Genomic DNA, 144,179 nt, shown 5'->3' with positions numbered 1-144,179 from the left:
CCCTTCCACATTGGTTCAGTTGGGTCATGTGACCACACAGACCTCTGGCAGCTTCTCTGTTCTAGCCTGTTAGCACAGTGACCAGACTATTTGTACTGCGCTACTGCATTAATGGGATCTGCAGTTCCATCTTCTAAATACAAACTGTTACTGTTACTCTACAAGCTGATTGCTATACTGTACAGTAACTTATAATATGACATATTCAGCTGCTTTTAAATGTTTGTTATCTGTTTTACATGTTGTTTAGAATAAAAAAAAAACATTATTTTTGGGGTGTGGAACCAATTGTCTGCATTTTAATGATTTCTTATGGGAAAAATTTGCTTTGCTTTAAGAGTAATTTGGATTACAAGCACGGTCCTGGAACAAGTTATGCTTACAACCCAACGCACCACAGTATTTGCGAAATGAAAGTATTTACAAAAATACTTAATTAATACTTGTATTAGTTGAGATGGGAATACCCATTTAAGGATGAAACGCTATATTTTTCCTCCGGTGTTCATGTGGAAACTTGGAACCTGGAAACCTGTCAGGTATCCCCAGCTGGTTTACTGATTTGTCACAGTCACTGGTGAGCAGCGGGGGCTTCTGCAGGGCAGACTGCTCTCTAGCGCCGCTTACTGCTTCTCTTTTGGGGGGGGGGGCCACTGTAGAGTTTTCTTTTTTTGGGGGGAGGGGGGGGGGCAGATTTCTCAGTGTTGGTGTCAGTGGTGCAGACTTACTTTTTTCCCCATGGGATCAACCACAATACTGCATCTGGTTGGTGTCAAGGTGATGGGTATGCCCCTGATGTTGTGAGGTGCGGTGCAAAAAACAAACAGACAACAGGGAGAGAAGTGGTGCAACAATAACTTTTAATGACGTTCTTGACACATTTGTAGGCACTTTACTTGCGTAACAAGCACTCAAGCATTTTAGCCCTTGTTTAATACTACCTATAACATATTACTTGGGAGCTTTCTGTAAGGGTATCGAGTAGTGTCAAGCTGACTGGGTGAACTTTTCGGGTTGGTCAACGGTTTTTGAACACGAATGCTCAGTATTTGACTACTTGAGCTGGAGAAGTTGGATGCCACCCTAAGGAGTCCTGGAAAACATGGATACAGCTATAGGTTTTATTAATGCTTTCCTGCCAGTGCTAAAGACACATAAAACCTCTCCAACTGCATATTACGCCTCTTGAAAAAAGCCAACATTGGCAAAGGGCTGGTTTGAGGATAATAGCTGAAACAAAAATGTACAGTAAGTATAACACAATGCACAATTGACCAATCTTTAAAGCGACTCTGTACCCACAATCTGACCCCCCCCCCCCCAAACCGCTTGTACCTTCGGATAGCTGCTTTTTATCCGAGATCAGTCCTGGGGTCCGTTTAGCAGGTAAAGCAGATAATGTCCTTAAAACAACTTTCAAACTTGCAGCCCCGTGCCCAACGGCCAAGGCCTAGATTGTGTGTGCATTAGGCTGGCAAACCTCCCTGGCTCCAGGCATATTCTCTACTACTCATTACCTGTGTCAGCACGTGACATGGGCTGGATTGTTAACCCCTTCGTGCTGCAGCTAGTTTGGGCCTTAATGAACAGGCTAATTTTACAAAATCTGACCTGTCTCACTTTATGCTCTTATAGCTCAGTGATGCTTTAACGTATGCTAGCGATTCTGAGATTGTTTTTTCGTCACATATGGCACTTTATGGTAGTGGGAAAATTTGGTCACTACTTTGTGTGTTTTTTGTGAAAAACATCAAAATATCATGAAAAATTAAAAAAAAATTGCATTTTATGAACTTTGAAATTCTCTACTTCTAAAAAAAGAACGTTGTAGCACATAAATTAGTTAATAAGTCACATTACCAATATGTCTTCTTTATTCTGGCATAATTTGGTAAACATATTTTACTTTTTTAGGGTGTTATGGGGCTTAGAAATTTAAATTATCACATTTTCGTGAAAGTTTCCAAAACTGATTTATTTTTAGGCACCAATTCTTTTTTAAAATGGATTTAGAAGTCTGGTATCCTGAAAACCCCCATAAGTGACCCTATTTTGGAAACTACACACCTTAAAGAATTAATCTAGGGGTATAATGAGCATTTTAACCCTACAGGGGCTGGGGGAAAGTATTCACAATTAGGCAGTAACAAAATGGAAAATTTAAATTTTCCAATAATATATACGTTTAGATTAAAGTTTCTCATTTTCAAAAGGAGCATGAGAGAAAAAGCATCTCAAAATTTGTAACGCAGGTTCTCTTGAGTACAACGGTACCCCATATGTGGGCGTAAACCACTGTATGGGCACACAGCCGGGCTCAGAAGGAAGGGAGCGCCAATTAGCTTTTCCAATGCAGATTTTGCTGAAGAAATTTCTGAGCGCCAGGTGCGTTTGCAGTGCCCCTGTAGTGTCAGCAGAGAGAAAAACCCCCATAAGTCACCCCATTTTAGAAAGTGCACCCCTCAAAGAATTCATCTTGGTGTGTGGTGACCATTTTGACCCCACAGGTATTACAGGAAAGTATTCAAAAGAAGACAGTAAAAATGAAAAACTCGAATTCTTCCAATAATATGTTTGTTTAGTTTGAAATTTCTCAATTTCACGAGGAACAAGAGGAAAAAAGTACCACAAAATATGTAACGCAGGTTTTCCTGAGTACAATGGTACACCACATGTGGGCGTAAACAACTTTATGGGCACACAGGAGGGCTCAGAAGGGAAGGAGCGCCAATTAGCTTTTTCAATGCAGATTTTGCTGCAGAAGTTTCCGAGCGCCAGGTGCGTTTGCAGTGCCCCTGTAGTGCCATCAGAGTAAAATCTCGCCATAAGTCACCCCATTTTGGAAAGTGCACCCCTCAAAGAATTCCTTTTGGGGTGGGGTAAGCATTTTGACCGCACAGGTATTAGAGGAAAGTATTCAAAATTAGACAGTAAAAATGAAAACCTCAAATTTTTCCAATATTATGTTCTTTTAGTTTGAAATTTCTCAATTTTATGAGGAACAAGAGAAAAAAAGTACCCCAAAATTTGTAACGCAGGTTCTCCTGAGTGAAATGGTACCTCATATGTGGGCATAAACCACTGCATGGGCACACAGGAGGGCTCAGAAGGAAAGGAGCGCCAATTAGCTTTTTCAATGCAGATTTTGCTGAAAAGGTTTTTCGAGCGCCAGCTGCATTTGCAGTGCCCCTGTAGTGCCAGCAGAGTAAAATCTCCCAATAAGTCACTCCATTTTGGAAAGTACACCCCTCAAAGAATTCATTTTGGGGTGTGGTGAGCATTTTGACTTTACAGGTATTAGAGGAAAGTATTCAAAATGAGACAGTAAAAATGAAAAACTCGAATTTTTCCAATAATATGTTCCTTTAGTTTGAAATTTCTCAATTTTACGAGAAACAGGAGAGAAATGTCATGCCAATATATGTAACGCAGGTTCTCCTGAGTAGAACGGTACCCCATATGTGGGCATAAACCACTGCATGGGCACACAGCTGGGCTCAGAAGGGAAGGAGCGCCAATTAGCATTTTCAGTGCAGATTTTTCTGAAGAAGTTTCTGAGCGCCAGGTGCGTCTGCAGTGCCCCTGTAGTGTCAGAAGAATAGATTCCCCCCAAAAGTCACCCCATTTTGGAAAGTGCACCCCTCAAAGAATTAATCTTGTGGTGTGGTGACCATTTTTACCCCACAGGCATTAGAGGAAAGTATTCAAAATTGGCCAGTAAAAATGAAAAACTCGAATTTTTCCAATAATATGTTGGTTTAGTTTGAAATTTCTCAATTTGACGAGGAACAGGAGAGAAAATGTACCCCTAAATCTGTAACGCAGGTTCTTCTGAGTAAAACGGTACTTCATATGTGGGCATAAACCACTGTATGGGCACACAGCAGGGCTCAGAAGGGAAGGAGTGCCAATTTACTGGAGCAAAACCGCAGCTAGTAATGGTTATTAAAATAGCGCAGTTACTAAAATAAAATTAAAAAAAATTAGATTACAGGTAATGTGGGGTGGTTACGGACAGTCTGGGGTGGTTATGGGCAACCTGAGGTGGTTACAGGTAATCTGGGGTGGTTACAGACAACATGGGGTGGTCACGGGCAACCTGCTGTGGTTACGGCAACCTGGGGTGGTTACAGGCAACGTGGGGTGGTTACGGGCAACGTGTGGTGGTTACGGGCAATGTGTGGTGGTTACGGGCAACCTGCAGTGCTTACAGACAATCTGGGGTGGTTACAGGCAACGTGGGGTGGTTACGGGCAATTTGGGGTGGTTACGGATAAACTGAAGTATTATAGGTAATCTCGGGTCGGTACCTGTAATCTGGCATGGTTACCGCAATCTGGAGGGGGTCATTGGCAATTTGGGGTGGTCAGTAGGAATTTGGGGTGGTCAGAGGCAACCTGCAGTGGTCAGAGGCGACGTGGCGTGGTCAGAGGCGACGTGGCGTGGTCAGCGGCGACGTGCGGTGGTCACGGGCAACCTGCTGTGGTTACGGCAACCTGGGGTGGTTACAGGCAACGTGGGGTGGTTACGGGCAACGTGGGGTGGTTACGGGCAACCTGCTGTGCTTACAGACAATCTGGGGTGGTTACGGGCAACGTGGGGTGGTTACGGGCAACCTGCAGTGCTTACAGACAATCTGGGGTGGATACGGGGAACGTGGGGTGGATACGGGGAACGTGGGGTGGTTACGGGCAACCTGCAGTGCTTACAGACAATCTGGGGTGGTTACGGGCAACGTGGGGTGGTCACGGGCAACCTGCAGTGCTTACAGACAATCTGGGGTGGATACGGGCAACGTGGGGTGGATACGGGCAACCTGCAGTGCTTACAGACAATCTGGGATGGTTACGGGCAACGTGGGGTGGTTATGGGCAATGTGGGGTGGTTACGGATAAACTGAAGTTCTTATAGGCAATCTGGGGTGGGTATCTGTAATCTGGCATGGGCACCGCAATCTGGAGGGGGTCATTGGCAATTTGGGGTGGTCAGAGGCAACGTGGCATGGTCAGAGGCGCCGTGGTGTGGTCAGAGGCGACTGGGGGTGGTCAGAGGCGATGTGTGGTGGTCAGAAGCGACATGGTGTGGTCAGAGGCGACGTGTGGTGGTCAGAGGCAACGTGCGGTGGTCAGAGGCAAGGTGCGGTGGTTAGAGGCATCGTGGCGTGGTCAGAGGCAACGTGCAGTGGTTACGTGCAATCTGGGGGGTTACATGTAATCTGGCGTGATTACGGGCAACCTGGGGGGGTTATGGGCAACCTGGAAGGGTTACAGACGATCTGGGATTGTTCCTGATAAACTGAAGTGCTTATAGGTAATCTGGGGTGGGTACATGTAATTTGGGGTGGTTACGGACAATCTGGAGGGGGTCACTGGCAATTTGGGGTGGTTACGGGCAATGTGCGGTGGTTACGGGCAATGTGCGGTGGTTACGGGCAACGTGCGGTGGTTACATGCAACGTGCGGTGGTTACGGGCAACGTGCGTTTGTTATGGGCAACGTGCAGTGGTTACGGGTAATCTGGGGGGGGTTAGGGGTAATTTGGGAGTAAACTGCAATTATTACTATAATGAAAAGTGTGTGTTTTATTTTTTTGTATGTTTGTCACTTTTTGTACTTTATACATTCATTTTCACTGTATTACTATGATTACTGTGATATTTTCTATCACAGTAATCATAGTTCAGTGACAGAGACCAAATTGGTCTCTGTCACTTTAAATTTTCAGAGTTGGCTGGTTGTGAAGTGCATGCGCACTTTATAACCAGCCAGGACGCTGAGGAGGAAGGAGCTCCAGGATCAGGTAACGTATATATGGGGAAGGGGGGGGGGTGACTGGGGGACGGAGGGCGACTGGGGGGGTGGGGGGCGACTTGGGGGACAGGACACATCACTTTTTATCCCGTCACCAATTCATTTATGCACGTGGCACAAGCGATCAGCTGTATATAGTATATACCGCTGATCGCTTGTACCGGGACCCCACAGGGGGGTCCCCGATCACTGCCCCATGCTATCCGCTACCTGCGGTGGCGGAGAGCATGGGGCTTTCATTCATTTTAACTTTTCCATCGCTGTGAACAGACATTAGTCTGTTCACAGCGATGGCGGCGGCCATCTTGGAAATTATGGCCACCGGGGGAGGGGGGTTAGTGATCGCCCTACTAGGGGGGGCTGATCTGAGGTCTGGGGGACACTTATTTCAGATTCACGGCGGGGGGAGATAAAAGGTGGAGGCACCGGTAATCCCCTATCTTATTCTCTGCCATCGCCATAAAAAGCTGATGGCAGCAGAATAAGGACCCTTAGTGACTTCCGTAAAAAGCCGTATCGGCGGTCACTAAAGGGTTAAGGCACCTGCTTAGTTTTCACTACAGAGTAATAGGAAAAATGGTGAAGAGGGCATGGAGGAGGGACGGAGGGGTGGTGCAAAGTTAGGGCACAGATACTTCAAGCCACAGCCATTTGACACAGGGCTGCAAGTTTAAAAGTATTTTTTAGGACAATAACTACATCACCTGCCAAACAGACCCCAGGACAGATCTTGGATTAAAAGCCGGTTTGGGGGGGTCAGATTATGGGTACAGAGTCGCTTTTACAAGTGAATATGTATTTGGTTACAAATGCAAGTTCACATAAATAAACATATAAATAACCTTTAAGACTTTTTGTTAACTATGATAGGCTACTTTCAAATAGGGAACATTCTTCAAGTTTGTTACTTTGAAACATCATACAAGTGTGCATTTACAAATTGGAGTGTTCTGTAAAATCAGACAAATAGGGAATACTCTTAGAGGGGAATTTATGTACGCCAGTGTTTATATTAAGCTCCGCCACCCTTTTCGTGGCAGGATTCACTAAGAGGTGTACGCCCCTTAGTGAATCCGGCCAGCCAGGCCCCGAATCTGTGCCTGGCATACCAAATCACGCCCTCACAAGCTCCACCAGCCATCGGGCAAGCGGGGTGCATGGCTGGCGTACTCCAGGGAGAAGGGGCGAATCTGCACGTTTTCCCTGGCGTACACCTCTGGCGTACCATTTGTAAATCCCCCCCTTAAAGTTCTCTTTTTGCACATCTTGCAAGCATCCATTTTTAGTTTAGAGCATCCCTGTAAACATTAAAAATCAATATTAAATAAAACTATGGCTGCCATACCGGAAGTGAGGTAGAAGAGGAGTTCTGTCACTGTTTAATGGGCACTTAGTGTCTATAGGCAGAAAGTTTCTCTTTAGTGTAGAGCTTCTCTGGCACATGACCTAGAACCCAGACTTTCTTCTTTTTCCCATGGGATCAATCCCGATACTGCATTTGGTGGGTGTCAAGATGGTGGGAATGCCCTTGATGTTGTAAGGTGCAATGCAAAAAACAGACAACAGGGAGACAAGAAGAGAAGTGGTGCAACAATAACTTTTACTGACATTCTTGCCACTTTATAGGCACTTTACTATTGTAAGCGAAGTCTGCAGCTGGGATTCCGCTTGGAATTTCCCCCTTTTTTCCTTAGTGTGAACTTGGGCTGGGCTGGAAACCATATAACAGATTCTAATAGTGCTTAAGGAGCCCTTGTGCATTACCTTTCCTCAAACACAGAATGACATGGCACAGGCTCCAGGTTATCAGACTCCAGAAAACACTTGCCCTTCCAGGTTCTTGACTACGGTTTCCCACAGTACAGTAGCCTTGCTAACCATTTTTCCATTTTTGCAAATGCAGCAGATCATCAATCTGTCTTCTGTTTCCTGCAAGTTAGCTATGGTAGGACACTAAAGAGACAGTGGGTGGAACAGCTAGGGGTAAGCCGGAGAAGGAGATTTTAAGGCTGGGTCCACTTTGCAGTCCATTTAACATATAGGTTTTATTTAAAAAAAAAAAAAAAAAAAAAAAAAAACAGATGAAAAAAAAAACCTTTGATGTGCTGCAAAAGGGATAACTTAGATTTGTGTGAAAAGCACCTCTCTGCAACAATTATCGCTTCTCTATGGTGTAGGGAAGACACCTCTCCATACTTTGCACTTTATGGGAAGCCGCAAGGTTACAATGTACTGAGGCTGATAAAGACAGACATTTTGGCAGGGAAGGATGGTCTAGACAGACTCCAGGAAGTTGACTGGCAGGCCCAACTTTCCATACGCTTAGCCAGGTGTGGTGCATTACATAGATTTTCTATACCTTATTGGGCGGACTAGAGTAGTATATTATATGCATATACTGTACTGTATGGCATTTCAGTATTCAGTATGATCACTGTTGGTGGGGGTATAAAGTTAGGGTATGTTTACACAGACAGATTTATCTGATAGATATTTGTCAGATCATTGAAGCCAAAGCCAGGAACAGACTATAAATAGAGAACATGTCATAAAGGAAAGATTAAGATTTCTCCTCTTTTCAAATCCATTCCTGGCTTTTGCTTTAAAAGTCTGTCAGATAAATCTGTGTAAACGCAGTATTAGAACAATTCATTAGAACAAAAAATATCAGTTATCTGATATATACAGTATGACTATATTGAAAATAGTGGTAACCTTAGCTTGTACCAAAGCTTTTTTTACATCCTGATTTCTTAGGCTATAGATCAAAGGATTCAACATTGGTACAATCACTGTATAGAACACTGACACCATCCAGTCCTGATCCTCTGCATATGCAGAATTTGGTCGCAAGTACATGAAGAAAGCCGGGCAGTAAAATAAAGCTACACAAGTAAAGTGAGAGACACAAGTGGATAAAGACTTGATCCTACCTTTGGAAGATTTTATCTTAAACAAGCTATAGATAATGTAAATGTATGATATCAATATACAAAAGAAAGAACCTACTTCAATGGGACCTGCAATCATATATGCTAACATCTCATTAATATATGTATCTTTGCATGACAACTTTAATATGGGGTTAATATCACAATAGAAATGGTTGATGTAAATGGACCGACAGAACGGTAGGCTAAATGCAGCACATGTATGAATTAGTGAATTAATACATCCTGCTGTGTATACTGAGCAAACAAGTCATATACAAGTCACTTTGTTGATCAGAGTTACATAGTACAATGGTTTACATATAGCTGCATATCGGTCATAGGCCATCACAGCAAGTAACATCGCTTCCGAGCTCGCCAGGTCAATGAAGAAGAACATTTGTGTAGCACAAGCAGTGATGGAGATTGTCTTATGTTCAGAGAGAATGTTGGCCATGATGTTGGGTGTTATAGTTGATGAGTACAGGACATCTACAAGAGATAAGTTCATAAGGAAGAAGTACATTGGTGTTTGTAGACCTGGAGTTATTCTTATTAACACAATGATGGTAAGATTACCCAGCAAGGTTACCATATAGACGAAGAAGCAGAGCAGAAAGAGAGGAAGCTGGAGGCTTGGGTTGGAGGAGAGACCGGAGAGAACAAATTCTATCACAAGTGTCTCGTTCTTTTCCATTATCATAGCGTCTCAAATGTGTGTGTTAAATCTCATTTGTTTTGTGATTCAATAAAAAAAAAAGACCCATGGTCAGAAACAACAGCAGTGGTAAATGCAATCCAATGTTTAATGCATAGAACACCTAATCTTTCACTGTGCTTTTATTTCTGAACAAGATTAATCTTAAACCTTTGAGATTTTAATTCTAAAACAAACATCATTCTATGGGGATTAATTTAAATTAATAATTCCAATATTTCAATTAATAATTAAGTGTCCAGTTCAGTTACTCTACATATTCTCAAATTACACAGAGTGACTTATATAATCTAGGATGCATCTTCTGGACCCTTTATTTAGCTGTAAATTAGTCATTGGATATGTGCAACATTTTTTTTACAAGGAAAGGTCACATTTACTAACATACAAGATGTTCATATCCACTTACTGTGGATTTACCAACTGCATCCACTAATGCGTCAAATAAAATAAAAGTCATACAAGTTGCATATCATATCGTAATTGTACTATAGGGCGAACAGTGTAAAGACGATACTCAAGACAAATATTTCCTGATGCTCAGGTGCTCGTTCCGAGTAACAAACCCCATTGAAGTCAATGGGAAACTCAAGTATTTTTGCAGGGGACCAAAGCTCTGCACAGGGAAGGTTGCCTGAAAACCTAGAAACCTCAGAAAATGATGGAAACAAGATGGAAATGGACAGGAAACAGCAGGGGCAGCATGCATGGACACCTCTGGGGCTGGCTAATCGCAACATTATGCCAAATTATGGGCTCCTGACTCTCTCCCCCATGTTCCTGTACCTCCTCCTTCACTGCAACTTCTGTTCACTGTTGGGCCAGTAATCTCCTGAGTTGATTGATGTCTATCAGGGGTCAAAGTACAGCCTTGAGAGTAAATTCCCGGCAATTGACCAGCACTTCTATTGCAAAGTGATTTATTCATAACACGAGATGCACATACATACATGATCAGGACGCGTTTCAGAGTTACAGCCTTTCTCAACTGCCTAATGAAAGGCGGTAACACCGAAACGCGTCCTGATCTTGTATGTATGTGCACCTCGTGTTATGAATAAATCACTTTGCAATTGAAGTGCTGGTCGAGTGAATTTACTCTTGTGGAATAGTACTTACATCCACGAGAACCAAATCACAGAGTGCCGACTGCTTGGCTAAAAATTACAGCCTTGGACACACTGATGCAGTAGCTGTACTTTGCTGATTCCCGTCTCTCTCCCCGTACAACGACTCTCCCTCCTTCTCAGCCCTCTCCTTACTGCACAGCCAGCAGACCTCCATGTCATTGATGGCTGTCAGGGTGTTAAGATGCACAGCACAGTGAGGATAGCTAAAGCTGAACTACACATCCCAGCCAGCCAAGTGAATGTTAGCATCAGGACAAATTGACTACTGACAGCAGTTTTGGGGGTAGACGTATAGAGTATGTGTGTAGCTGGTGCATTTTTTTTAAAGGCACCATGTGCACAGTACACAGCACAGTGAGGATAGGTATAGCTGAACTACAGATCCCAGCCAGCCAAGGTGATGTCAGCAACAGGACGAATTGACTACTGACAGCTGCATTACAAGTCCAAGCCAGCAGCCAAGAGTAGCAAAAAAAATAATATATATGTTTTCAAAATGTTAAGCCCTTAACATTGGGTTCTTTGTGTCGGATTCCTGCCTTACCGCACACTTATTCCATGCCCAACACTCTCCCTGACAGACAGCAGCTCTCTCCCTATGCTCATCCAGCCTGCAAAAACTAGAATAGCCAGAATAAACAGCTAAATGGGGAAAACACCAATAAAATATAACTTTTAATAATAATCTTTAAAATAAATAACACCCCACCCACATACAATACCACAGCCGTGGTCCTTATTATAAATCTTTTGCCAAACACCAATGTCCTGGTACTCTTTGGACTCAATTCACACTGAAACTATTAACAAGTGGATAGGAAGAAAGAATGGTACAATCTCACCCACTCCATGATCAGTCTCAGAGTTCCTTTCATCGGAGTCCAATACGATATGATGCAGGGGTACACAATCCTTCCGGGCAGTCAGGATAACTCACCCTAAAACGCCCCTACTTCGTATGTGTGTAATGTCTACCCCTACTCGCACAGGGTCTGTCGGGGCACTCGCCCTAATAAGGGCGACCCCTGCCCCGAGCTACCCCTTTGGGATACAATCCCTATATACACCCTATATCCACATCCCGACGTGGCCCGTTTCTATTGGTCTTACCAAATATCATCAGGGGATATATTGGAAACAACAAAAGGTAAGTATATGTAAAGATCAAACTATGCAATACAAAGAGAGTACCTCCTAGTTATAGATCACAGTGGCGATCCTAAAGTGACTCATGCAGGAAAATCATGCAAGGTTTAAAGTGCTATAAATAATACCTATGCCAGTGGGCAAAGAATATTGCACTACCCTGTAGCTAAAGTGCTATGTGCTGTATCAAAACCAGTAAAACACCACTAAAATGATACTTCAGCTACTACACTTGCTATGATACTAATCCGCTGAGACACAGTCTGGTGCAGTGGCTAACTACAGACTATCCTAGTGGTCCCTGGTATCGTCTGATGTGGGGCTATTTTTATAATTACCTGCTCCTGAACGCCATGCTCCACGCTTCCTGAACGCCGGCTGGAGTTCCGGTCGACAATGACGTCACATCCGGAAAGCCGCGCGCATCAAGCTGGCGGCGTCAGGCGTTGCCTAGGGTACGTGTGACCTCATCAACTCTGCCCCTCGCAACACATATACAATCAATAAACAAATAGGCTGTTACCTGGTTCTTCTATACATGGCCTCCCGCAACTCAAATTACTGACACAAGTAAACAAAGGCACTTAGAAGTTTATGTGAGAAGTTATTAAACTAAGAAAAGATGGAAATTGTGAAAATTACGTCTGTTACATAGTAGACCCGTGACCCACGGTACGAGACTGGTACCAGTGCATGTCTATATCTATATTGTATGGATCGATGGAGTGAATTAAAATTCAGTGAGGACCTAACTGTTTATAAGGACACCCATAATTAAGAATAGACATTACAACCATTGCTTAAAGGATAAATACAATATGAATGAAAGCTGTAAATACTAAATAGGGGATACCTATAGACTACCCAAGGTAGCGCCAGGGGTCATAAATCATAAAAAACATGCAAAGCTCAATTGCTCATTTAAGCCTTTTGGTACAGTGGTTTGTAACCTAAATATCCATTGGGCCTCTCTCTGCAAGATGATCCTGTCCCAATCACCCCCTCTTGGATTTGGTTTAACCAACTCAATGCCAACAAATTTTATTTCCTTGGTATCCCCCCCATGCGTTCCGTTAACGTGTCTCGCTAATGGTTTGTCTGCTTGTACCCTAATATCTCTGAGGTGTTCATCATCCAGCCTGCGACTGAAGAGAGCATCGCGGCACCTGATTCTTATATGCCCAGGTCATCTGATCTGACCAGCCAATCGCTGCTATCGACATGTAGGGTTCCCATGTGATTCTCCTGCATGATGATTGGCTAAAAATTAGCTGCCAAACATGCAGGAAGAGGAAGATGCCGGCCACAAGATGCTCGTCCGTGTAACAAGCACCATCGAGTACCAAGCTCAGATGAGCATGCTCGCTCATCACTACTAGCTACATTGCCTTGAATTCTCTACTTCCTGACTGCACTGAGATTTCAAAGCTACCAGAAATCATATTTTGACCCTTAGGCCAGTATTGTTCAGTGTTCAGTATTTTGGTTTAGTATTTTTCAACCAAAACCAGGAGTGGATTGAAAAGACAGAAAGGCTATGTTCACACATTGTTGAATTTCAGTGGACTGCAATCATTTAATGACAAATAATTGCCATTATTTTAAAACGACTGTTGTTTTGAAATAACGGCCGTTATTTGCCATAAAATGACAGTCATCCACTGAATTTCCTTTTGCAAAGCGAATTCAGTGCCATTCATTACAAAATTTGCTTAACATGGCAGCCATCACGGCCATTTTTGTAGATTTCTGCTACAATTTCAGCCAGTCTCTGGCTTAAATTATCAGTACATTGCCGAGTTGCCCATGCCCTGTTGACACTAAGCCCAATCCCTTAAAAAAGTGACACGCTCTGCATAGAAAGGTAAAAGGTTATGCATTTTTATATAAGTAACATCTCCTGCCAGAATACTGGCTTGATTCATTAATAAGTTTCCAATACTGTGTTTTGTTTTTGTGTTTGATCAAGAAAGACATAGTAGAAGATAAAAGTGTTCATAGGTGAGCACCAAAAGTGATTGATTGAATAGGACTCTACCCAGAAGGATCAAAAGTAGAGATATTTAGTTTAGAAAAAAGATGACAACCTACACCGACATAGAAGGGGATTGTTTACAGTTTTTTCAACAATGTGCAGATATATTTTTTATGTTTTGTGTTACCAATCAACACCAAATCCTCAAAAAAGTCATAAACATAGATAATAAAATCTGTCTACAGCTGCTCCGAGAGTATGTCAAGGAGCTTTCTGCATACTACATTATGCAATATTGTATTATTGAGCTTAACCCCCTAACGACGCATGACGGGTATACCCATCATGCCGCCGTTAAGGAGATGCAGAGAGGGCTCCCGGCGCCGTCCCTCTCTGCAGCACGCGGCACCCAGCTGCTTTGTACAGCCATAGACCGCACACATTAGCCGCCGCGGGTGGCTAATTAGCTAGTAAGATGCAGCTGTCAAAGCTGACAGCTCCATCTAACTAAGGTTATAGCCCATCCCTGGTGTCTAGTGGGGGAGATCACCCCCTGCGATGCGATCACGGAGGGGCGATCCCTTTTTCCTACCTGGGCCGGACCTCAGCGTCTGTATGACGCTGATCCCGGCTCGGCAGTTGATTGCTTCTGGCTGCAGCAGCCCTAAGCAATCTAACACTGATCTCATTGATCAGTGTATTGTAATTATACTGCAGTGATCTCTATGAGAGATCACTGCAGTAATAATAAAAGTCCCCCAGGGGGACAAAAGTTACAGTTTTAAAAAAAGGTTTTTCATCAACAAGAAATCCCCTCCCCTAATAAAAGTCTGAATCAAGGTAACAATAGAAAGTACACATCGTGGCACAAAAAATGACACCTCACACAGCCCCATAGACCAAAGGATAAAAGCGCTATAAGCCTGGGAATAGAGCGATTTTAAGGAACATATATTTGTTAAAAATGGTTTGAATTTTTTACAAGCCATTAAATAAAATTAAAGTTATACATATTACATATCGTTTGAATCGTAACGACTTAAGAAACCTATATATCAAGTCAGTTTTACCCCAGGGCGAACGGCGTAAAAACAATGGCATAGCAGATGACCAAAAATGCATATCCAGCTTCAGTGTGTCCTTAATATATTGAGCACACTAGTAACCTTTGATTGTACTAGAGCCTGCTTTACATCCTGATTTCTTAAGCTATAGATCATGGGATTTAACATTGGTATTATCACTGTATAGAACACTGACACCATCCAGTCCTGATCCACAGAATATGCAGAATTTGGTCGTAAGTACATAAAGAAAGCCGGCCAGTAAAATAAAGCTACACAAGAAAAGTGAGAGACACAAGTGGATAAAGACTTGATCTTATGTTGCGAAGATACTATCTTAAACAAGGCAAAGATAATGAATATGTAAGACATCACTATGTATAAAAATGAACCCAATTCAAAAGATCCAGCAACAAGAAACAGCAGCATTTCGTTGAGATACGTATCTTTACATGACAGCTTTAATATTGGGTTAATATCGCAATAGAAATGGTTGATGTGATTGGACCGACAGAACGGTAGGCTAAATGCAGCACATGTATGAATTAGTGAATTAATACATCCTGCTGTGTATACTGAGCAAACAAGTCGGATACATGTCACCTTGTTCATAACAGTTACATAATACAATGGTTTACATATAGCTGCATATCGGTCATAGGCCATCACAGCAAGCATCATTCCTTCCGAGGTCACAAGGTCAATGAAGAGAAACATTTGTGTAGCACAAGCAGTGATGGACATTGTCTTCTTTTCTGACAGAATGTTGGCCATGATGTTGGGTGTTATAGATGATGAGTACAGGACATCTACAAGTGATAAGTTCATAAGGAAGAAGTACATTGGTGTTTGTAAGCCTGGAGTCATTCTAATCAGCATAATCATGGTAAGATTACCCAGCAAAGTTACTATGTAGATGAAAAAGAAGATCAGAAAAAGAGGAAGCTGGAGGGTTGGATTGGAGGAGAGACCGGAGAGAACAAATTCTGTTACAAGTGTTTCATTGTTCATCATTATTTCATCATCTCAAAAAACTGTACATAACATTTCTGTTTATCTTGTAAGCCAAACTGAAAAGAAAAAAATCTTAAAATAAAGAATCCATCATTGCACATGCAATTCACTGTTTGGTCCATTTAATGTCTAGTCGCTCTCTCTGCTTTTATTACTAAAGTAGATTAATTTTCAGTCTTTAGAGATTTTATTCGAACGAAAACATCTTTCTATAGGGATTTTAAATCCATGATTCCTCTGTGCCCTATTATAATTTAGTGACTATGCAAAAACACTATAGAGAGATAAATGATGTGCAGTCTAGGTTATTGTGAATTATTTTATACAGACTAGAGGAGGCAAATGAGTTATGGTTAGAAGTAGGGATGGTCCGAACCTGCCGAGGTTCGGGTTCTTATGAACCCGGACTCTCAGCAATGATTCCCGCTGTCTTAAACGTCTCTGGAGAAGGTGGATACAGCGGGAGGACCACCTGGAAAACCGGGATACAGCCTCAGCCATAGGCTGTATCCCAGTTTTCCAGGTGGTCCTCCCGCTTTATCCACCCTCTCCACGGAGGTTTAAGACAGCAGGAATCATTGCCGAGAGTCCAGGTTCGTACGAACCCAAACCTCGGCAGGTTCGGACCATCCCTAGTTAGAAGCATAGAAGACTGATGTCAGGAAAAAGACCACATAATTTATTTATTCTGCCCTTATGTTATCTTCTTTTTTTTTTTTTTTCTTTTAGGAGAGATGAAGGTTTTGTCCCATAGAAATACCTGTCATTAAAAATAACTTTTGACATGTCATTAGACATGTCCAAAGTTATTGATCACAGCAGGTGTCACTGATCAAGAGATACAGCCAGGGAAAGATCGTCACATTCACTCCCAGGCCAAATTTCTGAAACTGTTCTTTCCATTAATGTAAACCTGTGACACTATTTTGACAGTCGGAGCAGGTGACCGGGGAGTGGATCGCGTTGCTGCTGCGTCCTTTCTCGGCTTTATCTCCTGATCCCAGCAAGTCTCAGCAGTGAGACCAGGTAAAATCAATAACGTTTGACATGTCAAAAGTTATTTTTAGTGACAGGTACTCTTAACCCAATCTTTTGCCATTTTTGGTGGCTAATTTTTTTAACTTAAAAAGTCGCAACAAAATGTAGCAACTTTTTGTCTTAATTTGTAGTTTTCAAAATTTTTAGTCCTCATAATCAGTCATACTACATAAATGATTTAGTAGTTTACATTTACAATACAGTGGTACCTTGGTTTAAGAGTAACTTGGTTTAAGAGCATTTTGGTTTAAGAGCTCACAGCTTTTCAAAATTGTGACTTGGTTTAAGAGCATTGTTTTGGTTTAAGAGCTCCCTGTACTGGGGCATGGTCCGCATAGCGTGGTCTACAGCACTGTCCTCTGACCCAGGAAGTCTCCCTCACCTTCAAAATCATAGCAGATCCACTTCAGGCTGGGGCTTGCATCAGGGGACAGGACTGTGAAGGTAATCTCTTCATAGCTGTAACTTGGGATGGTCCGAACCCGCCGAGGTTCGGCTGAACCCAAACGCTCGGCATCGGATTCCCGCTGTCTGCCCGTTCCGTGCAGCGGGCAGATACAGCAGGAGGACCGCCTGGAAAACTGGGATACAGCCTATGGCTATGGCTGTATCCCAGTTTTCCAGGCGTTCCTCCTGCTGGATCCGCCTGCTGCACGGAGCACGCAGACAGCGGTAATCATTGCGGATGGTTCGGGTTTGTACAAACCCCGTCCGAACTCGGTTCGGAGCATCCCTAGCTGTAACCCCTCTCTCCCCATGTGCACTCACATGGTATACACATCACAAGAAAGCCATTTGCTGTCAGGGTTTGTAGGCAATTTGTCTATATCCTGTAGTAAACTTTTACTGTCCTGAATTTAACCCATACAGCGTGTCACAAGAGGCTGGAGGAGGTTATTTACCCATGCACATAATTGTTCCAGCAAGGAACCAATGCCAGACACAATCAGGTGTAGAGGCGGGGGAAAGACATTTTTGTGTACTTTTGGAAGTGCGTGGAATAAGGGAGTTATTGGACACTCCACCAAAAGATATTTGCTTAGTTTCGTGCCTATAAACCCTATCTGTACGCCCATGCCCAACAGATGTTTCAAATGTGTAGTAAAAATTTGAGTGAGATCTCTCGTTAGGTGTCTATATGTGCTTGTATCCTGTAGAATGGACTCTTTTTCCTGGACAAAGGGAGCCACCCTTGTCCGAGCGATGGATTACAATGTAAAGGTTAATGCTAAGGTCTCTGAGAGCCTTTCTCTCTCCAGGGGATATTATGTCCCACCCATAACTCAATTTGTTCAGCTCCTGTTTAACTTTATGTTGGAATTAGAGATGAGCGAACCGAGTTCGGGTTCGAGTCGATCCGAACCCGAACGTTCGGCATTTGATTAGCTGGGGCTGCTGAACTTGGATAAAGCTCTAAGGTTGTCTGGAAAACATGGATACAGCCAATGACTATATCCATGTTTTCCACTTAGCCTTAGGGCTTTATCCAAGTTCAGCAGCCACCGCTAATCAAATGCCGAAAGTTCGGGTTTGGATCGACTCGAGCATGCTCGAGGTTCGCTCATCTCTAGTTGGAATATATCCATGTCCGGAACAAGGGAATTAGGAGAATGAAAATACGGGTTAGGTACATTTAAATGACCAGAAGTATTGTCTACCGTGTCCTGCCTGGATATACCCATGTACTGCAAGTCCAGTGGAGGGGGATAACTCCCTTTTCCACAACATTAGGATCACTTTTCTCATCATTAACCCCCTCTTTGCCACAAACATTATCAACCTGAAAACAATAGGGGACATTTATCAAACTAATTGCGCCTGTTTTTAGTCTAATATATCTAGTTTGCGCTCAAAATAAATCTTATATGAATTTATGAAGATTTTTTAAACAAGACTATCCAAATTAGATATGACTTTTTAAATCAGAATTTTTGTTGTTAATTAGATCGAAAGTGCGCCAGAATTCTTTTTTAGCTAAATTTATTAACTTCACAATTTTTTAAAAAGTCGCATATATTGGCGCATCGCTATGTCTGCTCCGAACCAGGTGAATTTATTAGACTAATTAAAAGACCATTATTTTTAAGAGACATTTACTATGCTATTAGACAATTTATATAAATTTGACTAAACACATTAGATTGGAAATTATGCCAAAACATCTTTGACAAAATCGTGTTTTTAGATTTGTTAGTAAATTTCCCCCATTGTGTTTTAGCTGTGAGAAGTCTTATAAATTTATTTACATCTTGAATGGTTTGACACAAATCAAAAGATTTTTTTAAAAACCAACTAAAGTCCTTTTTGCAGAACCCTGATTTTGGGCTCTGGACCAGCACCTCCTTAATCTTAGGACTGAATTCCTCCAATTGGGCTACAAACCAAACATGAGAGACAAACAGATCAGCCAAGCAGCAGCCATCAACAGGGACACTCTCCTCACACACAAGGAGGCCCAAGATGTAACACGAGTGCCCCTAGTTGTCACCTACAATCCACAGCTGGAGATCCTAAGAAAGATTTCTAGGGAACTCCAATCTGTGCTACACAAGGATAGCAGACTAAAAGCAATATTCCCAGTCCTCCCACTGCTTTCATTTCGGCAACCACCAAACCTGCGACAAATCATTGTCCGCAGTGCTCCGAAGGCCCCAACGGATAATGGCCCCTCACCCTGCCTACAAAACCGGTGCAAGACCTGCACACATATCCATACCTCTGACAGTGTACCAGTCCCACAGTCACAGGAGGTACACAGAATCAAGGGAACATTTTCTTGCAGATCTTCCAATGTGGTGTATCTGATCATGTGTGTGCGATGTCCCACTACAGGCCTCTATGTGGGGGAAACAGGACAGAGACTTTGTCAACGTATGAACTCACACCGATTTACTATTAACAACGGCCGGACAGATTTCCCTGTGGCTGCACATTTCTCTGGAGAGGGACATACAGTAGAAGACCTGCGGGTTACGGTCTTAATGGGACATTTTAAGACACAAAGAGAAAGAAGGGAATGGGAATATAAACTAATGCTCAAATTTGAAACTTTGCAACATGGTCTCAATATCCATGCCAGCTTCATGTCGGCCTATGTGGGACCTGTTCTGGCTATGAAGACCATTAATTACTATTAGGCCATTAATCTGACAACAATCAGATAGCAACAAGAGCTTACCATTCTCTTGTCACGAGCTTTAGTTTATTGACCGGTTGTAAATAGCCGACCCTGTGTATGTTGCATTTTGTTCTTTTAAAGTTTCTAAAATCCTTTGATGATCTCTGTCTAGTGTGTATATAAGTCTGTGATTTTTTCAGTTTTGTATAACATCATGTCTGACGAAGAGAGCTAGACTCTCGAAAGCTTACAATCAAATATACTCAGTTAGCCTCCAAAAGGTATCACCTGATTTCTTCTCTATTCTACTGATTTCTATAGCTAACACGGTACAACAATACTCTACTAGGGCTCTGACAAAGTAACAGTTGACATATTATAAATGTCCAGAGAAACATGAGTCATTACCTCCTTGTTTTCTTGGGGCATACATCGCTTCCTTGGCCGATGTTTCCTGCCTGCCCTCATTGTCTTGATGTGTTTTTTGACGCTTGTGTCTGAACACTTGGTTGACTTTGATAGCAGGAGACTTGAGTGCATTGACGTTACGATTTGAGGATTGGTTAACGTGATGAGTTTGATGTCTTGGGGATGTCGGACTCCGACGCTTCTGTTTGCATATCTGTAGAGTCCCCATTGACTTATGACCTTTTGCATTTTTAGGCTGGGTTCACACTATGTATATTTGAGGCTGTATTTGTGAGGCTGTATAGCAACCAAAACCAGGAGTGGATTGAAAACACAGAAAGGATCTTCTGTTCACATAATGTTGTAATTGAGTGGATGGCCATCATTTAATGGCAAATATTTGCTGTTATTTTAAAACAACGGCTGTGGTATTGAAATAATGGCCGTTATTTACTGTTATATGGCGGCCATCCACTCAATTTCAACATTGTGTGAACAGATCCTTTCTATGTTTTCAATCCACTCCTGGTTTTGGTTGCTATGAGGACCTGACATGAGGACCAAATACTGCCTGAAATATACATAGTGTGAACCCAGCCCCCAGAAACGATTGTGTAGCCAGTTTAAATCTGCGTTTTTCTTGCCAGGTGTAGACGGAATCAGAAAATAGTTCTTGAGATCTCTGTTGAATTTCGACTTCTTTGTTCCCATAATAAATTCCTCAAATTGGAAGACTAGCATTAGTTTTCTCCAACAGTTCATTATACTCAGAGAGGTTAGTAAACTGTTCAGATGTAATAGACAAAGTAGAAATAGGATCATTCAAGTCTGACAGTTTCTTTCCCTCCTTGCAATAATCATAGACATGAGTTTTAATGAGCATGTGGACAAAGCTTCACTCCATTCAATTACAAAGTCCTCACCCTTAGCAGCATTAGGTGGTTTACAAAACCTTAAGCCACAAGGAATCATGTTTCTTTCTTTTTTTTTTTTTTTTTTTTTTCAAAAACATTAAGAGGCTTTACAAGAGTTTTACAGAATTATACAGTACATAACATACACGATACTGAGATATAACCAATTCTTAAAGTAAACAATAAAGGAAAATATGATTGTCTCCTGTGTCCTCATTTTCTCAATTTCCATTATTCAGACAACACTTGACTGATTATGGGTATAGTAATTTGTGAAAAAGTGTTGTGCCGCGCTACATAGAAGGTATATACTAGTAAAGCAAATTTCCCAGCACTTAGTATTGCATAAGCGTTGACACCTACCTAGTCCATTTGTGCGCGTATGCTTAGACTTGTAGTCCTTCACGTCAATAGAGTAGGTATCGATGGAGTTAGTTCCTCTTGTTTCCACAAATGGTAAAAGAGTCCTTTTGGTTCGCAAGGCGAGCACCCCGGCCGGTGGCGCGTATAGCACTTGCAAGAATAGTCCTGAGTGAGAATCCTCTGTGACGTCACAGATACTATGGATCGCTGTGTGAGGCAAACTTCCTCGATGCGTTTCAAAGGTTGCGACCTTCTTTCTCAAGAGGATCTGGCTCACATACACGGTTTCCCTATATAGTTTCACTTCTCAGGATTAACTCCTTCCCGTCTGGACTTCTTTTTATAAAAAGGCAAACAATTCAAAGTCCGCATTTAACCCTATTGGTTGCATAGTATTAAATAAAAAGATATACTCCCCCCCCCCGCCGATTTATCTTAACTCTTTCCAACCCTCCAAATATAGAATCTTCTATTTTGCTATTATGATGCTCTTTAAAGTGCCGAGATAGCGGGTGTATATATGTTCTGAGATTTGTTTGTATAGAGTTCTTTTTGTTCTCCCTATATACAGTTTGTTGCAGGGGCATTTAATAAAATAAATAATTCCCTTAGTTATAAGTTATATGGCCTTTTATATTATGAATTACACCCTGGTGTTTCCTTGTATTCATACGTTTAGTGTTGGTCATACTCATGCACCCTTTGCATTTCCTGCAGGGAAAGAAACCATCCTTGTATGTTACTATGCCATCTATTTTGGTATTATGGTCTTTACCCTGTTTGTTGGAGCTATTTTGAATCCAAAATTTTGTGCCTTACGGTATATCATTTTAGGTTTATCTGGGATGAGTTCCCCTACTACTTTATCCTGTTTTAGGATGTTCCAATGGTTCTGTATAATTTGCTTCACTTTTTTTTGCCTGATTTGAGTATGTAGTAATTAGTGAAATATCAAAATGAGTATTTTGTGGATTTTGCGCTCCTCCTTTTTCTTTTTGCTTACTCAATATTTGTTTTCCTCTCTCTATCTCCCCTACTTCTTTACTGATCTCTTCTAATTTCTCTTACTGGTACCCTTTCTGTAAAAATTTTGTTTGCAGTATTTGTGCTTCTTCCTCATATGTTGTCTTATATGTACAGTTTCTTCTTAAGCGTAAAAATTGACTGCGTGGAATATTTAAAAGCCACATTGGGAGGTGGCAACTGTCCAAAGAAATAAAACTGTTACTGTCCGTAGGCTTATGATAGGTTTTTGTACACAACTGGCCATCCTGAATGTAAATAGTGAGATCTAAAAAGTTTATACTAGTGGTACTACATGAAGGCGTAAAATTCAAATAAAAATCGTTTTTATTAATATTAGTTAAAAAATGGTCAAGTGAGTTCTGGTCGCCTTCCCAAATAAAAACAACATTGTCAATAAATCTTTTCCAGAGGACCAGGCCCGCGACCAGTCTCCCCTGTGGGTATATGGTGGACTCCTCCCACCTACCCACATACAAATTAGAGTAACTGGGCACGAACCTGGTCCCCATAGCAGTCCCCCATGTCTGAAGGTAAAAAACATTCTCATATAAAAAGAAATTGTGAGTTAGTATAAAATCTATACTTTCCCCTATGTAGTTAACTTGTTCAGGGGGATATTTTTTAGATTTTTTTTTTTTTTTAAATACTCTTCGGCTTCTCTGCCCTTTTGGTTTTCCATAATCGTATATAAGGAGGTCACATCTAGAGTGCCCATTATGTAATTAGGTTCCCATTTTACTTTCTTCAAAATTTGTAGAAGATGAGTTGTATCCTTAAGGTATGCGGGTAGTAGGTTGGCTGTTATACAGTTTATACCTGATACAATCGGGCGCCCTGGTGGTCTAGTGGCATCCTTATGAATCTTTGGAATATGATAAAACATCGCTATTCAAGGATTTCCATTGTATATATAATCTGCACTTCACTTCACTTTCAGTTATAAATTGTTCATTTTTTCCTACTGTTTTAATTCACCTAGTTGTTTTAGATATTCCTTAGTAGGGTCTTTTTTCAATCTACAATACGTTTTGCTGTCACTTAGTAGTCTTTCTGCCTCTTTTTTATAATCTTTAGAGTTCATTATAACTATCCCCCCTCCCTTATCGGCCGGGCGGATTGTTATTTGCTTATTATCCTGTAAAGTCCTGATTGCGGTTTGTTCTTTGCGTGTTAAATTATTATAAGAGAAGTGTTTATTATTAGTTTTGGATTGTAATTTGCGTAAATCAGTTGTAACCATATTTTCAAAGGTGATAAAAGCTTATGAATATTCATTGATTGGGTGAAATGTAGATTTATTCTTTAGTTGAGTATATACATACGGTTGTTGTTTAATTTCATCTTTGGTTTTAATTGGATTCCGTTCTACAGTTTCCTTTTTATAAAAATATTTTTGAGAGCTTTTTCCTCATAAATTTCTTTATACCAACAAAAGTGTCGAATTTATTAAATTTATTCGTGGGTGCAAATTTAAGTCTTTTTTGTAGCAAGTTCATTTCATTATTGTCCAATACACTTAGATTAAATATTTTTTGTATTGATTGTTCGAATCCTTTTGTGTCATCTCCTTTTGCACTATGTTTTATTTTCTTTTTGGAGAGTTGCCTCCCCCTACAGCCCCTCCTCTGTTTCTTTTTGGTGGGGCCTGAAAAAAATCCTTCTTAACTGTTTTTTTGATCGTTTGATTTGGTGCTCTACGATTATTATTCTTTTTCTTTTGATTAACCGTACTTTTCTTATTGTGTTTGACCTTATTTGTATTGGGACTAACATTCTCTTCTATAGCACTTTCCACATCTGATTGTGTACCTTCTTCTATTTCTTCTATTTCCTCCCCCACATCTTCCTCATTTACTTGAGTGTCCTGTAATATCGAATATCTGTTGTGGCTACTTTCCAAATTATTTGGTATGTCTTGGTTAGATAAAAGGTGATGTTCTCTCCTTCTATCTATCGGAGATAAAGGTGTTTGTGAGGACTGTTTGTACGATGTTCTGGAGGTACTGGTGTTATGTTTTGGAAACGTGCTAATTTGGCTAAGTGACATAATGTTCGTCTGTGTTTTTGCAGTAACAGTTTTCATTTTAGGTGGTGTGGTGTGTTCCTGTACTTCATCTATTATTTGGAGGTGGGATAAATCCTCCAAACAGTTACAGGTATTTTCCCGTCTCTGACTCTCATGTGTGGGTTCTTTTCTTTGGTCCGTGTATAAGTCTCTGCAAAATTTCCTCTGTTTTCTCTCTCTAACTTCACCCTCTTTAGTTCTTATTCTTTGTTTTATGTTTGTAATCATGGTTAGTATTTCAGTGTGTTCATTATATTGATCGATGTCTTTGCATAAAGACAAAATTTCTTTATTGGTTAACACCAAATTCTTCTTCCTTTTCTCTATGATAAAATTAACAGCTTGGCGAGAAAAATTGTGAAACAGTTCGTCCCATTCTCTAAGTGTGTTTGGATCTCCTATATCACCAGATAGGGCTTTATTTACAATGAGGCCTTTTGGGATCCGATAACACTCAAGGTATTTTTCCAAGGAAGCTACTTCCCATAAATCACGCATCTCAGACAATAAAAGTTTTTCTAGTTTCCTTAATTTAATTTTTGTTTGTGTTAATATATCTGTTATATCCTCTCTTACTATATCATTCTTTATGGCATAGTAACATATGAGGATGGTTTCTTTCCCTGCAGGAAATGCAAAGGGTGCATGAGTATGACCAACACTAAACATATGAATACAAGGAAACACCAGGGTGTTATTCATAATATAAAAGGCCATATAACTTGTAGAACTAAGGGAATTATTTATTTTATTAAATGCCCCTGCAACAAACTGTATATAGGGAGAACAAAAAGAACTCTATACAAACAAATCTCAGAACATATATACAACATAAAGCGACAATTTGATGGTCACCCGCTAACTCGGCACTTTAAAGAGCATCATAATAGCAAAATAGAATATTCTATATTTGGAGGGTTGGAAAGAGTTAAGATAGATCGGCGGGGGGGGGGGGGGGGGGGGAATTACATCCACAAAATGTCCAGGAAAGAAAGCGAGTATATCTTTTTATTTAATACTATGCAAACAATAGGGTTAAATGCGGACTTTGAATTGTTTGCCTTTTTATAAAAAGAAGTCCAGATGGGAAGGAGTTAATCCTGAGAAGTGAAACTATATAGGGAAAACGTGTATGTGAGCCAGATCCTCTTGAGAAAGAAGGTCGGAACCTTTGAAACGCGTCAAGGAAGTTTGCCTCACACAGCGATCCATAGTATCTGTGACGTCACAAAGGATTCTCACTCAGGACTACTCTTGCAAGTGCTATACGCGCCACCGGCAGGGGTGCTCACCTTGCGAACCAAAAGGACTCTTTTATCACTTGTGAAAAGCCAAATCACAGAAAGGGGTATAGGACATCTAAAATATAACTTTTAATTTATCTGTGTTAAAAAGAACCCCACATACACAGACCAACAAACCACAAAAAACACACATATATGTAGCCACTATAATATATACACTGCTACCAACCAATATACCTTATACAACCTATTGGGTATACCGTTCAGGTGCTTCGGAAAGTAGGGTTAATAGCATTGAAAATACTCATGTCAGGGTAGGGACCAACTCACCCTGTTTTGCCCTATTAGGATGTTAAAGTATGGCACTACCCCTGCTCGCACAAGGTGAAGCGGGGCACTCGCCCAAATAAGGGCGACCCCCTACCCTGATCTACCCCTTGGTACACTCCCTATTACACCCTATATTAAGCGCAGGTCCCTTACCTCTTGTGGAAACAAGAGGAACTAACTCCATCGATACCTTCTCCATTGACGTGAAGGACTACAAGTCTAAGCATACCCGCACAAACGGACTAGGTAGATGTCAACGCTTATGCAATACTAAGTGCTGGGAAATTTGCTTTACTAGTATATACCTTCTATGTAGCGCGGTACAACACTTTTTCTTATGTTTAAAATACTTATAGCAAGCGGGAGCAGAAGCCACTGGTTGTAGCACGCAGCAACATGGACACTAAGTACAATTAGTGTATCTCTGTATCAGGAGCGCGGTTGTTTTACTTTGTATCAGCTATAGTAATTTGTGTCGGCTAGAAGGAAGGTTCATAACTTTAAGAATGTCCACAATGTCATCCATGTATGATGATAAACATCATGTGAAGATTTAGAATGAAAATATAAACCAAACTTACCAAATAATAAACCATAACTATCAGGTTCCGCCTCTCCACCACTCTCCAAGTAGTCGCCATTGTTCCAAGACAGCTGCATTCACAAAAACCATAAGAGCATCAAGGTCCCCTTTCACGTAAAAACAAGTCCTTACCCATCATGTTTCTTTATTGATATTGTTTCAAAGTAGTGACATTCCACCTGATCTTACGTTGCTGGTTTCTGATTTACTGATCACTGTCATTGGCAAAAAACAAAACAAAAAACAATTGCAACTTTTTGAAGACGATCTGGATTTATGAGTGGTAATGTAGTAGCCATATCTTGCCAGTATATTTATAAAGTGGATACCAGGTAAATATAGCCTGTAATATATATGATTTGCACCCAAGGGACTTGATGGATTAATGAACAAAGCTAAATCTTGTCAGCTCACCACAGTGTAGAAGTAGAAGTGTAGCACTGGTTCCCGATTCAGAGCAGGTGGTTGTAGCACCCGAGGCCATCAGGTGATGAAGCAATCAGAGTAGGGATGGTCCGAACCCACCAAGGTTCGGATTCAGATGAACCCGACCGCTCGGCATCAGATTCCCACTGTCTGCCTACTCCGTGCAGCGGGCGGATACAGCGGGAGGACCGCTTGGAAAACTGGGATACAGTGTATGGCTATGGCTGTATCCCAGTTTTCCAGGCGGTCCTCCTGCTGGATCCGCCCGCTGCACAGGGCGGCCAGACAGCGGGAATCATTACCGAGGGTTCGGGTTCGTATGAACCTGAACCGAACTCGGTTTGGACCATCCCTAAATCAGAGGTATAGGAAGGTATCAACCGCTCCAGATAAAGTAAAAAGGCAAACATTTATTCCAACGTTTAAAACATAGTACAGGATAAAAACACATGACAATGCATTTCAAGGTGAACCCCCTTAATCTTTGCATGTAAGCTCCAAATATTTATATTTTAGAAAGACATAAAAAATGTAGATACATTGCTGCCCACAAAGAGGTGGATTTGTGAAGTCACCGATTGTCTAAGCGCAAACAGGTGAAATTAACCCTGTATGTACCTGTGTTAAAGTGTGGTTGCACTCGCAGAAAGTATTCAGTGGTTGCTAAGTAAACAAAAGTACAATACACAATGTGTCGACATCCTAGTGTGAACATAGACCAAATAGCAAAGTGTGAATAATGATGCATATAAGGATGCAATATAAGGATATCACAACAGGTGACACTTCATTAATAAATATGTGAAACATCTTCCTTAGGTTGAAACCTAACAGGGACCTGGTATCAAGACACAAAATCCAACTGGCCTCACGCTGCAGCAGAATCTAATCCCCCCTCTAGCAGGTTTATGTACCTGCTTTATACCTGTTATTTGCAGAGTGGAGATATCCCCCCATGCTCCTCATTAACCCTTAGATGCAGCGAGAGCGAGCCGATTGGGACCCAAGCAGTGTTGACTAGCCAAGACTAAGAAAAGTTTGTGGTCAATGGCCAAATTTTCAATAAACTGGCCAAAATTGTTTACGTGGCCACAAACTTAGATCAATAGGGCCCACTTTGTTACTCTCATGTAGCATATACTCATTACACAGTACACATTACAAGAGTATATGAGTGGTCCCCAACTCTATTCCATTAGCCCAGCTGTGTTACTGTCATGCAGCATAGACTTTTTTTTTTTTTTGCAATAAACTTGACAAAACAATGTCACTGGCCTCCGACTCTAGACAATGAGCCCAACTGTTGTTGCTCTTATATATTTAGAGATTAAACATATAGAGCACAAGGGTAATTAATCTGGAAACAGTTAACATATCAGAGCTACAGTACTAACCTAAAAAATGATTTACAGTGAACTAGAAAAGCTATTTGAGTCCGCTATAGAAAAATAAATAAAAAATATTGAATACAGAGGAATATACATTTATTGTAGTTACAGAAAAAAATTATAATTTTTATTGGATAGTTAAGATACATAAAGACCTGGCCTATATCCTAGTCACTTATAATTAATCTATCACACTACACTCATATAACTAAAGCACTTGAATGTTAAAGGGGAACTCAACATAAGGAAAACTTGTTTTCTATTAAAACTACATTAAAAGTTATATAGATGTGACTATATAATGTATTACCATATATGTGCGGTTCTGCCACACTGGTAGCTTATGGAAATCTAGGAAGTAAAGAAAAATAGCCTCTGTGCCAATTCACATTGTCTCCTGCTCCTTCTGCTATCCCTCTTTAGGAGACAAATAGTCCATGCTTCTGTCTCACATTGTGTGTGTTTGCTGAGATCAGGCTGATGATGCAGACAGGGGGCAGGGCATGATGTCACAGGAGGCTTGGCTGGATCACCATTTCACCAGCCAAAAGCAGGTGCTGCAACTCCAGTGATTGGGCAAAACTCTGCAGTGAAATTAGGACTATGGGGGAGATTTATCAAAGATTCCACCTTTCATTTTTCATGAAGTCTATAAAGGAATGAGAAGTTGAATTTGTTTGGTTGCTAGAAGCAACTGAGCCAGTTTCACTTAAAACAAGTTTGATAAATCTCCCCCTATGTTCACACATGTTGGAGTGCCATTGCAGTACTGCAGCGTATTCACAAAAATTATGCAGTAACACAAGTAAATGATGCTAAACGGCAGAGAGGATCAGAGCCAGCACTGCCAATCCCAAAGAGAAAAGACGTGGCATAAACAGTATATCCCATGTAAGATAATATTGGATAAAGTCCTTATTGTGGGGCTCAACTTCAAAGATAAAATATACTTGATCATAACATGTGTGTGGAGCTAAAAAGAAAAAAAATTTAAATAAATTTAAAAAGTTCTTTATTCCAATATCAGTGTTACAGGTAGTAACAGTTTGCTGTGTGGGTGGGACTACAATGAAATGTAGTACTGCAAATAATTCAGTAACACAATGAAGCTGCAAAGTGTGAACACAGCCTAGATGTTCTGCATCAGATTTGGGTGGGGAATGGGCAGGGTGGGGGACTGTGATGAACAGAGGGAAAGCATTGCATTCTGGAACCTGTAGTACAGTGTTAAACTGCTTAGCCAGAAAGTACAGAAACACAATACAGAGCAAAGACCCCCAAAACAAATGGATTTGGTAGTTTTAAAACTGAGATAAATAGGTAAGTAATGCTTTATGTTTCTGCAGAAATTTAATTTTTTTACCTCTACCTGGAGTTCCTATTTAAATCACTTAAAGTATTTGAAAGAGAAAATACATATTTTATAAAACATTTATGGCAACATCATTAAATCTTAACCACACTAGATGCTAGTTCTATGTATTCAAGCATAAATCGTGAACGAGTAGCCAGCGATTTGCTGAGCAGCCTGTCAGTTCAGAGACCCACTCTGAAGCTACAGTGGAGGCTCCGGGAAGCGAGCAGAGGGCAGGAGAACACCGGCACCATGGAAAGGTAATGTATACAGTTTAAGGGTAAGGGCTGAGCGAACACTAGCAATGTCTGTCAAGCCCTGGCTAAGCAATTATCGACCTGTTTAATAGGTTCGCTAAGCTAGTGCCAATCTAGCAGATTGGCACTCACTTACAGGAGGCATCGGGCCATGTAACAGGACCCTCACATGACACCTCTAGCTGTTCCTTTCCCTAATGAATAAAGTGTACATGTTTGCAATGGAGGCAGGATGAGATAGTGGGTGGCTGAAAAACATGCATAGTAATGGTCAGTTTTTCCTAAATATATTGAGGATACTGTTAATGTTAAATTGTATCAGAGCTTGTTTTACATCTTGATTTCTTAAGCTATAGATTATGGGATTCAACATTGGTATTATCACTGTATAGAACACTGACACCATCCAGTCCTGATCCACAGAATATGCAGAATTAGGTCGTAAGTACGTAAAGAAAGCCGGGCAGTAAAATAAGGTTACACAAGAAAAGTGAGAGGCACAAGTAGATAAAGACTTGACTCTGCTTCTTGAAGACTGTATCTGAAACAAGGCATATATAATGAATATGTAGGATGTCACTATACATAAAAAAGAACCTACTTCAACAGAACCAGCAACAATAAACAGCAAGATGTCATTGACATACGTTTCTTTGCATGACAGCTTTAATATGGGTATAATATCACAATAGAAATGGTTGATGTGATTGGACCGACAGAACGGTAGGCTAAATGCAGCACATGTATGAATTAGTGAATTAATACATCCTGCTGTGTATACTGAGCAAACAAGTCGGATACATGTCACTTTGTTGATCAGAGTTACATAATACAATGGTTTACATATAGCTGCATATCGGTCATAGGCCATCACAGCAAGTAACATTGCTTCTGAGCCCACAAGGTCAATGAAAAGGAACATCTGTATAGCACAAGCAGTGATAGAGATTGTCTTATGTTCAGAGAGAATGTTGGCCATGATGTTGGGTGTTATAGTTGATGAGTACAGAACATCTACAAGTGATAAGTTCATAAGGAAGAAGTACATTGGTGTTTGTAAGCCTGGAGTCATTCTAATCAACACAATGATCATAAGATTACCCAGCAAGGTTACCGTATAGACGAAGAAGCAGAGCAGAAAGAGAGGAAGCTGGAGGCTTGGGTTGGAGGAGAGACCGGAAAGAACAAATTCGGTCGCAAGTGTTTTGTTCTTCATTATTATTATTATTATTGCCTCTCAGTCAACATAAAAATGTTTATTATATTTCTCTTTTATCATGTAAATAAACACAACAAATACAGAAAGAAAATACATGTTAGGAAACATCATGGTAAATGCAAACCAAGGATTAGTCTATATAACGTTTCTATCAATGTGCTTTTTTTTTAAGAACATTAATTTTTAGCCATTTGAGATTATAGTCTAACACAAACATCATTCCATAGAGATTGCTTTAGAGAATAATTCCCAGGTGCCCCATTATGATTTAGTTACTCTGCAGAGACACAAAAATCTTTACACAAATGTGTAATCTAGCATGGATCTTTTGAACAGTGTAGTTAGTTAGCTGTAAATGAGTTATTAGATACAGTATGTGCAAAATGTTTATACCTTCTAGATGAGGTAAATGGGTCATATTTAGAAACATAAAAGATTTGCAGCAGACGGGTCTTTCTGGTTTGCTGATATAATATATATGCATATATACTTTTTTTTTTAAGTTTTATCTTAGGATAACGGTATATTTGTCCAATGTATGTTTGCAGACCTGTTGGCAGCTTTTCGTTGACTAAGGGTATGTTCATACTGAGTAAATCTGACGGAAAGTTCTGCTGCGGAATTCTGCCTGATATACTCAGTGTGAACATTCCCTAAAGGTCCATTTACACAGAAAGATTATCTGACAGATTTTCTGCCAAAGATTTGAAGCCAAAGGCAGGAATGGATTTGAAAAGAGGAGAAATCTCAGGCTTTCCTTTATGACCTGTTCTCTGTTTATAGTCTGTTTGTGGATTTGGCTTCAAATCTTTGGCAGATAATTAGAGATGAGTTAAACGGGTTCGGGTTCGAGTAGATCCGAACCCAAACGTTTGGCATTTGATTAGCGGGGCTGCTGAACTTGGATAAAGCTCTAAGGCCCACTGAGCAAAAGTAGCGGAATTCCGCGACGGAATTGTCCTCCGCGGAATGCCATTAGCCTCCCACTCATAATGGGAGTCTATGGGAAGCGCGCGCTCCTGCTCTGTACGCGCTGAAGAATGAACATGTTCATTCTTCAGCGCGTACAGAGCAGGAGCGCGCCTCCAATAGACTCCCATTATGAGCGAGAGGCTAAGGGCATTCCGCGGCGGACAATTCCGTCGCGGAATTCCGCTACTTTTGCTCAGTGGAAACGGGGCCTAAGGTTGTCTGGAAAACATGGATACAGCCAATGACTATATCCATGTTTTCCACATAGTCTTAGGGCTTTATCCAACTTCAGCAGCCACCGCTTATCAAATGCCAAACGTTCTGGTTCGGATGGACTCGAGCATGATCGGGGTTCTTTCATCTCTACAGATAATCTGTCAGATAATCTTTCTGTATAAATGGACCCTCAGGTAAAGGCAGTGAATCTGTTGCTCCAGTGCTTAGATACAGGGCCGGACTGGGACTTAAAATCAGCCCTGGCAATCAAACCCCAGCAGCCCACATACCATATCATGGTATATCAATTCTGCTTCATTTAGCCATGTCCCCCACTACTCCCTTAAAGGGAAACAATCAACCGAGCATTGTATAAAGCACCTGGAGCGGCCGCGACAAGTACCGACCACGGCCGCAGCAGGTGCTTTATAACGGAGAAAATGACTTTTATTCCCCGGCTTGTGACTAGATACAAGCGGGGAAGTAGTCATGGTGGTCGGCTCCCCGCTTGTATCTAGTCACTGCGCTCTGCCTGTCAGCGCGCTCGGCGGGATGATTGACAGGCAGAGAGGCCAGTAACGGACCTCTCTGCCTGTCAATCATCCCCTCTGAGCGCGCTGACAGGCAGAGCGCAGTGACTAGATACGAGCGGGGAGCCGACCACCATGACTACTTCCCCGCTTGTATCTAGTCACGAGCCGGGGAATAAAAGTCATATCAGCTCAAACGGGCTTATTAGTTCCCTTTAAACATGTGAAACCCACCATCAGCACCTAAAAATAATGCTATAACATAATCTGCTGTGGATTTGATGCGCATATTTATGCAATCATTTCAACTGATTAAATCAGAAGCATCAAATCTGCATTGGATTAGGTATGAACGTGCCCTTAAAGGGAACCTGTGGGGTCTATACCAGGTACACAGCTGTAGATCCCAGCGTACAGGTCAGGGACCTGACCTTTAGTCCAGTGTAAACCTTTATAATCATTCTTTCCATTACCAGCTGAAGTGTCACAGATGTGGAGCAACAGCAGCACCTTCTGCCTCCGCCCCTTCCTGCCCTGACTGATGGACGTATAGGGTGGTGCTGCTGCGGCTGCTGTTGTGAAACTTTAGTTGGTAATGAAAAGGACAATTATAAAAGTTTACACTGGATTAAAGGTCCTGTCAGTGATATCTCCCTCACACCTGTCTGCTGAGATCTACAGCCCTAGACCTGGTATGGACCTCACAGATTCCCTTTAAAGGAGAAAAACATGGCCACTTTCTTCCAGAAACAGTGCCATACCTCAGTTTGAGTGAGGTATTGCAGCTCAGTTCCATTGAAGTGAATGGAGCCAAGTTGTAATACCTCACATAACCTGAAGACAGGGGTGGTGCTGTTTTTGGACAAAAGTTACTATATATTTTTTTAATCCTTTTATCCTGACTATGTCTCCATATAATGGCGGTATAAGTAGTAAGGTTTTAATTATTAAAATGTGTCAGCTGGTTGTGATCTCATGTGTAATCAAAGCTACATAATAAGCTGGTAGATAGATATTTCCTACTGGATATCTATCTATCTATCTATCTATCTATCTATCTATCTCCTATCTCCTATCTATCTATCTATCTATCTATCTATCTATCTCCTATCTATCTATCTATCTATCTATCTATCTATCTATCTATCTATCTCCTATTTCCTATCTATCTATCTATCTATCTATCTATCTATCTATCTATCTATCTATCTATCTATCTATCTATCTCCCTCCCTATCTATCCATCTCCCTCCCTATCTCCTATCTATCTATCTATCTATCTATCTATCTATCTATCTATCTATCTATCTATCTATCTATCTCCTATCTATCTATCTCCTATCTATTTCCTATCTATCTATCTATCTATCTATCTATCTATCTATTGCCTATCTATCTATCTATCTATCTATCTATCTATCTATCTATCTATCTATCGCCTATCTATCTATCTATCTATCTATCTATCTATCTATCTATCTATCGCCTATCTATCTATCTATCTATCTATCTATCTATCTCCTATCTATCTATCTATCTATCTATCTAGAACTTTCTGTGCATGATACTCTCATAGTTAATAACACCAGTGAGCAAATATTATCACCATACTGTACACGTTACTGCCATACTGTCACTAAGCAAACCTACCAATATTTCCTATACTACCAGTATATAAGTAACAAATAATATCACCACACCATGAGCACGGCCATTATCACCACATAGTGACTAATACCACTACACTGTGACTGAATACAATCCACTATATAAAACACTAATATTACCAATAATACCAGAATACACAGGATGAGTAATACCATCACACCATGCCCACTACTCTCAGCATACGGTGACTGGATAATACCACTATACCATCACACCATGCCCACTACTCTCAGCATACGGTGACTGGATAATACCACTATACCATCACACCATGCCCACTACCTCCTCAGCATACGGGGACTGGATACCACTATCCACCAAATAACAGCCGCTATATAAAGACCAATATTCTCCCAAAGCAGTGACCAGAGAACACAGGTGTCACACTCCGGCCCTCCAGCTGTTACAAAACTACAGATCCCATCATGACTGGACAGCTAAAGCATGATGGGAATTGTAGTTTTGCAACACCTGGAGGGCCTGAATTTGACACCCTGATACAGATGTAGATCCCAGCTGTGTAAAGGTTCTGCAGACCTTATAGGTGATTATAGTGCAGTTACATCCTGTCACTCACAGTAGGCGTCTTCTCTGCATGAAGAGACGTCCACTTTTCCTTTTCTTCTCCATCTGGCTCCGGACATCATGAAGGCTTCTCTGGCCATGACTCCTCTCCACGGGATCTGCCAGACAGACATTTTAGGCTTCATGCTCCAGCAACATCTTCCTCTATACATCCTCATCTATACATCCCTCCATATATAATAGCCTCCCCTCCCCCACTGCACATCTCTCCATATAGAATAGCCCCCCTGCTGTACATCCCCCCATATAGAATAGCCCCCCCGTGTATCCCCCAATATAGAATAGCCCCCCTGCATCCCCCAATATAGATTAGCCCCCCTGAACATCCCCCCATATAGAATAGCCCCCTGAGCATCCCCCCATATAGAATAGCCCCCCTGTGCATCCTCCCATATAGAATAGCCCCCCTGTGCATCCTCCCATATAGAATAGCCCCCCCTGCATCCCCCCATATAGAATAGCCCCCCCGTGCATCCCCCATATAGAATAGCCCCCCGTGCATCCCCCATATAGAATAGCCCCCCCCGTGCATCCCCCAATATAGAGTAGCCCCCCTGTGCATCCCCCAATATAGAATAGCCTCCCCTGTGCATCCCCCCAATATAGAATATCCTCCCCCGCATCCCCCAAATATAGAATAGCCTCCCCTGTGCATCCCCAATATAGAATAGCCCCCCGTGCATCCCCCCAATATAGAATAGCCCCCCCCTGCATCCCCCCAATATAGAATAGCCTCCCCTGTGCATCCTCCCATATAGAATAGCCCCCCCCCGTGCATCCCCCCAATATAGAATAGCCTCCCCTGTGCATCCTCCCATATAGAATAGCCCCCCCTGTGCATCCCCCCAATATAGAATAGCCTCCCCTGTGCATCCTCCCATATAGAATAGCCTCCCCTGTGCATCCCCCCAATATAGAATAGCCTCCCCTGTGCATCCTCCCATATAGAATAGCCTCCCCCTGTGCCTCCCCCCAATATAGAATAGCCCCCCCTGTGCATCCCCCCCAATATAGAATAGCCCCCCCCTGTGCCTCTCCCCCAATATAGAAAAGCCCACCCTGTGCATCCCCCCAATATAGAATAGCCTCCCTCTGTGCCTCCCCCAATATAGAATAGCCTCCCCCTGTGCCTCCCCCCAATATAGAATAGCCTCCCCCTGTGCCTCCCCCCAATATAGAATAGCCTCCCCCTGTGCCTCCCCCCAATATAGAATAGCCCCCCCTGTGCATCCCCCCCAATATTGAATAGCCCCCCCCCGTGCATCCCCCCCAATATTGAATAGCCCCCCCCTGTGCCTCCCCCCCAATATAGAATACCCCCCCCTTGTGCCCCCCCCCCCATGGCCACATGTTAAGGGGTTAAAAAAAAAAAACACACATTCTCACCTGTCACCTCGCTCCCGGCAGCCTCTTCCTTCCGGTCCCGGATCTTTAGTCTGCAGCCTCTTCTCCCTGCTGCAGCGCGTCGGCGGCGTCTCTTCTCACAGGTCCTCAGCGGCGCGTCAGGGAAGTGACGTCAGCCGCTGGGGTCCTGTTAGAGGTGCCTGCAGACGTGCCTGCGCGCGGCACGTCTGCAGCCCCGGGCCGGCCCTGACACCTTCCAGCTAGGAAGACTGGCCGGCCACAGGAGTGACTGGCAGGGCCGGGGGCCAATGGCTCCCTGGCTCTGTCAGTCAGAGGCAGAGTGGGGCCGCTGCAAGCTGTGAGCGTTCATCTTGAACGCTCACAGTTAAAGGGCCAGGACACCGGCCCTCTGCAGAGGCTGAATGAATAGCGCAGCGGCCGGCTGCGCTATTCTTGCAGCCACTGCTGAGGGCCGGCGAACATGGGGGCCAGGAACGGCGGCCCCCGGATTGGTAATACTGGCAGCCCAGCGGGCATGTGCCCGCTTTGCCAGATTACCAATCCGGGCCTGCTTAGATATAAGCTTTAGATGTTTTCTACAAATTAGGATGCTCCACATGAGTAAAGTTTTAAGCATTGATCATGAAAAATTCAGTAAAATTAGGTTTTGGCTTTTTTTTTTTTTTTTTCATTTTTACATGGACCATAAGGGTTTAAGTACCTCAGATTTTTCTATGCAATCTGTTTAGGCATATAGCAGGGCTCAGAAAGGAAGGAGTGCCATTTTGGATATTTAGCACACACATTTTTCGGCGGAAATGGGCGATTTGCGAATATTTTATTCGCAAAACGGCCATTTGCGAATAAAATATTCGCAAATCGCCCCTTTACACCGGGTACGCCGGGGAGGGGCGGGGAGGGGGTGTTGAGGGGGCGGAAATGGGGGCGCGGACTCAGAGTCCACAGGATTTATCATTTTTTACACCTAAAGATACGCCGAAAGCCTACTCCACCTTTAAGGTGGCGTAGGTTTTCAGCTGTGCGCACCGACGCGCAAGGGATTTATGTAGAGGCGATCCGCCTCTACATAAATCTCTGTAGCGCCGGAGATGCGGGGACATTTATAAGTCCGGCGTAAAAAAACGCTGGACTTCATAAATTTCCCCCTAAGAGCATTTAAAGTGCCCCAGCATGGTACCAGTACAGTGTAAATCCCTCACATGTTACCCTATTTTAAAAAAGTATACCTCTGAAAGAATCCATCTAGAGGTGTCAAGAACATTTTGACCTCATTTGTGTTGGAGGAAAGTTTGTCACATATGCACATCCCCTAAGGTACCAGTACAATGGGATCCCCCAACAAGTGGTCACATTGTAAGTTGGAAACTACACCACTCAGAGAAGTCATCTAGGGTGTAGTAGGCATTTCATCCCCACAGACTACTTGTGCCATCAGAGACAAATATCTCATAAATTTAAAAATGTACCAGGGACCTGTATAGGCAAATGCTGTTTTGAGGAGAGTATCCAATAATCACAAAGTAGAAACATGCGGCACTACAGGTGAATACAAGCGGGATACATAAAGTGCAGTATCTATTGGCAGTCTTCTGTAAAAATAGATCCAACAGGTGGTGCGAACTCCAAAAAGCAATGTATAGTCCAATGTGAACACCTTCCAAAATGAAGAAAAGAATAAGTTGCACTCACCAAAGAAGTCTTCATGAACTTTATTTCTTCATATCAAACGATAAAAACTGGACATAGAGCGAACATGGACATGGCAGATGCTAGACAAACAAGGCGGTGACAGACTGTTTCACGGATAGCTTCATTTTGGAAGCTGATTTTGGGAGTGTAGGCCTGGGCCAACCAAGAAGTTAAATCATTAATCTTTGCTAATTTTTTCATCAATGTAGCTGTATGGGTGCTTGCTCTTTGTGCCCACTTTGTATCTATCAGGTACGGAGAAACCACAGTCTCTAATTAACTCTTTGGATATTCTTCAACATGTAAAGAGATTGGAGCTGTAATACTTACCTATTGGCATCCGGATGATCGGTCTCCATAACAGCCTGGGCTGCAATACACTGCAATAGATGACTAGTGCAGTGTATTACAGTAGTGATGGAAGGATCCCTGTAAAAGTCTCCTTGTGAGACGTGAACAAAGTACATAAAATAAAATGTAATCAAAGAAATACCCCCAAAAATATACAATACATTTTCTTTTTCCTTCCATTTTTTTTTATAAAACATTAAAAAGAAATACACATATTAGGTATCACCGTGTCCGTTAAGACCAGAACAATAACATTATTATTCATCCCATGCACAGTGAATGCAGTAAAAAAAAAATCAAGGATTCCTGCATCTGCTCATACCTGACAAGCACAACAAAGTTGATTCAATACATGCTAAACTGAGGCTGTTTTTCCTCGCTCGTGTTCAGAATGCGATCCAAATGTGGTTGAAACCACACCCCCATTTCTTTCCCAATGACCTAGCCAGGTTGCAGATATTTCTGCCATGTGGAAACACATCATTAACTAAACACAGTTCACCTGAGGGCGCCCTCACACAGATTTCAGGTGCGGGTCATAAGGAATTAGATAATATAACAACAGATGTGGCAATATTTACAATAAAAACAGCATGTGTTTTTAATAGTACACTTTCTTAGAACGGCCTCAAATATAATACATTTTTATAGGTTCAATAATCAAAGCTAATTAATAGTTTATTACACCTTTTTAGCAGCTGGACTATTGTTTTCAGATAAAGATCACCAAATTCCCCACAAAGTAAGAGTATCCATGTCGTTTTGCACTGAAATCTGCTGCAAATACTGATTACGCTCTATGGCACTGCATTCTCACAATGGAGTGCTATTTTTGTAAAACCAGGGCTGTGGAGTCGGAGTCATAAAGTCAGAGCTAGTTTTGGCTGGAGTCGGAGTCAGAATTGGAAAAAAATGTTCCAACTCCAGCTTTGAAAAAATCTTTCAAAATTTAATTTCATGTGAATTTTATAAAAGTTACTTATCAATATATTTTATGTTCTATCAAGCTAAGGATCTTATTTATTACAACGTGAAAACACTGTCTTAAAGGGGTTATCCAGCGCTACAAAAACATGGCCACTTTCTTCCAGAGACAGCACCACTCTTGTCTCCAGTTTGGGTGCAGGTTTTGCTGCTCATTTCCATTGAAGTGAATGGAGCTTAATTGCAAACTGCACCTGAACTGGAGACAAGAGTCGTGTTGTCTCTGAAAGAAAGTGGCCATGTTTTTGTAGCACTGGATAACCCCTTCAAATACATTTGGTTTCCTCCATATATCAGTAATAAGGCACTGGCTCTATTAGATAAGGGGGTTCGGGGAAATGTTGATGATCAGTATTTGTCAGTTTATTTCTGAGCTGGAAGAGTCCATTGTGTGAGGGGAGATCTGTGCTGGTCTCTTCCTGGATGTTGGATGACTGTATATGAGCAGCAGTGTAATATGAAGATATCCTGTCTAATATACAGGAGGAGGAAAAGGCCTAAGTAGTGTAGCAGTAACCTCTGTCCTCAATGTGGTCTTTTCTTTCTTGGAGAAGATTGTGTGTTTTACTTCAGTTTGCTATGGCTTCAGTAGGCTGTGCGTGTGTGTGTGCTTTGGCTGCAGCAGGCTGTGTTTGTGTGTGTGTGAGAGAGAGAGAGGCAGAAATTAAAGGGATATTCTGGGCAACAGGGAACAATTGGTCGGGGGGGACAGGGGTGGTGGAATCATAATAAAGAAGTCCTATTTAACTGTCCCAGTGCCCCCGCAGTACAGCATTGTGGATCATGGTTCTCTGCCGGGCTCCCAATCCTGTGATGTCACGGCTCCACTCGGCCAATCAGTGAGTGAGGCGGGACACAGCTGCAGTCATTGACCAGCTGAGCGGGTAGTTTTTGTAGGGCCTTAATGATTCAGGAGCGCGGACGCTGACAGAGAGCTGATAAATCTAGACCTATGTCTATCCCTCTATATCACTATGGCTGACCCCTCTATATCACTATGGCTGACCTCCTATATCACTATGTCTGACCCCTATATCACTATGGCTGACCCCTCTATATCACTTTGTCTGATCCCTATATCATTATGGCTGACCTATATATTACTATGGCTGACCCCTCTATATCACTATGTGTGACACCTTACAACACCCTTGGATAAAAGGTGTACACCCTACTGAGCAAGGATCAATTACCTCCACGGTAAGGGCCGAGTACAGGATAGACGTATGCAAGAAATGCACAATAATAACCATATAATAAAAATAAATGCATGAGGGTAGGTGTATACAAAAAATGCACAATAATACATATATAATCAAGATAAATAAATGAGGGGCAATACAACCTGTAGTAGGCAATACCTGGGTAGTCAGAGGGGTGAGAGAACCTAATTTTGTTGTGCACATTTCTATTTACGTACTTCTTTGTCCTTCTTTTTTACAATATTGCTTGCTTAAGTCCGTGTGTTGAGCCCGATTGCTGTATTGTTTTGGATAGTGGTGCCCACTTTCTCTATACTATGCTTGCTCCATATGACTATGTCTAACCTCTATATCATTATGGATGACCTCGATATTACTATGGCTGACCTTGATATCAGTATGACTGGCCGCTACATCACTATGTCTGACTGCTATATCACTGTGGCTGACCCCTATATCACCCTGGCTGAACCCTATATCACTATAGCTGACCTCTATAGCACTATGATGACCCCTATATCAATATGGCTGACCTCTATATCACTTTGATGACCCCTATATCACTATGGCTGACTCCTATATCACTTTGGCTAATCCCCATATCATTATGGCTGACCTCTATATCACTATGACTGACCTCTATATCACAGGTATGTGGCATTGTTAGCGGTTCTCTTTTGTGTATGGTGAAGATTAGTTAGAAACATAGTTAGAAACGTAGATTGTCAGCAGGAAAAAAAACTCCTGGTCCATCTAGTCTAGTAGTGAGTTGTTCAGGACATGGTGGCTGGAGACTGTCTGCATCCCCTGCACACAGGAAAATCTGCTTTATATCTTTGCCTTGTTCACTCAGAAGTTGCCCTAGGATCATGTAGGACATTAGGAAGAAGCTGCTGAGCCAGTGTGATAATAACTTCCCTGGTGTCTTACCGGCCATTTATGAAGGGCCTGGAGTCGGGAGTCGCAGCTGTGACTTACCGACTCCACAGCCCTGTGTAAAACTTTAGATGCTGTGCAGCTGTTATATTAAAAAAATAAGAAAATAAAATCTTACACCTCTGCTCTGCCCTGGTGCCCTCCTGTGGCATCTCCATATTTCCTGCTCAGTGACAGCACCTCAGCCAATAACTGGTTGCAACACTTGTTTCAGCCAGTGATTGGCTGAGTGGACTGTCACTGAGAGGGGGAGCCCAGAAATGTCCCAGCTATCAGACCTCATGATAAAGCACTTTTTTTTGTCATTTAGTGGCTAGGGAATAAGTGTTTTTGCTGTGTATATACACAGCATTGATCTCTATGAGAGATCAGTGCTGTGTATATACAAGTCCCCCAGGCGGACTTCTAGTTGATGTAAAAATAAAAGTAAAAAAGTGTTTTTATTAATAAAAAAATCCCCTCCCCTAATAAAAGTCCAAATCACCCCCCTTTTTCCATTTTATAAATATAAATAAATAAATAAATAAACAAATAAATAAACATATTTGGTATGGCCACGTGCGTAATCACCCAAACTATTAATTAATCACATTACTGATCTCACACGGTAAACGGCGTCAGCGCAAAAAAATTCCAAAGTGCTAAATTTTTGGTCGCATCAAATCCAGAAAAAATGTAATAAAAAGCGATCAAAAAGTCGCATATGCGCTAACAAGGTACCGATTGAAAGTAAAGATCATGGCGCAAAAAACCTCACACAGCCCCATAGACCAATGGATAAAAGCGCTATAAGCCTAGGAATGGAGGGATTTTAAGGAACATATACACTCACCGGCCACTTTATTAGGTACACCTGTCCAACTGCACGTTACCACTTAATTTCTAATCAGCCAATCACATGGCGGCAACTCAGTGCATTTAGGCATGTAGACATGGTCAAGACAATCTCCTGCAGTTCAAACCGAGCATCAGTATGGGGAAGAAAGGTGATTTGAGGGCCTTTGAACGTGGCATGGTTGTTGGTGCCAGAAGGGCTGGTCTGAGTATTTCAGAAACTGCTGATCTACTGGAATTTTCACGCACAACCATCTCTAGGGTTTACAGAGAATGGTCCGAAAAAGAAAAAACATCCAGTGAGCGGCAGTTCTGTGGGCGGAAATGCCTTGTTGATGCCAGAGGTAAGAGGAGAATGGGCAGACTGGTTTGAGCTGATAGAAAGGCAACAGTGACTCAAATAGCCAACCGTTACAACCAAGGTAGGCAGAAGAGCATCTCTGAACGCACAGTACGTCGAACTTTGAGGCAGATGGGCTACAGCAGCAGAAGACCACACCGGGTGCCACTCCTTTCAGCTAAGAACAGGAAACTGAGGCTACAATTTGCACAAGCTCTTTGAAATTGGAAAGTAGAAGATTGGAAAAACGTCGCCTGGTCTGATGAGTCTCGTTTTCTGCTGCGACATTCGGATTGTAGGGTCAGAATTTGGCGTCAACAACATGAAAGCATGGATCCATCCTGCCTTGTATCAACGGTTCAGGCTGGTGGTGGTGGTGTCATGGTGTGGGGAAAATTTTCTTGGCACTCTTTGGGCCCCTTGGTACCAATTGAGCATTGTTGCAACACCACAGCCTACCTGAGTATTGTTGCTGACCATGTCCATCCCTTTATGACCACAATGTACCCAACATCTCATGGCTACTTTCAGCAGGATAATGCGCCATGTCATAAAGCTAGAATCATCTCAGACTGGTTTCTTGAACATGACAATGAGTTCACTGTACTCAAATGGCCTCCACAGTCACCGGATCTCAATCCAATAGAGCATCTTTTGGATGTGGTGGAACGGGAGATTCGCATCATGGATGTGCAGCCGACAAATCTGCGGCAACTGTGTGATGCCATCATGTCAATATGGACCAAAATCTCTGAGAAATGCTTCCAGCACCTTGTTGTATCTATGCCACGAAGAATTGAGGCAGTTCTGAAGGCAAAAGGGGGTCCAACCCGTTACTAGCATGGTGTACCTAATAAAGTGGCCGGTGAGTGTATTTGTTAACAATGGTTTGAATTTTTTAAAAGCCATCAGATACAATAAAAGTTATACATGTTACATATTGTAATCGTAACGACTTGAGGAACATGTATAACAAGTCAGTTTTACCATAGGGCGAACAGCGCAAATAATTTGACAGCGCAAATGATTTTCTTCTGGTTTCGCAGCATATTTTATGGAAAAATAATGCCTATCATTGCAAAGTACAATTGGTTTCGCAAAGAAAAAGGGCTCATATGCGTTTCTAGGTGAAAAAATGCAAGTGCTATGGCCTTTTAAATATAAAGTGGAAAAAGCAAAATTGCAAAAACGTAAATTGGCTTTGACGTATCAGTGTATAGTTGTACAGGAGCCTATTGAATATTGTCTCATCATTGAGCGCTATATACAGTGCATAGCATTACAGTAAGCTCTTTAGGTTGGAGTGTCTAAAGGAAGGCTAGAAACAAATTGGCAAAACAGTTATTTTTTATGTATGACTAGCTTTAGTATTTCTTGAATATATTGAGAATACTGGTAACCTTAGCTTGTACCAGGGCTTGTTTTACATCCTGATTTCTTAAGCTATAGACTAAAGGATTTAACATTGGTACAATCACTGTATAGAACACTGACACCATCCAGTCCTGATCCACTCCATATACAGAATTAGGTCGTAAATACATAAAGAAAGTTGGGCAATAAAATAAGTTTACACAAGTAAAGTGAGAGACACAAGTGGATAAAGACTTTATCCTGCTTGAAGATCCTATCTTAAACAAAGAGAAGATAATGAATATGTATGACATCATTATACATAAAAAAGAGCCCACTTCAAAAGATCCAGCAACAAGAAACAACAACATCTCATTAATATATGTATCTTTACATGACAGCTTTAATATGGGGTTAATATCACAATAGAAATGGTTGATGTAATTGGACCGACAGAACGGTAGGCTAAATGCAGCACATGTATGAATCAATGAATTAATACATCCTGCTGTGTATACTGAGCAAACAAGTCGGATACAAGTCACTTTGCTGATCAGAGTTACATAATACAGTGGTTTACATATAGCTGCATATCGATCATAGGCCATCACAGCAAGTAACATTGCTTCCGAGCTCGCCAGGTCAATGAAGAAGAACATTTGTGTAGCACAAGCAGTGATGGAGATTGTCTTATGTTCAGAGAGAATGTTGGCCATGATGTTGGGTGTTATAGTTGATGAGTACAGGACATCTACAAGTGATAAGTTCATAAGGAAGAAGTACATTGGTGTTTGTAAACCTGGAGTTATTCTTATTAACACAATGATGGTAAGATTACCCAGCAAGGTTACCATATAGACGAAGAAGCAGAGCAGAAAGAGAGGAAGCTGGAGGCTTGGGTTGGAGCTAAGACCATATAGGACAAATTTTGTCATATGTGTTTCATTGTTCATCATTATGAAAATAAAATATGCAGTAAATTTGTTTTTCAATACAAAAAAAGAATTGGTGGAACACAGGACGGCAAATGCTTTCACTCTTTAGTGCACAGGTTTTCTAGATCATCAGTGTGCTTTTATTTCTAAAGTAGATTAATGTGCGGCCTTTAGAGATTTCCATTCTAACACAGACATCATTCCTTAGCGATTTCTATTAATTAATAATAGAAATAATTGCCAAGTGTCTTATTATAATTAAGTTATTATGCATAGAATCCCCTCCTTCCTACTGGTTGTACCTCCAGCTATGCAGCCAAGCATTTGACTTGCTTTACTGGCCTGGCTGTAGGGGTAACTCATTTTGAAATAATAGTCAGAAATCATATGTAATATGAATCTTAAATAACCTGAGGTGTACTATGTCAGGTCACCCCTGATATGTTGTTTAATCGTTCATTGTTATTGTTTTTTATGTACCCATAAAAGACCTGCCCAAAAGGAATGTGTTGCATCACAAAAACTAACCTATTAATGATAGCATACCTCTAAGGCTATGTTCACACACAGTAAAATAAAAATGAAATAGAGACATATTCTCAATATAATAATGCACTTCATTGAAGTCAATAGGAACTCAAACAGTTTTACTGAAGTTTCTGTGGTAGTAAAATAATGGTTTTTCCATACGATTTTGTGATGACAATAGTGGAAACACTAAAAACCTTTGAGACATGGTAAAATGACAAAATCCAAAGTTATCAGAAATATTAAGACTAGAAGGGTTGTTTTTCTGTAGTAAAAGGGAATTATGTCTTAGAAATCATCTCTCATGATGGGAGTTAAAGTGTCACTGTTGTTTGTTTTAGTTTTTTTTCCAGAAATCAATAGTACAGGCGATTTTAAGAAACTTTGTAATTGGGTTTATTACCCGTAAAATGCATTTTTATCATGAAAAAGCAGTTTGAAGCTCTTCCCCCTGTCTTCATAGTTGTCTATGGAAAGGGGAGGCGTTGAGGGAGATGAGGCACCAAAACAGGACAACAAAGAGTTTACAGCTACATCACCGGGCTATCTCCTCTTAAGTCAGCACTGACCTCTGAATACAGCTTTCATGCAGCTCCCCGCTGTGTAATAATTTGTTTTCTGCTCTCTGCTGCCGAATAATCTCCCTCCTTCCTCCTCCCCCCTCCCCTCTCCATAGAACAGACAGGGGCATGTCTGATGCAATAAGACACAATTTCCTGATCATTTACAGTGAATGGAAAAAAAGAAGGGGGGGCCTGAGAAAAGTCTTTTTGAATGCAGATAATGGCATATTTGCCTAATAAACCCAATTACAAAGTTTCTTAAAATCGCCTGGACTATTGATTTCTGCAAACAAATAAAAATAAAATAAAAAAAATACGACATTGACACTTTAAGGACATGAAGTGGAAAGCCCTGTCAACTAATAGTTATAAGGCCAGGGATCAGGAAAACAGACACTCAAACATATTCCAGTGATTAATTCAAAATTGACGCATATTTAAAAAATGACACTGTACAGTGCTGCAGCAATGATTTTACTACCGTTATTGAAAAAATTATAACATAATTCCCCCAGATTTTTTTATTCTTTTATATATTTTTTAGAAAATTTAGAAATCTGTTTAAATCTTAAATATGGAAGGACAAACCACACAGAATTAACATGGCAACACTACAGAAAGAGAAGGAGGAGGATGGATTGGCTATCAAAAATCCTTGGATATATTTTCTTGCAACTAAAATGCAACTCTTCAAAAGATGGGGATCTAGTCAAAGATTTAAAGTAAGTGGGAAGATGGTGGCTAAAGTGACAGGCTTTGTGAACCCTTTATCAATATGCGGGGCAGATATGAGACAATCACACTAACACCAATTCTGAAATGTATTCCAATTTCTGGTCACACTTGATTTACTCCTTAACCCCTTTATGTCAGCAATACATAGATATGTGTTCCTGACACTGAATGGGGTTTGATGTGTGCGGGACCGCTGCAGTGAAAGTGGCTCCGCACACATCAGTGTCCCGGGAGATAAGGGTAATTAATAAAAAGCAATCAAAATTTTTCTGTTACACCAATTTGATATTAAAAAAACTAGAGATCATTGACAAAAAATGACACCCCAACCAGCCCTGTAGGTGGAAAAATAAAAGCGCTATGGCTCTTAGAAGGCGAGGAGGAACATTGTATTAATTTGACACGGACTTTTGTGCATCAAAGGGCTCAATGGAAAATCCAAAGTTTCCAGAAATATTCAGACTTGAAGGGTTTTCTCCCTTGATTAAGAAGGCAGTTATGTTTTTGGAACACATTCAGGAAAATGGCATTTTCAAAAGTTTGAAGAGTTGCAGGAGGAATATGGGCTTCCAAGTAGTCACTTGTTTCAATATTTGCAACTTCATGACACAATTTAAAATGAATAGTTTCCATTCTGAATTGCACAGTATTCAAGATCATAATGCAGGAATATTCTGATAAAGGAGAAATTTCCATAATATATTGATACAGTCATAAATATTGTAATATGATAGTTATCAGGTATGCTTGATTTGTGGATGCTCTCTGGGATTAGGGTGGGGTTTTTATTGTTTTTTTCCCCCTCTTTCTTCTTTGTAATGCAAGATAAAATTACTTATTTACTCACGTGGACCAAATATGCAGTGTCTACCTAAAGTGTCTTCTAGTGATGTCTATGGATACCTAGATTTTTATAATTTCACTATATGTCTATGCAGGGGAATTGGAGCTTTATATGACATATCCAATATGTAAAAGTGTATAGGGGGGACCAAACTTTTCTCACCAATTTGCCAAGCATGGGAAGAGGGGGAGTGGACAGTTAGTCGAACAACAGCTTTTTAATATGCAAAGCCATTTTCAGTGTATCCTAAATATGTTGAGAATAGTGTTAAATGGGCACTGCCATGAAAAAAAAAAAAAAAAAAACTTGTGACATGGCAAAGTATTGATCAGACATCAGACGATCTGGAGAACGAGTCTGGAGATGTCCATACGCCATTCACTCTTAGCTCAGTTTCATTTACCAATCACATAGACTTACATTATGCGTCTCTCCAGGTCAGATAACATAGAGCTCGGAGAGACCATGTGCCTCACGGACTTATCCCACCATGTTCTCCTGATCGGTCACAGTCTGCACACTCAGACCATGGCCAATAAAAACTTTTGACATGTCACCTTGATATACAAGAATAGAAAATTTCTGCAGAAAACTAAGTATCAGGACCCACCGTATATACTCCCTTCAGCATAAATGTAATAAAAACCTGATCTATTTTATTTAATTTTTTTCAATAAAAATTGAGGTTCTTAGCAAACCATTTGATCAAATAGAATGTACCAACTTACCACTGTAAGGTTACCTGTACTTAGATAACTGCCTCTCTCTGACTATTAGTCTACAAAACTGACATACAGGATCAACTAAGCTTTGTGTAAAACACCCACAGGAGCTGGGTGGAGTCTAAAGCTAAAGGTAGCCACACCCCTACATGTGAAACATTAGAGCCGGTTTTCATTGTATGTACGCGGGAGGGAGTATATGTGGTGAGTCCTGACACTTGCAGTTTGCTGCAGCAATTTTTCTCTCTCATCCTTTAACCGCGGCAGAATGCACACTGCTGCCCTGCTTTTTGTGTCACGTGTGGGGGGTGCAGATAGCACCTTTTAGCCGTGCACTTCACCCAGCTTCTTTGACGTTTTAGTTTCATCCTGTATGCCCAGTTTTGTAGACTCATAGACTCAAAGTTTTTATTTATGGTAGGTAGTAGGTACTTGTTTAATTTTACCAGAGCTAGTTTAACATCTTGATTTCTTAAGCTATAGATCATGGGATTTAACATTGGTATGATCACTGTATAAAACACTGACACCACCCAGTCCTGATCCACAGAATATGCAGAATTTGGTCTCAAGTACATGAAGAAAACTGGACAGTAGAATAAAGCTACACAAGTAAAGTGAGACACACAAGTGGATAAAGACTTGATCCTACTTCTTGAAGATCCTATCTTAAACAAGGTTAATATAATGTAAGTATATGATATAAATATACATAGAAAAGAACCTACTTCAATACAACCAGCAACAACATATTCCAAAATTTCATTGACATATGTATCTTTACATGACAACTTGTTAATAAGGGTTGCGTAATACAATGGTTTACATATAGCTGCATATCGATCATAGGCAATTACAGCAAGTAACATTGCTTCTGAGCTTGCCAGGTCAATGAAGAAGAACATTTGTGTAGCACAAGCAGTGATAGAGATTGTCTTATGTTCAGAGAGAATGTTGGCCATGATGTTGGGTGTTATAGTTGATGAGTACAGGACATCTACAAGTGATAAGTTCATAAGGAAGAAGTACATTGGTGTTTGTAGACCTGGAGTTATTCTTATTAACACAATGATGGTAAGATTACCCAGCAAGGTTACCATATAGACGAAGAAGCAGAGCAGAAAGAGAGGAAGCTGGAGGCTTGGGTTGGAGGAGAGACCGGAAAGAACAAATTCTGTCACATGTGTTTCATTCTTCATCTTTATGAAAATAAAATATGCAGTAAATTTGTTTTTCAATGCAGAAAAAAAAAGTTGGTGAAACACAGGAAGGCAAATGCTTTGACTGTTAAGTGCACAGGTTTTCTAGATCATTGGTGTGCTTTTATTTCTAAAGTAGATTAATGTGCGGCCTATAGAGATTTCCATTCTGACACAAACATCAATCCTCAGCGATTTCTATTAATAAATAATAAAAGAAATAATTGCCAAGTGTCTTATTATAATTTAGTTACTATGCACAGAATCACCTCCAGCTATGCAGCCAAGCATTTGACTTGTTGTACCGGCCTGGCTGCACGGGTAACTCATTTTGAAATAAAAGTCAAAAGTCAGCCTGAGTTGATTCTACTATGTCAGGGAACCCCTGATATGTTGTTTAACCCCTTGCCTCTTCAGCCTATTTTGGCCTTAATGCCCGTGGCCTATTTTTCCAATCTGACCTGTCTTTTTTTATGTAGTTATAACTCTGCAATGTTTTTAAAGGGGTAATCCAGCGCTACAAAAACATGGCCACTTTTCCCCCTCTCTTGTCTCCAGATTGGGTGGGGTTTGGAACTCAGTTCCATTGAAGTAAATGGAGCTTAATTGCAAACCACACCTGAACTGGAGACAAGAGAGGGGGAAAAGTAGCCATGTTTTTGTAGCGCTGGATAACCCCTTTAACCCTTAGAGGACCCGGCCAATTAAAATTTTTGCATTTTAGTTTTTTCCTCCTTGTGTTTAAAAGGCCATAGCATTTGCATTTTTCCACCTAGAAACCCACATGAGCCCTTATTTTTTGCGCCACTGATTGTACTTTGTAATGACAGTCTGAATTTTTGCATAAAGTACACTGCAAAACCAGGAAAAAATTCAAAGTGTGGTGAAATTGAAAAAAAAAAACGCATTTCTTTTATTTGGGGGGGTTTGTGTTTTTATGCCATTCACCCTGGGGTAAAACTGACTTGTTATGCATGTTCCTCAAGTTGTTACGATTAAAACGATCTATAACATGTATAACTTTTATTGTATCTGATGGCCTGTAAAAAATTCAAACCATTGTTAACAAATATATGTCACTTATAATCGCTCTATTCCCAGGCTTATAACGCTTTTATCCTTTGGTCTATGGGGCTGTGTCAGGTGTCATTTTTTGCTCCATGATGTTTACTTTCTATCAATACCTTGATTGCATATATGCAACTTTTTGATCGCTTTTTATTACAATTTTTCTGGATTTGATGCGACCAAAAATGCACAATTTTGCACTTTGGGATATTTTTGCGCTTACGCCGTTTACCGTGCAAGATCAGGAATGTGATTAATTAATAGTTCGGGCGATTACGGACGCCGCGATAGAAAACATGTTTATTTATTTTTATTTATAACATGGGAAAAGGGGGGTGATTCTGACTTTTATTAGGGGAGGGGGCTTTTTACTTATAACAATACTTTTATTTTTACTTTTACACATATACTAGAAGCCCCCCTGGGGACTTCTAGTATATACACTTTGATCTCTCATTGAGATCTTTGCTGTATAGTTATACAGCAAAGATCAATGAGATTGGCACTCGTTTGCTTTTGGCTGCTGCAGCCGAAAACCAACGAGTGCCGAGCCGGGGACGGCGCCATCTTGGAGCGGTCCCCGGCCGCCATCAGACAAGGAGATCGCTCCTCCGGGACAACGTCCCGGAGGAGCGATCTCCCCACTATACCACCACGGATCATCTGCAGCCGGTAATTGGAGGCAGCTGTCATCTTTGACAGCTGACTCCGATTACCTGATTAGCGGGCACGGCGATCGGACCGTGCCCGCTAATAGCCGCAATCCCGGGCTGCATAAGGCGCGCGGCCCGCTGTGAACGTGGGGAGGTGGCCCTGGACGTACGGGTACGTCCAGGGTCGCTTAAAGAGGACCTGTCACCCCCCCGTGCCGGGGTGACAGGCTCCCGACCCCCCGTTAGATCCCCCTATACTTACGTGATCCCGCCGGGTCCCGCTTCCTGAGCCGGCCGGGTCCCGGAGATATCAGCTCCCAAAGACCGGCGCGCGCGCTGAGAGTCTGATGCCCATAGAGAATGACGGAGCATCGGACTCCCCATTCATTCTCTATGGGTGTCTGACTCTGCTGTCAGCGCGCGCGCCGGGCTTCGGGCGCTGATATCTCCGGGACCCGGCCGCCTCAGGAAGCGGGACCAGGCGGGATCACGTAAGTATAGGGGGGTCTAACAGGGGGTCGGGAGCCTGTCACCCCGGCACGGGGGGTTTCAGGTGTCCTTTAAGGGTTAATTATCACGGTTATCTCCTCTTTATGTTAGTGGTATACTTTGGTTGATACACTCAGTAGTTTTTTGTGAAAAATACATTTGCGCAAAAACTTGAAAAATCTACATTTCTTTATTTTCAAAATTCTCTTGTTCTAAGGAAAATAGTCATGCCACATGAACTAATTATTACTGTAACATCTACAACATGTTTGCTTTATAGTGACATCATTTGGTGAACGTCCTTTTACTTGTTAGGATGTTGAAGGGCTTCGATAAATATCTCCACTGTAAAAACTGCACCCCTCAAAGTATTCAAAGTAACATTTTATAAGTTTACTAACCCTTTAGGTGTTTCCTAGAAATTTAAGCAGGTTGGAGGAGAAATTATTATTATTTTTTTTTTTTGGCAGATATTCCATTTTAATCCATTTTTTCCTCTAACACAGCAAACACTAACTGAGAAATACCACTCACTTTTTATTCCCCTTATTCCAGTGTTTCTAGAAATCCCCCATATGTGGCCGCAGTGCGTCACCTGACTCAAGGTGACGCACTGGCTGCAGACATGACAGAGACCTGGTGAATTTTGGGGCCTTTTTTTATTTCAGGTTATTTTTTAACCATTATACTATGTCACAAGGCCTTGCTGTGCCAAAATATTTGTGTAAGACAAGTTGATGTTTCCATCGGTACCATTCTGGGGGACATGTGACACCCTGATCATTTTATATAAGATTTTTATGAGGTGGTACGTAAAAAAAGCAAAAAAAAACAACACAATTTAGCATCTGTTTTTTTATAATTTTTTTGTACACTGTTTACTATACATCACATATGACATGTTATAGTTATTCGTCAGGTCGCTGCGATTACAGTGATATCCATTTTATATAGCTTTTGTTTTAGTTTATGGCATTTATACTATAAATACTGTTTGTGTCTTGCATATTGTAAAAGCAGTAATATTTAAATTTTTTCGCCAATGGAGTTATGTGAGGGCTTTTTTTTGCGGCATAAGCTGACACTTTTAATGTTTTGCCTTTTGGGCACATGTGACGTTTTGATCTATATTTATCTATATTTTTTAGGGGGCGGGATTAACAAAAAAAATTAATTTTGGTTAGTTTTTTATTTCTTTTTTTTACGCCGTTAATAGGTTGGAATAATTTATGTAACAGGTTAATAAACAGGGTCATTACAGACGCAGCAATATCAAATATGTATATCTTCATGGAGGATCATTTATAAAGGGGGGGATGTGTATATTTATTTTTTTATTTATATTTATTTATTTAATTATTTAACTTATTTGTTTGTTTATTTATCTGTGTAATTGTGTGTGTTTAACTTTCACTTTTGCAGGTCCATCTATAATACATTACAGCACATGATCAGTGCTGTAATGTATTATAGAATGAATGAGCTGTCAGAACAGCTGACAGCTCATTCATACGATCAGGTCCCTGCCTCAGTGCAGTAACCCCCCTGTAGCCGCTCAGGGGCGTAGCTAGGATTCATGGGGCCCCATGGCAAAAAAACTGTATGGGGCCCCCCCTTCCCTACACACTATACTATATATATATATATATATATATATATATATATATATATATAGTAATATAAGAGGGAAGAGACGGCACTCCGGAAATAAAGTGAAGGTGTAGTTTATTCACCCAACACGTATGCCTTCCTACTGGTTTATATATATATATATATATATATATATATATATATATATATATATATATATATAGTGGTATATTACAGGGTCAAGTTATTAATGTGTCTCCCAGGTTCCTAGCATATGCAGAGGATAGCTATCTGGAAAGGGTTAATTTCTAGAGCTCTTACCTATGTGTTGATTAGGTGCACCTGGCTAGGTATGTTTTAGAGCCAGGCTGGGCTGTTCACTGGGTCTCTTAGCCTGGGGAGGGAGACAAGCTGGATCTCCCAAAGAGACATTGCTGAAAAACGCAAGTATACAGGTTGCTTTATTGTGTTTGGCTGGGCTGAGGCTCGCTCAGTTTGGTCCTGTAGTTAGGGACCGTATTTCTGTTTAGTTAGCGCCTTGACAAGGCTAGAAATTTCTATTTATGATTTGTGTTTTGTATATAAGCAACCTGCACAATAAAACTGGCAAGGAAGCAAGTCTAAACATACTGCTGTGTCCTGAGTGCTCAGTGTTGGTGTGCCAAGTGGACTGGATGACTGTGCCCTGCCTTTTACCCCAGAAAATTGTGTTCCTGCAAGCCTGGTGTGTTACAGTATGGTGGAGGATGCTATGGGCAGTGGAAATGGCATATAAAGCTGGCTGTTGCAAGAGTTAAAGGGCCAGAAGCCTAATTTTGAGACTGTATTCTGTGCATATAAGGCAAGAGTCATCTCTCTGAGAATACTGTGATACAGTTAACTCTGTGACTGGTGTTGGACAAATCTGTGCTGTCTTGTCAGAGTTGTTGGAACGCCTTGCAGATGGCGCTTCCACTGAAATTGGACATGGGGAAAGAAAAGCCATATGTGCTGGAAACTACCTTCAAAAAATGGCAGTGACAGATGATGTGGAAGCTTATCTGACAACCTTTGAGCATACAGCAGAGCATGAAGGATGGCCACAAGCACAGTGGGGTGCTATAATAGCTCCATTTCTAAGTGGAGAAGCTCAGAAGTCATACTATGATTTGGATTCAGCTGATGCTCATGACTACAGGAAGCTAAAGGGTTAAATCTTGGCACGTTTGGGAGTTACCATGTCAGTCCGTGCTCAGAGGGTGCACTCTTCGACTTTCCAGTCAGACAAACCAGCTCGCTCCCAAATGTACGATCTAATTTACTTGACAAAAAGTGGTTACAACCTGAGGTTCTCTCAGCCCCAGAAGTGGTAGAACGGGTGGTTGTTGACAGATTTGTAAGAGCCCTTTCTCCTGAATTATGCAAGTGGGTTACACATGGTGACCCCAATAGTGCTGATGAGCTGATCTCCCTGGTGGAAAGGTATACAGCAGCAGAGAACTTGATAAAGAAGTCCCAGGAGAATGTCCAGAAATCGGGTTCTTCTGGTGGGAGTAGCAAGGCCCAGTCTACTCAATGGGGAGCAGGGTCGAAATCTGATAACTGGCCCCAGAGGTCAGAAAAGACTAAGACTGACTTGCAGAGATCTGATCCTATCAAATGCTTCCGTTGTAAGGACCCGGGACATGTTGCTACCAACTGTCCTCTGAACTCTGAACCAATGCAATGTGATATAAGTGTTTTGCAAAATGTTAAGTCTGTTTGCTAAAGTGGGGGGTTCTGTTAGAGGTAATGAAAGTATTGCTAGACATGTGTACCCAGTAACTGTAGAAGGGAAAGCAGTACAGGCTCTACTTGATTCTGGCAGTCTGATCACACTGGTTAAAGCCTCTTTTGTAAACCCTGATAGACTACAGACACATAACATAGGGGTTACTTGTATTCATGGTGAAACTTGTGAGTATAATGCCGCACTAGTCACTATAGGTACCCGCGATAATGTAGTAACCTGCCAGGTTGCAGTTGTTCCCGCACTTGTGTATGATGTAATACTAGGTCGTGATTTTCCTTTTTTCTGGCACTTGTGGGAAGAAAGGATAAAAGAGCCCCAACAAGGAAGGCAATTGGGGAAACTTGACCCTGAACCTCTTCCTGAGGATATGTCAGAAGAAGACCCTCCTTTCCGATTTAATGTGTTAGCCAGTGATGCAGAGGCTACTAGTGAAGGTGATACACAACCTGAGGTTTATGAAAATGTGTTACCAGATCTTGGTGTTACCCGAGACAATTTTGCCACTGCCCAGTTGAATGACCCTACTCTTATTCGAGCAAGGGAAAATGTTAAGGAAATAAATGGCCAACTGGTGTACCCAGGTCTCCTGCTTGGTTTTCCTCACATGGCTGTACAAAGTGACTTGCTGTATCGGGTAGACAAACAAGGTGAGGATATAGTGGAACAACTAGTAGTACCCAAGCCATTTAGGAAAACGATCTTAGATCTAGCACATGGGCATCTATTGGGTGGACATCTTGGTGTGGAAAAAACAAAAGAGCGTATTCTAAAGCGTTTTTTCTGGCCTGGGCTTATAGCAGAGATTAAAGATTACTGTGCTTCTTGCCCAGAGTGCCAGTACACAGCCCCTTCTCCCAATTACCGGAGCCCCTTGGTACCTTTACCCATTGTTGAAGTACCATTCAAACGGATAGCTATGGATCTGGTTGGCCCTATGGTTAAATCTGCATAAGGACATCAGTACACATTAGTAATATTAGATTATGCCACCAGATATCCAGAAGCTATACCGTTACGGAATACAGCTGCAAAAACCATTGCAAGGGAGTTGGTACAGGTGTTTAGTAGAGTGGGGAAACCTAAAAGGTGTGCCCTGATCAGTCAGGATCTCTTTATGTCCAAGGTTACCAAAGAATTATGTCGACTCTTTAGAATTAAACACCTCCGTACATCAGTCCACCATCCACAAACTGATGGTTTGGTAGAAAGATTCAATAAAACCCTCAAAAATATGCTGAGAAAAGTGGTGGATAGGGATGGAAGGGATTGGGACTGTCTGCTTCAATATCTAATGTTTGCGATTAGGGAGGTACCACAGTCTTCAACTGGTTTTTCACCTTTTGAACTACTTTATGGTAGGCATCCAAGAGGGCTACTAGACTTGGCAAAAGAGACCTGGGAGCAGCAATCCACCCCTTATCGCAGCTTGATTGAGCATGTCTCTTTGATGCAGGACTGAATCAAAGCAGTCATGCCTCTAGTTCGGGAACACATGCAACAAGTACAGCAGGCTCAAAGTAAGATCTATAATAGGGGTGCTAAGCTTCGTACTTTTAATCCTGGTGACCATGCTAATTCCCACTGTAGAGAGCAAATTTCTTGCTAAGTGGCAAGGACCATTTACCATTGTTGAAAAAGTGGGTGAAGTGAACTATAAGGTTCACCAGCCTGGAAAGAGAAAGCCAGAACAAATCTACCATATTAATTTGATAAAACCATGAAAAGACAGAGTCTCTGGTGGTAGATCTTCCTGTAAAACCAGCCCAGGTTTGTGTTTTACCTGAGGTGAGAATCGCAGAGTCTTTATTCCCACATCAGACGCAGGAAGCACGAGAGTTCATAATGCGAAATAAAGACTTTTTCTCAGAACTTCCAGGACTGACACATGTAATAAAACATGATATTGTCACCGAGCCTAGTGTTAAAGTAAAATTAAAACCTTATCGTGTTCCTGAAGCTAGGCGTGATGTAATTACAAAAGAAATTAACACGATGTTGGACTTGAGAAGTGAGTGGTCGAGTCCAATAGTTTTGATCCCTAAGCCTGATGGGTCAATCAGGTTTTGCAATGATTACTGCAAACTGAACTCTGTCTCTAACTTTGATGCCTACCCAATGCCAAGAGTAGACAAGCTTACAGAGAAGCTGGGTAATGCCCATTACATATCCACACTTGACCTAACTAAAGGTTACTGGCAAATTCCACTAACAAAAAGTGCCAAGGAAAAGACTGCTTTTTCTGCACCAAGTGGTCACTACCAGCACACTAGATTGCCTTTTGGCCTGCATGGGGCTCCAGCAACATTTCAGCGTATGATGGACAAGGTTTTAAAACCCCATACCCAGTATGCTTCAGCATATTTGGATGATGTTGTGATACACAGTGCTGATTGGGAGTCCCACCTACAGAAAGTGCAAGCTGTGGTGGACTCACTAAGACACGCGGGTTTAACAGCAAATCCCCAAAAATGTGCAATAGGCTTAGAAGAAGCAAAGTATTTGGGTTACACTATTGGTCGGGGAGTGATTAAACCTCAACTAAATAAAACAGAAGCCATACAACAATGGCCTAGACCATTGAATAAAAAACAGGTAAGGGCTTTTTTGGGAGGAGATTTATTCCTAATTTTGCATCCATTGCAGCTCCCTTAACAGACCTTACAAAAGGGAAGAACTCTGTGATGGTTAAATGGACACTGGAGGCAGAGGCAGCGTTTCAGGCTCTAAAGCAAGCCCTGTGTTCCCAACCAGTATTGATCTGCCCCAATTTTCAGAAGCCCTTTACAGTACAAATGGATGCCTCAGATACAGGCCTAGGGGCAGTATTATCACAAATAGTTGATGGGGAAGAACACCCAGTATTATTCATCAATCGTAAACTAAACGACCATGAGAAGAGATATGCCACCTTAGAGAAAGAGGCTTTGGCAATCAAGTGGGCCCTTGACTCCCTCAGATACTATTTGCTTGGGAGAGAGTTTCACCTTATCACTGATCATGCCCCCCTGAGGTGGATGCAAAATAACAAAGAAAAGAATAGCAGAGTGAGGCCCCCTTCACACGTCCGGAAAAACCATCCGGATTTCCTGATAGGATTTCCGGACCCATAGAATTTAATTGGTCACGGACACCCTTCCGGATTTTTCCGGAAGGGTGTCCGTTCCGGAAAATAGATCCGGAAAAAATAGGATGTCCTATTTTTGTCCGGAATTCCGGCCCAGACGCCCTCATAGAAGTCTATGAGTCCCCCGAACAGCCTCACCCTGACAGCGCCCCCCGGACAGCCTCCCCCAGACAGCGGCCCCCGAACAGCCTCACCCTGACAGCGCCCCCCGGACAGCCTCCCCCAGACAGCGGCCCGCCGGACAGCCTCACCCTGACAGTGCCCCCCGGACAGCCTCACCCTGACAGTGCCCCCCGGACAGCCTCACCCTGACAGCGCCCCCTCCGGACAGCGGCCCCCGGACCCCCGTCTCGCAATCCTCCAGTGCACCTCTCACCTCCTGCTGCCGTCGCCGCTGCACCATCTGCCAGGCAACCCCCGGACGAAAGTGATCAGCAGAGCAGGAACCAGGACAGGTGAGATCACCCCACTAGAACTTAAACTCCCATTATGCCCTACTGACAGGTCACGATGGGAGTTGTACTTCTGCAGCGTGTGGCCATCCAGGTTGCAGAAGTACAACTCCCATCATGCCCTGCTGACATGGCATGATGGGAGTTGTACTTCTGTAGCCTGTGGCCATCCAGGTTGCAGTAGTACAACTCCCATCATGCCCTGCTGACATGGCATGATGGGAGTTGTACTTCTGTAGCCTGTGGCCATCCAGGTTGCAGTAGTACAACTCCCATCATGCCCTGCTGACATGGCATGATGGGAGTTATACTTCTACAGTCTGTGGCCACCCAGGTTGCAGAAGTACAACTCCCATTATGCCCGGCTGACAGGTCATGATGGGAGATGTACTTCTGCAGCCTGGATGGCTACAGACTGCAGAATTACAACTCCCATCATGTCCTGTCAGTCGGGCATGATGGGGGTTGTACTTCTCCAGCCTGTGACCATCCAGTTTGCAGAAATACATCTCCCATCATTTCCTATTTTTTTTTCTCATCAGGAAATCCTGAAGGTTTTTCCTGATGGTTTCCTGAGGGTAAAAACAGATTACTGTCAGGAAATCCTGATACTTTCCTGATGACATTTGAGGTCTCCTGATTAGGATTTCCAGACAGTAAAAACTGACACTGACGTGTGAATGGGGCCTGACCCGGTGGTTTCTTGCCCTCCAACCCTATAGGTTTATCGTCCAACCTGGTAGCCTTCAAGCAAATGTGGATGGTTTATCTCGCACTTATTGTTTGATGAACCACAGTGCTCAACCCTATAGGTTTACGCAAAGGGGGGGGGGGGGGGAGGATGTGGTATATTACAGGGTCAAGTTATTAATGGGATCTATGTGTCTCCCAGGTTCCTAGCATATGCAGAGGATAGCTATCTGGGAAGGGTTAATTTCTAGAGCTCTTACCTATGTCTTGATTAGGTGCACCTGGCTAGGTATGTTTTAGAGCCAGGCTGGGCTGTTCACTGGGTCTCTTAGCCTGGGGAGGGAGACAAGCTGGATCTCCCAGAGAGACATTGCTGAAAAACGCAAGTATACAGGTTGCTTTATTGTGTTTGGCTGGGCTGAGGCTCGCTCAGTTTGGTCCTGTAGTTAGGGACCGTATTTCTGTTTAGTTAGCGCCTGGACTAAGCTAGAAATTTCTATTTATGATTTGTGTTTTGTATATAAGCAACCTGCACAATAAAACTGGCAAGGAAGCCAGTTTAAACGTACTGCTGAGTGCTCAGTGTTGGTGTGCCAAGTGGACTGGATGACTGCGCCCTGCCTTTTACCCCAGAAAATTGTGTTCCTGCAAGCCTGGTGTGGTATATATATATAAAAGCCAATGTCTGCTTGTTCTGTCTATCCACTGTATTTAACTATAACAGCCTATTAGTAGCCTCATGGTTATATACTAGGTGCAGGAGCAGACTACCTTTTGCTTAACCCCTCATGTACTGCAGTGTGTAAGTGACCCAGTGTTCTCTTACATGCTGCAACACAAAAAAAAGGGTTAATAAGCTAAAGACAATTAGCTCTCTCCTTCACTACTCCTGCCCTGATATCCTCAGACCTCTGTTCACTGAGCTCCTGCAGAGGTCAGGGTTTATCAGAGCAGTGAGGCAGAGAGCTAATTGTCTTTACCTTATTAACCCTTTTTTGTGTTGCAGCATGTAAGAGAACACTGGGTTACTTACACACTGCAATACATAATGGGTTAAGCAAAAGAACACAGGAGGCTCTTATCTTCCCTGTGCATCGGACCCCTTTCCCCTAGGGGCCCCATAGCAACTGCCTTCCCTGCCTCTATGGTAGCTATGCCACTGGCGCGGCTCCGGGTGGATGAAGGGGGGTCGGGGGAGCAGATCTCCCTCTGGCTGCCCCATAGACAATGCAATCCCATAGACCGCAGTGCCTATGGGGTTAAATGCTCGGGGGGAGTGTGGCTCCCCTCCGGGCAGGGGCAGCAGCCTCCTGCTGCCCGATCGCTGCTAGGGACAGCATGACGTTCCTAGAACGTCATGTTGCAGGAACTACCTGCTTTACATGACGTTCCAGGAACATCATTTTGCTGTAAGGGGTTAATTGTTCACTGTTAACTCTCACTGTCTTTTTATGTATCCATGAAAGACCTGCCCAAAAGGAATCACAAAAACTAACCTATTGATGATAGTATACCTCTAAGGCTATGTTCACACACAGAAAAAAATTATGGGCATATTTTCAATATAATAATGTTCTCCATTGAACTCATTGGGAAGTTGGATTGTGACAGGAGCGTGAAGCAGGTTGACCTCTGGTAAAAGCTCCTGTTCGGGAATTGGAGAGAGACCACCAAGATGCTGGGACACATGAATCATCATCCCAGTGGTCTCTCTGACGTCCCCGCACCAGAGCTGTCATTAACTGTTTTGTGTGGGCAGCCAGCAGACGTGGATAGACGACTGCTGGGAGAGCTCCTCTTACCAGCTCTCCTCTCCTCCATCAGACCTTTCAGCCTGTGCTTCATCCCTGCGGTCTGTGTAGCCGACCACCCGTCCGGACCTTCCTTTACTTCTCTGTGTCGCTTTGTGCTTGGAGAGAGCAGGCTGTTCCCCTTCTGCCCGGGCACAGACTTCTCTCTTCCCAAGCAGAGAGCGCCATGGAAGGTCCAGGCGCCTGGTCGGCTACACTGGCAGCAGGGACGGAGCACAGGTTGACAGGTCTGACAGAGAACAGGAGAGCTGGTGATAGCAGCTCCCCCAGCAGTCATCTGTCCAGGTCTACTTATCGACCACAAAATACAGATAATGACAGCTCCACTGGGATAATGATGATTAACATGTCACATGCCTGCACCTGTGTATGTTAGACAGACGTCACCATTTTTGCTAGAAATAGAAAACTTCGAGCTGTAGTACATGAAGTATTACAGCACTATGTGGGAAATTTATCAAGGGTTTTGCTCCTAATTTTTGGTAAATAATTGGATTTTTCACCCATTTTTGGCCTAAGTTCTATTTATGAACTATTTAGATGTGCCTTTTTTTAAATCTGCCTATTTTGAGTATTCGCCCAAAAAATCTGGGATTAGCGCCCAATTTATCATTTGCAACTTTTTAAAAAGTCGCACAAACAGGAGCAGGCTTACGTCTGGTTAGTACCCGAGTAATATAATTGCGCAATTTTTGCGACTTTTTACTTAGATGCATTCACTATGGCAGTGCTACATTTTAATGAATCAGGATGGGAGCGGAGCGGGGGGGCGCAGACCTAGCAGAGGCCCAGCATGACTAGGTTAGCTGGGAGTGTAGGTCTTAAGGGTTTAGGTAAAGGGTAAGTGGGGCAGTAAGAGTGTAGGTCAGTTGGGAGGGGGAGAGGACCAGATTCAGCCCGCCCGCCCTTATTGTAGGTTACTTTGTGTTCGGGTGTGGGCTTTTTGTTTCTTTCTTGTCATGACAGCCTGCGGTGGGGAGGTCTTGCAGGGCACTTCAATGTGGAGTTACTCAGAGGGGGACCTGTAGGAGGGATGATACTCGCCCGCTTCATTATTGGTAATTGTGGAGAGAAGGTGGTGCAGTACCAGGTGACAAATTTGTCAGCTCCCGAGTCGTCGAGGTGCGGCTGGGGGATAGTTAGTTACTGGCGCTGATAGATGGTGCTCTGCCAGACCTCCCTAGACATGATTATATATTACAGATTATTGTTACGGTTATTTGTTATTTAATAGTTGTTAATTGAAGCACTTTAATAAAGAGGCTGTTATGGCAAATTTTTCCAACACTGGGGAAAGGGGTTGGTAAAGGGTAAGGCAAGGTGGGTGTAGTGGGGATAAGGTAGACGGAAGGAACTCGGCAATACCTTAAGTCAAGTCACAAGTTTATTGAAACAAAATACACACCAATCCCCATTAGAATAGTTGCACACATTAGACTCCTTAATAAATTTCCCCTTTATGTGCATTTCTCATAATTAGTGTATATTGAGAATTTGTATAATTAAATAAATGTTTTGGCCGGAATTCTCCTTTAACATTCTTCTGGTGGAAAAATATCACTGAAATCCCTGACTGGCGTAGATTTCACTTTGTGCACAAAGAGAGGCTTTGGCGCTCATATAATTTATGTAGAAGCATTGCACCTCTCCTCTACATAACTGCTGTGAGCCTGTGTGCCGCAGAGGGATTTTTACTTTCACTCAAAATTTATTGTCGTATTTAGCTTTTATTTTACTGTGTGTGAACCTGCAGCATTACAAGATTCATTTTAACTATTAAACTAAAATTGCAGTCCAAAGGAGTACATTGTGCCTTGTGGACAGCAGATGTCACTCACTAGTCAACCACTTCCGGATACCCTGAAATGTTCAAACATTTATCCACTGGCTAAACAGTTTGAGGGCATATTAATTGAGGGACTAGTTGTCATTTTTACTGGTACCTTTTTTATAATATATTAAGAAGCCAGAAAACTATATTTGTAAGGTGAAATTTTAAAATGTTTTATTCATTTTCATGACATGGTAAAACAAAAGAAGCTGGGAGAATGTGCATTCAAACATATTTCAGCACTGAATTCAAACTTGGTGAATATTAGAAAAATGCATGAAATTATAATTTTTTATTTTTTTAAATAGACTTTTGAGCTGGTGACAGTCACACTGTCTAATTTTTAAATAATGAATTTGTATTGTATTAAAATAAGTATTTGATACATTAGAAAAACAGAACTTAAGGCTACAAACCTACTGGCAGCACCGATCGCCCCCCTGCAGCCCCGGCCGCTCGATCGCCCCCCGGCAGCACCGATCGTGTGCGAGCGATCGGTGCTGCCGGGGGGGGCAATCGGTGCTGCCGGGGGGCGTGCGATCGATGCTGCGGGGGGCGATTGGGGGGCGTGCGATCGGTGCTGCGGGGGGGGGGTGATCGGTGCTGCGGGGGCGATCGGGCGGCCGGGGCTGCGGGGGGGGCGTGCAAGCGATCGGTGCTGCGGGGGGGGGGGCGTGCGATCGGTGCTGTGGGGGGGGGCGTGCGATCGGTGCTGCGGGGGGGGGGGGGGCGATTGGTGCTGCGGGGGGGGGGGGCGATCGGGCGGCTGGCTGGAGCATATACTTCACCTAGTCTCCGCTCCGGCTTGCTGAAGACATCGGGAACCGCCGGAGCCGGGATCAGGTGAAGTATCAGCTCCGGCGTCCGGGGGGTTAATGGGGTGGGCTGCAGACAAACTTGCTGCGTGTTTGTCTGCCATAAGTATAGGGCCGGCATCTGCAGCGAGTCTCGCTGCAAATACGCAGCGAGGGGACTCGCTGCAGACCCGCCAAGTGGGTTTGTAGCCTAAAGGGGAACTCTGATCCCATAAAAAATAAAATGAACAAAAAGCAAACAAGTGTACTCACTAATTACCCCCCCACACACACACATACACACACACAAACACAAACAAAGTGATTGCTTGACACCTTTCCCATTTGTGTACACTGCACCTAACTCCATATTCAAACTTTTACAAATGATCCCAGTTTTACATTATGGCACCCGGACCCGGCACTTGGCACGGAGGCCACCAAAACCCACCATATTAAGTGGCCCCTTCAGCCAATATTCATCTCAATTACGAGTCTGATGATATGACCAGGGAAATAGCAAAGCCAAGTATCCATCCACAGATAGCTGTTTCAGGGTGTTGCCCCTTATCAGTGTGGAGTAGGATTCTGGCTAGGTGGGAGCAATGCCTAGCAGCTGACAGTGTCTTCTTTAGCTGGTCCCCTTGAGAACACAGATCTGTTTACTGTACTGGTCTTCTAGGCATGTCTCTCACCTCATAATTGAGCTGGATATCAACTGAAGGGGGTCACTTAATATGGTGGTTTTGGTGGTCTCTGTATTGGAACCATCCCTTTTCTAGGCCCTTCCCCAAAGGGATATCTTGCTAGTCTCATGTTTTGAGATTCGCATATTCATGTTTCCTAGGGGCAATGCACCTAGGATTTCATTGTATTGGGCAGTTTAACCAGCTGGTGACGGTGTCTTCTTTGGCTGGTCTCCCTGAGATCAGTGAGCTGTTTGCCCTATTTTTTGGAGAAACATAGAAGCAGTTAGCCGAACAACAGCTATCTAATATGCAAAACTGTTTTTAGTGTATCCTAAATATACTGAAAATATTGTTACATTTTACCAGAGCTTCTTTTACATCTTGATTTCTTAAGCTATAGATCATGGGATTTAACATTGGTATGATCACTGTATAGAACACTGACACCATCCAGTCCTGATCCACAGAATATGCAGAATTTGGTCTCAAGTACACGAAGAAAACTGGACAGTAGAATAAAGCTACACAAGTAAAGTGAGAGACACAAGTGGATAAAGACTTGATCCTACTTCTTGAAGATCCTATCTTAAACAAGGTTAATATAATGTAAGTATATGATATAAATATACATAGGAAAGACCCTATTTCAATAGCTCCAGCAACAAGAAACAACAACATCTCACTGACATATGTATCTTTGCATGACAGCTTTAATATGGGGGTAATATCGCAGTAGAAATGGTTGATGTGATTGGACCGACAGAACGGTAGGCTAAATGCAGCACATGTATGAATAAGTGAATTAATACATCCTGCTGTGTATACTGAGCAAACAAGTCGGATACATGTCACTTTGTTCATAACAGTTACATAATACAGTGGTTTACATATAGCTGCATATCGATCATAGGCCATTACTGCAAGTAGCATCCCTTCTGAGCTTACCAGGTCAATGAAGAAGAACATTTGTGTAGCACAAGCAGTGATGGAGATTGTCTTATGTTCAGAGAGAATGTTGGCCATGATGTTGGGTGTTATAGTTGATGAGTACAGGACATCTACAAGTGATAAGTTCATAAGGAAGAAGTACATTGGTGTTTGTAGACCTGGAGTTATTCTTATTAACACAATGATGGTAAGATTACCCAGCAAGGTTACCATATAGACGAAGAAGCAGAGCAGAAAGAGAGGAAGCTGGAGGCTTGGGTTGGAGGAGAGACCGGAAAGAACAAATTCTGTCACATGTGTTTCATTGTTCATCATTATGAAAATGCACAGTACATTTATTTTTCCTTACAAAAAAATAAATATTGGTGGAACACAGCATGGCAAATACATTCACTGTTTAGTGCACAGGTTTTCTAGATTATCGGTGTGCTTTTATTTCTAAAGACGATTAATGTGCGGCCTTTAGAGATTTCCATTCTGACACAAACATCATTCCTCAGCGATTTCTATTAATGAATAATAAAATATATAATTGCCAAGTGTCTTATTATAATTGAGTTACTATGCACAGAATCCCCTTCTTCCTACTGGTTGTACCTCCAGCTATGCAGCCAAGCATTTGACTTGCTTTGCCGGCCTGGCTGCACGGGTAACTTATTTTGAAATAAAAGTCAGAAACCATATGTAATATGAATCTTAAATAACCTGAGTTGATTCTTTTATTGTTTCATATCTCCTTATTGGTTTCCTAATAATGATGCCACTGATATTTTGTCTCAATGTTTACTATAAACTCTAGCATGACTCTCTCATGACTAGATTTCTTAGTGAACTACTAACTATAAACGAAAATAAATTTATACCTTTTCCATACAATACATGTGTTATAAGTAGGGGAGTCTGGTGCAGCCCTTACGCGGTGTCCACCTCATTGTCCTTACATACTAGGATGATCCACTATAACTGGCAACCCTCAATTGGGTCCCTACACTGACTGATTGTACTGGGGTTGCACTATACAGGGGTAATCAGACAGACTGGGCCAAAACCACAGGGACATGATTGAAACCTTTAAATATGTTAAAGGATTAAATATGTTAAAGGATTAAATAAGGTCCAGGAGGGAAGTGTTTTCAATAATAAACTGAAACCAAGAACAAGAGGAGACAGTGAGAGGTTAGTTGTATGAAAGATCAGAAGCAACATGAGAAAATATTTAAAAAAATGGCTTATAAAATTATTTAATATGCACAAGAAAGGGAAAAATCTAAAATAAAGTAAAATTTAATTTTTTTTTATTTTTCCTTTCTTTTTACATTAAATAATTTTATAATTCATTTACAACATATTGCTTATCTCAGACTTCACCCAATATCTTTCTTTTTTTTTAATCAGATAATTTTTATTCAGATTTTCCCAACATACAAATTATAGACAGACATTTAGAAAAGTAATACAGTGAAACTCCAGAAATTACAGTCCTATATTGTGAGCATGTCTTCCAATTCCTTCAACACTAAATCAGACAGTTATGCTATAGCTCTCTTTAATACTACACATATTCTAGCGTGACTTATGCGAGAGATCATCACAAGGCATAAAGAATATCTGGTATCAGAGATATTTCTACGGTGAGGTCTTGAAATCTGGCCGGTGGAGCTAATACCTCCAGTAGTAGAAGGCCACACTGGTCTACCGATTCGCCACTTAGTAAAGCATAGCCTGGATAGGGTTTCTACAACACTCCCAAAGTGCTCTTGATGGCAGGCCTGCCGTGTCTATCCAGCGTCCCCAAATTTTTTCAAACTTATGTGAACACTTCCTCTTGATATAGACCCCCCTTTCTAATCTGATAACGTTATTCATTTTATTAATTAATTCTTGCACCGTGGGAGAGTCTGTCTGAATCCATCTGGAAACTATGACTTTTCGGGCCTGATATAACATTCTCTGTATCGCTATCTTATCTGTGTCCTCAATGTTTGGGAAATCAATGATCCCGAGTATGCAGGTTTTTGGATCCATGGGAGTAGGGAAGCCATATATTCTCTGTTATACCTACTACTTCCTTCCAAAATTCTTCTAACTGGCTGCATTCCCACATCATATGGAGGAGAGAAGCATTTTCCGACTTGCACCTCGGGCAGTCTGCAGTAGGCCAGGCTCCAATTTTATGTAAAAAGACCGGGGTTTTATAAGTCCTATGTAACAAGAACAGCTGTGATAGCCTCTGTGATTCACTTAAGGACACTATAGTAGAGAGTTCCAGGACATCGTTCCAGTGTTCATCAGACAGACTGCCCACATAATTTTCCCATTTTTCCCTTATTGTCAATGGAAATCTAGTGAGGTGTTCCTGTAAAAGTTGGACATACAGTGTTGAGATTAGACCCCTAGCACAGTCACCTTTGGATATATAATCCAGCGCCGTATGGGATGTAGTTATGAGCTGCGTCTGCCGAGCGTGAGCCTGACAGGCGTGCCGTCACCCAGTATCTTTCAGAGTTATCTACATCCCCTTTTTTCTATTTATATATTCATTTGTGACAGGTGCACACTTCGATAGACACTCGGCTATTAGGCAATCACAGGTGTGGCACAACTACTACCCTCTTTTCTTTGCTTGTATGAAAAAATATTACTTTACTAAAAGACTAGTAGATGCTTGGAACAAACTTGCAGCAGGTGTGGTAGGCGCGGGAACTTTGTGGAAATGCGTCACTCCCTTCCTCAGGTATAGTACAGTAAGGTGCAGAGCTACATTTTATAACAAACACATAATTGTTGACCCAGAAAAGGTTGTACCAAAAAGTGACATCAGAGTTATTATATAAAACCATATACTATAAAATATAAATACTTGATGATAAATTAAATGGAGGTTATGGTCTAGTGAAAAGTGTCCTACCTACCAGAAACGATATTCTTGATTCTAATGTTAATCTGTTAATTCTAATGCATGTGTGCATCCACTGTTTAGATGAGAAGCACAGCACGTGGATAATATTACTGTCCAGGACAATTAAAACATTTTATAATTTAAATGTATATATAAAGGAATCTAAATCTAAATAATCTAAATGTATTTATATAAAATGAAATGAAAAATTATATGTTAAACCAAGAGGGAGCGGGCTGTGGGTTTTCAACCAACAATGGAGAGTGCAGTTTCTGGTAGGCAGGACACTTTCCACTAGACTATAACGTCCACTTAAAGGGAATTTATCACCTAGATTTTAATTTGCTGATTAGAATCAACTACTAAAACTTGTTCTTTTATTTTCATTTGCTTCTATTTTCTGACTTTTTGTACATTGTTATGGAGGCTGCCATCTTGCAAGAGCTGTTTGTAACAGCATTTACTGACATGCTTTCTGGCAAGGCTCACAGACATAGACAGCAATAGACTGGACCTGTCCCCTTGAGACGAATTTGAAAGCTTACTAAGCATACTCTGTGACTTTTGAAGAGGTAATTTCACAGAGAGCTGCCATTGTCTTATACTCTTGTTATCTATCTATTGGTGTCACCTGTTAATGTAATTCTGTACACATCACCTTTCAGAAGCCTCCTCTTATCACCACAGACAGAACAGAAAGTCTCAGCTTAGTTTTAATCGGAGAATAATACGGAGAATAATACAGCCAATGTTATATTCATGCTTTCCTGGCAGCCCTAGGACAACATCCGACTTCTGCAGCTGTGGGGAATCAAACGCTGAACGTTTGGGTTCGGAGAACCCGAACATTTTGACAGGTTCATTCAATACTACTAATAATCAAATCCCACTTTCCTGAAGACCTAAAACAGAAAAAACATGGGGTCAAGACTTTTAACCCCTTGACTGACCCCTTATTTAGATCCTTAGATTCTTTCTGTTTAAATGCTTGACTCAACAGACCTTTGCATCCAATATTATATGATAATATTTAGCCAATAAATACTGTATACAATTATATTTACAATACAGTGATTCAATTATATCAATTAAATTAATACATACTAGTGTATTGTCGGCCATAAATAGAAAAAAAGAAGGTAGCAATGTAGATTATCAGGGGATGGATCCTCCTGGGTATCCAGAACATATTTAAACTTTGCAGCATCCAACCACACACAACACTTTGAGATCACACTGTGACGGTGACTGAGGTAAGATAGTGCTTTCTGTTTGGTTTTCTTAAAGAATTAACTCCACTAATCTAAAAGGTGAGAAAAATGGATCTAAACAACTACATGTAAAGGATATGTAATATCCACTTTGTATCCTGCCAATTGTTTGACAACTATAAAAACTGATTGTTTACATACTTCTAAACCTAAGGAGTACACCTTAGTGATGCCTGTTATACCAAGGGATGTGACTATACACATCAAACAACAGAAGATATGCAAAACCTCTGCTATCTGTACATCTATACACTTGCTATATTAGAAGATGATGACATAAAGAGATTCTCAGTGTTCAGCAGCCACTATGAAGATAAATTACTGCAATAAACCAAGGTGAATGGTGGTTGTGCTCCGTGCAGTTTTCAGTATGTGAGAGGGAGTGTGTGTATGAGAGAGAGAGAGAGAGAGAGAGAGAGAGAGAGAGAGAGAGAGAGAGAATCTGCTATATCAATGCAGTTATATGAGGGGAGATGTAGATTATTATGTCTTAAGAAAATTAATGGCAAATTGTTCCCCTGCTATTGCCAGTAATGATTTGTCTTACAACCTGCTGTAGAAAGTATCTACATCACACTTGCTATCATTCTTTTCTTTAGGAAATAAGTCTCACAAAGATCAGGCTCTAAAGAAATGATGCACACTGCTATATCTGCTAAGGGTACGCATCATCAAAGATTAAACACTGCACCAAGTAGGCAAAGAAAAAGAATGTACATATAAGTTGCTTAACATACAGAAATATACACTCACCTGCCACTTTATTAGCTACACCATGCTAGTAACGGGTTGGACCCCCTTTTGCCTTCAGAACTGCCTCAATTCTTGGTGGCATAGATACAACAAGGTGCTGGAAGCATTCCTCAGAGATTTTGGTCCATATTGACATGATGGCATCACACAGTTGCCGCAGATTTGTCGGCTGCACATCCATGATGCGAATCTCCCGTTCCACCACATCCCAAAGATGCTCTATTGGATTGAGATCTGGTGACTGTGGAGGCCATTTGAGTACAGTGAACTCATTGTCATGTTCAAGCAGAAATCGAGACTCATCAGACCAGGCAACGTTTTTCCAATCTTCTCCAATTTCGATGAGCTTGTGCAAATTGTAGCCTCAGTTTCCTGTTCCTAGCTGAAAGGAGTGGCACCCGGTGTGGTCTTCTGCTGCTGTAGCCCATCTGCCTCAAAGTTCAACGTACTGTGCGTTCAGAGATGCTCTTCTGCCTACCTTGGTTGTAACGGTTGGCTATTTGAGTCACTGTTGCCTTTCTATCAGCTCGAACCAGTCTGCCCATTCTCCTCTGACCTCTGGCATCAACAAGGCATTTCCGCCCACAGAACTGCCGCTCACTGGATGTTTTTTCTTTTTCGGACCATTCTCTGTAAACCCTAGAGATGGTTGTGCGTGAAAATCCCAGTAGATCAGCAGTTTCTGAAATACTTAGACCAGCCCTTCTGGCACCAACAACCATGCCACGTTCAAAGGCCCTCAAATCACCTTTCTTCCCCATACTGATGCTCGGTTTGAACTGCAGGAGATTGTCTTGACCATGTCTACATGCCTAAATGCACTGAGTTGCCGCCATGTGATTGGCTGATTAGAAATTAAGTGGTAACGTGCAGTTGGACAGGTGTACCTAATAAAGTGGCCGGTGAGTGTATGTAGAGTCATAATTATGTGCTAGTTCAGACAGCAAGACATCAGGTCTTCCCTACAAGACCTAACATCCCACACTTTAGAGTCCTTATCAGATCTCACAGTACTATGATAAACCACATAAGAAAATGTTTGAGGAGGAGACAGCAGGGTCTGTGTAGTGTAGTTATCACTATTTATTATTGGATACATTTTCTGAGACTAGGGCTGGGTTCACATATATTCAGAGCATCAGGCTGTTTTTATTCAAACAGACCATGCCTGATGTCACAACTGATGCAGGCCACTCTGCAATAACAGAAGACACCCGTAAATGACATATGATCGGTGTGGGGGGGGGGGGGACCTGTTATAGATTTTACAGAGGTCAAAGTTCAAGTTACATTATGCATTTGACTACTTCTATTATATATTTAACCAAGAATGGGGAATAAGGAGTTTTATGGAAGAACTCGAAAACTGTGTTGAGATTAGTATTTTATTGCTGAGTACAAGAAAAGATTTTTATATTGTCTTCACTATGACGTATGTAAGATAAAGGTCTAGCATTGTGTCATGCTGTGTGCTGGTGTACACTCTGCCTTCTGTGTGAACGCAACATCTCAAGCAGAGAGACAGAAAAAGTTAAAATTCTTTTTAGAGTTAGATACACATATTTGTAGCATAGGACCCTATGGCAAACTTGAAACAATGCAGTGATGTCACAGCACAGGAAATATACAAAACAATGTTACCATGAATGGTTATCTCAGGCTATCTTTTATGACCTGTTCTCTGTCTATAGTCTGTTTCTGGCTTTGGCTTAAAAAATCTGTCAGATCTTTCTGTGTAAATGCACCATAAGTAACAACACGTAACAGGGATCTTCTTATAAAACTTGGAATGAGGTCCCATTCATTTTTTACAAGTCCCTTTCTTTATCAGTGAACTGGATCAAAGCAGCCGTCACACCTGTTTACCTGGTACTGTAGTTATGCTTATTGGCTTTTCTTTTGTATGATATATAATGTTATATTTTTGTAACTTATACTTAATCTACTTGAATATTATAATAAATAATGGATTTGAACTACATGTGCTCCCTTTCTTTTTTTCTGTATTTATGCCTTTACTTTTAAGTACCCATAAACAGTTTGACTGTATTTGCAAAGATCTGAAAGGTTGCTTCCGTCTGTCTGCCTGACTGCTATATATATTTTGAAATAGAAATTTTGTCCAGTAACTTACACAGCAGCTGTCTTGAACTTTAGTAAATGTTTTTCTATCACATATTAGGGCTGATTTACTAACATGTTGTCGGCAGCAAATTGTCGAGTTTTTGTCTATTTCCCCAGTCTTTTTAGCGTTCCGACACATTTACTAAAGGTGTGCAACACAATTTTTCCAAAAACATGATAAACACAATTATTTTTGTCCCGCTAATTGGGTGTGTCATGGGTGTGTCCTTTAAAACGTGTCACAACCGACAGATTTACTAAGCAAACTGTCATTTTTTTCTAGTCTAAAAACCAGCCACTTCTAGTGTGGCTGGATGGTCGGGTTTTTAGTTTTGTCCTGGGAAAAACCTTCCCAATTTTCATAGGGTGTGTGCCACATTAATGAATTTAGTGCGAAAAACAAAACAAACATTAATGATAGCATAATAGCTAAAAATGTATCCATTATTTGTATATTGCTGAACTAGTGTGAGGTCGCATTAAACTGCATCACTCTATATCACAAGTGTCAAACTCAGGCCCTCCAGCTTTTACAAAACTACAATTCCCATTATGCCTGGACAGCCAAAGCCTTAGCTTTTGCTGTCCAGACATGATAGGAATTGTAGTTTTGTAACAGCTAGATGAACGCAGTTTGACATCCCTGTTCTATATAGTAAATGTAAGTCTTCATAAGTATATTTATGTAGGGACCATGATCTTTACAAACTATCTCCTGGTCGTCCTTCTAGGTTCCCAGGACTATATAGCATCACCTTAAAGCCTAAATAAAATATAAGCACTGCAGATTATTTGTCCATTAGAACTGTTCATGAAACCACTTTTATGTTTTCTTTCGTCAGATGATCCAACCATCATTACAGGTAGCAATAAGTCTTAAAAATCACTCAAAGACATCCACATTCCTCCTTCTGGGACTTACACAAGATCCACATCTTCAGCTTGCACTTTTCTATCTATTTCTTCTTATATACCTGGTAACATTTATAGGAAATGTTGGTATTTATTTAGTTATCCACTTTTCTTCCAGCCTTCAAACCCCCATGTACACTTTCCTGAGGCATTTGTCGTTCATTGATTTCTGTTACGCTTCTTCTGTTGCTCCCAACACTATGAATAATCTCCTTCAGCAGAAGAGTTATATAACCAGTTTTGGTTGTGCAATGCAGCTATTCACATTTTCATCCTTTGGTTCCACAGAATGTCTTCTTTTTGGAGTGATGGCATATGACCGATATGTTGCTATATGTAACCCTCTTCACTATGGAACCATCATGACAATACAGACGTGTACCGCATTTGTTGCAGCATCATACCTTGCAGCCATAGTGCAAGCGGCCATTCAAACAGGTTGTACATTCAGTCTGTCTTTCTGTGGGACAAACATCATCAACCATTTCATATGTGATGCACTTCCTTTGATAAGACTCTCATGCTCAAGTACAGTCTTAAATGAGTTACTCATCTCTATATGTGCGTCTCTGATAGGAGGAGGTTCACTTGTAACCATCTTAATATCCTATCTTTTCATTGTGACTACTGTTGTGAAAATCCCCACATCCCAAGGAAAGAAGAGAGCATTTTCCACTTGTGCCTCTCACCTAGTATGTGTTACTTTATTCTATGGAACAGTGCTGTTCAATTACCTTCATCCATCCAGTGGCCTTTTGACCCTTCACGAAATAGTGGCTTCAGTGCTCTATACAATGGTTATTCCAATGCTAAACCCTATCATCTACAGCTTAAGGAATACAGAAGTGAGACGGAATATGCAACATTTTTTCAGTCAAAGAATTATTCTTCACTTGTGGTTCATTAACTAGAATTAGTGGATGCTATGTGTTGTGTTGGCAGCTACAATTGTATGTTAGAGGTTTTCCATAAACCTGATTTTGCATGTCAATGTATAAACCATTTCATAGACTTCCTTACTGAACTTTGGTAACAATAAAAAAAAACTAGACAAACAGGTTATGAGTTTATAAGATGCAAACCTATATCTATGGGTTTAAACTACAGACTTTAGTTCTTATGCCTTCTATAGATGGAATTGGCCATTTGAGGAATGAAGCTTCCCCCACACCCTCAATTTATCCAATTCATTTAAACTATTCAATCCAAAGCACTATCACTTGACCTTATGTGGATCTACTAGACATGTCCATAATGTAATTCATTTTAATATTATTCAGGAAAATAAAAAAGTTTATTGTATTGTACTAAAGTTTTCATTATGCAGCTGTACTGAAACAAACAACATGCAATTGTGCAGAGTATCAGTGTAAGCATGAAACAAGGTTATGTCTAATGTCCTAAACATGTGGACAATTACCTAAACGGGACAGTCACCTCACACAGCTGCCCCTCCTGGACCTAAAGGGTCCTGTTAAATAAAATTAGGTCCCTCTTGCTCTACTCCCATGTTATTGTTGTTATCCTGATCACTGTGATCTTATGACAAGCCCTAAGTGGGCAATGGCAGGATAAATTGCTAATTTACACTAGGTTTATGTTCATGTTGTAGCTAAAATTGTGTTTTTATTTGGAAAAATTCCAGCCTAAAAATAATTTTTATTAAAAAAAAGCACCACAAAGGTGAACTTTTTAATGAAAGCCGGTCCATCAGCCTCTCACACACAGAAAATTCACATACAGTAAAACCTAAGACATAGTAACTAGATGGCAGAGTGGGTGTTATCACCAGGTGCAATTTGGACCCCAGCTTCTAACCAACTAGATGCTGTGATCACTATTGACCGCAGGATCTAGGGGGTAAAGCAGCAGTGCTACCATTACACACACACGTGGAGCACATTGACATCCAATTGTTTACCCACCGAACTTACTCAGGGAATCAGTAGCTAGATAGCTACACTGAGACAGTCCACTGCAGCACCACTGAGCCTGTCCTTGGTGGTGAAGAAATAGCGGCTGGCTGTTGACTCAACAGCAACTGGCCATTGACTCTATGGTGCCTGGCCATTGACTTTACCCAGGGACGGATAAACTTTACCATAGGCCCCGGGCTGTTCACCAAGCCTGGGCCCCCCCACCCCACTGTAACTATGGCAGCACTAGCCTGGCGTTCATAGTACAGGACAGATAATGTCATGATGTCCTAATTTGTGCAAAATTGCCATAAAAAAATGTGATTTTTGCAAATGATGGCGGAAGTGTAGCCAGGAGACAGTACAACATTGAAAGTATAAGTCTTTTTGGGTGGTCATGGGCCCCCCAGGAGCTCAGGGCCCCGGGCTGACGCCCGAAACGCCCCTATTATAATCCACTACTGACTTTACCCGTCCACCTCTGTAACTGTGCATGCAAATGCTTGTCAGCAGTGGAGCGAACTAGAGGAAATCAATTCTAGACACCCAACCTTCAGCCACCACACTTACCTATTAAATGTTACCATAATATGCTTAAAGGAGTTGTCTGGGGAGCAGAAGACAGCTGAAGCCTTCTGCTCCCTAGTGCTCAATCCCTGAGATTTGACATCTTTGATGTAAGCCTTTCGAGACATGAAGGGGCGAGACTAAGTTGCAATTATCTTGTGACAGCAAAGCTGCTTGTATGTGATGTCAAATAGCTGCACAGCGTCTCCAATATCGTGGGGAAATATCTTGCCTGTATGAGATGATCGCGACTTATCCACATACAGTATAGTATTATACCCCATATAATAGGTAGCCTCTCCCCTCTGTGCAGCTACAATATAGTATTAGGCCCTTTCTTGCAGTCCCCAGACTGTAGATGGCCACTTCTGTGTATCCCCTACATAGTATTAGGGCCCCCTGTGCATCCCCCATATAGTAGTAGCCCACTCCGTGAAGCATCACTGCTCACACTCTCTATTCTGGTATAGGAAGTGTGTTAGTGCCTGTGCTGGAAGTCCTGGCAGCCTATTAGCCCTTTGCACTCTGAAAGGAGCAAACACAATTGAATGGTGCACTCATTGGATTCCCAAGACAGCCCTATAGCAGAGCTGCACAGCTGTTGGGGCCTACCGGAGGATGCTGACAGGCACATTATAATATTAGTCCTTACACTGAGAGTGTGGCAAAGGATTATGGTTAAACTATAACTAGAGATGAGCGAACCGAATGATATCTGTTGGCGCTATATAAATAAAAATTATTAATTATTATTAATATTATATAATCTTTAATATTATGAGTCTATTTTCCATATTGCCAGTAGAGGTCAGTATAGCTGTATAATCATCTCATTGCAGTCTAATACTATATGCACTACGTAGACAAATCTGCTTATGAACAAAATGGTAAAAAGGCTATAGCTGTGTTCCAGACCATTATTGGACCAGACCAACATTATGAGATGGTTTACAAGTCAGGTAGAGATGAAAATGAGTGAATATTAAGGCTACAGTGTGTGTGTGTGTGGAAAGCTTGGCCAAAAAAGAGATAAATTCATAGGGGGACATTTATCAAGGGGTTTGCGCCTAATTTTTGGTGAATAATTGCATTTTTCACCCATTTCTGGTCTAAGTTCTATTTATGAACCGGTATTCGACAGGTGAATATTTTTAGATGCGACTTTTTTTAATCTGCCTTTAAGTATTCACCCAAAAGTTTGCATAATCCGGGATTAGCGCCCAATTTATCATTTGTGACTTTTTGAACAGTTGCATAAACAGGCGCAAGCTTACGTCTGGTCAGAACCAGGTGAATAAAACTGCACAATTTTTTTATAGTTGCACCTTTTTTGCGCCTTTTTTTTTAGAAGCATTTACTATGGCAGCGCTACATCAGTCACAAGATATTAGAGCAAAATATACACCAATCCCAATTAGAATTGTTGCACTTATTAGGCTCCTTAGGAAATGTCCCTCATAGTTTTTAAAACACATATAAATTAGAATCACTTAGCAAGCTTTTACTTTAGAGTTTTTTTGCAACAATAATAAGGAATTTCATTTCATTATGTCCATCGGGGACGATCGGAGCACGGCGGGGGTGGCGATCGAGTCGGCGCAGGGGCTGCGGATGAGCGGGGGGCCGGGCAGGGCGGCAGGCGGCCGTACTATCGCGCGACGGCTATTTACACAGAATGATCGGCGAATTTATTGCGAACGACGAACGACGATTTGATAACATGTTGAAAGATCAAAATGAACGATTTCTCATTCGTCGTTTGATCTTTGGCTGCGTTTACACGTACGATTATCGTTCGAATTCGATCGTTATTGCGCAAATTTGTACGATAATTGTTACGTGTAAACGCAGCATAAGTTCTATTTATAAACCAGTATTCGGCAAATATTTTTTAGATGCGACTTCTTTTTAATCTGCCTGTTTTGAGTATTCACCCAAAACTTCGCTTAATCTGGGATTAGCGCCCAAATTATCATTTGCGACTTTTTAAAAAGTTGCACAAACAGGTGCAGGCTCACGTCTGGTCAGTACCAGGTGAATATGGTTGCGCAATTTTTGCATTTTTGCGGGTTTTTTGTGCAATTTTTTTACTTAGATACATTTACTATGGCAGTGCTACATGTTAATAAATCAGTCACAAGATATTGGAACAAAGTACACACCAATCCTCATTAGAATAGTTGCACACATTAGACTGCTTAGTAAATGTCCCTCAATGTCTTTTTTTTTTTTTTTTTTTTTTGTATTTTACCTTTTTGGATGGCCATTATTTGAAGAGAATAAATGGATGCATTATGCCAATTAGAGTCAAAATTAGCATAATACTGTCATATTTTCCTTTCAAAATACAACTGAAATATGGTCAAAAGAAGACGTTGAGTAAACATAGACTAATTCTGACAACACTTTATATTTATACAGCCCCTGCTAGGCAAAACACTCCTACACTCCAATGACTTCAACTAGAGATGCCTGACACTCCTCTATTCCCCTTTGCACACTGGCTAACTAGGAAACCTGTTTTGTAAGGTGGATGACCTTTCCTTTGTATACTCATCATGCTGAGCCATGGCAACTCTCTTTGCATTTTGATTGTTCATCCGTTTTTCTTCCTGAGCTGTTACAGGTGATATGTGTTGGAGATGGGGATGTTACTATGGCTAAGTTTCCACATTTGCATTTTTTGTTGTGTTTCTTTGTTTACATATTTAGACCATGAAAGACTGTTGCTAAGGGCCCTCACATAGCTGGGCCTCACAACTTACAACTCTATAGTGTATTTTAAAAAAGTAAAAAGCTATTGATGGGCAAATACACAGGATTGTATGTGTATCCTATTCCCAGGTTATAATAAAGGTATACTTTGTATTGTTCGTATTTTGTGAAGGGAAATAAAATGATGTACTCTTCTTAGGATGGCCAACACATGGTCAGAATTTACTTTTGTGATTAATTTTCTCCTGCCTATTTTTTATTTTTTTTATGCTAAACATTGGGAAAAAAAATGTCAATAACATATTGGTAAAAAAACATTTTAAAGGACACCTGTCACCCCCCGTGCCGGGGTCACAGGTGCCCGACCCCCTGTTAGACTCCCCTATACTTACGTGATCCCGCCGGGTCCGGCTTCCTGAGCCGGCCGGGTCCCGGAGATATCAGCTCCCAAAGACCGGCGTGCGCGCTGACAGCAGAGTCAGACGCCTATAGAGAATGAATGGGGAGTCCGATGCTCCGTCATTCTCTATGGGCATCGGACTCATCTCTCAGCGCGCGCGCCGGGCTTTGGGAGCTGATATCTCCGGGACCCGGCCGGCTCAGGAAGCGGGACCCGGCGGGATCACGTAAGTATAGGGGGGTCTAACAGGGGGTCGGGAGCCTGTCACCCCGGCACGGAGGGTGACAGGTCCTCTTTAAAAATGAAATAAAAAGCCCAAGATTAAAAACTGGACCCTCCTCCCTTTTCCTATTTAAAAAAAATAGTACATCCAGTACAGTCACATGCAGAACTGTCCAAGTTATTAAATTATAATGTTATTTATTATTTAATAAACACCTAATGCAAGAATTTGTTTTTTGGTCACCTAACATCACAAAAAATATAGAATAAAGCCTACAGATCATCATAGATGGAAAAATAATAGGTGGGAGGAGGACCTACAGTTAGAACTAACTGCTCAGCAGCAGACTAACATACTCCTCCTTGCCCACAAGGCCTCGATTAGCTCTCGCCTTCAGGAGGCGGGGTACAAACTCATGTCGTGCTGGTACCGGGTACCAGTGAAATTGCATGCGATTTGGCCTGAGACTGACCCGATGTGTTGGCGTTGTGGTGGCGATCAGGGCACCTTCCTGCATACCTTCTGGTCGTGTCCTCTGTTGAAATCCTTTTGGGATGGAGTACAGGGGATTATCCGTCGGGTGACGGGAATTTCCACAGGACTCACCCCTGCACTGTTCCTCCTACATCACTGCGAGATGTCCTTTAAGAAATATAAACACTCCTTACTTCATTTTTTGGTCATTGCCGCCAGGGCCTGTGTCCCTCTGTACTGGAAACGCACTGTCCCTCCACCGATCTCGCTTTGGGTAAGCAAGGTTAATGAACTTATGAGAATGGAGGACCTCACTTCCTCTCTACACAATGCTAATTCTCGTTTCACCAAGACGTGGTTCAGTTGGTTGGAATTTCAGGGCACGACTGATTACGCCTCCTTGCTTACACTGGAGCCGGAGACTGTTACGCCCTCCTGAGTGAACCCTGAGGTGGTCAAAACTGGTCGACTGGCGGTGGCCATAGCTCTTGTACCCCCCCCACCCTACCTTACCTCCTCTCTTCTAAACCTACCTACCTCCATCCCTCCCCCCCCCTCCCCTTTTTTCTCCTCTTCTTTTTTCCTCCCTTTTCTCCTTCTCTTCATTTTTCTCACCCTCTGCTTGCTTATTCTTTCTCTCTCTCTTCCCTTTGCCCTCTCTACTCTAACTCCACCTGAGAGGGGACCCGATTTGGTTCTCCCTCTTCTTTTTCCCTTTTTTCTAAGGTCTCTCTATTCTTAGTGCATCTGCACTTTTGTTGGAAAAGCAGAGAGGACGGAGGGGGCCTTCGCTCTTCTGGCGCCTGTTGGGCAATAAGCAGGGGCTCAGTTATTATCTACCACACAACCTCATTTTTGTGGTCTTTGTTTTTTTCTCGTATTTTCCCTAGTGCGGTGAATTTCATTGTTTGCATTATGTCATGTTGCTGGGTGCTTGGAGGGTGGTGGGTCCCTGCTCTTTGTCTGTACCTGCAGAAAATGTGGTTTAGTTTGGTTTAAATAAAGAATTTATAAAAAAAAAAATGGAAAAATAATAATAAAAAATAGGGGGGCAGAATAAGGTGATACAAAGGAGATAAAAATGTTTTTTTTAAGTAGTTAAAGTGTAATTTAAAAAAACTTTTGATGTGTCAGAGAGGCATGTCAAATATTTTGATCGGTCTGGGTCTGGGTCAGTGCAAGAGAATGACAGAGGGAGGGAGCTCCCTTTGTCCACTGCAGCAGCCGGATCTCGGATATAATACACAGCTGGGACCCTGCTACTAACAAGGAAGTTTTGGTTTACAGTCCCGAGGTGTTTGGACATTACATGCTAAGGTGACCTATTGAAACAGATTCGGAGGGTGTCAGACTCACTGTTCCTGCTCTGACGCAATTACATGTATGACGTGGCGAACTCGCCCCTTCAATAGCTTAGCTTGCTCCAATCCTGTTAGTGGTATAGCAATGAACGGTTTTGATCAATTCGTTTTGGTTTTTTTTAATAATGGAAGTCAATAAAAAAAAAAAAACGAATCCAAACTGATGCACACAATTGCATCTGTTTTTGCATCCGTTTTTTCCCCATAAAATGGATACATTAAACTGACTGCAAAAATGCAGTGTGAACCTAGCCTACGAGATTAAAATAGGACATACTGCATCGAAGTTAGGCACCAAATAATTTACTTAAGACACAGACTGAAAATCAACAATAAAAAAGTGACATTTTTTTGAAGGGTTTTTCCAATTTAATTGTGACTGTTAAGTGGTTAACTGTCACTCAAAAAACAAATGATGATATGTCAGGAGGACATATGAAAAGTTTTATCGGTTGGGTTCTGAGTATTCAAACTGCAACCGATCAGATGATTTGGGAAAAAGCTGAGCACACTCTCTCCCACCTCTGTGTCACATGGTCAGGATGGGAACAAAATATAAGTCTATGGGGCCGTTTTGCTTACATAGAAATGAGCAGGGAGCGAGATATACAGTAGTGTATGTTTCTTGCCGCTTACTCTCCTGAACAGTCAGATCCCTACCAATAAAAACTTTTGGCATATCTCTGTGACAAGGTAAACATTTTATTTGTCGACAAGAACAATGTCAGGATAGAAAGGTGAAGAAGAGACACAGACAGTGGACCCTAAGCTCAGCCCCACCCACATTCCCTGCCTACTTGCAACAATCTGCCCTAAACAGCAGTGAGCAACTGGACAACGGTCCCTGGCCTGGATTAGTGAAACAAGAAATGAAGACATGACGTACAAACACAATAAGAAGGGTCAATCAGTCAGGGTCACAACAAAGGGACAGCTCAGTACCAAAACGTATTTCAAAAGCTACGTCAAAAGTCAGAAGCTATATGTCAGGGCAGGCAGCAAACAAGAATTGTCAAAGTATGAGGCAGGGTTAGAGTAGTGAGATAGATGGCAGAGACAAGAAAAGCAGACAAAAGACGAGAAACAAAGCTCAATAACCGGCAATGAGAAGGTGATCAGGCAAACACTGTATAGGAGACCAGAGACCCGGTACAGAAGATGATTGGACCTGACTATATATATATATTATATATATATATATATATATATATATGTATATATATATACAGTATATATATATATATATATATATATATATATATATATATATATATTCTTTTTTTTTATTATTTAAGTGTCAGTAGACTAATGGTCTTCAGTCTTAAACAATGTCTGGGTTGTGTTTGTTTTCATGCACAGCCCAATAACTTTGTTATGATAAATCCATAGAGATCTCTGATTTACATCAATTAGTATAACACAAATTCTTTGTGACACAGGCACACAGATGTACTCTAAATATGCCTCTAAGGACAGCTCTGCTGATGTGAGCTCAGAGCTCTTAATTTGTCACCAAGAGATTTATTAAATTAAATGACCTGTGACTAAACAGAAGAAGTCACAATGGAGCAATAATCTGAATGAAAACATGTTAACAAAATGTAACTAAGGTATTTTTATCTGCCAATCTAATTTGATGGTCCTCATCAGGAGACAGACAGACTTGAATTAGTTTTGCATTCTGTAAAATGATAAAAGAACCAGTTAGCTATTGCATGAGATCATATGTATTATCTTTGGAAACTTACACTATTTCCCAAATTATATGAAATTTCTGGAAATGCCGCACAGGTTGAAAGGACATTAGCAACATATTTGGTGACATCTCATCTTATTCATTTTACAGTGACATAATAATTAGCTCCCATAATTGTCTTCCCTTTGATTCAATAAGTTTTTCTTTTTCTTTTATTTCCGTTAAGCATCATATGTTTACAGCTGTTTCTGTTTTACACAGTTTGATAAATGAGGGCCAGGCTGAAAAAAGACATACGTCCATCCAGATTAACAAGCAGTGTTCATCCAGAAGAAGGGTATAAATAGAACAAGAGATGTCTGTATCGAGCTTTGATATACTTATACATAGTTATTACGTCACCCTTTAGATGTCTTTTTTCAAAACTAAATAACCCAAATTTCCATCATCTAAAGTTTTTTTATAATCTTAATGGCACAAGGGTAAAATAAGTGTGTGTGTTGTATATAGGAGACGTGAAAGAGCAGATAGACTGAGGTTACCCTAACATCCTCCCCAGCTGTGTAACCCTGCCTCTTGGAGCACTTGCCACAATAGGGGTGACTCCCTCTAATCTAAGGGATCCCTATAATGAGACAAGCATCAGAATCCTCTGGTGGGCCTGAGGACTGTGCAGCACTGCCTGGATTTCCTGGTGAGCATACCATTCAACTGTGTGTGCGCCTAGATCCACACACTGTCGAATGAGCGATGTTGACAAGCTCCCGGAGACCTGCACCAACATCTGTAAAACACATTGCCTGTTTCGGAAGAGAGAGTAGTGAGTGGCAGCAGAGGAGCAGTAAAGGAATCAAAAACTATACAGGGGATGAACAGATGGACACAGGGGCGTAGCTAAAGGCTGATGGGCCCTGGTGCAAAATGTTAGCTTGGGGCCCCCCCATCTCACCTGATCAGGCAAAGTCATATCTAACGTTATATCCAATTACTCTAATGTATCACCATGTTCTAATGCACTGTCACTGCCTCCACCTCATGTACTGCACTACTGCCCCCTATAATTAATGGACTGTACTGTGTCATTGTCTAATCATTGTATTCCAATCTTTGACTCTCCAGCTGAAAAACTACAACTCTCATCCTGAACTGCCAGTTGTAGTGCTGCAACCTGAAGAGCCACATGTTGCAAAACTACAACTCCCATAATAAACTGTCAGCAGGGCACAATGAAGTTTGAACTTCTGCAACCAGGAGAAGTCACCTGATGTCACCTGCAGTCCTATGTAACAGGACAGATAACACAGGGATATCCCTCTGAGTACAGATAATGTAGTTGATGTCACCTGCAGTCCTATATAACACCACAGATAACACAGTGATATCTCTCTGAGTACAGATAATGTAGTAGATGTCACCTGCAGTCCTATGTAACACCACAGGTAACACAGTGATATCTCTGAGTACAGATAATGTGGTACCTGTCACCTGCAGTCCTATGTAACAGCACAGATAACACAGTGATATCTCTGAGTACAGATAATGTAGTAGCTGTCATCTGCAGTCCTATGTAACACCACAGATAACACAGTGATATCTCTGAGTATAGATAATGTAGATGTCACCTGCAGTCCTATGTAACAACACAGATAACACAGTGATATCTCTGAGTACAGATAATGTAGTAGTCACCTGCAGTCCTATGTAACAGCACAGATAACACAGTGCTATCTCTGAGTACAGATAATGTAGTAGATGTCACCTGCAGTCCTATGTAACACCACAGATAACACAGTGATATCTCTGAGTATAGATAATGTATATGTCACCTGTAGTCCTATGTAACAGCACAGATAACACAGTGATATCTCTGAGTACAGATAATGTAGTAGTCACCTGCAGTCCTATGTAACAGCACAGATAACACAGTGCTATCTCTGAGTACAGATAATGTAGTAGATGTCATCTGCAGTCCTATGTAACACCACAGATAACACAGTGATATCTCTGAGTATAGATAATGTATATGTCACCTGTAGTCCTATGTAACAGCACAGATAACAGAGTGATATCTCTGAGTACAGATAATGTAGTGGTCACCTGCAGTCCTATATAACACCACAGATAACACAGTAATATCTCTGAGTACAGATAATGTAGTAGCTGTCACCTGCACTTCTATGTAACACCACAGATAACACAGTGATATCTCTGAGTACAGATAATGTAGTAGTCACCTGCAGTCCTATGTAACGCCACAGACAACACAGTTATATCTCTGAGTACAGATAATGTAGTAGATGTCACCTGCAGTCCTATGTAACACCACAGATAATACAGTGGTATCTCTGAGTACAGATAATGTAGTAGTCACCTGCAGTCCTATGTAACAACACAGATAACACAGTGATATCTCTGAGTACAGATAATGTAGTAGCTGTCATCTGCAGTCCTATGTAACACCACAGATAACACAGTGATATATCTGAGTATAGATAATGTAGATGTCACCTGCAGTCCTATGTAACAGCACAGATAACACAGTGATATCCCTCTGACAGTGGCGTAGCTATAGGGGTCGCCATGGCGACCGGGCCCCTACGCTAGGGGGGCCCGCACGGCCCCCCTTGCCACTTCCTCCTGTGCTCCCCCAATCCGGGGGGGCCGCATCAGGGTATATGCCCCCCGCCCCCCGTGCAGGTAAATAGCCGCGCCGGACCTCTTTCAGTTCAGTGAGCTTCCGGGATGCCGGCCCTGGCCGGAAGCTCACTGATGCAGGACCGCGGCGCCGAGACTTCTCCTCCTCGGCAGCTGACATGTGACGTCATCACGTCACATGTCAGCCGCCGTGCAGTAGAGAGGAGAAATCCGGGCGCCGCGGTCCTGCATCAGTGAGCTTCCGGCCAGGGCCGGCATCCCGGAAGCTCACTGAACTGAAGAGAAGCTGCCAGGCCTGAGGGAGATCAAGGATCCAGGTGAGGTGAGTTTATTTTTTTTATTTTTTTTTCATTGTTTACATAAATGTTGCGATGTGGGGGGCTGCACAAGGGGTCTATCCTGGGGGGGGGGGCGGGGGCTGCACAAGGGGTCTATACTGGGGGGGGCTGCACAGGGGGTCTATCCTGGGGGGGGGCTGCACAAGGGGTCTATCCTGGGGGGGGGGCTGCACAAGGGGTCTATCCTGGGGGGGGGCTGCACAAGGGGTCTATACTGGGTGGGGGGCTGCACAAGGGGTCTATACTGGGGGGGGGGCTGCACAAGGGGTCTATACTGGGGGGGGCTGCACAAGGGGTCTATACTGGGGGGGGGCTGCACAAGGGGTCTATACTGGGGGGGGCTGCACAAGGGGTCTATACTGGGGGGGGCTGCACAAGGGGTCTATGCTTGGGGGAGCTGCACGAGGGGTCTATACTGGGGGGCTGCACAAGGGATCTATACTATGGGAGGGGGGCTACACAGGGGGTCTATACTATGAGAGGGTTACACAGGGGGTCTGTACTGTGGGGGATCTACACAGGGGGTCTATACTGTGGGGGGGCTACACAGGGGGTCTATACTATGGGGGGGCTACACAGGGGGTCTATATCTACATTATCTGTACTCAGATATATCACTGTGTTATCTGTTCTGTTACATAGGACTGCAGGTGACTACTACATTATCTGTACTCAGAGGGATATCACTGTGTTGTCTGTGGCGTTACATAGGACTGCAGGTGACTACTACATTATCTGTACTCAGAGATATCACTGTGTTGTCTGTGGCGTTACATAGGACTGCAGGTGACTACTACATTATCTGTACTCAGAGATATCACTGTGTTATCTGTGGTGTTACATAGGACTGCAGGTGACATCTACTGCATTATTTGTACTCACAGATATCACTGTTATCTGTGGTGTTACAAAGGACTGCAGGTGACTACTACATTATCTGTACTCAGATATTACTGTGTTATCTGTGGTGTTACATAGGACTGCAGGTGATATCAGGTGACTTCTCCAGGTTGCAAAAGTTCAAACTTCATCGTGCCCTGCTGAAGTTTTATGGGAGTTTTGCAGCATTTGGCTCTTCAGGTTGCAGCACAACAACCCCCATCATATCCAACTGGCAGTTCATGATGAGAGATGTAGTTTTTCAGCTGTAGAGTCAAAGATTGGAATACAATGATTAGACAATGACACAGTACAGTCCATTAATTATAGGGGGCAGTAGTGCAGTACATGAGGTGGAGGCAGTGACAGTACATTACAACATGGTGGCACATAAGAGTAATTGGATATAACGTTAGATAGGACTTTGCCTGATCAGGTGAGATGGGGGGCCCCAAGCTAAAATTTTGCACCAGGGCCCATCATCCTTTAGCTACGCCCCTGCCCTCTGAGTACAGATAATGTAGTAGTCACCTGCAGTCCTATGTAACACCACGGATAACACAGATATCTCTGAGTACAGATAATGTAGAAGCTCTCACCTGCAGTCCTATGTAACACCACAGATAACACAGTGATATTTCTGAGTACAGATAATGTAGTAGCTGTCACCTGCAGTCCTATGTAACAGCACAGATAACACAGGAATATCTCTGAGTACAGATAATGTAGTAGTCACCTGCAGTCCTATGTAACGCCACAGACAACACAGTGATATCTCTGAGTACAGATAATGTAGTAGATGTCCCCTGCAGTCCTATGTAACAGCACAGATAACACAGTGATATCTCTAAATACAGATAATGTAGTAGCTGTCACCTGCAGTCCTATGTAACAGCACAGATAACACAGGAAGATCTCTGAGTACAGATAATGTAGTAGCTGTCACCTGCAGTCCTATGTAACACCACAGATAACACAGGAATATCTCTGAGTACAGATAATGTAGTAGTCACCTGCAGTCCTATGTAACACCACAGATAACACAGTGGTATCTCTGAGTACAGATAATGTAGTAGTTACCTGCAGTCCTATGTAACACCACAGATAACACAGTGGTATCTCTGAGTACAGATAATGTAGTAGTCACCTGCAGTCCTATGTAACACCACAGATAACACAGTGGTATCTCTGAGTACAGATAATGTAGTAGTTACCTGCAATCCACTTCTCCTCTCCTCCTCTCCTCAGTGGTGGAAGTGGCTCCCGCAGGGTTGAGGCCTGTGACGCCTTAATAAAAGCTGTACGATTTTAAGAAGCTGTGGATGGAAACTTGTTTATGGTGGACTTATCAGGTTGCAGCCGGCAATATGATCCCATTGTGCTTCTAACTCAGGAGGTCCACATACAGTATATGTGATGAAGATTACGGCTATTTGGGTGAGCTGACACTTTCCTTCTGTTTATATTATTGTTCCTAGTATACTGAATTTAGTAAGCAACAGTTTGGTGGTAATGGTCATCATGTGGCGGCATTATTTGCCCCTTGTATGCTGGCATTATTGGTAACATTGGTGTCGGTATACTGGATTTGGTCAGTAACATTTGGTAATTTGTAAGGTAATATTTGCTCCTTATATACTGTTGTTGTTGTGCCTTTTTATTTTGGGGAGGGGGGGCGATATTGTGGTTTTTAACACAGAAATTAGCACTAGGTAACCACCTGTTTAATGCTTGTCCGAACATGTCCTAACAATGCCATTGTGGGGTGTGGGAGCAGTAGGAGGGGACCCAAAAAAGATTTTTTTTTTTTTAAAGGATCCAAGATACTCCAGTCCGACACTGAATGGGGCCCAAAACAGATAAAGAAAATGGGGTAGTTGATCGCCTCTCCGCTTTTAATCCAAGTTCTTTCCTGGGGTCCGTTCGGCAGGTGATGCAGTTATTGTCCCAAAAAACAACTTTTAAACTTGCAGCCCTGTGTCGAATTGGCGTGGCCTAGAGTACTGATGCCCTGGGATTGCAACACCCCTCCATCCCTCTTCCCTGCCCTTCATCATTAGGAACGCCCCTAGATGAATTTGAATTTGTCCTATTCATCACCTGTGTGAACGCTGCACATGTGCTGGATTGTTAAGGCACCTGTGCAGTGTTCAGATGTTCAGTTCAGGTGATGAATAGAAAAAATCCTGCCTGGAGCATTCCTAATGATGAGGAGGGCAGGAAGGCGGTGTAAGCCTAGGGCATAGACACTGTAGGCCACACCAAGTTTAAAAGTTCTTTTTAGGATTATAACTGCATCACCTGCCAAACAGACCCCAGGACAGATCTTGGATTAAAAGCAGTAATCCGAAGGTACAAGTGGTTTGGGGTAGGAAAATTGTGGGTACAGAGTCACTTTAATGACATTAAATATAAAAGAGACAAATACCAGTTTGGATGTGTTTCTTCTATGCTATATCATATATTATTCAGGGAACTCAAAAGTGCAAATAACATAGTTGTTGCACAAATGCATCCCAGGGTTGATTTGGGTCACTAATAAAAAGACTGTGGTGAGTGTCAGCCTATATATGCTACTGGCTAGAATTAATAGGAATCACATGGCAGTAATATTAGCAAATATAAATATCAGGTTGACACTAAGCATTTAATAAGATGCTACATACTAGAGGCATGTAGAGGCCTGATCTAGAGGGTGATGCTAATAAAGAAATTACAAGTCACAAAGATGACCTAAATGCTTACAGATACAAATACAAAAAAAAAAGAAAGAAAAAAAGAAAGAAATCTGAGCCTAACTGTTATGGTAATCAGGTTAAAGTATGCTGTATATGTCATAAAGTGCATGCATATATGATATACTACTTGGGTTAGATAAATGTGTGCAACTGGAGAAAATCAAATATACACAGAGGCAGTATCATAAATGTGACAAATCAATACTACAGAATATCAGAGAATAAAGCCACATAAAAACATTTGGGTAATAATGCGTAGGTATAACTCAAAGTGCTTCATGCAGGAGACAGTGTTTGCTGTGTAGACAGATAATCATCCCATTAGGACACGCACATACCATTGGGCACATTTTGGTGTCACAGACACAGAGTTGGGATTCAATTAAAATTTGTGTGTCTTCAGGATACAGACACAGCCAAAAACTATAATGGAGCCATAAGATCTCTTCATTGTGACTTTAACTTTTAGAGATTCAAAGCTGCATTTGGCCTAATAGTGATCCACAGTGGTTTGCACGAAAATCTGTGCCCTACTTACCTGATGGGATGGGCAAGAGGTGCAAAAAGTCAGGAAGGGCCGCCCACCGCACCTGATTTACACTATGGGGATAATGTTATGTCTTTGCATAGTGGTTTTTACTCAGTAAGAGGTTGCAGGCATTATTAAGTCATTAGGCGGTGATAATATGCATTATTCTATTTGGATGTTCATATATTATGTTAATTTTATTGTTAGCCACTGTGGTTAATGGGTCAGATTTTCTTTGGGGTATCTTTGCTCATCAGTAGCACAATAGCGTATTTTGTATTTTAATTAGTTTTAGCGCTTGTATTTTCATGTAGAGTTTGTTATGTTATATGCCTGCTCCTATATTCTTTCATATTTGTGTATTTATTATTTGAATTAAAGATTTTTTTTACGTGCAGCCAACATTTGCATGTGCTTTTCTATTGTTTTTTGTGATTCTTCATTTGGCTTTAGCAGCAAGTTTATGCAGTGGTGCGCGCCTGTAATGGTTTGGTTGTCATTTATAGCACTGGCATTCTCATACGGGAGGAGAAACTTTATGGGCCTCTTCAGGCTCCTGGGCCCAGATGCAACTGCGCCCTCGGCACCCCCTGTAGCTCTGCTACTGTATGTGGCAGTATTATTTGCCCCCTGTATAGTGTTATTATAGATCATATTAGCTATACTGGGTTTTATTCAGCATTAGCAAGGTAGTATTATTCAGTCACTATGTAGTCATCATATGAGGCCATGGAGTGGCAGTATTAACTGTCCCTTGCACAGCAGTCCTATTGATGAGATTGGCTTTGGTATACTACTCGGTTTATGTTAAGTATTGCCATATGTAGTCAGTATATAGTCATAATATGTAGTCACAATGTGGCAGTATTATTTGGCCTTTAATAATGTTGACCTTGGTGCAGTGGGTAATGGTATGATGGTAATACATAATGTAATGTGTTATTTACAGGTACATAGGTATACAGTTCACTTTGCTGGTATTGTTATATGATGCTTAAACCTTTCATACATAAGGGCGGGGGGACCAGAGCACAATTTCAGCTTTCTAGCTTTTTGGCAGCAGAAAAGCTAAAAGCAGCCTTGAGTGTTAGTATCTTTTGATGGAAATTTCATACTTGAGGTGCAGCTCAGTTTTTTTGTCTATGCTATGTTTATACATTTTCTGTGTATATTGTACAACCCCTTTCTGTTTTAGCTACTTGGTGCCACCAAACCCCATCCCATTGGCTCACACTGATGATAATTTGGAATTCAGTTTGTAGAAGAAAGTTTCTAAGGACAACTTGGTTTTGGAGTATGCTTGTAGGGAGGTACATGTTGTGACAATGGTAATCCAGCACCTATGAACGGATTGTATTTCTGGCACCAACTAATGATACAAAGCTAACCTGTCTGTGTGTCTTTTGTTTAAGCTTGTTAGTAGATTGAAGAAAGGAGAGTATATTGCAGAGCCCAAACGAGAAAGATATATTGCAGAGCGAAAGAATAAGATTTGGGCAGGGCTCACATAAGCTGCCATGTAAGCAGAACCCTGCAGTTACCCCATTAGCCATGTTTGTGTGTTTGTGGGGGGGGGGTTGATGGGAGTGGGCACAGGGCTGGCAGTGGCAGGAGAGTTTGGATACTTTTTTCATAAAAGTCTTTTGATAACAGAAATAAGATGTTAAAGATTTTAAAGTTTAAATTGCTTTCTTGACTCTAATGAGACATTTTCCAGACATAAAATCAGCACTTGCACTGATTTCTGTCAGCACCGAATCTACAAAACTAACTGCGGGAGACGACACAAGATCAGCATTGATTTCCATAAATATTATAAGTGGTTGACATTTATAGGCACCAACAAACAGCTCAACTATATGCTCGTTTTTTCTTTGTTTGGCAAGAATGTGAACTATTTATCTTTATGTGCATCTTTATGTACATTTCGAGCACATTTATGAGCATTTCACGTATAATGGTGTTTCATTAAACAATGTATTGACAAATCACTGTGCACCTATTAACCTAGTTCCTGGTAACTGTACCATAGCCTCGTCCTTCTACCACACCCATCTGCAGGTGAAATGTCAAAATGAATTTCCTCTTTTCTCATTTACAACCTACTGTTCTCTGAAGCTCTTGTATTCAGTGTCTCTCCATCAGTCAGACTGGAAGCTTTGGTACACACATCAACAGGTAAAGCAGATTTCACAGATTTATCATTTGTGTCTTACTTTATTCTATTATTAACTGTTTCCATTCCTACCTTAGAGTAGATTTACCAGTACTGTCACAGGCACTATATAAAACCTTATCAATTATGTGTGTAATGTATTTATGACTGTGAGTCAAGGCTCCTGATAAATGTAATACTCTAACACAATTGTAACACTCCCTGGATTATTACCAAATCCAAGAAGACTATCACACATTACAGATACCGGAAAAGATTCATTAGTGAGGATCTATTTACAGCATTATATAGTAGCATGGGATGTGCTCTGTAACCCCAATTCTCCATGTCCAGGTAGAGATTTATGTAAAAGTCTGTACAAATAAAATATAAATCTATGAAACACAATAAAATTAATAACTATACAGGTAAAATCATGTTGGTGTTACAAAAAGTTACTGAGTTGGTGAGGTTGAAACAAGACAAAAGTGCAAGTCTGAGTATAACCCTTCTGTGTTGATCTATTCTAAAGCAAGGATGTGGAACCTTTGACCCTCTTGTAGTTTTGCAACAGCTGAAGGGGGAAGGTTCCTCATCCCTGATCTAGAGATGCCAACTGCCCCATACTTATGGGAAAAATGCTTTCCTGGCTCAAAGTATGATCAAGGCCCTGTCCCTATATTAAAATATGTTTTATAAAAAAAAATCATCAATAGCAGTAAATTGCTTCTCTGGTTTAGAAAATGTTCTAATATCTTATGAGGCAATTCATAGCTCATTGATGGGGGTTTCTTTTAAAATTTTTATCTTTTTCTTTGTGGCCATAAAGAGTGTCTCTAGCTCTACAGGACTCAGCATATCCATATATTAGACTCTTTCTACACTGCATTGTGAAGTACTGGCTAAAGGGAAATATTGGAGTAATTCCTCTAAATTTAATTCTGACATATAACTTTATAAACATCCATCATATATAGACTTCCAAGGTAAAAAAATTTGCTATATATTTCTCTCCAAAATGGATTGTCAAAAGCACATAACCTTATTAAAGATCTGAGGAGAAGCAGCACCCTTCAAGAGCTATGGCAAAGGCATATTATCCAGCCAGTATATTATCCAGTCGACCAGTACCCTGTGCTCTGCTTTGGTGAAAATCAAGAATTCTGAAACAACTGCAAGTGTCTGGTTTAGCTAATATTCCCTAGCATGTTTGAGAACTCTTTAATGGGTTGGACCCTGTATTACAGGGTTGAGGCCATTTGAAAATCCTACCCATCTTTTAAATGGAATAGTCCACATCTTTTCAGATGTGGATTTGAAATCCCGAACACAAAGAGGGACATTTACTAAAGAGTCTAATGTGTGTGACTTCTAATAAGAATTGGTGTATATTTTGTTCCAATATCTTGTGACTGATTCATTAAAATATAGCACTGCCATAGTAAAAGTATGTAAAAAGCAGCAATAATGCAAAAAACTGTGCAAGCTTAATCACCTGCTACTGACCAGACGTAGAACTTCACCAGTTTGTGCGACTTTTTAAAAAGTCGCAAATTATAAATTGGGCGCTAATCCTGGATTATGCAAATTTTGGGGAGAATACTCAAAACAGCCAGATAAACAAAAAAGTCGCAGCTAAATACTGGTTCATAAATAGAACCTAGACAGAAAATGAATGAAACATCCAATTATTCACCTAAAAATAGGCGCAAAGACCTTGGTAAATTTCCTTCAAAGTGTTTTGTCAATTAAATGGGGCTAATCTGCATCCAAATACGCATTAAAATCCACAGTATAAGACTATGAGGGAAATTTATCAAGGGCATTGCGCGTATTTTTTGGTGAATAATTGGATTTTTTACCCATTTTCGGTCTAAGTTCTATTTATGAACCAGTATTAGACGGGTGATATTTTTTAAATGTGACTTTTTTTTAATCTGCCTGTTTTGAATATTTACCCAAAAGTTCCCATAATCCGGGATAAGCAACCAAATTCATCACTTGCGACTTTTCAAAAAATTGCACAAACAGATGCAGGCTCACGTCTGGTCAACACCAGGTGAAAATGGTTGAGCAATTTTTTGCGACTTTTTTGTGAATATTTACTTAGTTACATTCACTATGGCAATGCTACATTTTAATGAATCAGTCACAAGATATTGGAACAAAATATACACCAATCCTCATTAGAAGAGTCACACACACATTAGACTGCTTAATAAATGTCCCCCTATGTTTTCAAAATGTGTTTTTTTAGCCTTTTTACGGCCACCCCTTTTGGCACCAAAATATGGCCTTCATTTGCATGTCTCGCTATAGCTACAAGCTGAATGCCACAGATTTCACAGTGTATTTTTTTTCTGATGTAATATCTTTTCCAAGACAGCTGAATCTCCACAAGGACAACTAGCACTGCCTGAGAATTTGTATGTCTTGAACTGTACAAGTTCCATAAATAGCAATAGGAGGAGACACACTTTCATTGCTGTGCATTGTAAACTCTGACAGTAATACAATAATTTGAAAGCGTTGCCTCATAATCATAGGAATGTAATGTAGACAATCAAGCCTTTCTTGTAAATAGATAAATTCCTTATTTAGAAGGGTTAATAATGTATGTCTCTCATGTATAAGAACTGGAGTGTAGAAGTACTCTGCGACCATGAAGTCACACCCTCCTGTAAATACATTGCTCAAAAAAAGGGGAACACTCAAATAACACATCCTAGATCCGAATGAATGAAATATTCTCATTGAATACTTTGTTCTGTACAAAGTTGAATGAGCTGACAACAAAATCACATCAATGGAAGTCAAATTTATTTACCATTGAAGGCCTGGATATGGAGTCACACACAAAATTGAGGTGGGAAAAAAAACACTCCAGGCTGATCCAACTTTGATGTAATTTCCTTAAAACAAGGTAAAATGTGTCTCAGTATTTTGTGTGGCCTCCATGTGCCTGTATGACTTCCTACAATGCCTGGGCATTCTCCTGATGAGGTGGAGAATAGTCTCCTGAGGGATCTCCTCCCAGACCTGGACTAAAGCATTTGCCAACTCCTGGACAGTCTGTGGTCCAACGTGACGTTGGTGGATGGAGCGAGACATGATGTCCCAGATGTGCGCAATTGGATCTAGGTCTAGGGAACGGGAGGGCCAGTGCATAGCTTCAATGCCTTCATCTTGCAGGAACTGCTGACACACCCCAGCCACATGAGGTCTAGCATTGTCCTTCTTTAGGAGGAACCCAGAGCCAACCGCACCAGCATATGGTCTCACATGGGGTCTGAGGATCTCATCTCGGTACCTGATGGCAGTCAGGCTACCTCTGTTGAGCACATGGAGGGCTGTGTGGCCCTCCACAGAAATGCCACCCTAAACCATAACTGACTCACTGCCAAACCGGTCATGCTGAAGGATGTTGCAGGCAGCAGATCGCTCTCCACTGTGTCTCCAGACTCTGTCACATGTGCTCAGTGTGAACCTGGTCTCATCTGTGACCAATGTAGAATCTGTCAATCTTGGTGCTCTCCGGTAAATGCCAATTGCCCTCTACGGTGTTGGGCTGTAAGCGAAACACCAACTTGTGGAAGTTGGGCACTCATTCCACCCTCATGGAATCGGTTTCTGAAATTTTGTGCAGACACATAGATATAAGTGGCCTGCTGGAGGTTATTTTACAGCGCTCTGGCACTGTTCCTCCTTGCACGGTAGTGGTCCTGCTGCTGGGTTTTTGCCTTCCTCCATGCTCTGGACACTGTGCTGACAGAAACAGCTAACCTTATTGCCACAGCAGGTCGCATTAATGTGCCATCCTGGATGAGCTGCACTACCTGAGTCACTTCTGTGAGTTGAAGACACTGCCTCATGTTACCTCTATGGGTGAGAACAATGAAAAAATGCAAAAGTGACCAAAGAAGCAGCCAAAATAGATTAGAACAGAAAAATGATCTGTGGTCACCACCTGCAGAATCTCTTCTTTATAGGGGTTGTATTGCTATTTGCAGATCATTTCTACTTGTTAATTGTTCCATTTGCACAAAACCCTGAGAAATTTATTCAACATCAATTTTGCTTCATAACTGGACATGGTGATTTCATAAAGGTGCGATTGACTTGGAGTTATATTGTGTTGTTTAAGTGTTCCCTTTATAAAAAAAAATAAATAAAGACCAATGTACTATGATATTGACAAATAATAAAAAAAAATACATTTGTAAGCTAAATTTTTTTTATCATTTATAATTTTGCATGGATAATGCTGAAATAAAGTGCAACAGTTGTTCTTGTATACTTCTTATCAGAGGCATAACTTGAAAGAGCTGGGCCCCATAGGAAACTTTTGATTTGTTCCCCCCCCATCCCAATGTACATAACCCCCCTGTTTCCTAGCCCCAGCAGGTAGCATATGTCAGGCATCTCCCTTGGTATACCCCCAGTAGATAGGCATCTTCCCTAGTGCCCCCTCTTCTCCCTGGGTTTTTCCCCTGTTGATAGTGTCCCCCAAAATAGGCATCTCCCATAGTATCCCCCCCTCCCCCCCAAGTATATACTGTTCCCCATGGTAGGCATCTCGCTTGGTGGTATGATGATAGCTAAGGAGGGCCAGCGTATTGCAGGGATGGGTCCCCTCAAATTGCTGGCCCCATAGCAGCTGCTGTGGCTGCTACAGTGGTAGTTAAGCCCCTGATTCATATCATGGTTACCCTATCTTTATCTGTATACTCTACACACCCCATAAGCCTGTACTATGCAAATCTCTCATCTGGGACAGAATAATGTAAATAAAATGTATTGTAAGAACATAATTCACCTAATAACATAGTTATCAAGTAAAATGGCAGAGCATGTCCAGTATTTGCAGGTACATTGCATTTCAATAAAGATATTCATACCTCTTTATTTATTATTCTGCAAAATGACACCTTCCTGACCGCTTGGGGGAAGTCTTGTCAGCTTCTGTTTTCTTCTTGGTTCCTGGATGAACATATCATATAGTGGCTGGAATCACACATTCATGTTTTGAGGCAGTATTTTTGGAGTTTGTTGAGCCAAAACCAGGAGTGGAATCAAGGAGGGACTTATACTTTTACTTATACTTTTCTCCCCCTGCTGGACCCACTTCTGTCTCTTGCTTAAGAAAACTGCACTTCCAACTGCATAAAAAACTGCATGTGTGATTTTAGCCTTTCACTTCTTCTTGTTCACATAAGATAAATCACATGGGTGTGTCCTTTTAAATCCTTTTTGTTCCCCTTTTCACGAAATGTACAGCATTAAACATGATATAAATCCCTATAGATAATGTCTTTTAGCAACAACCAATGATGACAAACATCATGGTTTATTGTTTTTTCTATTGAATACAGGGATGATGCTATTCATTCAGTGGGCAGCTACATTGTTACCTAGGGCAGTGTGACATGCTATTATCGGAACCTTCAGGTATCTAACCTGTAAAACCTGCCTTATATTGTGTTATATTTCAACAAACTGGTTGTACCAGTCTGTAAAACTGACACTAGTTCTAGTTACCCACATAACATAACACCTTGCAAAACTGAGAGGAGCACACAAGAAGTCTTTGTGGTATGGTATTTGCTTCTAATAATTCTGATCATTTATTTAATTCTGACTTTTGTCTTTAATCCACAAGTAACATTCTCCAATAATCTGTTTATAAATTGTTGCTATAAATAAGGAAATGCAAATGACACACTTCTACAAGCCACTTCCACTTCTACAATGATAATGCAAGTTTGATCTTGTTTCCTAGGTCAATAGACCAAGGATGCTATATAGAGTGGTAATATTACTATAGATATCATTATTAAATATATGTTTCTACTATAGTAGTAATATTTAGCAGTCTGTGTTAACATAGAAAGAAACCATGTTTGCATATTTACATAGGTTTTTATATTGTATAACTTTACATATTTTATTATAATTTTTTATTTTAGTTTTTGTTTGCTACAACTAAAGTGTTATAGTCTAAATAAATGTAATACTTGATCGTGATTTATTGCACATTGTAATAAGTGCCATAACTTTTCTGCTAAAAGAATGACATATTATTTAATTTGGTGTCACATATTTAGGCTATGTTCACACTGCGTATGAGTCCGGCCGCATTTCATACGCCGCCGTACATGTGCGGCTGAAACTACGGGCGTGGGAAAAATCGACATGCGGCCGGATGCGTACGAACCGCGAACATACGCCCGTAGTACAGTTATGCTTTCCTAGCTTGTTTCGAAGCGATCTGAAAACAGGTCTGAAATTTTCGCCCAGCCCAATAAAACACACAGAACCTTTTGGATCTAAAAATCAAGTTCAATTTGGCTGAAATAAGTATTCCGTACAGGACCGCAAGGAAATCCACGGCCGTGAGTTGGAACATTTCTGTCCTCAAACAATGGTCTTGTTCATTTTTCACGGCGCCGTATACGATCCTGCCGTAAGCTCATACGTAGTGTGCACTGTGCGGGTGTATATCGTATACTTTCAAGGGAACGCATTAACCACAAAACTACGTGCGTATATTCGCGGTTCGCACTACGGACGGATTCATACGCAGTGTGAACATAGCCTTAGTTTGTACAGAAATAGGCAGTGCTCAGTTCTTAACTATTTGATACTTAGAACAAAACTTCTGTTTTCTGGGTTTAAGAAGGATCTAAATTATGTAATGTATGTACTAAAACCTACCTAACAACACTCATGTCTGTTTCCTCTTTTCAGAACACCTATGTTATTATGGGAATTCTGGGAATAGACTACACTCTCCGATCTGGACATGTTATTTTTTTGCTTCTGGTGGTCAGTTCAGTATTGCTTGGTTTTAGTTACTTGAATGAAATGTATCAAAGAATCCAACTGCAGGTAAGGAACCATGCATCTCTCTCTCTCTTTGTATAATTTTATATATATATATATATATATATATATATATATATATATATATATATATATATACACACACACACCAAAACTAAGATAAAAAAATGTTTTGTTTTCACTGGCTACTTAAAATATTATCACTAAAAAATGTGAAAAATTTATCTTAAAACTTTACTTTTATTATATCAATTAACCCCTTCAAGACAGAACTCTTTGATGCACAAAAGTCCAGGTCAAATTAATGCAATTTTCCACCTCGCCTTCTAAGAGCCATAGTGCTTTTATTTTTCTACCTACAGGGCTGGTTGGGGTGTCATTTTTTGTGCCATGATCTCTAGTTTTTATTAATATCATATAGGTGTAACAGAAAAATTTTGATTGCTTTATTGATTTTTTTTCTGATCAGTAATCCTGGTGTGTTTATTTTTTTTTCCGTTTACATTGTTCACCGCACAGGAAAAATAATGTAATATCTTAATAGATCGGTCAATTCCGCACGCTACGATATGTAATATGTTTATTTATTTTATTTTTTTAATATTTTTATTTTTATAATGGGCAAGGGGGTATATTTAACTTTTATTGGGAGGGGGGTTTATAAGGGGTTTTTCAATACTTTTCAAAAACTTTTTTTACTACACTTTTTTTCCACTTGTTTTCACTGTAAATTATGCAATCATCAGATTGCATATACTCAGTGACAGATGCTCAGTGACAGATGCTATAGATCGCAGTGTTTTTTAGGGGTTAATGAGACGCAGCTGCGGGATCGCAGCTGCCTCTCATTACGTTCTGCCCCAGACACACTGGTGTGTGCGGGACCGCTCTCACTGCAGTGGTCCCGCACACATCAGTAACCCCATCAGTGCAGGAACGTACAGTATTTTCCTGCGTATAAGACTACTTTTTAACCTGGGAAGTTTCTCAAAAGTCAGGGGTTGTCTTATACGCAGGGTGTAGTTTTATAGGGCGGGTACTGAAAAATTTCGGAACCATACTGGAAAATCTGTGGTCGGCGCATGCGGTGGGGGAGCTCAAAAGCGGCTACATCCACGCCGTATGCGGTGAACGTATGAAGGGCAGAGCAAGCTGCAGGCGTCTGGGGTATGGAAAAAAGATACAGTAGAGTGGTGCTGGGCACAGAAAAACACACCTCTTTCCCCCGTCTGGCCCCCCATTGTATTTTATCGGTATTACTGCACCTCCCTCTCTGCCTCTCAGATCTCGCGGATGTCTGATATTTTGTATTCATTTTCATTTGGTGTGCGTTGGAAAAGGGGCAGTCTTATATGGGGAGTATATCCCAAACTCTACATTTTAACTGAAAAAGTTGGGGGTCGTTTTATACACCCAGTTGACTTATACGCTGGAAACATTCCTCCTGCACAGGGCATGTGCAGTAAAAACGTATATATACAGATTGCTGACGGGAAGGGGTTAATATAAAAATTCTATCTGCACAGTATATATACAGATTGCTGACGGTAAGGGGTTAATATAAAAATCCTATGTGCACAGTATATATACAGATTGCTAACGGGAAGGGGTAATATAAAAATTCTATGTGCACATAGATATATAACCAGCTTATTTTTTGAGTTGTCTCCACAGTTTACATTCATATTCCAGAGTCTAGGGTCCAGATGTATCAATGGTTGTAAAATATACACTGGTGTAAACTGCCCATCACAGATCAGCTTTTATTTTTCTAGAGCTGAAATCTAAGCTGTGATCAGTTGCTGTGGGCAGTGTACACCAGTGTATATTTTACAACCTTTGACACATCTCCCCCTATATGCATTTTTATTATTTTGGAGTGCATTCATATATACTTGTGCAAAACCTTGGGGGAGATTTATCAAACTGGTGTAAAGTCAAATTGTCTTAGTTGCCCCTAGCAACCAGATTCCACCTTTCATTTATCAAAGAATCTGTAAAGAATGAAAAGTGGAATCTGATTGGTTGCTAGGGGCAACTAAGACAATTCTACTTAACACCAGTTTGATAAATCTCCTCCTTGTGTGTGTATGTGTATATATATATATATATATATATATATATATATATATATATATATAAAATAAAGTCTTACAGTGCAGCTTGTTACTCTAGTATTATTTTCCTAGGGTTCCTTCTAAACAAGGTGTGTACACGACCCTACACGTTTCCAAAGCAACTTCTCATCTGGGATCTTTTCCTGCCATTAAATATAAATATTTTGCATCAAAATATAATTCTTGGAGATACAGCTCACATTTTTTCAGTGATTATATATATATATATATATATATATATATATATATATATATATATGTATGTATATTTCTTCCTGTAAGTGCAAAGTAAAAGACTAAAAAGATCATATTACCACTTTAATAGGTATATAGTTATATACGCTAGTATATAGACAAATACTGAGAACCTAGACATACACGGATACATTGGCAGGCATATCTTAAGTGCAAACTCTTACGTTGCCTTTACTGTCTATGGGCTGTTACATTATGTCAAAATTGTGTTTCTTTCTTACTTGTTTAGTAAGTTAATGTAACAACTGTGTTCACAACCTGGGTTGTGTTGCTATGGGGTAGGGATGTAGCTATCACCAACCATAGCGCAATCCTTTTTGGAAGAAGCAGGAAGACCTGTTTTTATTTACAGTATGTTGGCATAGGGCACCATGGAAACATGAGCAAGAACATAGTCCCTCCTCCTGTAGTATGCTATAGACCAGGGGTACTCAACAACTTTTAGAGAAGGTCCACTTACCGGGGTAAGTCAGGTATTGTCAGGTGAAGGTCCGAGCTGAACATCAGTAGGAAACGTGTTTTGTTACTTTGTCACAAACGTTCAACTATTTATATACAGAATTGCTGCTTATTAGCGGGAAAATTGGCATTTTTTTCTCTCTCACCAGGCCTTTGATATTAGGTACAAAGGGGGTGACTGCCCTGGTAGTATATAGCCCCCCTGTTGCTCCCCCAGTAGTGTATAGCCCCCCCTGTGCGCTCTCCTTCAGTAGTATATAGCCCCCTGTTGCTCCCCCAGTAGTATATAGCCCCCCTGTGCGCTCTCCCCCTGTAGTATATAGCCCCCTGTGAGCTCCCCCCAGTAGTATATAGCCTCCCCGTGCGCTCTCCCCCTGTAGAATATAGCCCCCTGTGAGCTCCCCCCAGTAGTATATAGCCCCCCTGTGCGCTCTCCCCCTGTAGTATATAGCCCCCTGTGCGCTGTCCCCCAGTAGTATATAGCCCCCTGTGAGCTCCCCCCAGTAGTATATAGCCCCCCTGTGCTCTCCCCCTGTAGTATATAGCCCCCTGTGAGCTCCCCCCAGTAGTATATAGCCCTGTGAGCTCCCCCCAAGTAGTATATAGCCCCCCTGTGAGCTCCCCCCTGTAGTATATAGCCCCCTGTGAGCTCCCCCTGTAGTATATAGCCCCCCCATGCGCTGTCCCCCTGTAGTATATAGCCCCCCCTTGTGCTTTTCCCCTGTAGTATATAGCCCCCTGTGAGGTCCCCCCTGTAGTATATAGCCCCCTGTGCGCTCCCCCCTGTAGTATATAGCCCCCTCAGTAGTATATAGCCCCCTGTGAGGTCCCCCCTGTAGTATATAGCCCCCTGTGCGCTCCCCCCAGTAGTATATAGCCCCCTAAGTAGTATATAGCCCCCTGTGAGGTCCCCCCTGTAGTATATAGTCCACCTGTGCGCTCTCCCCTTGTAGATGCCCCCCAGACAGAAAAAACAAATAACAAAAACAACTCACCTAGCACCTCGTTCCCCGCTGCGGCTGTCTTCGTCTCTTCCCGTCGGTCCGGCCCCCGGCTGATACGCGCTCTGTAGGGATGTCCCGGGGATTCCCCAGCAGAGCGCGCATCAGTGATCTCAGCGTACGCCGCCGGCCTGCACTTCCGGGAAGGACAGGCCGGCGGCGTACACTGAGGTCTGTGGTGCGCGCTCTGCTGGGGAATCCCCCGGAAATCCCCAGAGAGCGCGTATCAGCCGGGGGCCGGACCGACACTGCCCCCAGCCCCACAGGCGGGAGGCAGTGCGGTGGGGAGCGGGACGGACCGGATCCGGGGCGGTTAGGAGGTCTGACCAGGGGTCCGGACAGCTGGCCTCCGCGGTCCGGGTTCGGACCGCGGTCCGCCAGTTGAGGACCCCTGCTATAGACTAAAAGCCAGCCACTGCCTACACTCTGTTCTGGGGTCAGAGATTCAGACAGTGAGTGCTATATAGTTCATGCGACCATTAAAACGCACTGTAATCAGCAGTTTAGACTGAGAGATGTGCGACAGATGACAATGATTTTGTTTCTGCGCAAAAAATGAAATCAGGCGGCGAGCAGGTTCGTTCTCGCCAGCTGAATGCTGGTCCTTTATTGGGTATATGAGTGTTCCCATGTAAAACCTTAACAGGCTGGACAGAATTGCTGGGCCAGACGAAGAGTGCTTAGTCTACTGAATATACTGACAGTAAGCCAGCGATTCATAGCACATCATTGTCTTAATGTACAGTTCAAACAGCAGTGCAAGAAGACCCTGCTCCTCATAAATGGCATGCATGGCACTCTACCCTAGTAGCATGAGGTATCGCAGAAACTACAGTGTAGAGGATCTTGTACATAGGGCAATTATTTGGCGGTTGTTGTGTGGTTGTTTTCTGCCTCTAAAAACATGTGAAAATAGCCTAAAGCGCAAATACTTACAGTTGATCGCAACTGTACAATGCAGCTGTCACCCAATAGTTTAAATGGGAAAGTCATTCTGTGAACATCTTTAGGATGCCTTCACACGTATCCATGTAGGTCTATGGGGGTTACATATCCGAAGCCAAATTTTCATTCCACTGCGGATATGTAAGCCGGCCCCTTTAACCCCCTGCATCCCGCCACCCCAGCCCAAAGCATACATCACCTGATCGGCACCACGGCTGCAGTGAAGCTCCCAGCTCCCCTCACTCTCCATCAGTCATACAGTGCTGCCGTGCACTGATTGGCTGATGAGGAGCGAGGGGAGGCGGGAGCTTCACACAGCAGAGGTGCCGAGGAGGTAATGTATGCTTTGGGCTTGGGCGGCGGGATGCGGAGGGTTAAAGGGGCCGGGTCAAATAAAGGCAGTAGAATGAAAATTCCGCTGCATGTATGTAACCTATTTGCTTCACACTACCAGGATCCCCAGCGGATTTCGCTGCAAACTCACATTGTGAAATCTACTGCGGATCCAGTATGTGTGAAGCTGCCCTAACAAAACACAATTTGAAAAGTATGAACTGCAAAGCAGCATTTTTCTCATTTCCTGTTGCGTTTAACCCTTTCCCACGTGAGGACGTAACTGTACGTCCTCGCGCGGGTGCGGGCGTTCAGAGCGGGGCCGCGCGGTCCCGGGTGCCGCTTGTAGCCCGGGACCGCCGGTATTAGCGGGCACGGTCCGATCGCCGTGCCCGCTAATACAGTAATCAGATGCAGCTGTCAAACATGACAGCGGCATCCCATTACCGGACACAGCATTTCCCTGGTGACTAGTGGCGGAGATCACTCCTCCGGGACGTTGTCCTGGAGGAGCGATCTCCGTTACTGAAGCCGGCCGGGGACCGCTCCAAGATGGCGCCGTCCCCGGCTCGGCACTCGTTTGTTTTCGGCTGCAGCAGCAGAAAGCAAACGAGTGCCGATCTCATTGATCTTTGCTGTATATCTATACAGCAAAGATCTCAATGAGAGATCAAAGTGTATATTCTAGTATATGTGTAAAAAAAAAAAAAAGTGTTGTCATTAGTAAAAAGCCCCCTCCCTTAATAAAAGTTTGAATCACCCCTCTTTTCCCAGGTTTTAAATAAAAGTAAATAAATAAACATGTTTGCTATCGCCGCGTGCGTAATCGCCCAAACTATTAATTAATCACATTCCTGATCTCGTACGGTAAACGGCGTCAGCGCCAAAAAATCCCAAAGTGCAAAATTGCGCATTTTTGGTTGCATCAAATCCAGAAAAAATGTAATAAAAAGCGATCAAAAAGTCGTATATGTGCAATCAAGGTATCGATAGAAAGTAAACATCATGGCGCAAAAAATGACACCTCACACAGCCCCATAGACCAAAGGATAAAAGCGCTATAAGCATGGGAATGGAGCGATTTTAAGGAACGTATATTTGTTAACAATGGTTTGAATTTTTTTACAGGCCATCAGATACAATATAAGTTATACATGTTATATATCGTTTTAATCGTAACGACTTGAGGAACATGCATAACAAGTCAGTTTTACCCCAGGGTGAATGGCGTAAAAACACATTCCCCCCAAATAAAAGAAATGCTTTTTTTTTTTCAATTTCACCACACTTTGAATTTTCTTCTGGTTTCGCAGTGTACTTTATGCAAAAATTCAGCCTGTCATTGCAAAGTACAATTAGTGACGCAAAAAATAAGGGCTCATGTGGGTCTCTAGGTGTAAAAATGCAAGTGCTATGAAAGGAGGAAAAAACGAAAACGCAAAAACAAAAATTAGCCTGGTCCCGAAGGGGTTAAGGCTATGGCTACAGGGCAATTTCCAGATGCATGACCTGTGTCACCCATTCAAGTAACTCAAGTCACACTGCCACCCACAGATATCCGCTACAGCGACCCTACAGTTGCAGAATATCAACCCAGGATGGATTTCCTGTGACTGCAGGGTAACTGTCAAAGTTTGTTGGTTGAAACTTAAAGTGACACTGTCACCTCCTTTTTGCATTCTGACATCTCTACACAGGTGTAAAGGGTAAATTTAGCGGTTTTTATACCTTATTTTTTATCATACCTCATGGTGCTTGTTCAAGTAAAAAGTCATCTTTTATCAACTGCAGTTTGTGTTAAGTGGGCGGGGCCTCGTGGCATTAGCACCACTTAGCCCCGCCCACAACGCCACAGTTGGCCCCGACCCCTCGCCGGACATTGGAATAGGCTCTCCAAAAGGTCTAGACCTCACCTCCTTTATGTCGACCAACCAATGGGCGTCAAGGGGCGGGGCCAACGGTGGCGTTGTGGGCGGGGCTAAGTGGCGCTAATGCCGTGAGGCCACGCCCACTTAATACAATCTGCAGTTAATAAAAGGACACTTTTTACTTGAACAAGCACCATGACGTATGATATAAAATAAGTTATGAAAAACACTAAATTTACCCTTTACACCTGTGTAGAGATGTCAGAATGGGGGTGACAGTGTCACTTTAACCCTATTGACTTGCATTAGTGCAGGAGTCAATAAACACCATGGGGGAAATTTATTATAAGGCTAAAATACCTTTTTATGGCACAGATGGGCCCGATGTGCGTAAAAAAAATACTCAAAAATGCTGTTTTTGCTAATATTTTATTCACATTGGACCCATCTTCGCCACTTGCACTACAGGAGCAGGGCAGAACAGGGGGTGCGGCTGCACGTAGAGGTGGTTCAGCCTCTGCATCCGCCGCATTTATTATTTTTCCGCTAGAAAAAAGTCTGTGAAACTGTCAGTCTGAGTTGACTTTTTGCGCACAGAATTTATGTAAGGAGTGGCACAAATCCACACCACAGGTAATATGAGTGTTACCATATTTACCTCTTTTTTTGGCTACAGTGAAGGTCCTGGGCATTATGCAATTACAGAGTTTGAACTGACATTTTGGAGGGCTGTGCAAGAGATTCTAGTGATATAGACTTTCGTGCATTACATTGTTTTTGAGTTAGTGTGCAATATATATATATATATATATATATATATATATATCTATTACTGATCTTGTGTGGTGGTTGATCCTATGTGACTACTGGCTTTTTAATTACTTTTAAACCATGTATTTTATGAAATTCATTAATAAAACATTAAACATTAAAACACTGTCCATGTTTGTAAGAGGTGATATTGATTCAGCCAAGGACAGGCTGTATTTATGGTCAGTGTAGGAGTTAATTGTATGCATATTGTGGAAAACTATATGCTGTTTTATTTATAGCTCTATGTGAGCTGCCCCTCAGGTAGCACGCTCTGTATTTCATACATTGGTGTGTTTTATATACACATCCATAAAATGAACACAAAAAGTATGCGCTAGTCACATGACTCGTTGATCACTGGCTTTATATAGAGTCTAAAGACTTAGAGGGGCATTTATTTTCTGCGCCAGACTAAAAAATGTCCCAGCAGCTCCATCACTACGGAGGCGGACTGCCTCTACATAAATCCCGTGCGAGCCGGTGCGCACGGCAGAAAACCTAGGCCAGCTGAGAGCTGGAGTAGGTTTTCTGCGTATCTTTAACAGAAAATAATAATGAATCTCGTGGACTCCGCGCCCCCCATTCCATACCATCCACACACCCTCCCCGCCCCCCTGGCATACCCGGCGTAAAGTGCCGATTTGCAAATATTTTATACGCAAAACGACCATTTGCGAATAAAATCATTAGCAAAAAGGCACTTTACGCCAAAAAAATAAAATTCGCCCCTTGATACATGTCCCCCTTAAGTTCAATCAATTGAGGTTGATTTTAAATGTTTGTAGCCTAAGTGCACAATTTTTGTTTCTATGCATGCGTGGGCTGGGCGCATAGCTACAATGTTAGCGCATGCACTGTACTGTCATCGGGCTCAATGACAGCAGTGCGCATGTGCATATTATCTAAATCACATCCACGGGGCCCTGCTCATGTGACTGTCTCACACACCGGAAGTGAATGGGGGAGCTGGATGACAGCTGCTGCACTGCCATTCTTGTTAAGTGCATTTTCATTTGCACCCATGCAGCATAAAGGGGACATCAAAGAGAAACTAGTTGGAACTGAACCATGAAGCCAGTGTTAACAAAGTCTGTCAGATAATTTACAATGCCCTTTCTCATAGCTACACATAACAGTGGGAAGGGTGTTGAACATGATTAATAAGCTGTGTGTTCTGAGCAGGATTTTTGAGTTAAAAGCAGAGACAGAACTGTTAGGAGGGGTGGTAAGAGTCCTATTTACATTGTCCTAACACTGTGATTAGGAAAACAGGGATTGCTCCTAAAGGTAAAATCCTCTACTACAATATATGTAAGTTCAATAATTGGTCTTTTTGTAGAAATGCAGGCAAAACATTGAGACATTGAGTTAGTTTAGACATTCAGTTCATCCAGTTGCTGCTCCACCCACCATTCTCCATACAGATTGACATGTTTTGAGGTTGATCTGACCTCTTCACCAGAGACCTGCTAAAGAGGTCCGATCAATCTCGAAACATTAATGAAGAAGCTTATTTTGAAGATTACCCTGATGATGAGCATGTGCACAGTGGTACTAATGGAACTCAGTATTGTTTAAGGCTATGTTCACACAACATCTATTTATGGCCATTTTACAGCCATCATATAGGACTACCATAATTTAGAGGTAAAAGTTGCGTCAACATGGCTTAAGAATGAAATAGTGGTGTTTAATATAATAAGGAATATTATGTCTTATCCAAGAGTACTGTCAGGATTTACTCCAGTTAATCTCTCTTGATCAGATCCTGCTGCATTCACACGTTCAGAGTTTTTCCTGGTCCGTAAATGTAGTCCACTAGCTACCTCTGAGATCCGTGCAAAACCATGTTTACATCCATTTTGCATCCGTGTCTGTTTTAAGCATTTTAAATTACACTGATTACATCACATTTGTGTTTTTCACGGATGAACACGGATGTCACTTTTATATGGGGCGATTATTGGCCAGCGGCATTGCTAGAAACACTCCTTTGGCCAATAATCAGCCTGTGTAAAAGTGACAGTGATCAGCCGAGAAGCGGGAAAGCGCCCAATCCTCGACTGATTACATCTTTTCAGTGGACTAGAAAAATGAATCACTATTGTCCGTACATCTCCCAGTGTAAACAGGAGATGTGCAGCTAATAACAAAGGGAAACTGACATCACAGATATGCATATATCCATGCTGTCGGTTTCTAGATCACACAAGCAGTACATACTTACCTTCTGCCCTGTTGTGTGATCCAGCATCCCACTCTCCAACTCTTCAATCCCAGATCACACAGCAGCGCAGAAGATATGTATGCACTGCTTCTGTGATCTGGAAACAGACAGCATGGACATAAAGATATTTGTACTGTCAGTTTATATGGCCACATGAACGATAAAGGGATTTTCACGTGACACTCAGACCCCGACCGATGAGAACTTTTGACATGTCTCTGTGACATGAGATTTTTGAGATTTTTTTAACGACAGGTTCAGTGTTCAATGTGTAGTGACCAAAATAAAAACTGCAAGATGTCAGATTTATTTTCTAATATAGATAGTAAAATGGAAAATTAGAAAACACATAACCAAAAGATCTTTTAAAATACTTTAACATAAAAAAATGATTCAAACAATAGGTTATTTACCGATGATACATTCACTTTTACTCTCTGAGCCACATCTCTTAAAAACCTACTATACATATACATAGAGATTAGCAAAGCAGCCAGAAATTCATTTTGCAAGCTTCATGAATTTTGGGTCAAATTCATTAATATTGGAAGTTGAATCTTAACGAATTTCTGATAATGCAAGGCGCACGCTCAATTCACGGATTCCAATAACTTAGTATAACACAATAGAAGTTTACAGGAGTGTACAGTGCCCAGTGAGTGAATAATATGGACTGTGTATTCACTGGTCCGAGCGAATTTCTATAGGCACCCAGTTACTTGGTAAACTGGACACTTGGTTGACAGCTGCAACAAATAATCACCCACAATCAGCCCTCCTATCCTCCTATCCTATCCGTATTTCCGTACTTCCGTATATGAACCGCCTTATATAGGGGGAGGGGGGGGTTGCTGACATCACCTGCCCAGTCACACTCAAGACAGCATGTGTGGCCGCCATTTTGTTTTTCTGCAAATTTCGCTTCGTTCGGATTTGCTTCGTTCGGATTAGCTTTGTTCATCTCTACATATACAGTATTTTTTTCTTGTCAATATACAGAAATCACAAAGAATCACTCAAAAGATCCTATAAGTGCATAGAGCATATAAGTAGTTTATATCACCACCAATCTGTATTTGCACAACCTGTGACCCTTTTTTTATGAGATGCTTTGTTCTGTCAAGATAATATTGGTTAAACATTGACCATCACTTGTGACTATTCAAAAGGTTAGTAATCTCTATCTAGTATTTATTTATCAATTCACATTTCCTTGTCTTTCCTGCAAAAGTGAAGTCACCTTTCAGCTTCCTGGTTATTTATATCTACACTTAAATTTGGAAACTATCTAAAGATGTCTATATAGCTGATGCTAAAGTTGGTGAACCTGCTACCACTGGTTTTCTAGGGTGTATGCCGGCCTCCCAACTTTTTACTGTCAGATGATATTGGTGGAGAGATGTGTAAGTTGTGTAACGTGTGTTGGATTTTTGCCATCCAAACCTTTCAGTTTTGTTTCTACTGCTATTTTGCCACAAATTGTGTAAGTGACCTAAAATAGCACCATGTTTACTGCAACAAAAACACCATGTGTAAACACAGCCTGAGAATACCACCAAACCCAACTTAAAGGGGAACTCCAGCCAAAATGTATTTTTTAATATGTTATTACATAAGCAAATTTCTCATGTACACTAATTATGGGAAATGCAGAGATAGTACTATTTCCCTAAATTTAGTAGTTTAGGCAGGCTTTAATTTCTCTGAAAAAAAAGACATCACGACTCCATGAAGTGTCCAGCAGGTGCGCAATATATGTAGACATTACATGGTAATGTCAACACCGGCCGTGTCCAACACAGAATCTAAAAAAAAACAACTTAAAATTATATTGCTTTTTTTTTTTTTTCAATTCTTTATTTTGTTTAGAAGACAGATTTTTAACAGGGTACAATAAAAGTCATATGAATGTAAGGCACAAGGTAATTATAAAAAAAAGTTATTGCATTTGCAATAGAAACACAGAACTTAATATTTGGTACAGAAACCTTTGTTTGAAATTACAGAGGTGAGGCATGTCCTGTAGTTCTTGACCAAGTTTACACACACTGCAGCTAGAATTTTGTCCCACTCCTCTATACAGATCTTGTGATCTTTCCGCTTTCAGGCCTGTCACTAGGCATTATTTAGTTTCAGCTCCCTTCAAAGATTTATTATTGGTTTCAGGTCTGGAGACTGGCTAGGCCATTCCAGGACCTTGAAATTCTTCTTACGGAGACACTCCTTTGTTGCCCTGGCTGTGTTAAACTGAAACTAAAAGGTCTGTGAGGGCCTGGACAATGTTAAAAAATGTTCCAGGCCAGACAACCCTCTTAAAGATTTAGAACAGCCAAAAAAATCCTGTTTTGTTTGTGTGAAGTCCCATACTTAAGAAATGTTACATCGCTTTGTTCTTACTGCTTTATTTCAGGAAAAGGTGGAAAGACAAACACAGCGTATTGTATCGGAAAGATCAATTATACAACACAAGGCATCTCTATTACAAACACAGATAGACAATAGGAATAAAGAAATGAAGAGACTGCACGATATGCATACATTCCAAACAGAGCAGCAGAAATCCATTTGTGATAAAGAAAGGGTAAGAATGTATTTATTACCATACAGTATGTGTCACTATAACTGTTACCTGGATAATCCATCTCTTTAAAATAGGCTAAAATAGTAACCCTGCTGCAATCTCATCGCTGCTTACCTCACACTGTAGATCACAGGTTTAAAACTCCGGCATTCCAGCTGCTGCAATACTACAATTCCCATCTTGTCTGGACAGCTAAAGCTTTGGCTGTCCGGACATAATAGGAAGTGTAGTTTGCAGGTTCCCTGATTGTCACCAGTTCCGAAACAAGTCATCTATGCAGGGCTCACACTCAATGACTGACTGAGATGGGACACTACTGTGGACAGTAATTGGCTGATCACAAATATTCTGGTGAGAGGACCAGAACAAGTGGTGGCAAGCAGGAGACCATAGGGTGCTGGAACAGGAGAAGTGCTTAATCATGGTAGTATGAGTATGACTTTTTTTCCACACCCCCCGCCATACATTAAAAATTCTATAAACCCATATGGCACCTTTATGTAAGATCAGTGGTATAATATTTGTCATTCCCACATATAAAGGACGGCTAGGAAGAGAAATAGCAGGATGAGACATGATATCAATAAATCATTTTATCTTTATTAAGCTCAGTTCACACTGAATCATACTCCATGCACTCTTGGTGAATACTGGATACTAGTCTTGGCCAGTATATACTCTATCTAGATTGTTATTTGTGTAGAACATATAAATGAAGAATAAAAAAGTGCCATTTACTGGCATAAATCTAAAAGCTGTGACTTTTGAAGTCAGCTGTATTCCTTAACTGTCCACTTATCAAATCCTTAATATAGCCTGGCTTACTGGTTAGAAAAACAGACATACACCATATTAATTAGGTCTGTGTCCTATTGCACGCACCGAATCACACATAATATATCGCTACTGCCTATGTCTATACTTATTCATTCTTTGTTTAATTCTCAATATTAAATATTGTCTTACAGAATGATCTGCTGCAAATTATTTCATCAAAGGATGATACACTCACAAAAGTACAAAGTAAGATTTATGTGTCATTTATCTTCCGTTATGGATTCAGCCAAATGTTATATTGTAATCTCATAAAATTTCATTAAGTCACAAAAGATATTATTGGGGCCAACCAATTTATACCACTATGTATGGACTATAATACGAGCTTATAATATGAGCATGTAAGCAGCTTATGCAAATATTATACGTCTCTGAGGAGTTCTGAGAACATATAAATGTACAAGGAAACAGGCCAATGCTTTCATACGGGTCACAGATCTACAAGGTCATTGCTAAAAAAACAACACAATGACAAAATGACAAATGACTTTTAAAAGAATTCTGGCACAAGTTTTTTTTTCCCCTTTAATGTTGTTCACCGTGTGGGATATTAATGTGATATTTTAATGTCAGAAATGAAGATACCAATTACGTATATTAAAAATGTTTTAAGGACTATGGGGGAAATGTATGAAAAGGTGTAAATGCCTTTTTTAGGCACAGATGGGGCAGAACAGCTTAAAAAAATTAGAAAATGGTATTTTTGCAAATATTTTCTTCCCATCTGCCTCATCTGCCCCACCTTCGCCAGTGGGGCAGAGAGGGGGCGTTACGGGGGGGGGGGGGGGCGGCTGCACGAAGAGGGGGCCGCATTTATGATTTTTCCAGTGAAAAAAATAATACTGAAACCTACGCCAGCTCTGAGCTGGTGTAGGTTTCAAAGTTTTCGCACGGATGGGCTCCGTGCAATCGGGATTTATGTAGAGGCAACCCTCTACATAAATCCCCTGAGCTCCGGAGCTGCAGGGAGATTTGTAAGCCCGGCGTAAAAAACTGTTACTCGGTATGGCTATGTTCACACAACGTAACTTTTATGTAAAGAACGGATGCTGATTGCAATATAATCAGGGTCTGTTCTTTACTGCAGGGGCGGCATTGCATTGAAGTCAATGCAATGCCACCCACTATGTTCACACACTGTTATGTTAAAGAACAGGCTTAAAATAATGTACCTGCCCTATTTTTCCCAGACGCTGTTCAGTGAACAATGTCTGGAAATAAAATGTAATGTGCCCGCAAGTCAATGTTAAAAAAAGAACATTCCTGCAGCTGATACAAAGGTATCGGCTACAGGAACGTCCTAAATCCAGCCCGGCGGCCAGCAGTTTAACAGTTTAACGCTGTTTAATGTAGTGTAAGCATAGTCTATGACTGTAATGGAACAAGAGCCAGGTGATCAATCACAGAAGACCAGCAGTGACTGATTGTAAAGAAATGTTGTATCACTGACCATAGGTAATGTATACAGGTCACCAAAGTACCCCAAAATTATTTAGGTATCTCTACATATTGGACAAAATCCAAAGCACACTTTCTATTCAAAAAAAATCTTCATACATTTGTAAAACCTCCACTGGATTTCTGGATATTAGGGATAAGTAGGACAGTCTCCTCAAGTCAGGAGGTAGGTCAACATGGAATAGCCCTTAAAAACAGTTCTGTACATTATACTGACTTGTCTACATTTTTCTCATCCCTAAGAAAAGACTGTACAGAATTGTTATTTTAAAGTGTCACTGTCGTTATAACTTTTAAAATCTAAATGAGCAGTAGATGTGATATAAAGCAAGTTTGCAATTTACATTCATTTTTTTTTTAGTTACTATGGAAAACACAGCACTTCCTGGTTTCTAACTCTTTTTTTCTCAAAAAACAGGAAACAGTTAGAAAACAGAAAGTCCTGTGTATCCCAGGCCATCTGAGCGCAGTCATGTGATTGACAGACACAATGAGCCGTGCCTCTCTGTACTGGCCAGACTTCCTGTGTTTAGTCTGTTTTTTTTTCAACCAGCACAAGTCAGAATATCTGCCTTCAGGAGACTGGACCTGGATTTCTGGTAAGTTCAGCTTTGTTTTACAGCGTGATAACAACAACAAAAAATAAAGAATGGATATTGTAAACTTTATATCACATCTACTGTTGATATAGATTTTGTAAGTTATAACAAGTATTTAGGGAGAGGTGACTGATAGGTCCTCTGTAAGTTTCACAGTACAAGGATGGAGGTATTTCAGATATGGCTAGGGTTCCTACTATAACACTAGGATAATCATTGAAGTATAAATATTTTACTATTTTGTATGAATGTTTGAGCTTACGTCACATTTGCCTGAATGTTGCGTCCGCGAGCTGTACAAACATCAGACTTTAATCACATGGAGAGAAGGTCAGTATTTTGTTGACCTGCAATAGAAGTAGGCAGTAACCAAATATTTCTTGAATAAGGAATAGCTTGTGGAAATGGGAATAGCTTTTTTTTTTTTTTTTTTTTTTACCAAATACAGTATTAGGCTAGGTTCACACTCTGTATCTATGCGGCTGTATTGCGGGCGGTAAGTCATCGGCCGGATTTTTCCGGTTCATGCGTACGCTGGAAAGTATACGATATACGGCTGCACAGTTCACACTATGTATGAATCTACGGCCCTATCGTAAACGGACCCGTAAAAAATGAACAAGGCCATTGTTTGCGGCTGGAAATGCGGCCGTGGATTGACAGGCGGTCAGTACGGAGTACTTCAAAAATAGCCGGCAATGATGCCGAATGCCGATGCTTCTAATAGTTAATATATTAAATTAATAAAACACATTTTCTTTGTAATAAAGTCCCTTTCGTTGTTCAATGATTTAATTCTAACGAATCCATCATTGTGCAATTAAATATACTTTTAAAATAAATATATATATATAAATAAATGTATATTTATATATACATTTATTTTTTGACAGTATATTTAATTGCACAATAATGGATTCGTTAGAATTAAATTATTGAACAACGAAACTGATTTTATTTCAACGAAAATGTGTTTTATTAATTCAATATTAATTAGTACAGGAAGCCCCAGTAAGCCGTTAATTCATATTGCCGGCAATAGAGCATTCTGTACTAATCATCACTTTACTTTAATTAAAATATCAAATGTTTCTTCTAATTATGTTAGAAAGGGGGGAGAAGAGGGGAAGAGGTGGGGGCGCCTCAAGGTGCAATAAAAGGTGACCAGAGTGATAAACACAGGGGAAAGAGGTGTTACACTCACCTAGTAGAGTTGTGCTGGATTATAGGCACAACTCTATATCAGGCATATTAGGTTGAACACCGCAGCTCCTGCCGGGGTACGTCCAAGGGAGTCGAACAGTCAGAGGGAGAAGTATATCAGCCGCAGCAGGCTTTAGGACCATGGGGGATCCCGGCTCAAATAGGGCGCAGATGTCCAGTAAACCACAGATAGAAGCGGTTATCTCATGGAAGGGGTATTTATTAGAATCACACTAATAAATACCCCTTCCATGAGATAACCGCTTCTATCTGTGGTTTACTGGACATCTGCGCCCTATTTGAGCCGGGATCCCCCATGGTCCTAAAGCCTGCTGCGGCTGATATACTTCTCCTTCTAATTATGTTATCACAATAGCATTATTAGAAGAAACATTTTGAACTATATGTGCGCTCAGCTGATTGGCTGATCGGCTCAGCGCACATATAATTAGCGGATCCGCAGCACAGTGACTTCATTGTGCTGCGGACCAGCGAAGAGGACACATCGGGGTGAGTATAGAGCTCTCCCCACCCCCTCCCCAGCACTGCACCCCTCCCAGCAAGGAAGGGGGGTCACTTAACCCCTTCCTTGCTGGGATGGGTGCAGTCTGACATCAGTCTGGCCCCCAAGGGGTTAAGGGGGATACAATACATCCTCCCTTAACCCCTTGGGGGCCAGACTGTAAGCAGCGATCTGTAAAGATGCTGCATACTGTAAGGAGCACAACACCGCTCACAATGATGGGTGTTGTGCTCCTGTTTGTGTGTTTTTTGTGTGTTTCTCCCTTTTTGTTTTTCAGATATCGGTATCCTGGGGATTACGTCGGATTCCGTGGACTACGTCGATGACCAGCGGTTATTTGTTGTTGTTTTTTAATAAAATGGTCAATGAGGGGTGTGGGGGTGTTTTTATTTGAATAAAAAAATGTTTTAACTTGTGTCTTGTCTTTATTTCTTTACTTAATAGACTTAGTAGTGGAAGCCGTCTAATAGACGGAATCCATTACTAAGTTGGGGCCTAGTGTTAGCCGGTATAAAATGGCTAACACTAACCCCCTATTATTACCCCAGTACCCAATGCCACCAGGGGTACTGGGAAGAGCCGGGTGCCAGTGGTCCCGGAGCTTCGAATTTGGCGCTCCTGGACCGGGTGGCAGCAGGCTGGTAAGATTTAGGCTGGGGAGGGCCTAAACCAATGGCTCTTCCCATCCTGGTGTTACCAGGCTGCTGTCGTTTGGTTTTTAACCCGGCTGGTTATACAAATAGGGGGACCCTATGCGTTTTTTTTTAATTATTTATTTATTTAAAAAAAAAACCTGCATAGGGTCCCCCCTATTTTTATAACCAGCCGGGTTAAAAACCAAAGGACAGCAGCCTGGTAACACCAGGGTGGGAAGAGCCATTGGTTTAGGCCCTCCCCAGCCTGAATCTTACCAGCCTGCTGCCGCCCGGTCCAGGAGCGCCAATTTTGACGCTCCGGGACCACTGGCACCCGGCTCTTCCCAGTACCCCTGGTGGCATTGGGTACTGGGGTAATAATAGCGGGTTAGTGTTAGCCATTTTATACCGGCTAACACTAGGCCCCAACTTAGTAATGGATTCCGTCTATTAGACGGCTTCCACTACTAAGTCTATAAAGTAAAGAAATAAAGACAAGACACAAGTTAAAAAATTTTTTTATTCAAATAAAAACACCCCCACACCCCTCATTGACCATTTTAAAAAAACAACAAACAACCGCTGGTCATCGACGTAGTCCACGTAATCCGACGTAATCCCCAGGATACCAATATCTGAAAAACAAAAAGGGAGAAACACACAAAAAGCACACAAACAGGAGCACAACAACCATCATTGTGAGCGGTGTTGTGCTCCTTACAGTATGCAGCATCTTTACAGATCGCTGCTTACAGTCTGGCCCCCAAGGGGTTAAAGGAGGATGTATTGTATCCCCCTTAACCCCTTGGGGGCCAGACTGATGTCAGACTGCACCCATCCCAGCAAGGAAGGGGTTAACTGACCCCCCCCCTTCCTTGCTGGGAGGGGTTCAGTGCTGGGGAGGGGGTGGGGAGAGCTCTATACTCACCCCGATGTGTCCTCTTCGCTGGTCCGCAGCACAATGAAGTCACTGTGCTGCGGACCCGCTAATTATACGTGCGCTCAGCCGATCAGCCAATCAGCTGAGCGCACATATAATTCTAAATGTTTCTTCTAATAATGCTATTGTGATAACATAATTAGAAGAAACATTTGATGTTTTAATTAAAGTAAAGTGTTGATTAGTACAGAAAGCTCTATTGCCTTCAATATGAATTATCAGCTTACTGGAGCTTCCTGTACTAATTAATATTTAATTAATAAAACACATTTTCGTTGAAATAAAATCAGTTTCGTTGTTCAATAATTTAATTTAAACGAATCCATCATTGTGCAATTAAATATACTGTCAAAAAATAAATGTATATATAAATATACATTTATTTATATATATATTTATTTTAACAGTATATTTAATTGCAAAATGATGGAATCGTTTAAATTTAATTATTGAACAATGAAAGGGACTTTATTACAACGAAAATCTGTTTTATTAATTCAATATATGAGAGGCATCGGCATACTGCAGAGGATCGCAAACCCGGGTAATAGCGATTTATGTAAACTGTTTCCCTGCTTTCCCAGATGCATCCAGAGGTGTTTGCATCACTTTCTTAAGATTTTATTTGTTATTTTTAGTTGAACCAGATTTCCAAGTAAATGACCGTATGTTTTCAGCCGCATGTCTATTTTTTCCCACGGCCGTAGTTTCATCCGCACATTTACAGCCGCATAAAAAATACAGCCGCACAGTTACATAGTGTGAACCTAGCCTTAGGCTATGTTCCCACAATGGGAACGTGCCGTCCTATTCATAAAGATGGATGCTAATAATGATTATTATGAATAGACAGCCACCTTTCCCCAATATAGGACAACACGTTCCTATAGTGGGTATATAGCCTTAGACATAAATGTGTGTTCTTTCTTAAAGCCATTTCACATTGCTAAATCACTTAAGCCTATATTCATATGTAAAAACTATTTGTTAATAATACAATACGTAGTGTTTACACCATAATTTAGGGGGAAAATGTAAATTGATAGCCTTAAGGGAGAACATTTTTGATTAGCCTTATTGATAGCCTTAAAGGAGAAATTTTTATTAAAGTATTGTAATGCCCCCCTAAAAGTTATACAAATCACCAAAATACACTTATTATGGGAAATGCGTGTAAAGCGCTTTTTTCCTTGCACTTACTACTGCATCAAGGCTTCACTTCCTGCATAACATGGTGATGTCACGACCCGACTCCCAGAGCTGTGCGGGCTGTGGCTGCTGGAGAGGATGATGGCAGGGGGACACTGAGGGGCACAGGGCACTGGAGGGACACTGAGCATCCCTCTGCAATCATCATTGACTTACAATAACTGACTGATCATTTTATATACGTAAACAGCAATTTTAGCAGAAGTCGGCTGAAACAATCCATCATTACAGATGACATTTTTGGCAGACAACATTATTCAATGAGCCAGACTAAGACACATAGTACATTAAAGGCTGTGAGTCAGATTTGTGCTGCCTGAATCACAGCCAGCATTCATTCCTAGTCCCAACACACAATCATTACTAACAGCCTCATTTTACTTAGAAAAACATAGTTTAAATTCTACTTTAAAAAAATACAGTGGCACCTTGGTTTAAGAGTAACTTGGATTGAGAGTGTTTTGGTTTAAGAGCTCACAGTTTTTCAAAATTGTGATCTGGATTAAGAGCATTGCTTTGCTTTAAGAACTCCCTGTACTAGGTGGGAGCATGAGTGGGGGAGGGGCATGGCCAGTATAGCAGAGTCTACAGCACTGTACTCTGACCCAAGAAGTCTGCCTCACCTTCCAAATCATAGCAGATCTACTTCAGGCTGGGGCTCACATTAGGGGACAGGACTGTGGAGGTAATCTCTCCATAGCCGTAATCCCTCTCTCCCCAGAGAGTGCTGCATATATGAGCCCACATCTGCCCTGCTCATTCCTTCATGCTCTCTGCAGTTTCTATCAGCCCTTGTGTTTCCCATCCTCTCAATTACTGTATAGTAACTGTTAATATAACATATTCTGCTGTTTCTGAATGATTGTTTTATCTGTTTTACATGTTATTGAGAATAATAAATCATTATTTTTGGGGTGTGGAACCAATTGTCTGCATTACTATGATTTCTTATTGGAAAATTTGCTTTGGTTTAAGAGTGCATTTGGATTACAAGCACAGTCCCAGAACGAATTATGCTCGTAATCCAAGGCACCACTGTATAAAGATTATAAACCAATATAAATATTGATTGACAAAACAGTGTTGTCACCTTCTCAATGTTCTTATTATATTAAGCTAAGAAGAAAGTGGGCACCACTGCCTTAATGCAAACCTATGGATGCAAACAGTGGTTATAGATTGGTTTGAATTAGTGTTGAGCGAGTACTAAAATGCACGGGTGCTCATTACTCGAGACAAGTATTTCCCGATACTCAAGTGCTCGTTTCGAGTAACGAACCCGTTGAAGTCAATGGGAGACTCGAGTATTTTTGCAGGAGACTCAAGTTCGGTACAAGGAGGGTCGTGTGAAAACCTGTCAACCTCAGAAATTGATGGAAACACAACGGAAATGGACAGGAAACATCAGGGGCAGTATGTATGCATGCCTCTGAGGCTGCCTACTGGCACCATTATGCCTAATTCTGTGCAACGGCCTGGTTAAAACAGAGGTAGGCATATGGACCACCCAAAAACTCAGCCTGACACAGCATGACAGTGAGAAGACAGGGAACCATTAAAACGGAGGTAGAATATGATGAAACACCCCAAAATTTAGCCTGATACAGCATGGGTATAAGGACTAGTGAACAAGGTAGAAGCGGTAGCCAATGAGCCTTCCAAAAATTATACCAGACACAGCATGGCATTGAGCACACAGAGAACCATTAAAAGTGAGTGAGGAAGCAAGTGAGCCTCCCAAAAATTAGGCCAGACACAGCATGGCATTGAGCACACAGAGAACCATTAAAAGTGAATGAGGAAGCAAGTGAGCCTCCCAAAAATTAGGCCAGAAACAGCATGGTATTGAGCAAACAGAGAACCATTAAAAGTGAGAGAGGAAGCAAGTGAGCCCACACAAAAATTAGGCCAGACACAGCATGGTATTGAGCAAACAGAGAACCATTAAAAGTGAGAGAGGAAGCAAGTGAGCCCACCCAAAAATTGGAGTGAGTCCAGGGGCTGGGATTTATTGTGGACACGAACCTGGGTGCTGACAGCTAACTGGCTAGGCCAGCTGTCAGTCCCCATCAAGGGTACACCTGATGCATCTCGACCGGGGCTGGTGAGGCCCCGGCAAGACAAAAAATAAATAAATAAATAAAACAGCTGGCTGGTTGGCAGGGGCGCGAACGGCGGGCCCCTACCAACCAGTCCCGCTTCTCTGCAGACGTACAGTAGTGTGACGTCAGAGCATGGCAGTGAGGACACAGACAACCATTAGAAATGAGTGAGTAAGCAAGTGAGCCTCCCCAAAATTAGGCCAGACACTGCATGGCATTAAGCACACAGAGAACCATTAAAAGTGAGTGTGGAAGCAAGTGAGCCTCCTAAAAATTAGGCCAGACACTGCATGGCATTGAGCACAAAGAGAACCATTAAAAGTGAGTGAGGAAGCAAGTGAGTCCAGGGGCTGGGATTTTCAGTGGACACAAACCTAGGTGCTGACAGTTAACTAGCTAGGCCAGCTGTCAGTCACCATCAAGGGTACACCTGATGCCTCACAACCGGGGGATGGTGAGGCCCTGGCCACGGCTAGACAAAAACATAAATAAAATAAAACAGCTGGCTGGTTGGCAACCAGTCCCGCTCCTCCGCAGACGTAGTGTGACATCAGAGCATGGCAGTGAGGACACAGAGAACAATACAGTTTTCTTAAGAGGCCCCGGAATTTGAACAAATACACTTTCAATCCTGTAAAAGAGTCTCTAAGAGACGGCAAGTGCGGTAGCCTGTGTAATAAAAAGACCTGGTCAATCCTGCCTTCAAAAAGGCTACGACAACATCCAAGGAAGGATAGAAGCTACTGATGAAAAGCTGGTCAATCCTGCCTTCAAAATGGATAAAACATCCAAGGAAGGTAGAAGGTGCTGTTCATCAGTTTGAGCACCGCCTGTTGGCGCTTACCCACGGCAGTGTTGCTGTGCCTAAAACTAAAATAGCCAGATTATGGCTAGATTTTGCCTCACACCTTCATGCAGTTTTGCGTGATAGGCATCTCTTTGGAGGTAGGGACGAAGAAAAACAATACAGTCTTCTTAAGAGGCCCCGAGCTGAAAAATGAAAGGACAGCAGAGAACACCCGCAAGTTGACATCCACAGATTGTCTGGTACGAAATGGACAACACAAGGATGCTAAATTAGGATCCACCATTATCACTGTCTGTTCCTTTGAACAGTGGCGTGTATCTTGGAGATACAATAGATGACCAGACAGCCCTGCAAAATAGCACTTGAATTGAAGTCGATTTGATTTTAACCCATAGCTGCACCAGGACGTTATTTAACGTCCTCGTGCCGCTATGGGAGTTCAGAGGGGGGTCGCGCGGCGACCACCCTCTGAACTGCCGCGATCCCGGGTGCCGCGAGTAGCCCGGGCTCGCGGCTATTAGCGGGCACGGTCCGATCGCCGTGCCCGCTAATTAAGTACTTAGAAGCAGCTGTCAAAGTTGACAGCTGCTTCTAAATACTTGCGGTTATACATCCCTGGTGGTCTAGTGGGGGGATCGCCCCCCTGCGGCGCGATTGCGGGGGGGCGATCCCTGCATCCATACCGGGCCGGGGTCTGCTCCGTAATGGCGCTGATCCCGGCTCGGCATTCTATTGCTTTTGGCTGCAGCAGCCAAAAGTAATAGAACACCGATCTCATGGATTCATGCAGTATAACTATACTGCATGGATCTCTATGAGAGATCAGAGTGCATATACTAGAAGCCCCCCAGGGGGGCTTCTAGTATATGTCTAAAGTAAAAGAAAAAAGTATTTTTAATAACACAAAACCCCCTCCCCTAATAAAAGTCTGAATCACCCCCCTTTCCCCATTTTATAAATAAAAATAAATAAATAAATTAATAAACAAACATGTTTGCTATCGCCGCGTGCGTAATCGCCCGAACTATTAATTAATCACATTCCTGATCTCACACGGTAAACGGCGTCAGCACAAAAAAATCCCAAAGTGCAAAATTGCGCATTTTTGGTCGCATCAAATCCAGAATAATTGTAATAAAAAGCGATCAAAAAGTCATATATGCGCAATCAAGGTACCGATAGAAAGATCACATCATGGCGCAAAAAATGACACCTCACACAGACCCATAGACCAAAGGATAAAAGCGCTATAAGCCCGGGAATGGAGCGATTTTAAGGAACGTATATTGGTTAACAACGGTTTGAATTTTATACAGGCCATCAGATACAATATAAGTTATACATGTTACATATCGTTTTAATCGTAACGACTTGAGGAACATGCATAACAAGTCAGTTTTACCCCAGGGCGAATGGCGTAAAAACACATTTCCCCCAAATAAAAGAAATGCGTTTTTTTTTTCAATTTCACCACACATATAATTTTTTTCTGGTTTCCCGGCACATTTTAGGCAAAAATTACATCTGCCTTAGCAAAGGACAATTAGTTGCGCAAAAAATAAGGGCTCATTTGGGTCTCTAGGTGGAAAAATGCAGGCGCTATGGCCTTATATACACGAGGAGGGAAAAACGAAAACGCAAAAATGAAAACTGGCTGTGTCCCCTAAGGGTTAAAAGTAAGAGTAAAAAAAAAAAAAACAAACAGCTGGCTGGTTGGCGGGGCGCGTTCGGCGTTAGGACACAGAGGATCATTAAAAATAAGGTAGCAAGTGAGCCTCCCAAAAATTAGGACTAACACAGCATGGCGGTGAGGACACAGAGTTTCATTAAAGCAGAGTTAGCATTTGAACAAACCCAAAATTTAGCCTGACACAGCATGGCGGTGAGAACACATGGAACCATTCAAACACCGGTGGCATATGGACCACCCAAAAACTTAGCCTGACACCACAGACCCAGACGGTCAATATAATTATGGCTAGATTTAGCCTCACACCCACATGCAGTTGTGCGTGAGAGGCATATCTTTGGAGGTAGGGACGAAGAATAACAATTCAGTCTTCTTAAGAGGCCCCGGAATTTGATTTGAAAGAATGATATACACTTTCAATCCTTTAACCCCTTAAGGACGGAGCCAATTTTCGTTTTTGCGTTTTCGTTTTTTCCTCCTTGTTTAAAAGGCCATAGCACTTGCATTTTTCCACCTAGAGACCCACATGAGACCTTATTTTTTGCGTGAATAATTGTACTTTGCAATGACAGGCTGAATTTTTGCATAAAGTACAATGCGAAACCAGCAAAAAATTCAATGTGTGGTGAAATTGAACAAAAAAACGCATTTTTTTTATTTAGGTTTTTTTTGTTTTTGCGCCATTCGCCCTGGGGTAAAACTGACTTGTTATGCATGTTCCTCAAGTTGTTACGATTACAACGATATATAACATGTATAACTTATATTGTATCTGATGGTCTGTAAAAATTTAAACCATTGTTAACAAATTTGTTTCTTAAAATCACTCCATTCCCATGCTTATAACGCTTTTATCCTTTGGTCTATGGGGCTGTGTGAGGTGTAACTTTTTGCGCCATGATGTTTACTTTCTATCGGTACCTTGATTGCGCATATACGACTTTTTGATCGCTTTTTATTACATTTTTTCTGCATTTGATGCGACCAAAAATGCCAATTTTGCACTTTTTTGCGCTTACACCGTTTACCGTGCGAGATCAGTAATGTGATTAATAGTTTGGGCGATTACGCACGCGGCGATACCAAACATGTTTATTTATTTAATTTTGTTATATGGGAAAAGGGGGGTGATTTTGACTTTTATTAGGGGAGGGGGCTTTTTACTAATAACAACACTTTTTCTTTTTTTTTTTCTAGTATAAGTATACTGATCTCTCAGTGAGATCTTTGCTGTATAGTTAAACAGCAAAGATCAATGAGATCGGCACTCGGATGCTTTCGGCTGCTGCAGCCGAAAGCATCCGAGTGCCAATCCGGGATCAGAGCCATTTTGGAGCTGACATCCAGCCGGTAAAGATGTGTGGATCGTTCCTCCCGTCCCGGAGGAGCGATCCACCCCACTAGACACCAGGGAAGTGGTTACCGGATGCAGCTGTCATCTTTGACAGCTGCATCTGATTACTGTATTAGCGGGCATGGCGATCGGACCATGCCGCTACACGCGGCACCCGGGACCGTGGCGGTTCAGAGCGGGGTCGCCGCGCAGCCCCGCTCTGAACACCTCTTGCGGAAGCATGGCGTACCAGTACGTCATGCGTCCTTAAGAGGTTAAAGAGTCTCTAAGAGAGGGCAAGTGTCTATTAAAAAGACCTGGTCAATCCTGCCTTCGAAAAGGCTACAACATCCAAGGAAGGTAGACGGTACTGGTGAAAGGCCTGGTCAATCCTGCCTTCTAAACGGCTACAACATCGAAAAAAGGTAGAAAGTACTGGTGAAAGGAAAGAGGACACCCCTAAGATAAGATGACATCCACAGATAATATGGTTTGAAATGGACAAGACAAGGAAGGTAAATTGAATTTGACTATGAATTTGACTCTAGCAGTTGGGGTAACATTCCCTGCATCATGTGACTCCCCACTTCTCCCCCCACCGTTGTTGTGAGTTTAAATTTGACTTTGAATTTGACTGTAGCAGTTGGGGTTAGTTTAACTGGTTGATGTGGTGCACCTTGGTGAGCAAGTCAGCCACATTGGGGTAAGTTTTAAGGAACTGCAGCAACACTAGGTTGAAGAAGTGGGCCAGGCATGGTACATGTGTGAGGCTGTCGAGTTGCAGAGCCGCCACCAGGTTCCACCCCTTGTCACACGCAACCAAGCTCACTGCTAATTACACATGAACCCGGGATGCCAGTTAAGGGCCAGCAGTAGCCAACATGGAGGCAAGGGCAGGCACACCAGTAGTCAACATTGATGCCAGTGAAGGCCCAGCAATAGCCAACATGGAGGCAAGGGCAGGCACAGCAGTAGTCAACATGGATATCCATTACTGCTGTGGTCAATCCTGCCTTAAAAACGACTACAACATTGAAAAAAGGTAGAAGGTACTGGTGAAAGAATGGCATAGGACACCCGTAAGATAAGATGACATGCACAGATAATATGGTTAGAAATGGACAAGACAAGGAAGGTAAGGGCAGGCACAGCAGTAGTCAACATGGATGCCAGTGAAGGCCCAGCAGTAGCCAACATGGAGGCAAGGGCAGGCACACCAGTTGTCAACATGGAAGCCAGTTAAAGCCCAGCAACAAGGAGGCAAGGGCAGGCACACCAGCAGTCAACATGGATTCCAGTTAAGGCCCAGCAACAAGGAGGCAAGGGCAGGCACACCAATAGTCAACATGGATTCCAGTTAAGGCCCAGCAACAAGGAGGCAAGGGCAGGCACACCAGTAGTCAACATGGATGCCAGTTAAGGCCCAGCAACAAGGAGGCAAGGGCAGGCACACCAGTAGTCAACATGGATGCCATTTAAGGCCCAGCAACAAGGAGGCTAGGGCAGGCACACCAGTAGTCAACATGGGTGCCAGTAAAGGCCCAGCAGTAGTCAACATGGATGCCAGTAAAGGCCCAACAGTGGTCCACATGGATGCCAGTTAAGGCCCAGCAGTAGCCAACATGGAGGCAAGGGCAGGCACAGCAGTAGTCAACATGGATGTCCATTACTGCGGTGGTCAATCCTGCCTTAAAAACGGCTACAAACTTGAAAAAAGGTAGAAGGTACTGGTGAAAGAATGGCATAGGACACCCGTAAGACAAGATGACATCCACAGATAATATGATTTGAAATGGACAAGACAAGGAAGGTAAAGGCAGGCACAGCAGTAGTCAACATGGATGCCAGTAAAGGCCCAGTAGTAGTCAACATGGATGCCAGTGAAGGCCCAGCAGTGGTCAACATGGATGCCAGTTAAGGCCCAGCAGTAGCTAACATGGAGGCAAGGGCAGGCACAGCAGTGGTCAACATGGATGTCCATTACTGCGGTGGTCAATCCTGCCTTAAAAACGGCTACAAACTTGAAAAAAGATAGAAGGTACTGGTGAAAGAATGGCATAGGACACCCGTAAGACAAGATGACATCCACAGATAATATGGTTTGAAATGGACAAGACAAGGAAGGTAAAGGCAGGCACAGCAGTAGTCATCATGGATGCCAGTAAAGGCCCAGTAGTAGTCAACATGGATGCCAGTGAAGGCCCAGCAGTAGCCAACATGGAGGCAAGGGCAGGCACACCCTTTATTCTGTGAAAGCAGTTGTGATATGATTGAAATTAGATAAGCCTTGTGTATGAAATACAGAAATCAGGAAAAATACTTGTGCTCCCAAGTATTGTACGGTACAATCTGGCAGTGGCTGGACCTAGACACACTCTCTGACACACTCTTTACTCTGTGAAAGAAATTGTGATGTGATTGAAATTAGATAGGCCTTGCTTATGAAATGACCCCCGTCCAATGAGCAGTGAAGTTTTATAAAGGTGTACTAAAAATCCCAGCAATACAGTGTAGTACCCACTAGTTTAGGGGGGGGGGGCTGTACGGTACAATCTGGTACTGGCCGGACCTAGATACACGCTGTGATACCCCCTTACAATGAGCAGTGAAGTGCTATGCAGGATGTACTACAAATCCCAGCAATACAGTGTAGTCCTTACTAGTTTAGAGGGGGCTGTACGGTACAATCTGGTACTGGCTGGACCTAGATACACGCTGTGATACCCCCTTACAATGAACAGTGAAGTGCTATGCAGGATGTACTACAAATCCCAGCAATACAATGTAGTACAGCAGGACCACCAGCCCCCAAATCAAAAAAGAGTACACTGAGCACTTCTTAGGGGTCTGTATGCAACACCTAATGTCCCCTTTCTGCCAGCAGCCGATCACCACAGTGTGCTGGTTAAATCGTGGTAGCAGCACTGCAAGTCCCAACCAGCAGTCTGTAGTAATACTATTAAAAAACGATTTGAAGCCCTGAAAAGGGCTGTTTGTTTGTATTGCTAGTATATACCCTGCCTACTGGAACGCTAAATCCTACACTGACACTGTCCCTGAGAAGCAGCAGCTCTGTCCCTAATCTCTCACAGCATACGTCTGAAGCAAGTACTGATGGCTGCGCGTTTTATATGGCAGGGTCATCTGATCTGACTAACCAATCGCTGCTATCGACATGTATGGGTCCCACGTGATCTCAGGATGCACCAAAAAGTCTCCTGCATGTTTATTGGCTGAGAAATAGCGTCCAAACGGATGATGAGATTTCCTTGAGTATCGCGAGATGCTCGTCCAAGTAACGAGTACCATCGAGTACCCTAATACTCGATCGAGTACCAAGCTCGGACGAGCATGCTCGCTTATCACTAGTTTGAATCATAACATCAACTATGAAATGGTTTAACCTGAATATGTGGGAAAGAACACTACTCTACTGGTAACTGGAAGAAATATAACCTCTAATAAAGTGGGCAAGATATGTGTGCACTACAGTCACCCAGACTACTTGCACTTATTGTAATTAGAACCATATTGCAGTTACATGAGAAAAATAAATGCTATGTCCTAAAACCCAACTAAGCTAATCTGAGCAGACAGAGTTCATTTGTTACTATTTATGTAATGATGTTTCATCTCGGGGCAAATTATAAGTCCAAAAGCCTGGCCTTGCTGACCTGTCTGCATATTTATTCAGCTGCTCTATTTGTGCTTCTTAGACCAGAAATGAATCCGATCTACAGTCTTGGTTATTTAACCGTTAGTGCTTAAGACAAAACCCAGCCTTTTTTTCAGCAAGGCTGTTCAGTACGGCATGAAACTATGAAAATACAAGTTGTCATGCCTAAAATACATTCTGAAGATATGTCCATGCGTGGCATTTACTTTGAAAAAATTTTGTGCAGAATTTCAATGCAGAATGTAACTTATCAAGAAAACCCTTTCATGGAAACAATATTCCCTAAATTGTATTGGCTTCTTTTAGCAGCATAATGCATTCTGCTATACTTTAACAGAACTGATCCAGAATGGTTTACTAAACATAATAAGGTTCAAGGTGGTGGCTTCCGAATTCTCCAGATGTCAATCTGATTGAGCATCTTTGGGATGTGCTGGAAAAACAAGTCAGATCCATTATTGGAGAGGGGTAATCAATCAGAGTGACATGACCATAGACAGGGTAGCCTAAAGGCCCTATTCCACGGAACTTTTTCGAACGATTATCGTTCATAAAATCGTTCAAACACCCGCTCATTAACGATATTCGTTCTATGGAATAGCTGTAAACGAGCGAACGACAACAGCGAAATCGTCGTTGAGTCGTTCACTATTTTTTTTCAACATGTTGAAAAAAAATCGTTGGTCTTTCAACAATAATTAGCTAATCTTTTTGTTGAATAAAAAATCTTTCAGTCATTCTTGAAATGTCTACCTACATTTTCCCACATTTTAAACAACCATGTAACGATGTAACGACCGCAAAAAATCGTTACACTACAGATATCGTTCACGTTCCCACACGTATTATGTGTTATCGTTCGCTTTAAAAAATCGTTAAGTGCTCGTTAACAAGCGGTCGTTGAAGCGAGTCTATGAACGATAATCGTTCCGTGAAATAGGGCTATAAGAGAGGGCGGGGAAGGACACAGACAGTGAGTGCTTATCTGATCCCCCCAGCTGACCCTGCCTATTTGCCTCAACAGTCCTAGGAGACTGTGGAGATGGTCCTTTTTACAATAAGGTGATACATGAAACAAGGACAAGAAAAACTTACATACAAGAGGTAGTCAACAGGCCAGGGTAAAACCGAACCAGCAGGGTACCAAACAGGATCAAAGAGAATAGTCAGGTTACAGTGCCAAAGTCAGGGAAAGCCAAGATATGGAGATGTTTGTATGATAGAAAAACTAGTATAAAAGCTAGCATAATTATATGGGGATATTGATACTGACCAAACACACACAGAAACAGACACAGCAAATGTGAATGGAGAAACCAGATGCCACCTACATACATAAAACAAAGGTTAATTGTGAAGTGACCAAAGGGAAGAGGAAGAGACGGGTGTGGCAGATAATTCAATACGAGGATTAGAGCTGTAATCAGACTGGATGAAACATAGACTACAAGCACTAAATCATGGCCAAAAGTGCAGTTTCGGTAAAGACATGCCACAGGGTAAAGGTTTAGTTGAAGACATGCCTAGCTATAAATCTGCACATCTTTGTCAAAGTTATCGTCATAAACTAAAACAATGCAGTTTAAGACCCAACTAAAACACTGGCAACAGCCAAAAGACTACTGATTAATAATGGGTCCATTAGGTTTTGCTGTAGTGTCTGTTATTTTCACCCCAAAAAATATGGCACTGCATGCAGCCCTATTTTTCCAGTCAGAAACAAATCTGCTTAGAAACAGATGTACATATATACACTCACCGGCCACTTTATTAGGTACACCATGCTAGTAACGGGTTGGACCCCCTTTTGCCTTCAGAACTGCCTCAATTCTTCGTGGCATAGATTCAACAAGGTGCTGGAAGCATTCCTAAGAGATTTTGGTCCATATTGACATGATGGCATCACACAGTTGCCGCAGATTTGTCGGCTTCACATCCATGATGCGAATCTCCCGTTCCACCACATCCCAAAGATGCTCTATTGGATTGAGATCTGGTGACTGTGGAGGCCATTTGAGTACAGTGAACTCATTGTCATGTTCAAGCAGAAATCGAGACTCATCAGACCAGGCAACGTTTTTCCAATCTTCTACTGTCCAATTTCGATGAGCTTGTGCAAATTGTAGCCTCAGTTTCCTGTTCTTAGCTGAAAGGAGTGGCACCCGGTGTGGTCTTCTGCTGCTGTAGCCCATCTGCCTCAAAGTTGGACGTACTGTGCGTTCAGAGATGCTCTTCTGCCTACCTTGGTTGTAACGGTTGGCTATTTGAGTCACTGTTGCCTTTCTATCAGCTCGAACCAGTCTGCCCATTCTCCTCTGACCTCTGGCATCAACAAGGCATTTCCGCCCACAGAACTGCCGCTCACTGGATGTTTTTTCTTTTTCGGACCATTCTCTGTAAACCCTAGAGATGGTTGTGTGTGAAAATCCCAGTAGATCAGCAGTTTCTGAAATACTCAAACCAGCCCTTCTGGCACCAACAACCATGCCACGTTCAAAGGCCCTCAAATCACCTTTCTTCCCCATACTGATGCTCGGTTTGAACTGCAGGAGATTGTCTTGACCATGTCTACATGCCTAAATGCACTGTGTTGCCGCCATGTGATTGGCTGATTCGAAATTAAGTGGTAACGTGCAGTTGGACAGGTGTACCTAATAAAGTGGCCGGTGAGTGTAGAACCTAAATAAATAAAATTTGTACCCACATCTTCAAGAGTGTCACCATTCCAATGAACTGTCCCATTTGCATAGAAAAACCATGTATGTACCAGCACATACTGTATGCTGGTAGAAGTTTTTCATACTCACTGATCAGCAGTGTCACTCTGATTCCAGTGATGCCACTCCTCTGGAGATCCGTCACCGCGTTCTGTAGTTATGGCTGTTATTCAGTATATGTAACCCAGACCGGTGCCACTGATCAGTGAGTATGAAAACTTCTACCAGCATATGTGCTGGTACGTTTACTTTAAGTTTCAGTCTACATCGATGCAGAAGATAGCACTGGGTATGTATACATAGAAATAAGGAATGAACATTTTAACCAACAAATGTAGCATTAGTGTCCTGGGGTTTATCACCATCAAACTACAAATAGTTTGCTGAAGTGTACGTAAAACTATATATATATATATATATAAATTACATTGCTTATATGTATATATGTTTAACAAAGTGTGTAGTATATAAACCTTTCTAGGAAACAGATTACATTTGTACTTTTTTTTTTGTTACAACAGGTGAATATGAAAATTTAAAGCAACGTTTTGAGCTTCTTCTGTCTAAAATGGCGCAGTTTGAAAAAAATCAATCAAGACTTTTAGAAAAATTTTCTACTCAATCGTAAGTTACAAAATGATACAAAAAATGCTAATGCTCCAAACAATGACACCAGCAACCTTAGATAGTAACTATTAGATATACATGCAGAATGAGGCTATGTTCACACAGTGTAAAAGTACGGCCATTGTTGCAATCGGCAACAGCGGCCGTACTTTGTACGCCAGGACACCCTGCATGTTTTTCTATGGGATCCCGGCAGGAGCGTATACACATAGTATACACTCTGGCCGGGATCCCAAGCGGCGCCGCAAAGAACTGACATGTCAGTTTTCTGCGGCCACTAATCATTGAATAGCGGCCGTAGAAAACAATGTCAGTGCACACTATGAAGCGCTTGTTTCATAGTGTGCAGTGGGAAGTTCTGATGCGGGCGCTCACGCTAATGCCCACTGCAGTACCGGTCGATATAATCTTTTAGAGACCGGCTGCTCCGTGACCCGGACGTTCCGTGACCTCATAAACCATGTGAACATGGCCTGAGGCATAAACCATAATTGCATAATTTCTTTTACATATAATTTTTTACATAGAATTACTGCTGATTTTAGGATATTCACGTTTTAATATACAACAAAAGTTCATTAACAGTTATATTTATATACCATCATCAAAGACATATAGATGAATGGTATCTATTACAAACAAATGTGGTGCAATTGAAGCAGTTGTTTCATATATATATTCTTTGTCTGTATACCCTATCAGGGCTTGTGGACATTGAGGATAGGAGATTTATCACACTTTAATTAAATTAGATGGATTTAAAGGGGTATTCCAATCTCAACTAATATAGTTAAAGGGGTAGTACGGCGCTAAACAATTATTCACTAAATAACACAGATTACAAAGTTATACAACTTTGTAATGTATGTTATGTTAGTGAATAGCCCCCTTCCCCGTGTTTCCCCCTCACCCACGCTAGACCCGGAAGTGTAGTGCTCTATACTCACCTGATTCGTGTCATGTCCCCCATCCGCCATCTTGGGACAATGATGTCATCTTCGGGAGGCCGGCCGAACCGCTCCGACCGTCCCTCGTGCTGGCCCCCCTCTGACGCATCATCAGCTGCTCAGCCACGATTGGCTGAGCACAGTTATGCTCAGCCAATCGCGGCTAAACAGCTGATGATGCGTCAGAGGGGGGCCAGCACGAGGGATGGTCGGAGCGGTTCGGCCGGCCTCCCGAAGATGACATCATTGTCCCAAGATGGCGGATGGGGGACATGACACGAATCAGGTGATTATAGAGCACTACACTTCCGGGTCTAGCGTGGGTGAGGGGGAAACACGGGGAAGGGGCCATTCACTAAAATAACATACATTACAAAGTTGTATAACTTTGTAATGTGTGCTATTTAGTGAATAATTGTTTCGCGCCGCACTACCCCTTTAATCACCTCCTTCTCCTGATATGCCTGCACCCCATTTTTGTCAGCTTGTTGTCTAGGTTACTGAACATCACTCTGCTCTAAAATCAGTGGTCTAACTATATATATATATATATATATATATATATATATTACAATAAATATATACAGTATATCTATAAACATCTACAGTACAGCTAGAGATGAGTGAATTGACAGTTCCTGCTCATCAGGCTGCAGGCTTGAAGTCTGCTCCACTCCGTGCCTCTCGGCCCCAAGTGATGTTATAAGATGGATCTAGGCCTGGGAAACTTCCGGGATGGTTTGATTTACCGCTGATGCCTTGGTGTCAGATACCACTAGACATCGTAATATGATCTGTGAATTGATTTCAAATTGAAAGAACATTCAATTTTACTTTATTAAAATATGTTTTATTTCCTTGTAGGACTCAATGCATGAATGTCATCCATATGCTGAGTGAGCTATGTAATAAAGGAAAAGGCAGTCTGATGCAAAGAATAGCACAAGTAACAAAAGAGGAAATCCCAGTAAACACAAAAGTACCACCATCGAGTACTTCAGTGAAAGCAACAGTAAGCACTCCAATAGTGTCAGCATCCCAAGATTTTAATAAAACAAATGGGACACACAGTACAGAATTCTCTACCTCAAGTCCACCTACAAAGAGCACCACAATAGGCTCAGGTAAGACTATCTAAAAATGTGGAATTAGGAAAAAAAAATATTACAAACAGTTTTTCATAAGGGCAAAATTATATATTTTTAAGATCAATGTGGATGTCATGGCCATGCTCCAGGCCGCCACCGCACGTGCTGTACCCATGTTTCCTTTTTGGCAGGCGCCTGACCCCACATGCAGGGATGCCATCATTTCAGCCCAGCATGGCGTCTCGGCCTCTTTATGTTGCTGTTTTTTTCTCTGCCATTGGCACGTGCGTTCCCGCCCCCTAGGGCGCACGCAGTTAAAATTAAATCTCCAATTTTCACATATACAGAGCCATGTTGTGGCTTATTTTATGGGATCAGTTGTACTTTTCAACTGCATCCTTTATTTTACCATAATGGTAATGTGAAACTAAAAAAATCTATTTGTGCAGTATGTAAAAAATAAATAAATTCAGGAGCTTATGGGGAATTTCAGCTCTACAACATTCATTGTGTGGTAAAGCTAATTGTTTCTGCTTTGCTTTTTTTCAAAGTGACTCTGTGCCTACCTTGTACCATCAGAAAGCCTTTCTAATCCAAGATCTGTCCTGCGGTCCGTTTGGCAGGTGATGCAGTTATTTTCCTAAAAAACAACTTTTAAACTTGCAACCCTATGTCAAATTGGTGTGGCCTAGAGTAACCGTGCCCTAGGCCTGCACTGCCTCTCCGTCCCCCCTTCCCCCCCTTTTCATCATTAGTAATGACCCAGACAGGATTTCTCCTGTTCATCCATGTGCTGGATCGGTAAGGCACATGTGCAGTGTTCAAACAAGTGATGAAGAGAAGAAATCCTGCCCAGAGACATTCCTAACCATAAGGAGGACTGGGAGGAGGGACGGAGAGCCGGTGCAGGCCTAGGGCAAAGGTACTCTAGACAACGCCTATTTAATACATGGCTGCAAGTTTAAAAGTTGCTTTTTAGGGCAATAACTGCATCACCTGCCAAACAGACCCCAGGACAGATCTTAAATTAAAAGCAGCTATCCGAAGGTACAAGTGGTTGGGGGGGGGAGGCAAATTGTGGGTACAGACTCGCTTTAATAAATATGCTTTGATTCGCTATATTCTGACCCTTACAACTTATTTATTTTTCTGCCTCCAGGGCTGGGTGAGGGCTAATTTGTGACTCCATGAGATGCAATAATGGATACATTGTATGTTATTTATCTATAAACATTGACCAGCCCTACAATAGAGAAAAAAAGCTTTGTATTTCAATTAAGCAATATTAAGCTATGTTCCCACAATGTAAAAATAGGGGCAAATAATGGCTGTTGATCATGATCAATAATAATGGCTGTTGTTTTTCAACAATGGCCGTTATTTGCCCTTATTTTTACATAGTGGGAACATAGCCTTAAAGCGACTCTCTACCCACAATCTGTCCCCCCCAAACCACTTGTACCTTCAGATAGCTGCTTTTAATCCAAGATCTGTCCTGGGGTCCATTTGGCAGGGAATGCAGTTATTGTCATAAAAACAACTTTTAATCCGGCAGCGCTGTGTATAACGGCCGGGGCTTACATTTGTATATGCATTAGGCTGCCACACCCTCTCTGTCCTTCCTCCCCATCCTTCCTTTGCACAGGTGTATTAACAATCCAGCCCATGTTCATTATACACACAGGTGGGGAATAGGAAGCAATCTGCCTGGAGCATTCCTAATGATGAGGAGGGTGGGGAGGAAGGACAGAGAGGGTGTGCCAGCCTAATGCATATACAAATGTAAGCCCCGGCCGTTAGACACAGCGCTGCAAGATTAAAAGTAGTTTTTTATGACAATAACTGCATCCCCTGCCGAATGGAATAAAAGCAGCTACAAGTGGTTTGGGGGGGTCAGATTGTGGGTACAGAGTCCCTTTAAGGGTTTACAAAATCTTGGAGTTTGGTTTCTTTAAAGGGGAAGTCCAGGCAAAATAATTTTAAGATATGTCATTGTCCAACAAAAGTTATGAAAATTACTAATAGATACTTATTATGGGAAATGCACCTATAGCGCATTTTCCCTGCACTTACTGCAGCATGGCGTGTTCAGGTCTCTGTCAAGTTGGTGATGTAACGTCACATAAACTGCCAAAACCTGCTGCAGCGGTGGAACAGACTGGGGCAGCAGGTGTTGCCAGTTTATGTGACGTGACATCACCAACTTGACAGAGACCTGAACAGGCCATGTTGTAGTAAGTGCAGGGAAAATGCACTATAGGTGCAATTCCCATAATAAGTGTCTATTAGTAATTTTCATAACTTTTGTTGGGCAATAACATATCTTAAAATTATTTTGCCTGGACTTCCCATTTAAGTATGTCTGGTTTCTAGCGATATTCAAAGTAGTTATTCATAGACATGTTTGGATTAGTCATTGGCAATAACATAATTAATACTTATTTAAGTACCGTAGTACAGTAAGAAATGGGATATTTGTCCAAAATGTAAAAACTATGAATTCCAGACAAAGAACACCCTCTAAAAAGTTATCTGTATATGGCAATGATTCTATATTAGGCTTACATTGTTTTTTTTTTTAAAAGAACAGACGATTGCAACTAACTCATTGTCTGTTCTTTTCTGTGGCAGCGGCATTGCATTGAATAATGAACATGTCTACAATAGCTTATCACACAATGTAATGTACTGTCAGTGGCCGTACTTTACATTGTAGTCAGTGGTTAATTGAAATGCGGGAACACCCAACAGTGCCCGCAATTCAATTGTAAAAAGATAACGTTCCTGCAGGTATCAGCTGCAGGAACGTGCCGAACGCTGCCGGTGTCCGGCAGTATAACACAGTGTAAACATAGCCTAACAAGATAATGTTTTAATAATGAATTTAGGGATATTCTTTCAGATCGTGGCAAACAAAAAAGCCTGAATGTAATGCATACATTAGAAGAACTGATGTCTGAACTAAACAGCACAAAAAGTACTGAAGATATAGAAGATGAGATTATCAAACTGGAAAAAATAAAGAATTCAACAGAGAAGAACAGTGTCTTCAAATCACAGACTGAAAAAGGAGGAAATGATGACGAACCATTTGATGAGAAAGACCTCCCTGACAATATGCCAAAAAAAGTAAAAAGTCAAACACAAACCACTAAAAAACTAACAGAAACAAATGACAAACTTCCTAATCTAAGTGAAGATTTAAAAACTGAAACACAGAATACAACTAAAATGAAGAAAATCAATAATCCTCAATATCTCAATATATCAAAAAATGAAAATCTAGACTCAGGTAAGAAAAAATAGTACAAAAAAATAATCAGAAGAGAAAACATTATGGGACAGATGGTCATCATGGTCAGAATCCATAACGGTTCATACCTGTCCAGAAAGTGTCCTTTAGGATCAAAGGAAGTGCAAACGAAACCCAGGAGCTTGCTGGGTAAAAGGTACACAAGTCCAATCCAAAAAGATATTTGTAGCACTCTATCCCATAAAATCACAATCCTTTTATAGTTCACAAGTACATATAAACCCAATTAAAAGATGTCTACAGCAACGTGTTTCAACGGACACGTACACATCTTTTTAATCTTTTTGGATGGAATTGTAAGAACACGTCATGGTGTGTAACTATCTTCAGCATTTTTTCAGATGTGTATTTTCATCCTGTAATTTACCTCATGGTGGCAGCATCATCTAAATTATGTGTTACTCAATAATTGTGAATACACATGAACCTACACTACAGAAATATAAAGATTTGTATTCTAGTTAAGCAAAATGTAGGGTTTGCAAAATCTTTTTTTTTTTTTTTTTTTTTTTTTAAATCTATCTGGTTTCTAGCATTAGTCAATGTAGTTATTAAATAGACACATTTTTAACAGTCATTGGCAAGAAAAGAACTAATACTCATGTCAGTAGTACAGTAAGAAATGTGATTCTTATCCCATTTGTAAAAACTTTTTTTTCCAGTAGCCTCTAAAATATTAACTGTACATAGCAATGACAAGATAATGTTATAATAATTAATTTATGGATATTCTTCTTTTAGCTCTTCGCAAGCAAACCAGCCTGAAGGTAATGCAGAAATTACAAGAACTGGTTTCAATACTAAACAGCACAAAAAGTACTGAAGATAAAAAAGATGAGATTAATAGATTGAATAAAATAAAGAATTCAACAGAGGAGAGCAATGTCTTCAAATCACAAAATGAAAAAGGGGGAAAGGATGATGAACCATCTGATGAAAGAGACCTCCCTAAAAATACACCATTAAAAGAACAAACCACTAAGCAACAAATGGGAAAAAAGGAAAAAGATCCTGATCTAAGTGAGGATTCAGAGACTGAAACACAGAACCAAACTAAGATTAAAAAAGTCAATAATCCTCAATATTCCAAAATAGCAAACAAAGACAGTGTTGTTTTAAGGAAAGAAGAACTTATTGATACACCAAAAGAAAACATTACCATCGCTGCAGAAAGTGCAAAAAGTGAGGTCAAAGCATCCAACACAGGAAACATTCTGGAAGCTCAAAGCAAACCTCAGAAACTGACTCTGGAGAAAGTAGAGATATCAGATGGAGATATTTACAATGCAAAAGGAGAATCTGAGTATGATAAGACTGAATATAGTGAAAATGATATGGAAATGGATGAACAAGCAATCTTAGAGATACTATCATAAAGTTCACACTACTTGTCATAGGTTACACATAGTCATTCCCTGACAATATTCCTGACAATATAAAAAAAAGTTTTGCATATAACTACATCTACATGTTAGCAGATGTCAATTGAGCGGAGAGGCGCAGAGAGTGGAGGTGCGGGGGCCCTCCCGTTTAAACAGATAGGCAGACAGAATTCGTAGTGTGAAGGGCTGTGTTCTTTTTTTTTTCTGGACGTTATTTAAAACTCAAAACAACGGCAATTGTTTTAAGTATCAAATAATGGCCGGTGTTTAAAGAGGTACTCCGGCGCTGATAAATAAAATTAAAAATCAATCAAACAAAGTTTTTACACTTACCATGAGTCTGTCTCCATTAGAATTTCCTGCTGTTTGCAGGTCCCTGAAGCTCCAGTTGGTAGCTTGATTTTTTCTTTACTTCCTGGTTTGGGCTTTCCCATGATGCAATTTGTCTCCTGCAATGTCTAACTGACTCTGTAAAACTGTTAGAAGGCTTACATCTTGTTCAGCCAATCAGAGCTGAGTAACCTGAGTCATCTGACAAAGGGAGGCTGGCTTAAAAGGTCTTAGACCCGCCTCCCTCTTGATGATGTCATTGTCACAAAATGGCAGCCACAGAGCAGCCTGGGGTCAACAGTCATTAGGTAAGAATAAGTTTACTTCACTTCCTGGTGGGGGATTGAGGGGGAAAATATAGGGAAGGGGGCAGATAGATGATTAAAGCATATTACAAAGTTATATAACTTTGTAATGTGTTTAACCCCTTAGCGACCCATGACGTATCTAATATGTCATGGCGCCGCGGGGGGTGTTCAGAGCGGCGCTGATCCAGGCTGACACGTGCAGCCGGGCAGTGCCTCTGTTAGCCGGCGCGGGTCCCGTTGCCGCGCCGGCTAATTAAGCACTTCAATGCAGCTGTCAAACCTGACAGCTGCATTGAAGGGCTTTAGACATCACATCCCTGGTGTCTAGTGGGTCGGATCTCCCCCCCACGATGCGATCGCGGGGGGGAGATCCGTTCTTCTGGCCGTGCCGGGCCTCAGCGTCGGAATGACGCTGATCCCGGCTCGGCAATAGATTGCTATGGCCTGCAGCAGGCCATAGTAATCTATGACCGATCTCATGGATCTTTGCTGTGTATATACACAGCATTGATCTCTATGAGAGATCTGTGCTATGTATATACAAGTCCCCCAGGGGGGCTTCTAGTCCATGTAAAAAAAAAAGTAAAAAAGTGTTTTTATTAATAAAAAATCCCCTCCCCTAATAAAAGTCCAAATCACCCCCCTTTTCCCATTTTATAAATATAAATTAATAAATAAATAAATAAATAAACATATTTAGTATCGCCGCGCGCGTAATCGCCCGAACTATTAATTAATCACATTCCTGATCTCGCACGGTAAACGGCGTAAGCGCAAAAAAATTCTAAAGTGCAAAATTGCGCATTTTTGGTCGCATCAAATCCAGAAAAAATGTAATAAAAAGCGATCAAAAAGTCGTATATGCGCAATCAAGGTACCGGTAGAAAGAACGCATCATGGCGCAAAAACTGACACCTCACACAGCCCCATAGACCAAAGGATAAAAGCGCTATAAGCCTGGGAATGGAGCGATTTTAAGTGACATATATTTGTTAACAATGGTTTGAATTTTTTACAGGCCATCCGATACAATATAAGTTATACATGTTATATATCATAGTAATCGTAACGACTTGAGGAACATGCATAACAAGTCAGTTTTACCATAGGGCAAACGGCGTAAATGCAAATCTCCCCGAAATCAAAACAAATTCGTTTTTTTTTCAATTTGACAGCGCAAATGATTTTTTTCCGGTTTCACAACATATTTTATGGAAAAATTATGCCTGTAATTGCAAAGTACAATTGGTTTCGCAAAAAATAAGCACTCATATAAGTCTCTAGGTGAAAAAATGCAAGCGCTATGGACTTTTAAACATAAAATGGAAAAAGCAAAAGCGCAAAAACGAAAATTGGCTTGGACCTTAAGGGGTTAAATTACTGGGAAAAAGCTTTTCGCTGGAGTACCCCTTTAACATACTCTAGCAGCTGCCATTACAATGATGGTTGTTGTTTCATTATTCTAGTTTAGGCTCTTTTGGGTGTGGTTCTTTTTTTTAAAATGACTGTACCACCAGGCCCAGGCTGAAGCACTGGAGGCGGGCCAACCAACCCTTAGTGGGAGGAAACCCTAACCCCTCTATGACCTGACTCCATTGGAATTAATGGAACCCTATCATAGAGGGGCTAGGGTTTCCTCCCACTAAGGGTGGGTCGGCCCGCCTCCAGTGCTTCAGCCTGGGCCTGGTGGTACAGTCACTTTAAGGTCCATTGAATTCAGTTGTAAAGACGGTGAAAGAATAGCGGGAAAAAATATGTGTGAACTAAAAACAACGGGCGTTGTTTACAAAATAACGTCCTCAAATATAAACATTAATTTGATGGCCGTACAAACAACATCCGTTGTTCAATACACTTTGGTGGACATTTATACGACGCTCGCACGGACATTTATACACCTAAATTATTTATACGGTCTTTAATTAGGCTCTGCATCCAATTACCCCACCTCTTAGTGATACCGAAATGACCTGTGCCTGCCGTATAGCGGGCGCAGAAATCTACACCTGCTCCTGAGCCATGATTTGCGAATGCGTGGCCTTCTCTTCGCTTGCCACGCCCCCTGCCTACCCATCACACGAACAGGGGATGCGGCTGGTGTATGCCAGAAAGAAGGGGCAAATCAGCGCCTTCTACCTGGTATACGCAAGGGGCACAGCCTGTGGAAATGTCCCCTTAGGTGTATTTGACGGCCATCATTCCTGAAGATAATCATCCATACAGATAATTATATCTTGGTAATAACGGACGTTTTTTGTTTTTTTTTAAGTCTGCCTTTTCAAATTTTTTTACACAGTGTGAACATATCCCATATCTGTGTCAGGTCATAAATTGAAAGGTATGAGGGGTATAACACAAGAACAACATGTGTAACATAGATATGGCATCCATAGTATAAAAAAAAACGGTGTTAAAGGGGTACTATGGGCAAATGTTAAAGGGAACCTGTCACCGCGGACGCGAGCACAGAGCCCATCCGCCACCCCCCCCACCCGCCCCCCCCCCCCCCCCCCCCCGGTGCAGCTCCCTGATACTTACCCTTTCTGGCGAGTCCCGCTCCTGAAGCCGGTCCCGGGACGAAGATATCAGCGCCCGAAGCCATGCACGCGTGCTGCAGAGATGAGTCCGATGCCCATAGAGAATGACAGCTCCATTCATTCTCTATGGGCATCGGACACATCTCAGGTAATTTGCATACAGCGTGCGCACGGCGCTGACATTTTCATCCCGGGACCGGCTCCAGGAGCGGGACTCGCCGGAAAGGGTAAGCATCCAGGGGCTGCACCGGGGGGGTCAAGCGGGCTCTGTGCCCGCTTCCCCGGTGACAGGTTCCCTTTGAAAAACAGGGGCAGGGGGTGGTGGGAACATAATAAAGAAGTGATACCCGTCCTGGTGCCCCACACCTGCAGCAAAAAAATTTCTTCGTTATCCAATGTGTCTTGGTGTTTCTTCAGACTGCATTTATACTTTGTGGTTGTGGTTCACTTTTTCATTTGTGCCGCTGTCGCTGATTTGCTAAGCTTTTCTAAAATAGGGTCAAAAACACAGTTATTAAAATTACTGTAAAACTAGGAGATTTTCAGACAATTTCAGAAAATCACATCAAAAGCTGCAATGGTACCGATACAGAACTATAACAAAACATATGAACCCAGCCTTACGGTACTGTGTATAATAAATGAACTGTGAAATTATTCTGGAGATTTTATTGAAATGTATTTCGATTAAAATGTTTAGTGATCATTTCAGGGTGACAAATTCAGGTTAAGAATTGCTTGATTGATATGAATGTCTTTCTGTTTACAACCTGTTTTTATTACACACGTTACTGATTGTAGATCCACGCTTTATGGTGCGTTTACACAGGCAGATTTATCTGACAGATTTTTGAAGCCAAAGCCAGGAACAGACCATAAACAGGGAACGGGTCATAAAGGAAAGACTGAGATTTATCCTTTTTTTAAACCCATTCCTGGTTTTGGCTTTCAAAATCTGTCAGATAAATCTGCCTGTGTAAACGCACCATAAGTTAGAGTTGGAATGTTTAAATGCACTGATGTGGAGTGAATAATCAGGTCTACAGAAGCGTGATACGTGAAACAGTTGGCATCTTACTGTGCACTGTGTGTCACCCGCTGGCTGGTTTTATCCTGTGAATGCAAATGTGAAATAAAGGTGTTTTTCTATTTTAAAGAAAACTGGTTAGGGCAGTATTCTTCTTACCAAAGTCAACCTATAATTTCCCATATGTATTGAGTATCATGCTCACACACCAGTCAGTATACTGGTTCTTTTACTGACTTAAACATTGTGCATCTTATAAATCTGTCAAGCTATTTCCTTTTAGGGCGCCCTCACACAAACTTTTTGTCTGGCGTTTTTCAGGTATTTTTCACTTTATGTGTGAATGATCTTTTTTTGTGGTTTAGGCGTTTTTGTGTGCAGAATTTTTTTCCACTGCCACCTCATGACCTAGCTGCTGGACCACAAAAGGTGACAAAAACACTAGTAAAAATAATGACATATGCACAGCAATGGCGTTTTTGAGACAACCAGAACAATTCCAATCTCTGTGGTAGTAAAAAACTACACCCTCAGAAAAACTGCCAAAGAACTTAAAAAACGCCTTCTGCTCTCTTCCCAGCACCAATCACTGCAGCTTCTCTGAGCTGACAGGCTGCTCAGCCAATCAGAGGCCGAAGCGACAGCAGCGTGTGGTGCTGAGAAGAGAGCAGAGATAAATCATGATAAATGAGGTGGGGAAGGAGGCAAGGGGCATCGGGCGAGTGGGGCATACGGGAGGCTTACACCAGGGAGAAGGGACAAATCTGCACCTTCTCCCTGGCATATGCCTCGGGCGGACCCTTCATAAATGTCCCCGGTAATGTCCCCGGCTCCGTATAATAGGGCCCTTAACCAGGTTTTC

The 144,179-nt window shown here is 41.7% G+C and overlaps 7 protein-coding genes and 1 pseudogene across 7 annotated transcripts; 2 read left to right on the top strand and 6 right to left on the bottom strand.

Annotated features, from left to right (window-relative positions):
* Positions 1–8,477: 8,477 nt before the first annotated feature.
* Positions 8,478–9,443, bottom strand: LOC138783494 (olfactory receptor 5AR1-like; annotated as a pseudogene).
* Positions 9,444–14,839: 5,396 nt separating this feature from the next.
* Positions 14,840–15,787, bottom strand: LOC138783489 (olfactory receptor 5B12-like). Its single transcript, XM_069958251.1, has one exon. It carries the CDS (start codon positions 15,785–15,787, stop codon positions 14,840–14,842), a length of 948 nt encoding a protein of 315 aa, XP_069814352.1.
* A 14,785-nt stretch (positions 15,788–30,572) lies between these two features.
* Positions 30,573–31,517, bottom strand: LOC138783483 (olfactory receptor 5AR1-like). The gene has a single exon (XM_069958238.1). It carries the CDS (start codon positions 31,515–31,517, stop codon positions 30,573–30,575), a length of 945 nt encoding a protein of 314 aa, XP_069814339.1.
* Positions 31,518–44,556: 13,039 nt separating this feature from the next.
* On the bottom strand, positions 44,557–45,501 carry LOC138783480 (olfactory receptor 5AR1-like). Its single transcript, XM_069958227.1, has one exon. It carries the CDS (start codon positions 45,499–45,501, stop codon positions 44,557–44,559), a length of 945 nt encoding a protein of 314 aa, XP_069814328.1.
* A 3,625-nt stretch (positions 45,502–49,126) lies between these two features.
* On the bottom strand, positions 49,127–50,071 carry LOC138783477 (olfactory receptor 5AR1-like). Its single transcript, XM_069958211.1, has one exon. The coding sequence runs from the start codon at positions 50,069–50,071 to the stop codon at positions 49,127–49,129; it is 945 nt and encodes a 314-aa protein (XP_069814312.1).
* A 15,283-nt stretch (positions 50,072–65,354) lies between these two features.
* On the bottom strand, positions 65,355–66,296 carry LOC138783470 (olfactory receptor 5AR1-like). The gene has a single exon (XM_069958199.1). It carries the CDS (start codon positions 66,294–66,296, stop codon positions 65,355–65,357), a length of 942 nt encoding a protein of 313 aa, XP_069814300.1.
* Positions 66,297–73,870: 7,574 nt separating this feature from the next.
* LOC138783463 (olfactory receptor 5AR1-like) lies at positions 73,871–74,851 on the top strand. Its single transcript, XM_069958186.1, has one exon. The coding sequence runs from the start codon at positions 73,871–73,873 to the stop codon at positions 74,849–74,851; it is 981 nt and encodes a 326-aa protein (XP_069814287.1).
* Positions 74,852–82,473: 7,622 nt separating this feature from the next.
* On the top strand, positions 82,474–139,787 carry LOC138783458 (interaptin-like). The gene is made up of 10 exons (XM_069958173.1): positions 82,474–82,625; positions 83,554–83,629; positions 92,493–92,609; positions 99,334–99,474; positions 111,858–112,028; positions 112,997–113,051; positions 132,280–132,382; positions 134,197–134,456; positions 137,323–137,712; positions 138,475–139,787. Exons 1-10 carry the CDS (start codon positions 82,474–82,476, stop codon positions 139,107–139,109), a joined length of 2,100 nt encoding a protein of 699 aa, XP_069814274.1. The 3' UTR covers positions 139,110–139,787.
* The last annotated feature ends 4,392 nt before the right edge of the window (positions 139,788–144,179 follow it).

Source organism: Dendropsophus ebraccatus, chromosome 1 (assembly GCF_027789765.1).
Source record: "Dendropsophus ebraccatus isolate aDenEbr1 chromosome 1, aDenEbr1.pat, whole genome shotgun sequence".
In the NCBI taxonomy this organism is placed as follows: Eukaryota; Metazoa; Chordata; class Amphibia; order Anura; family Hylidae; genus Dendropsophus; species Dendropsophus ebraccatus.
This window is presented reverse-complemented; position numbering and strand designations above follow the sequence as displayed.

Coding starts and splice junctions, on each gene's coding strand:
- LOC138783489 (XM_069958251.1), bottom strand. CDS start 15,787: ATGATGAACAATGAAACACTTGTAACAGAATTTGTTCTCTCCGGTCTC.
- LOC138783483 (XM_069958238.1), bottom strand. CDS start 31,517: ATGAAGAACAAAACACTTGCGACCGAATTTGTTCTTTCCGGTCTCTCC.
- LOC138783480 (XM_069958227.1), bottom strand. CDS start 45,501: ATGATGAACAATGAAACACATATGACAAAATTTGTCCTATATGGTCTT.
- LOC138783477 (XM_069958211.1), bottom strand. CDS start 50,071: ATGAAGAATGAAACACATGTGACAGAATTTGTTCTTTCCGGTCTCTCC.
- LOC138783470 (XM_069958199.1), bottom strand. CDS start 66,296: ATGATGAACAATGAAACACATGTGACAGAATTTGTTCTTTCCGGTCTC.
- LOC138783463 (XM_069958186.1), top strand. CDS start 73,871: ATGATCCAACCATCATTACAGGTAGCAATAAGTCTTAAAAATCACTCA.
- LOC138783458 (XM_069958173.1), top strand. CDS start 82,474: ATGACGTACAAACACAATAAGAAGGGTCAATCAGTCAGGGTCACAACA. Junction 82,626..83,553: donor TTGTCAAAGTATGAGGCAGG/GTTAGAGTAGTG, acceptor TGTTTTACACAG/TTTGATAAATGAGGGCCAGG. Junction 92,610..99,333: donor TTTGGTACACACATCAACAG/GTAAAGCAGATT, acceptor TCCTCTTTTCAG/AACACCTATGTTATTATGGG.